Source organism: Tauraco erythrolophus, chromosome 16, assembly GCF_009769465.1.
Source record: "Tauraco erythrolophus isolate bTauEry1 chromosome 16, bTauEry1.pri, whole genome shotgun sequence".
Classification (NCBI taxonomy): Eukaryota; Metazoa; Chordata; class Aves; order Musophagiformes; family Musophagidae; genus Tauraco; species Tauraco erythrolophus.
The window spans coordinates 20,398,347-20,542,525 of NC_141480.1; the positions used below are offsets into that span (position 1 = coordinate 20,398,347).

The following is a 144,179-nucleotide window of genomic DNA, read 5'->3' on the forward strand; positions in this document are numbered from 1 at the left end:
TAGTCCCCCATGAGGACCAGGGCTCGTGAACGTGAGGCTGCTCCTGTCTGGCTGTAAAGGACCTCATCCACTCGGTCTTCCTGGTCAGGTGGCCTGTAACAGATCCTCACTACTGTCAGCTGTCCCTGCCCTCCCTTTAATCCTGACCCATAAGCTCTTCCTTAGCTCCTCATCCGTCCCCATGTGCAGCTCCATGCACTCCAGCTGGTCTTTGACATAGAAAGCAACACCTCCTCGTCTCCCCTCCCTATCTTTCCTAAAGAGTCTGTATCTTTCCATTCTGACACTCCAGTCGTAGGATTCATCATACCACGTCTCTGTGATTCCAATAAGATCATATAAACTGATCTCCTCTCCCAGTCTGCCTTCAGTCCAGTTAACACTTTCCCCATCACTCTGCTAAACGGAAACATTTCCTTCTCGCGGTATTAAGTGGGCGCTTACCGATCAACGGGCTCTGCCTGAGTCACCCCAGACCTGCGGCGAAATCCTCCCACATCTCCCAGGGATGGACCGAGGAGACCGTCTCCCTCTTTCACATCCCCGGCTTCTGCCTTGTGCTCTCGGCGTTTCCAGACAGTTCTCGATGAGGCTCATCCCTCGGAAAGGCTTTGAACTTGGGCGTATTCCAGTGCAAGCGGCATATTTGGGCTGAGCTCTCAGCTGATGTCAGCCGTGCAGCATCTGACCGGTGCTCCCCGCAGCACCCCCCGCCCGGCACCAGCGATACCCGCCCAGCGCTGTCCAACAGCGGCACCGGGCGGCCAATGAGGGAAATGCACATGGGCGACCACCCCCCCACCCACCGTAGCCTCAGCACGCGTCTCCACTCTTGGATTCTGGTTGTTGATAGTGCAAATGGTTAAACGCATTTCCCTGTCTTTGGCAAATAAATGCAAATTCCCCGGTATTGGGCACTTTTAAGGTTCGACTGGGCAGAGTGCTGGGTCATCTTGTCTAGAAAGTGCTTTTGCCAAGAAAAGTTGGACCAGATGATCCTTGAGGACCCTTCCAATCTGGTGTTTTGTGATCCTGTGATTCACTTTTTAAAGTCCTTCTTCAGACATTTGGTTTGGCACTAATTATCCAGGCCAGTATGGAACGTCTAGAAGACATCCTGTACAAACCTTCTGTTAAATGGGCTTAACAAAGAAGCGTGCTATGGGCAGACATAGCAAACATTGCTCACGTGTTGTGTATGACATCTTCCAGTAGACAGAGAGACAATCGAGGCGTTTTCAAGCACAGCTGATTGCGGGAGGCTCAGAGTTTTGTCTGTTTTCAATTTCACAAGGAGATCTCCAGCTCTTGTATGTCCTCTCCTAAAGTGATGGGAAGTTAACAACCAATTCAGTATTAATTACAGGGTGAACCTCCACCACACCTTGGCTCAGCTGCAACTGGTTTCCAAAGAGTATCTTAAAGAAGAGAGTGCAGGTATCGCTCTGCAGACAGATCTCAGATCCTCTGTTGGTCCAGCAACTCCTTTCACTTTCAGTATTCTGGTGTTTTGAATGAGGCAGAAATGCTCTCCTTCTCCACATTTCTTCCTAGGTAGCAGTGTGTTCTTTCTACTACCACCAGTTCGTGAGGCTCTCTGCTTTAAAATCTCCCCTGTATAGCTTCCAATTTTGAAGAATAAAAGGAAATTCCCTCCTTCAAAAGTCTGTGCTCATATATCTTCTCAGAGTCATTCTGCACTCTCCAGTCTCCAAAGGTAGTGCTGGACAGAAGATACCTACTCAGACCTTTTCCATCCCACAGCTTTTGCAGGCAATGAATTCTTGCTCTTTTCTCTCCAGCCATGAGTGCTTCTCATTTGAAAATAAAACCTCTCAGCTTCAATGCTTTGCTGCTACGAATGCCTTCTGAAGCCAAGTAATTATTCTCATCTTTGTAAACTTTGTGCTTAGTGAGCTGCAATTTTTCCATCCTCACCCTCACTCCTATGTCAAATACGCAGCAATTTTCTTCATAAATCCCTGGAACCATGTGTTTTCTTTCATCCTGAGGTCTCAAATGGCCCACCAATAACATTTTGATTTCTAGCTCCAAGTCAATGTCTTTTGTGGCGGAAAATGTAATCTACTGAGATTTTTTTTCATGTTCTTGTGTCCAGTTTCCATATGACTCCTTCCATGGCTTCCTGAAGTGGCTGTTTTGGTTGACTGGGAGATGATTGATTCAAATGGGAAGCCACATGATGAGCAGTGAAGCAGCACAAATTTATCAGGCAATTCAAGTCCACTGGGTGAATAATCTCGGCTTTCTGTGTGATTTCATGAAGCAACAGAGATTAAGATGATTTTCTCAGTGACAGTTGGATAACCTTGAAAAAGAGACTTCAGGGACAAAAGTGTCACACGGGCATTTCATGAACAGGGGCAAGAAACTTCCAGCTTGTGAAGAAATGTTTCTCTGATTGGTTACTTGAAGATAGTGACTAGAAATGACTGAAGGAAAACAATAAGAAAGTGAGAAATAGCCAGACTGTATGCTGTTCTGGGCACAGAAATGGCACATTTTATCATTAATGGACAGATCAGGAAGGAAAGGGTATGGAGAAAGGCTGGCCTTAGGCTGATTTTGAAAACCTAGCTGGTCATCTGAGGAGAGACACAGGGATTCAGCTGAGAAGCAGATTTGGAAGTGAAGGAGAGAAAGGCAGAGCAGAAGGAGGGATAGCAATGGTTAGAGAAGGGAAAGGTGCTACACAAGAGAGGCCAAGAGAGGAATAGAATCATAGAATGGTTTGGGTTGGAAGGGACCTCAAAGATCATCTAGTTCCAACCCCCTTGCCATGGGCAGGGAAACCCTCCACTACACCAGGTTGCCCAAAGCCTCATCCAACCTGGCCTTGAACACTTCCAGGGATGGGGCATCTACAGCTTCTCTGGGCAACCTGTGCCAGTGCCTCACCACTCTCAGAGTGAAAAATTTCTTCCTTACATCTAATCTAAATCTGCCCTCTTTCAGTTTAAAGCCATTGCCCCTTGTCCTGTCACTACACACCCTTGTAAAGAGTCCATCTCCAGCTTTCCTGTAGGCCCCCTTTAGGTACTGAAAGGCTGCAATACGATCACCTCAAAGCCTTCTTATCTCCAGGCTGAACAGCCCCAACTCTCTCAGCCTGTCTTCATAGGATAAATGCTGCAGCTCTCAGATCATCTTTGTGGCCCTCCTCTGGGCTCACTCCAACAGCTCTATGACCTTCTTGTGTTGGGGACTCCAGAACTGAACACAGTACTGCAGGTGGGGTCTCACAAGAGCAGAGTAGAGGGGCAGAATCCCCTCCCTCGACCTGCTGCCCACGCTACTTTGGATGTAGCACAGGATACAGTTGGTTTTCTGGGCTGCCAGCGCACATTGCCGGCTCATATTGAGCTTCTCATCAACCAACACTCCCAAGTCCTTTTCCTCCAGGCTGCTCTCAATCCATTCTCCTCCCTGCCTGTCCTTGTGCTTGGGATTGCCCCGACCCATGTGCAGGACCTTGCACTTGGCCTTGTTGAACTTCATGAAGTTCTCACAGGCCCACCTGTCAAGCCTGTCCAGGTCCCTCTGGATGGCATCCCTTCTCTCCAGCGTGTCCACAACACCACACAACTTGGTGTCATCTGCAAACTTGCTGAGGGTGCACTCAATCCCACTGTCCAGGTCGCTGATGAAGATGTTAAATAGCACTGGCCCCAGTACTGACCCCTGGGGAACACCACTCGTCACTGGCCTCCACTTCGATATTGAACTGTTGACCACAACTCTTTGAGTGTGACCATCCAGCCAATTTCTTATCCACTGAGTGGTCCATCCATCAAGACCATGTTTTTCCAGTTTAGAGACAAGGATGTCATGTGGGACAGTATCAAAGGCTTTAGATAAGTCCAGGCAGACGATGTCAGTTGCTCTTCCCCTATCCATCAATGCTGTAACCTCATCATAGAAGGCTACCAAATTTTTCAGGCAGGATTTGCCCTTACTGAAGCCATGTTGGCTGTCACCAATCACCTCCTTATTTTCTGTGTGTCTTAGCATAGTTGCCAGGAGGTTCTGCTGGCATAAAGCGAAGGCTGCCCTCAGCCCGGTGCCAGCCATGACCGACGCAGCCTCCCAGACGGTCCCCCGCTTGGTGCCCGCGGCCACCAAGGTAAGCTGTAGGACTTGTCCCCCAAGTGTATCGGCTCAGGTCACCACCGGGGAAGTCACTTGTGGGAGCTGTGCCAAGGTGGAGGAACTCCTCTGCCTGATGACAGAGCTCAGAGAGGAGGTGAACAGGTTGAGGGCCATCAGGGAGTGCGAGAGGGAGATTGACCAATGGACCAGCACCCTGTGCTCCCTCCCGCAGACCCAACAGGCTACCACAGCTGCTCTGACTGAGGAGCCTCGACCCTCTCCCCGCCTGGCTGGGAAGAGGAATCCAGGTGGGAATGAGCAATGGCAGCAGGTCCCTGCCCGGCGCAGCAAGCCTGCCCCCTCTGCTCCCACATCTACCTCCCAGGTTCCGTTGCACAACAGATATGAAGCTCTGCAAGTGGAACCAACCCCCAGGGAGGATGACGATGCACACATGCTAGTATCCTTCCCAAGGTCCACACATACCATTAAGACATCCTCAGTTAAGAAGTAAAGGCGGGTGATTGTTTTAGGTGACTCACTTTTGAGGGGTGTGGAGGGCCAGATTTGTAGACCTGACCCTTTACATAGGGAGGTCTGTTCCCTTCCTGGGGCAACAATTAGGGATGTGATAAAAAAACTCCCGTCTATAGTCAGGCCCACAGATTACTATCCTCTTCTTATTTTCCAAGTTGGTATTGATGGCTTTAGGAAAAGAAACATCCAGGCAATTAAGAGGGATCTCAGGGTTTTTGGAAGAATGGTGAAGGGTCGGGGGCCCAAGTGATATTCTCCTCTATCATACCAACTTCGGGACATGACATGGCATGGAAAATAAAGAGCGAGGATTTAAATAATTGGCTACATAAGTGGTGTGAGGAACACTACCTAGGGTTCTTTAACCACAGGCTGACCTTCTCAAGGCCAGACCTTCTACCCAGGGATGGGGCGGATTTGTCTCCATGGGGAAAAGGCTTCTTGCTACAGAACTAGCTGGGATTGTCAATAGGGCTTTAAACTAGATGTGAAGGGGGTGGGGGGCATTGCCAGACTTGGAGGAATAACAGCCGAGGACGGCCCTCCAGTGTCTGATGAGAGGAGTGTAAGCAGGTACCTTCAGCCTGCTGCCTCAGTGATAGTAGGGGGTGATATGTGTAGTAAGGGACAACACACAAATTGCCTTGAGGTAAAAGAAAATCCCAAAAATAATGGCTCAGGAATTAAAGCTACCCCCCCAAGGGGTGCGATGGGGTCGAGAGCCCAACTTACGTGCTTCTATACGAACGCACGCACTATGGGCAATAAACAAGAGGAACTGGAAGCCCTTGTTATCCGGGGAAACTATGACATAGTTGCCATCACTGAAACATGGCGGGATGACTCGTATAATTGGAGTGCAACCATGGATGGCTACAAGCTCTTCAGGAGGGATAGGAGAGGTAGGAGAGGTAGCGGGGTTGCCATTTATGTAAGGGAAGGTCTAAACTGCTTAGAGATAAATGCTGGGGATGACTTGGTGGAGTGTCTGTGGGTAAAAATCAAAGGGGAGCCTATGAAGGCGGGTATTGTAGTGGGAATCTGCTACAGGCCAACCTATCAGGACGGTGAGGCTGATGAACTATCTATGAAATCTGCTCCATGATCTTGCCAGGCACAGAGGTGAGACTGACTGGCCTGTAGTTCCCTGGGTCTTCTTTTTTTCGCTTTTTAAAGATGGGGGCTATGTTTCCCCTTTTCCAGTCATTGGGAACTTCACCAGATTGCCATGAATTCTCAAATATGATGGATAGTGGCTTAGCAACTTCATCTGCCAGTTCCCTCAGGACTTCCGGATGCACCTCATCAGGTCCCATGGACTTGTCCACCTTCAGGTTCTTTAGATGGTTTTGAACCTGATCTTCTCCTACAGTGGGCGGTTCTTCATTCTCCCAGTCCCTGCCTTTGCCTTCTGTGACTTGGGCTGTGCAGCTGGAGCTCTTGCCAGTGAAGACTGAGGCAAAGAAGTCATTGAGAACCTCAGCCTTCTCCATATCCTGGATAACCAGGTCTTCCATTTCCTTCCGGAAAGGGCCTACATTTTCCCTAGATCTCCTTTTATCACTGACATATCTATAGAAGCCTTTCTTGTTGCCCTTGATGTCCCTGGCCAGATTTAACTGTATCAGGGCTTTAGCTTTCCTAACCTGATCTCTGGTTGCTCGGACAATTTCTCTGTATTCTTCCCAGGCTACTTGTCCTTGTTTCCACCCTCTGTAGGCCTTCTTTTTGTGTTCGAGTTGGTCCAGGAGCTCCTTGTTCATCCATGCAGGCCTCCTGGTGTTCCTACCTGACTTTCTCTTTGTTGGAATGCACCGCTCCTGAGCTTGGAGGAGGTGATCCTTCAATATTAACCAGCTTTCTTGGGCCCCTCTTCCCTCCAGGGCTTCGTTCCATTGTACTCTACAGAGGAGATCCCTAAAGAGGCCGAAGTCTGCTCTCCTGAAATCCAGGGTGGTGAGCTTGCTGTGCACCCTCCTTGCTTCCCTAAGAATCTTGAATTCCACCATTTCATGATCACTGCAGCTAAGGCTGTCCTTGAGCGTCACCTTCCCCACCAGCCCTTCATTGTTAGTGAGAACAAGGTCCAGCAAAGCACCTCTCCTCATTGGTTCCTCTATCACTTGGAGAAGGAAGTCATCATCCATGCACTCCAGGAACCTCCTGGATTGCCTATGTCCTGCTGTGTTGTCCCTCCAACAGATATCAGGGTGCTTAAAGTCCCCCATGAAGACCAGGCCTCGTGAACGTGAGGCAGCTCCTATATGTCTGTAAAGGGCCTCATCCACTCGGTCTTCCTGGTCAGGTGGTCTGTAGCAGAACCCCACTACTACGTCCCCTGTCCCTGCTCTGCCTTTAATCCTGACCTGTAAGCTCTCAGTTGGCACCTCATTCGTCCCCAGGTGCAGCTCCATGCACTCCAGCTGGTCTTTGACATAGAGGGCCACCCCTCCTCCTCTTCTCCCCTGAAGGAAAAGCATGAACTGTTTGGCTGACCAGGCTGATCAAGGAGGGTGACGACAGAGAATTACGTGGAGGATCCATCCTGAAGGCAACTTAGGAAGAGCTTGTTGGTGTAACACCTGTAAGAAAAGAATTAGAATAGGCGTTAGTAATGGGAAAGTGAGGTCCAATCGGCCAGAGTGAAAAGGGTATGGGGAATTCTGGAGAAAAACAGAAAGGGCAGTAGATGCAGTTTGAAGTCAGAGCAGGTGCAGGAATCAGAAAGGAGCCAAAATGGACGTAACGAAGGAAGAAACAAAACAGCCAGATAGGAGAGAAGAAAGGTGGAGATACGGTCCTTTAGGCTTGTGCCTCTCCTTCCTCCATTCTCAGTGTCTTAGGACCCAGATTTTCTCTTTTCCATCTTTCTCCCTCACAATGCTTCTCTTTCCACTTGGAGAGCAAGAAAATTTTCAGAAGGTGGCAGCAAACCAAAGGGAAGTCTAGTGTCTCAGCCAGTTTAACACGATGAAGCACCCAGAGAAAGCAAACATCAGTGATCAACTTTGTCTCCAGATGTCAGGCTTGGCCCATCTTCAAGCCAAGTTTCCAATCCGGTAACCCTTGGATGGCATGAACATATTGAGAAGGTGGAAACATCTGACCCAACGCTACCTAAAAGGGAGGTTAATGGAGAAGTGGTTCAAGCATAACTTCATGGACAGTGTGGTCACTGCCTGGAAGAGAAACAGAGCTTCTGAACTGAGGCTTTCAAAGGAGACAGAGAGACCATAGACACAGAGATCAAGGGAGTTTTCATCCTTGTTCATGTCACAGGTGAACAGAGAGATGGGTCAACATGAGGGGATCACGCTCCATTTCATGTCTAGTGCTTCTGAAGACACAGTGACCAGTCCAGCGGTTAGCTAAGTGGTCAGCACTGTTTGTAAACCAAATCCAGCCAAATGGTAAGGGCTGTATAACCCCAGCATAAGAAAAATCTGGCCTGTGCTTTACAGGAGCAGCAGAGATGTCCTGTTTTGGGAGGACACCTCTGCCCCTCAGCTGCAAATCCCTTCTTCTCACATGATGGTTCCAGTAGCAGCTGCAAACCAGGCCCCCTCTGGGCTCACTGGTTGACCCTTGTGTCTCTGACACAACTAAACCATTCCCAGAAATACAGGGTGATCAGTGAACTCCCTGGGACATCTTTCACACAAAGTAGTGATGTTTAGGTTCTCGGTATCCGAACATACCCTTGTGTCTTGACTATTTGGTTTTCTACCCGTTGCGTCTTGTCAAAGCTGAGCTGTGAAAAGCCATCTTTCTGTCGGACGATGTTTTGGCACATTTGGCGTTGCTGACCAACAGCACACAGATACTCTGAAAGAAAGGAGACTTCCAGAGCAGAAAACATCCATCCTGTGAGAAGAAATTCAGAAACAGTTTATGGACTGTTCAGGAAACAGACAACAGACACATATTCACACCGATATCACATTTACTAATGGAGTGGATGCACTGGCAACGAAAAACTGAACGGCGACTTACAGATGCACACAGAGTTCCTAGCGAGTAATTATAAAGCATACAGGTATGAAGACAAGGCATTTAGCAGGTACTGCTGAAGGTGTATCACAGCTAGTTTACTTTCCAAAAAGTTTATACCTGGACGGGTGCAGCACATCTCTGGTGTCACGATTCTTTTGCTGCTGGGTTCATAAATCTGGGGGAAAAAAACAAAAAAGAAGAAAAAAAAGGAAAAAATAGATCTATTTTTATACTAAAGATACTGGATTCTATCAATAATGGGAAGGGCTAATAAGAAACCACCTGTAGTCCACGAGCACTGCCACACATAAAAGCATGATCTGTTCAAGCCCAACCAAAAATGTGATAGGACTTGGTCACACCTTGGCATCTCTTAAATGCATTTTTTTTTTGTCCACCAGCAAGTCTCCCCCTGCCCAGAGCTCTGCCCGGGGAGAAGCAGGGGCAGCAGGCTCGGATCTGGCTGCCCGCTCCCGGTTCCCTGCATTCCCCAGTCTGCGCCAGCGGAGGGCAGCCGCCGCCCGGGAAAAAGCGAGAGGAGAACTGGGGAATCACGGAAAGGAGCGGCGGAAAAAGGCTTGGAAACAACCGGGCTCGGCAGCAACCGGGGTTCGGCTAGGGCAAGGGACAGAGTGCCCCGGAGAGAGGCAGGTCTCTATTATCTATCTATCTATCTATCTATCTATCTATCTATCTATCTATCTATCTATCTATCCATCCATCTATCCATCCATCCCTCCCTCCCTCCATCCATCCACTCATCCATCTATCCATCTATGTCCATTCATTTATCCATCTATCCATTTAGTTACTTACTCATCCATCTGTTATCCATCTGTCTGTCTGTCTGTCTATCGATTTACTGATCTATCCATCTATCTATGGATCTCTCAGCACACAGGAGCCGGCTCCTGTTGTGCTGCTCAATGCACCAGGGAAAGGAGCGTACGCTCGAATCCAGGGAAACAAGCTCCGATCAGGAAAGCTTCAGACTCAAAGCAGGAGGCTGGAGAAGGGGAGTTATGAGATCATTAGTGAGGTGGTGGGGTCGTGAGGGGGGGAACTGGTCCTCTGGGGTGAGCTGGGTTTGGATATAGGTCACAGAACAACCACGGGGATCGGTTTATCCCTTGGGGTCCCTAACGCTGGCTTTCTGCCCTTGCCACAGATCTGAAATGAGATTGCAGCGGTATCGAGCAGCATGTGCTGGTTCCCCCAGCACTGGGACCACAGGGCAAGTGAGGACAGCAGCCGGCTTAAACTCTGAGAATCAGGGATTGCTGTAGGAAACACCAGGGCTGAATAATCTCTTTACTTCCTTCTCCATCAGGGCCGAGTGTCTCTAATGCAGAAAATATACCATTTTAAATATGTTTAAAGAATTGTGTCCTTGTTCATTGCTACATGCTTGTTTTCTGTTTAATCTTTACAGAAGACAGAGGATACAGACATCTATTTAGAGACAGCTGACAGGAATACATATATGTAATATTCCTGATCATGCACTTCAATTTAAGTGAAATTCCCAGGTTTGTCAATGACTGTTTTATTCATTTAAAATACCCTAAAGAAAATACACCTTAAAAAGTTCAAGCCAAGATTTTAAAATAAGATTAATGATGTGGAGGCATTCAATATGAAGAAGTTTCAGCCAAGGCACAGTAAGCAAATCCAATTTTCAAGAAGTAAGTGTATCATGCACTACTGTAAATCTGCCATTTAGATCCTTAAGGTACAAGCAAAAGGGTTTGTCTCCTTTTTTTCTTCTTTTAAAAATATTTTGTGCAAAACATTTTTGTGTCTGCACTTCACAGTACTATTTAATTTCTGCTGAATATCACTTTATTGTTTCATTTTACTTGGGCTGTACGGTTTTAGTCCTCTGGGCAAAGATATTTGAAATGTAAATAAATGTTCTGTATTGTGTTAGAGGAAAATTAATTTGTATACATTGAATTAGGCAGGTATATAATATTTCCACTTTTGAAGACAGTTACATGTGTAGAAAATGTGTGTCTTAACTTCACCAGTCCTCATGTGCGTAGTTAGGACTAGCCCCAGATGATAAGAGATTACTTAAAACATGTCTTAATTGGAAATTAAGGACAGATTTCTTAAAGTGTAATCCTGAAAGCTCTGCTCCGTGTCTCCTGAAATTGGAGATACACTGCTGAAGAGCATTAGCTCTTTATCTGTAGAGTTCTGTAAGCCCATGAAAATCTGCTTCTGCATATGCAGATGTGTCCCGACACTACCGAGCAACTTGTTTTTTCCTTTAAGTGCCCTGAAGTTTGTGATCCCATGTCTGTCTTCCAGAAGGGATTGGGTTCACTTGGCTTTTAAGGGCAGACTTTGTGTAAAGCTTATGCAAAGTGCAGTGCTGCTATGCAGAGTAGAGTGCTTTCTTTTTAAACTCTAAACCGGAGAAGAATATCATATGATCTCCTTTTTCTCTAATAAAGTCTTATGTTTAAGGTTTCAAAATTAAACTCTGCCTAAAAGTGTTCAAATTCACCTCTGGATATCAGATGATAGGAATTTCAGCGTGGAACTGGAGCGATTCTTAGTCTTCCTCTCAAAACATAAGTTATATTCATTAGCAGGTGGTAGTTAACAGCTAAATCAATATCTCTTTGCTTATTTGTTTTCTCTCTTTCACCTACCTTACTCTATTTCTTGATATATTAATCAAGGCAGTTAAAGAAAGAAATGCTCATAAATCCCCCTCCAAAGCTGGTACCAAGTCATGGGTGACTCTGAGAGAGGTTAAGAATTCATACGGGCCGCCTGTGTGAATAAGCAGCATGCCCCTTAAGTTGAACTTTTCAATCCCAAACCCACATTGAAAGGTATTTCCTTCTGAACATATGGAAAAAACAGCTCTGGGCCCAATTCACGATCATCTGCCATTCTGAGGGCAAACCTGGTGTGTTGGGTACAGTCACAGGAATAGACAAAAGTTCTTTACGTCTTTAGTCACTAGGTGGAGTATGATTACTTTTACATAAAAATGCTAAAGCAAGAGACTCCTGGCTACCCAGTCTCTTTGTAACACTTTCCACTAAATGCACATAACAAAAAGACATCAGAAAAACTATTTGGCAAAATCTCTGAACAGAATAAAAGCTGAACAGAGTAAACCTGTGCAGTGATTCTTGCTTTCTACGTAACCTTCACATACCTCACGAACAAACCATCAGAAAAAAATAAGATAGATGTTAAACTGCAAAAATAATTGAGGTCCAGCATCATTAGGATACAGCAAAAATTTTCTTCAAGGCAGTGTTGCCTAAAGATGAACTACAGGGAAAAAAAAAAAAAGAAAAAAAGCAAATATGATAATAGCTTTTTAATTTACATAGCATTCAGGCAAGCTGATTGATGTTGCCTCTGAGAATCTGAGATTTTTAACTTGCTCACTTTCCTTCTTACCTCAGTGATGGCTTAAATGCTCTCCAACTTTGGAACAGTGAGATATAGCTGGCTGAAAATACAGCTTCCACGTGGAAATAGCCAATGTGTTCCAGGGTGCTGCAAAGGAGAAAACCCATGAGGCCTAGTACCAATAATAAAAGCTGGATTAGAGCAGCAGCTATGTGATAAGACTGGGAAACTAATGTATCATCTTTGAAAACAACAACAAAAAACAGGCTTATTTGTAGTTGAGGGGAAAAGTAAGAAATTCTGAGGAACACGAAATAATCGTACAGATCTGGCAGCCTCTGTTAGGCAACTTCTGACTTAACATTGTCTTTAAGAAGAGATAATTATTTTAGGAAAAAGATATCAGATTGTGAAACATGTCACTGCTTTCTGCTGTTACATATAAGCCAGCCATATGTTGTCAAGTTTGCCAATAGTTTGAAATCTAGCTGCAACACTGTTGCAATGCACATACTGGATGTAGCCTACAGAAGCAGTTAGCATGACACTGAACATAAATTTTACTCAGAGACATTTGAGCTATCGTGACCCCATCACAAAGGTCAATAACAGTAAGTAGAGTCTAGTTAAAGAATCCCTGAATGGAAGATGCATCACGTAATTCCTCCTTCTGCAATGTGTTGTAGGAGATTTCAAAAGCTTCTAGAGCTTTGTTCTGTACTAAGATGGTGATTAAGAGTTATAATGAAATGTTGTCCAGAAAAGACATTTATAAGTGCCAGGCAGATAACAAGCAATGGGTCCTCAAGAGAAATAAGAAGGAAATGTAAGAGATTGTCAGAACTGTGTTGTTATAGTTGAATCAATCAAAACCTTAAAGCTTCCCCTGGGAATAAACTGTTGTGACATGACAGCAAATGATGAAATCAGAAAACATTTTCCCCTCAAAAAAGCCCCAAATAAACAAAAAAACACCCACACTCAAGCTGGTATAACTACCAATCCACTTGAATATTCAAATAAAAAAGACTTGATATGAATGGTCAAATTAATTTCTTTAAAAAGCCAAAGTTCTGTCCTAAAAAAGCTCTTCATACTACATTTGAAGTTTCACATCAAATTGGGTGAGGGAGGAAGAAAGCCCTTCCTATTGGACAGACATTTGAATTTGCCTCTGAAATAAAAATGTGCAGGACTATACATGGTTAAGAATGAGATCAGGTTTGGAAAGTTATTCTTGTTTCAGTTAATGAAACAGTGAAAGACACTGAGGACATTTCAGAGGACTGCAGGTACCAGTTTCTTGGCCCATGGGAACAAAATCCTGAGACTATTCTGAAGTTTTCTGAATTAACATTGTAAACTTCCTTAAATCTATCGCTCTACATATGCTAAAACCAGAGCAGAAAATGTGCTCATTTTACAGGGAAACTGGAGAGGATGTTTTTTAATGAGCCAGTAATTCCTTAAATTCTTAAGATCATTTTGCTTCTTAGGATGCTGTTTATCTTGTTTGTTTCTTTCTTGCTGCTTTTGTTTTCTAAATTAATGGAGAAGTTAAGACAGAACAAAGAAAAACCTTTGAAAGAAAATTAAGGGAAACCACTACATATTTCCAGGTCACTCCCTACCTTACCTATAGATAACTCTTTGCCAGTAAAAAGTAAGATAGAAGTTCACAGATTTTGTTTGAGTGAGTGATATTCTGAACAAGGTCTCTAAAAGTATTCTTTTGCAAGGACAGATGATCCCACTGTGAGTCGTCTTCACAACGGCTGCGATGGCTGTTGAGGAGCAAGACAATTAACCAAACATTTAACCAAATTTGATAACAGAATACAGTTTGGCTCCTAAATTTGTAATTAAGTAGCTGAACATCACTCAAGGCCAAATTTTGCAGACATTCAACTACCATAACTGTGTAATTCATGGTTTAAAATATTGTTAGAGAAGCATATGACAGTTTAAACTTGATGTTTCGGTGGTTAGGCCAAAAATGATCATCATTTTTTTGAAAAATATGCATGAAAGTAGTAAGATATTCACAGAGTCATAGAATGGTTTGGGTTGGAAGTGACCTTCAAGATTATCTAGTTCCAACTCCCCCTGCTCATTTTTCCCTACATCAGGTTGCCCAAAGCCTCATCCAACCTGGCCTTGGACACTTCCAGGGATGGGGCAGCCACAGCTTCTCTGGGCAACCCGTTCTAGTGTTTCATCACTTCCAGAGGGAAGAATTTCTTCCTTATATCCAATATAAATCGCCCCTCCTTCAGTTTAAAGCCATTGCCCCTTGTCCTATCACTAATCACCCTTGCAAAAAGCCCTCGGATCATCTTGGTGGCCCTCCTCTGGACTCGCTCCAGCATATCCATGTCCTCTTGTGTTGGGGACTCCAGAGCTGAACGCAGCACTGCATGTGGTGTCTCACGAGAGCAGAGTAGAGGGGCAAAATCCCCTCCCTCAACCTGCTGGCCACGCTGCTTTGGATGCACCCGAGGATATGGTTGGCTTTCTGGGCTGCAAGCATATGTCACCTGGTCATGTTGAGCTTCTTATCAACCAGCCCCATCTAAGTGCTTTTCCTCAGGGTCGTTGTCAATCCATTCTCCGCCCAGCCTGTACTTGTGCCTGGGATTGCCCTGACCCGTGTGCAGGACCTTGTGCTTGGCCTTGCTGACAAAGATTATATATTTCACAGAAAAAGCACCCCATATTGTGGGTTCCTTCACTTGCTGCTCCATGAATTACTTATCAGTCATTTTAAAATATTTAAGTGGTGGATGGGTTGATGGTGAGGACCAGCCTGACCTTGTCTCTTCTCCTCTTGTTACACCAGTGCCTTAGAGATTTCCTGGCCCTTGCCAAGGGTCCCCTCTGTCCCTACTCAGAGATGCAGAAACAAATTTACCATTGCTCTTCTCCTGCCTCTTTCAGTGCTGGACGATTCTCCACTACAAGTATTATGAGATTGCATCGTCAGAATCAGATTTCTAAAGAGGATCCTGCATCAAGGGCATGTCAGGAGGCTCAGTTGGCATGGCCCTTACCACCTTTCCTACAGGGTTACCTGTCAGTGTCCATTCCATGTGGATGCTGCTGGTCACTGGAAGGACAGGAGGGGACTGTTTGGTGGAAGGTGTGAGGTTCAGTCATCTCTGAAATGCACCTCCAACATGGTGAGACAAGACAGTGATCTGGGTCTTGAAGGTACTGCTGGGACACGTTTATAGGACAGAGTGAGCACGCTGAGTGGCATTCAGTGCTTAAATAGAGGTGCCTACTGCTATTTGAGATGAAATACAGCATGGTATACCTAGCATATGGGATGCTTGGCCTTGTCTTCAGTGCCAGAAGGACATGGGTCTCCAGTAGAGCTTGTATTACATCTTCCAGTCTTCTGTGGATAACCCAGTTACTGTTGCATATGGTAGTGGCTGCCAACCAGCAGGTAAAGGAGTCTGACCTGTTGTTTTTAAAACACAATTATTTGACTTAAACACAAGGGTAAACATGCAGTAAAAGTCACAAGCAAGGGGGAAGAAGTGCTTTCAGTCACTGGAAAGCAGAAGAAGTGAACAAGTCTATCCCACAATTCCTACCGTATCGTATCTTATTTACTACTTTCTTCTAGATATTCCTCTTATTGTGTGGCAACAGCTTAAATTCTCTAATCACAAGTCTAATGAGGAGAGTGCAGCTTAATGGAAAGCAGATTATGTCAAAGAGATTTGATATCTTTCTCTGACAAGATCACAAATACAAAAGATAATGGAGACTGTGTGGCTGATATAATATAATCAGACTTCTGTAAGACTTCTGGCTTTATGCCTTTAACATTCAGATAAAAAAGTAAAACACAAGAGCACCATGGAAAATCCAAATGGCACGTACTGAATCAAATTAAATTTGTCAAGTTGATAGTCTCACTGCAATTAATGTGGATGCATCAAATAATTGCAATTAGACCAATAATGTCCTAGAAAGACTTTCTCTTGTGCTCTTATATACCACCCTCTTCCCTCTGAGGGTGGTGAGGCACTGGAACAGGTTGCTCAGAGAAGTTGTGGCTGCCCCATCCCTGGATGTGTTCCAGGTCAGGTGGGATGAGGCTTTGAGCAATCTGATGTAGGGGAAGGTGTCCTTGCTTGTGGCAGAGGGGTTGGAACTAGATGATCTTTAAGGACTCTTCCAACCCAAACCATTCTATGATTCTATGTAGTTAAAATCTTCTTTTGCAAAGATATAGTGACATAATGACAGTGTAAACATTAATTTGTTCTTGGAAAGTTTTCAGATTATATAAATATTGGGATGGTGACAAACAAGAAAGCCAATGAGCAGTGGAATGCTTGGTATGGCATGTTGAGGCATTTTTTAATACAATAAATCACAATCTTATTCCTGCAGGAACAAAAAATCATATGCAGAGACCTGTCTCTGGGTAGTGCTCCAGAAATCACTGGCTCTGGACAGACTGAAAATTTCTGTAGGTAATCTCTTGGACACCACTGGGAAGGCTAAAACAATACATGGATTATGACAGAACACTGAAGAGAAATACAGCATTTCTTTGATAGAAACCATTGCAACACAACCTCCATGTGTGCACTTCAAAACTGTTGGTAGTTCACAAAGGAACAGAGACAGCAATAACTGGTCTAGAGAACAGGACACAGAGACTGAAAGAAGTCTGGTCTCCAACTTACCATAGTGAAGTTATAGGTGGTTTGATCAGACTCTGATGAACAGATGTCTGTTAGATGGCTCTTTAACCTAGCAAGAACATCTGACATGTCCCTCTTACCATCCAGAAGAAATAAAAACAGAGAATAAATCACAATTTCTAACACTAAAAGGACATGGCCAAGGTATTTGGTGTGTAATCTCTCGTTTGACACCTTTGAATCAGTAGGTGGGGTCTTTCTAAAGACAGTTTGCAATTCCCAAATACCGTGTAACTATTAGCTTTCAGAATCATCTCATATTTCAATTAACACTCAGATTTTTAAACAACATAAAGAACCAAATTCAACTTTTACTCTGCTTTGTGTCTGTAGAGACAAAGAGAACTAGAGATTTTCACAGAAGTTACTGAAACAACAAAGATAAAACAATATTCAAACTTCCTACTTTTGGAAACACACACAAGTCTCTTTCCTTCTGGTCAAGACATATGTGAGCATCAGATGGTGCTTCCTGTGAGTTCGTTTCCCACAGGATTCTTTCGAATGACCGACTCACCCCTGCACTGTCCCTCAGGGACTGCATACGTGTGTATAAGTAGGATAAGTTGGTAGGGTTTGAGTGTTTTTTGGGTTTTTTTTTTTTAGATTTTATAATTTTGGAAATACCACATTTCAATTCCAATTGTCTTCTGCAGAGTAGATGTCTTGCTGATTCCCTAGCTATACTGGGTTCTGCTTTTTTTTTTTTTTTTTTTTTTTTTTCCCCCTTTGCGATACATAGAGGCAGGTCTGCGCTGCCTGTTTGGTACCACAAATATCAGCTGAAGTGTTAATGAAGATGCATCTGCAGGGCCAGATGCTGGCCTTAGTAACGGCTGTTCCCTGTCTGCCGTTGGATGGTCTGGAATGACGATTTTCTGAAGATAAATATCAATATGATGTGTTATATATTAACTTTCCTATTGCACCTATCCACCAGACAGAGCAAACAGTCTGACTTGAATCAGAAATGGTGTTCCTGGCAATAGAAAACATACTTCTTGCTTTTATTAGGAACATGTTTGATCTGTGTTCAGTCAGACAATCAACATGAGATTCTTAAATCCTGTGTTTCTATCATTGCTTTTTAAAGTGAAATATGCATTTAATCTGCCTGAACTGGAATAGGAAAGCCTCTGACATGTCCTTTGTCACTACTCATTGAGTAGCAGGCCCCTATTTTTCCTAGCCTTCTTTTTGTTGTCAATGTACTTCTAGGAGCCTTCTTGTTGCCATGATCTCACTGATCTGGTTCCTACTCCAGTTCACCTTCAGCTACAGCAACTTGACCTCAGAATGCTCAAGTCAGGTCTCTATCTTCCTTTTGAGCAGTTTGTCCTCACTTTCACTGTAGAATTCCTTTTTGCAGTTGAGCTCAGTCTGGAGTTTGCTGCTTATTCATGGTGGTTTCTGCCATGCCTGCTTGGCTTCCCGTGCATTGGAATGGCACTTTGTGTTTCAAGGAAGCTATTCTTGAAAACTGATGGTCTGTCCTGGGTCCTTTGCCCTTCACTGCAGTAGTAAATTAGGTAGAATTTTCTAGGGAATGTGATCATGACGTGGATAAAACAGGCTGGGATGTAGAGTGGTAATGAAACAAGTTAACGTTTGCTGCTTTGAAGGGCTATACAGTCACAGATACATAAATACTACCAAAAGGAAACAGAATGGAAGATTTACTATGTTACCCATGCAAGCAGAAATATTTCATTACTTGGGTTTCCTCAGTAACTGGCCTTAGTAATGGCTGTTACTCAAGGGCAGTGTTTACAACTCTTAACTCCTACAAAGTAGCCAGAAATTATTCTTCTACTTATCACCATCTATATTCCTGTTTTATACCTGTTAAAGCACAAAGGTCCATTTACAAGCAAATAGGACATCTTCAGTCACCAGATACTACTCATTGTGGCCTTTGCTAATGACTGTATCAACTTATTTCCCCAAAAGATCGTGGCATTGTTTGTTTTTGACACTGTTATTTCCCATGTCCTGATATTTGATTCCCGTATGTTTTGTATTTTGTTTTAACGATAGCCAAGTTGAGGAAAGTTCTGGAAGATATTCTGTATTATAGAATGGTTTGTGTTGGAAGGGACCTTTAAGGTCATCTAGTTCTAACACCCCTGCCATGGGCAGGGACACGTCCCACTAGATCAGGTTGCTCAAAGCCTCATCCAACCTGGCCTTGAACACTTCCAGGGATGGGGCAGCCACAACTTCTCTGGGCAACCTGTGCCAGTATTTTGCCACCTTCAGAGTGACGAATTTCTTCCTTATATCCAATCTAAATCTACCCTCTTTCGATTTAAATCCATTGCCTCTTGTCGTATCACTACATGGCCTTGTAAAGTACTAGGATGCAAATGAAACTGATGGAAAAGGATAAGCAATCTCTACTAAAAAGAAAAAAAATCTTCTCCACATGCAACTCTTCAAGCTAAAACTGTTTATATTGACGTTAATAAGTTAGTAATCAAAAACTATTTTGATGTTTGATATCTCCTGGTTACTTACCAGCAGGACACTTTGTTCCCTTAAGCTACCAGAAGATCCATGATATACCAGCTTTTGGCCTTCTCTTTCCTTCCCTTATCAAAAGTCCAGGTACCCTAGTTCTGGCATTTATTTCAGTGTGGCTCTGTAGGAGTCATTAACCTGAGCAACATACATCTTTATTTTACATACAGAAAGGATCTGAAGAAGCAGATGAAGGAGAGCAGGGTAAAGTCAGAAAAGCTCTGCACGCCACCAGAGCACAAAAACCCTTGCTCAGAAAAGTAGCTAGAGTCCCATGAGCAAACAGAAAAAAGGAGCTGATGCTGGTTGATGCTGTTACATCTCCAGGAGGATCAGCTATGACAGAAGCAGAGGGAAACCTGCCTATAGTCTGGATTAAATAAAGCAAGGATGCTTCAAATGCTCCCATTTGTTTATGGCATCCTACTACTTGCTTTGGAGCATGAAACTTTTCCTTGCAATTTCATTGCGTGTCTTTTCACATCTCCTACATAAAAACCATGTGTTTTAACCAGCAGACTCAAGCAAACTGCATGCTGCATTAAAGGAAGAGAGGCCAACAGGGAGCTCAGCTTACATAAATGGGGAATTTCATATATAAAATAAACGCCATATGAGTTTTTTTTTTATACTAATTTCTGTTCCCTTGCCTTGTGCATTATTTTTTAGCCCTTCATTCTGTCAAGGTTCTCCATATTTTCTTTGTTTTCTTTGCTTACTTCTATTTTTTTCCCTCTCTGTTTTCCTTTTCTAACATTCCTTCACAAGTAGGGCCCCAGCTCACTATGACATACTCAGATCACACCATCACATTTAGAATAATGAAGTGCATTTGAAGTTAAGCAACATGAGCTTGCCCATTCCTTACAAGCACAAGACAAATCTACAGCTGGTATGTGAAAGCACTGAGTGTTTTCTTGTGATGCTTCATGTCTCTGCATAAAACTGAACCCTTGGCACATCTTTTGCAATAACAAATCCAATGGCAAAGAACTTGATAGCAACTTTAAAAAAATACCTGTTGTAGTTCTGGTTTTCCTTCTGCTCCTTAGAGCTCAAGAGTCACTCACTGAGCTACTCTTTAGAGAAGACAATTACATTTGTAAGTAGAAGTAATAGCCCATCCCGCTCTAATGGAAGAATGTGATGAAGAACAATTGTAGATAAGGTGCAAAAACCAACTTGTATGAGACTAATTTTCTGCAAAATATAGAATAAATTCCCAGAAATGGTCCAGTGCATTTTGAGAAATTCAGATGGAAAGTTCTGAAGAATGAAGAAATCTCAAAGCAATGAGAAAAAACATGCCACCAAGAAAATTTTGAGGGACAAGCCTGAGGATCAGGCTGTATATATTCTCTGCCATAATTGCAATGTAGTGATAAAGCACAGGGGTATGACTCATCTCCTTTCTCAGCACTGAGAAGACCAAGTTCACTTTCTAGGAAAATTCAGAAATTTTGCACAGATCTTCTGTTTTCTACTGGCTGGTAGACATTTCTAAGGGACCTGGGTATAAGTTTGAGATTGGCAGAGTGCAGCAGTGTCCTACTTTCAGTATTCCCCACTAGCAGTAACTGAAAGCTAAAATCAGCCTTATACTTTGTGGAGTTTTTGCCATGGCAGTGGTTCCTCTTTGCTCACCACAGATGAGTAAAACAGCCACTTTGCCAGGTTCTCCTTCAAACTCTGGGCCAGGTTTGCTTATAGGTCATCTCATAGCAGAATCTTTCACTTGTCAAATCATCTTCACTTGTTGATGATCTGAGCACTGACAAAGAAAGAGTGTTCTTAGGGTGTTTTTACATGTATAATCTGTCACTGATACCACTGACCACAAGATAATATTGAACTGTTTGGACACTTGGGCAGTAGAAGCAGAGGTCCATTTTTCTCTTTAGGAGAAACTGAGCAACAACAATTCATGCATGCTTCTTAGTTTTGATGACTCTATCAAAGGGAGGTTTTCTGCCTCTATTTTTTGTCATTTTTTCCCCTCCAAAGTCTGTTCCCTCAGGAGGAACCTACTGTTTCCAGATACTAGCCACTCATCAAGCATGTTCATATCAAACCAAATCACCTCTCTGCACTCCAAAGGCTCTTCAGGGTCCCTTACTCATTACATTCTCCTCCAAGTCTGACCAGGATGTAGCTGATGTGTACTGTGCTGGATGGCAGTGGGGAGTAGAGCGAGCTGTGAACTTCATTTGCTTACTCTATACTTAATCTACTTCTATGTTCTCTCTTCTCATGCAAGAATATGCAAAGTTCCCAAGGAAGGTTTCTAGACAGACCATGAAAGTCACCAGGAACTAATAAAAGGAGTAGACAGGATCTGTAAGAGGACAGCTCTTTTGCCCAACTCTGATTTCTTAGTAAGCTTCGTTCTTATATTCAGGGATCTTTCATGCTCCAAGATATCACGCATAGTTTTTTTACACCATACCGATCCCAGGTGTTGTGAGTGAAACTTGACAGTCTAGAATACCTCTCCAAAGCAGCCATCTTCCAAAGCCTAGACTGTGCAAGTTCCTCTGTTTCTAAAAATCCAAGAGTTTGACACACCGACTCTATCACTGTTCCAGTATGGCCTGACAGAATCTAATGAGCTAAATTCATTGTATTTGAAGAGGAAAAGTTCCAGAAGTAAAAGAGCAGACAATGAAGGTAGCAGACTTTTGGACATGTGCCTAGAAAAGAGAATGCCTCAGGCAGAAACACTGTTTGAGAAATCCACATAGTGGTTCACAAGTAGGATGTGAGGCAAAACCAGCATCCCTCAGGAGACGCTTCCTTGTCAAAAGTTTTTGAAGTCACATTTATTGTGCTAAAAGGAGCTTCGAGGTGTGATAACACACAAATGGGAGGAAACATATCACTAGAGATAGACAAACTTCAAATGTTGTTGTTTACTGCTTGGAATTTCAGCTGTTTGGCCAAACGGTCATATTTTGTTCCTATTCGTACTTACCTAGGTCTATCCAATGTTAGCCCCAGAATAGGATTTCTGGGTAAATTCTTCCAACATAATGTAGCTGTTTCTGCTAATAATTACTGGTTTGTCCAATCCAAATGAAATGGAAATTCAGAAACCATTTTTCACTGTAATATAAAATTCATACAATTGTTATTTCCAGTTTAGGCAATACCCTTATTTACCTTGCCAGCTCCGTAAATATTGGTTGAGTGAAGAAATTCTGAAATGTTCTGAAATATAGTGTCTCATCTGGGCTGTTACCTTGGTTTTAGCAGATGTAACCTAAGGTAAAAGCTCTTGTACTCTGCAAGTCAACTGTGTATTTTGGCAATTTCCTACATCATCACTTGCTGCTTTGTTCAAATGTTTCTTTGTACCATCCACTGTAAATTAAAAAGACAAGAAGTTCAAATACAGCCCTGTATCTCTGTACTCTGTTTAGTACAATGAACTTCCAGTAAGCTTCCTATTTTCTAAACAGCAGACATGAAGCTTTTGCAATATTTTTAATTAACTATAGTTCCTAGGGCCATGTGCAACTCTGACTGGTTTATATTCTCTCTCTGTCTATAATAACCGTTTTTTAATAAACGGGTGGCCACATCACACAGGATAGCTCAAATGCAACATGCTCATAAACTTTGCCTGCCCAAAGAAATATTATGAACTGATAAAAAGCTTGGAGGAAATTAAATGTGAAGGAAAGAGAGTTCAAAATGTATAGCTTAGGGAGAAATAGATGAGGAGGTGAGATATAAGTCTACAAAAATCAAACCCGTGTCAACAACTAAGCAGAAACAGCAGAGGCACAGGGGAACAAAACTAAGCCTGTGCACAGAACGACTTAGGGGAAGATGTACACTGCATGCTAAGGAACTGTGGGGTTTATTTACATATAGATCCCTGCAAGTCCAAACATAATCTCCATATAAAAGCACATTCTGAAATTGATTATAGCAGACTTTTTGGTGAAGATTCTGGAGTAAAACCAGGAAAGAGAGATCATGAAAGAGAACAATCAGACTTTTTGACCTACTTGATCATGCGCCTTCTAATATCTTTTATCCAACTGCAAATTGTATTAGAAAAATACTAATTTTACAGGAAAGTACCTAAAATTTAAGAGGAAGTGCTGTAGTTACTGAAAGAAATTAGCATTCCTTAATATCAAAATGACAGGTTTAACCTCAGCTTTAAATTCATCCAGCTCTACAAAGACAGGGAAAAGTATGAGTAAAAATTATCAAGTTTTATCTCTGCCTTATAGTTGCACCTTGTATTATATGTATCACCTGTTAAATGATCATCATAATGCAAATGAAGCAAATGAAGCTTGTGCTACCACCTAATTTTTATCACCAGTTAGTATATAATATTTTTGAACAAGTTTGGTTTTGACTAGACTCCATATATTTAAGATGATAAGAGGGCTGGAGCACCTTTCCTATGAGGACAGGCTGAAAGAGTTGGGGCTGTTCAGCCTGGAGAAGAGGAGGCTCCGGGGTGACCTTATAGCGGTCTTCCAGTACCTCAAGGGGGCCTACAGGAAAGATGGGGAGAGGCTATTCAGGAGGGCCAGTTGTGATAGGACAAGGGGTAATGGTTTTAAAATAGAGGGAGGTAGATTCAGATTGGATATTAGGAAAAAATTTTTTACCATGAGAGTTGTAGAACACTGGAACAGGTTGCCCAGAGAGGTGGTGGATGCTCCATCCCTGGAGATGTTCAAGGCCAGGTTGGACGAGGCCCTGAGCAACCTGATCTAGTTGGAGATATCCCTGTTCCTTGCAGGGGGGTTGGAACAGATGACCTTTGAAGGTCCCTTCCAGCCCTAACCATTCTATGATTCTATGATTCTATGATTCTATTTTTGATAAAGAGCCCACAGCCTGACTGTTCAGCAGCAACCATGATATCAGCATAACTGACAACAGTATTTCAGCCACAGGAGAAACAACACCACCCGTGGGAACTACTAAAATACACATAATCATTAAAGCAAGCCACTTCTCCCAGGAACAGATGTTATTATTTTAGAAAACAAAGCCCACTAAAGGAAACTGGAATTTTGCCAGATCTGGAACTTAAAAAGAAAGAAAGAAAAAAGAGAATAAAAGAAAAAATTAGAGCATTTGAAGATTAAGCAACTGTGCAAAATGAGAAAGCCTCCATCAGAGAATCCTGAGGCAAGTACCGAAAGAACTGGGCCAATATTAGCATAAATATTCAGTACGCTTCTGGAAACAAGGAGGTGTTTGGAAAGATTCAAGTGTAACACCTGTCTTTTAAACTAAGGAAAATACAAGAATAAAAAAAAAATGCAGGGAGGGTAACAGAGGACACTGTTAAGTCGAGCTGGAACAGGCCAGCTGGACTGTTATGATTTAATTAAGGAGAGTTTGACTCAGTGGGATTTACACATGGGAGATTATCCCAATCAAATCTGACAGAATTTTTCACAGGGGTAACAAATATCACAGGGGGAAACTGCGGATATAAAAACGATTTGACACTGTACTGCATATTGTTAAATTAGAAAATTAATGATTAACGTATATACAGCATGAAAAGCTTGCAAAAGGAGAAAGTTGGCTTTAAAATGAAATATATGACATCAAAAGATAAAGTGCAGACCAAGTTTTAATTTACTCACCTTCATCAAATCAAATGTATCTACCTACTCCTAATATCTTGGTGAACTAACTGTAGAGGCATAATACATCACTTTTAGAAAAACATGAATTCCTGTGCTTTATTGCCTCATCTTCTACCTAAAAATGAATAAATTATACATTATCTAAATGTGACTAGTTCTTTCTTTGATTCTGGTCTTGTCTTTTCTTCCTGGGAGCTCACTGTCAAACTGCTTTATCAGGAACCAATTTTCCTATCATTCACAGAGCCACAGAACAGTTTGAGTTAGAAGGTACCCTCTGGAGATCATCTAGTTCAATGACTTCCCAAAGCTGGGTAAGCTAAAGCAGGTTGCTTGGGCTATTGGCCAGTTGGGTTTTGAATATCTCCAGGAATGGAGACTCCACAGCTTCTCTGGATGACCTATTCCAGTGGTCAACTACTGCTAGAGTACGAAAGTTTTTTCTTTATGTTTAGAACTGAATATTCTGTATTTGAGTTCCTGCCTATTGTCCTGTCAGGCAGTCTCTGTCTGCTTTACTCCCTCTGATCAGGTATTTGATTGATAAAACCCACCTTGGTCCTTCTCTTCTCTAGGGTGAGCTCTACCAGCATTCTGAGCATCTCCTCATAACGCTAACTGGTCTCCAGCTAAACTTCCTGCCTCTTCTTGCAATTCTTTGAGCCCGGCAGTGCAGCCAGTTTTCAGTTCACTTCAGCGTCCAGTTATCTAGACCATACTTTATCAGTTTGTGTGCAGCAATGTTACAGGAGACAGCATTGAAAGCCTGATGTCGTGGTTTTAGGCTGATCCAGCAACTAAAACTCACACAGTCTCTCCTCTCCAGTAAAGTGGAGAGGAGAAAAGTATAATAAAGGGACTGAGGGTCGAGACAAGAACAGAGGGAGCACCCACCAACCATGGTCCCGGGCAAAACAGACTGGGCTTTCTTAAAAGCAAAACAATTTCTTGACCGTTACTTAAAAGGACAAAAGGGAAACAAAACCGGTTACGTGGGAGGATAAAAAGAAACAAAACCAGATCTTAAAACCGACACCTTCGTTCCCCCTCTCCTCCCCCTTTCGTTTTCCTCCCGGCTCTACCTCCTCCCCCCAGCAGCACAGGGGGCAGGGACTGGGGGAGTGCAGGTCAGTTCATTCCGTGCTGTTACTGCTGCTTCTTTCTTAAAGGAGGAGGAGTCCTTACACCCTTTTCCCCTGCTCCAGTGGATCCCCTACTCATGAGGAAAAAACCACAAACTTCTCCAGTGTGAGTCCAGCCCACTGGAAACAATCCTTCCCCACAGATTGCTCCGGTGTGGGTTTTACCACAGTCTCGGGTACTTAGGGAGTTGTAGCCACTCGCTCCAGCGTGGGTCATCACGCAGATTCCAGATGCCTCTCTGCCTTGTCATGCACCCCAACACGACCATCCTCAGGCTCAGGCATCTTCTCTCCACGGGCTGCGAGTGAGTCTCTACTCCATCGAGGCTGTCCTGGTTGCAGGGGGGCAGCCTGCTATCTCACCACCAGCCGCAGGGGAAACTCGGCTCCGGCACACCTCCTCCCGCTCCATCCTCACTGACCTGCTGTCGATGCGGCTGTTTCTCTCAGATCTCAGTCCTCTCCAGGTGAACTCAGCCCAGTGGGCACCCCGGGAGTGGGGTGCCCCTGAGTTCCCCAGCCGGCTCTGCTGCCACCATTCTCCGTGGGCGGCGCCGGCCCGACGCAGGCAGCTGCCTGGCCGGGAGCCAGAGAGCGGGGGCAGTGCCCTCCTCCCTTCTCTCCTCGCTCCTGGGCAAAGCACCTTTCATGGTTCCTTTGTCCCGACTTAAATAGGGCAATTCGCAGAGGTGCTGATTGGCTCAATCCCGAGGGGGATGGCAGTCTGATCTGGTGGCCAGAACCAGGTCTGACCCGGTTCCAAAACCAGGGAGGTCACAGGGAGCAAAGCCCCTCTCCTGCCACCAGAACCCCGACCCCCCCCACATCGAACCATGACACCTGATTAAAGTCAAGGTAAACAACATCCACTGCTCCTCCCTCATCCAGCGATCTAGTCATTTCACTGCAGAAAGATATTAGGTTGATCAAACATGATTTCCCCTTTATAAATCCATGCTTACTACTAGTCACCTTCTTGTCCTTCACACATTTCAAAGTGGTTTCCAGGATTCTTTGCTCCTCATCTTCCCAGGGATTGAGGTGAATCTGGTGAGTTTTAGTTCTGTAGATCCTCCTTCTTGCCAGTCTTGAAGATACCAGTGACATTTGCCTTCTTCCAGTTCTCAGGATCCTCCCACAAACATCGTGACTTTTCAAAGACTCATGGCCTGACAGTGACATCATCCAGCTCACTTGCAGCTGCATCCCATCAGGTAACACAGAATTACGTGTATGCAGTTTGCTTAAATGTTCGCTAGTCTGATCCTCCTCCACTAACGGTAAGTCTTTGTTGCTCCAGACTTTCCAACTCTTGTCAGAGAGCAGGGATTCCTGAAGGTAAATCTGATTCATAAAGACTAAGGCAAAGAAGGCACCAAGTGCCTCCTTGTTCTTTGTCACCATCCCTCTTGTGTCATTCAGCAGCAAGATCACAGTTTACTAGTCTTCCTTTCGCTGCTGATATACCTGATATATTGCCTTTCCCATCTCTTACCACATTCAACCCCAGGTGGTCGTTGGCTTTCCTATTCCATCCTTGCATGTGTCTTGGACACCAAGATGATCTGAGGGCTGGAGCACCTCTCCTATGAAGCCAGGCTGAGAGAGTTGGGGTTGTTCAGCCTGGAGAAGAGAAGGCTCTGGGGAGACCTTCTAGCAGCCTTCCGGTACCTAAAGGGGCTACAAGAAAGCTGGAGAGGGGCTTTTTGTAAGGGTGTGTAGTGATAGGACAAGGGGCAATAGCTTTAAACTGAAAGAGGGGAGATTTAGATTAGATCTAGGCAAGACATTTTTTACAATGAGGGTGGGGAAACACTGGACCAGGTAGGTTGCCCAGAGGAGTTGTGGCTGCCCCATTCCCGGAAGTGTTTGAGGCCAGGCTGGATGAGGCTTTGAGCAACCTGATGTAGGGCAAGGTGTCCCTGCTCATGGCATGAGGGTTGCAACTAGACAATCTTGAAGGTTCCTTCCAATCCAAACCGTTCTATGATTCTGTGATAACCAAGCAGGCACTATTTAATCAATAAATTCCCAGCCAACAAAAAGCCTTTCTAGTGCTTTACCTTTGCAGCACTGCTGCGTGTCACAGAGAGAAAATTAGTGATCAGCTTCCATTTATTTTTAAGATAGTTAATATGCCAGGGCTTAAGAGGAAGGAGCACACCCTATGTTCAGCTGAATGCAAGGACTTAATTATAACCTAAAAGACTGGTAATTTTCTCATACAATCCTCTGGTGGATTCTATCAGAATCCACAGCTGAGGCTGCTGTGCTACCCGGAAAGTAGTGCTAGAGGAACTCCTGGTCATCGCTTGTTGAAAAACTTTAGTAAATGCTCCTCAGCCCTAAATCTCATCTCCCTACTTGACTTAAGAGAAAAAAAGTTTGGTGACTTTGGCCCCAAACCTGTACTTTAGTTAACACTGAATTTATTTAAGTTCAAAACCTTTCTAGACAAAATTTTGTTGAAGGCAGACACTCTGGATAATATCAGCCAAATAACAACGAATGCTAAAGTTAAAGAATTACTCATTTATTTTACCAACAGTAATGTTTACAGCAACATAATCTTCTACAAAGATCATTTTAAAATAGCCTAATATTTAGAAGGAAATTAAATGCAGGCTTTGACAGTTATCTATTCTGAAGATCAGAGCCAGGGCCTCACATATTGATTGTCTGTAATAACATTCTGAGCTCAGCGTGCAGACGCTCAGAGCTCTCAGTTTGACAGCGAGAAAGCAACACATTCATCTTTGTCAAACTGATATTGTGGTCATTTCGTAGACAAAAGGAAGATAGTGGATTCCTGACTAAGAAAATGTAATAACGGTGTACAGATGCTAAACTATGCTTGGAAAGTTGAGTTCTGTAGACTTTGTAATTTTAATACCCGCATGCTAGTGTGGCATTTAATTATATGCTTTGTGAAAGCTGCATTGCATCACATAGCTGCATCATATAACCTTCCTCAGGGAAGAAGATGCATAAATCCCCCTTCTGGAGTGATTTGTGAATGGAGGGAGGAAGCCAGAGGAGGAATGTTTCCATACCACAGTGCTGTGGTGTGTACTTCTGTACTACAAATGCCTCCAGGTGATTATTAGTCCTTGAATAATGCGTATGAAAGTGTAGCTATTGCTCAACAGACCTGAAGAGGGGATTGTGCAGCACTGGGTTAAGGTCACAAAGTGAATCTCACAACTGATTGGTGTTGAAGATACCAAATTAGACATGTTTTCCTTAATGGTTACCATGGACGATATTACTCAACTCATCTGGGGAGCCAGTCAGTCACAGCTTTTTAGTTGCGCTGACTCACCAAACCTGAGTCCTGAGCTCTGAAAGGAACTGGGGACTGGGAAGGGGATATATCAGACATAGGCTGTGAGTATATGGCAACTAGATTTTTAATTTATTTTTCCAGGCCTAATCCCTAAATAAAACTTCATCTTGTATCTGGATATTGTAATATCTCTCAGTTGTGCTGGTAAATCAGCATCTTTGAGCACTGTAAAAGCTGTGTAAATCTGCCCCACTCAGTGTCTCATTGTAGCATATGTTGTCCTCAGAACTTCCTGGAGCATGGACTCAGCCTAGTTAGCACTGGAATAGTTTTGCCAAGCCAGGCTAGGGTTTCTCTGGGGTCCTACCTCAAGCTTATCTTCAGGAGTGACAAATAAGTCAGCACTGCCCCATCCCAAAGTTGTACCGTTTGTTCTTTAGTGAGAAGTATGCAGCTCCTCAGAACCTCACCATTTCTGGGTTCTCCCCACTACTGGTCTTCATGACATCTGCATTGTGACATACGCTGTGGAGTCAAAATGCAGGTGTGAAAAACCACATTTTGGTCCCTGACCACATCATCTCTCCCTGAATAGCCTTTCTTTTTCCTCAGATCTCATCTACTTGTTACCCCTCACTGATCTCTACTGCAACCCGTGCCCAGAATAACAGCAGGAAAAACTTTCCACTCATCCAAAATGTCTTGATGTCTCAGTTGGACACTTAGAACATTCATAAAACCACCTCCTTATTTTGCTTTACTTCAAGAAGCCTGTGTGCCTTAGCATATGTGACCAAAGAGCATTGACCTTTCTTACAGCTAAGTCACTTATCCTACATGGAGACTGAGTTTGTGCTGACTGGTGCCCCAGAAGGAAGATGAGGACAACCTAAAGATAGGCTTCAGTGAGTTGAAATTAAGATTCGACTCTTTCAGCTCTTAAACGTAAATAACTACATTGAAGCATCGAAAGGAAGAGGTAGGCATCTTTAAGAAAGAACAAAATGCCCTTGAGCAACAAAGCGATGCAGAGTGAAGGAAGCATGAGCAGAACAGAATGATTCACACATGAGCGACACTGGGAACTGCGCAGTAAAAGGTGCTTCTTGTGCACAGGAGCATCCAATTACACGGGCACCACCGCGCTTGGCTTACCCCACTGTGCTGTCACCCGTGATTACAGGGAACTTAAGTGACAGCAAATGTATAGGGAAATCCCAGACTGCCCTGAGACTGAAAGGCAACACATAAAGGAGGGACTTGCATCATGAAAAGTGGTCACCCAATAAGTTATTGGTCCTTTGCACAGAAGTACAACTCCTAATACATCTTCTGTTGGCAATGATCCTGATTGGGCTCTTGACATTGACAGTTAGTAGACAAAAATGGGAAATCAAATACAGTTTCTTCAAGGGTTAAACTCCCTAAAATCTCTCTGGTTTAGCAAGCCAGCTTTGAAAATGTCTATAGGAGTTTAAGCTTGCACTGTGCATAATCCGTCTCAATTCCTATGTATGCTGTGGAGAGTGACATCACTTTTGGAGAAGATAAACAAGGATCTATTATCTCTTACGACTCTTTCCCTTCATCTGGTTGTTCATCTGTCATCCACACTTTCAATCTCCTGCTACAAATTCCTCTGTCATAGCACTGAGGCACTGGCCTGTTTTCTCCGTTTCCCTTAGATGTTTCGTCCTTTTGTCCAAAAGCAACTTGTTTCCATAAGCAAGAGTTGAGGTCTATTTCCCAAACATACTTCTGTTGGTTTTGCTCATGATGTTTAGCAATTCTACAAGAAGCCTCTTGGTAACATGATCTTTGTACTTTACAAATTAATTTTGTCCTTCAAACCTGGTCCATTCCTGACTCAAGAAAACTGCATCTTTTCCACGTTTACTTCCCAGCCTACAGTATGTCTCCGCTAACTGTCTGCTAATATTCCTCTGTTCCTCTTCCTCCAGGGCACCTTTGTGAATCTTTGTGCCTGGCCTGATCGTCTTTTTCTCCCATATGCTTTCTTTTCCTGATGCCATGTAGACCAACAGCCACATTTTAATGACCCATTACTCCAAAACTGACCTCTTCCTTCTCCCCCCCCACCCTCAACTTTCAACTTGACACCTCTTTTATCTGCAAACTCAAGCACATAAACTTCAAAAAGCAACCTGGTTACATCCTAGAAGTGGTTTGGATTAAATTATCATGAGGTTCATAAGGAACTTTGAAGAAATTCAGTGTTTAAACCATGGTTTATTGTCAACCTGTGATGATATTTCATGTATACTCCTATGGGAGTCCATCATGCATCCAACCCTACAAAACTGTTTTCCTAGCACCTTGTATGCTACTGTAATGCACACAGTCTTAGCTGATGATTGACTGGGACAGGGAAAAAGAGAATTCAAAAGAACCTTGAAAATTTGGGAGGGAGAGTCTGAAATAAGACAAAATTTCATAATGACACGTTCGAAAAGATACAGTCAGGGAGGTCAGAGCAAATGTAACAGAGCGAAATGGGGAAATAAATAAGCGAGCAATACTGCAGAAAATATCTGGGGTTATAGTGGTTCACAGACTATGAAATGCCACTTTAAAAACATGGAAAATCTCATTCTGGGGTATATTATCAGAAGTGTTGTATGCAAGACAAAGGAGGTAATTATTCTGCTCTACTTGTTACTAGTGAGAGCTTGGTCCTGCTTTGGGCACAGCATTTAAAGCAGCATGGACATAGAGAATAACCAAAAGAGAGTGAGAAAAGAAGGTTTTTCAAAAAACATCATCTTTAAATAATTGTTTAGATGGTAAAAAATGAGGCTGAGGGAAGGGGAGAAGAGTCTTCCAGTTTACCAAAGGTTATCACAACCAAGACAGTGATTAGTTGTTCTTCGTGTCCTCTGGAGGAGGGTAAGAAGCAATCTGCTTAATTTGCAGCAAAGAGGATTTAGGTTGCACAGTTGAAAAATCTTGCTACTGTGAGGATAGTCAAAACTCTGGAACAGGCTACCCAGTGAGGTAGGAGGATCCCTTCAGCAAGAAGTTTTCAGAACAATTTTGGCTGATGTGTCAGGGATAGGAGCTGCATATATTTAATGTTTCTAGTGAGGCAGAAGATCATTTGGTCATCTCTTGCATCTTTAAGGTAATTTTACCGCTGCATCTACACATATTCTGTATTTAATGATACTGGATCGAGCTGTGCATCTGACCTCACACTGAGGAGCATCTTGACCGCAGAATTAGCAGGAATTCTTGAGAGGCTTTCTGTGTTTGGTAGATGGTATCATTGAGTGTGTTCCAGCCATCTTTGATATAACTGGCTATTTACACACATGTTGACAAGGATCGTTAGCAGCACTATTTGATGACAGTTTCCTTATGAAATGGAAACGAACATGAAAGCAAATTATTTCAGGGTAGGTCCTGCTATGGCAGTCTATGACTTGGCCAACAGGCTGCTACAGTATTTTTGACACCAGACTTCTCTAATTTCCAAAATTCCTGTATACAGAGAGTTCATCATATTTATATTTTGAAGTGCAATGTTTACACATTTATTAAGTTCAACCTATAGATTTTTATCTATAAACTTTGCTTGTGTCTTGTTTACCTTAGAAATCCTCTTTCTCTTCACGTGACATTAAGTGAATTCTTAGGTACTGAACTGCTTTGACACATAACAAACTTTTCAAATGGGGGGAAACTGTTAGCCTGGTATTTTCTTTTGGTGACCTGCATGTTGAATTCACCTCCCACCTAGATACAACAAGATGTAAAAGTAGTCTCTTGACGTGTGATGTGGTTAGTGGGTTTTCTTACACTAAGCTTAAGAGCTTTCAACTTTGCAAAGGAATAAGGAATTGTGTAGATTTTTAAGGACACTAGGTTTGCTAGATTTTTATGTTTCAAAAAACTTTATAAAGTGTCTAGTGGTCCATGGCAAGGGCTTTCAGCAAATTAAATTTAAATAAACAGATAAATAATCTGCTTATGCTGAGCTGTGATAATGACTTAGTCATCTTTAATTTTAATTATCTTTCACTTGCCCGTTTGTAGGACTTTTATTGCATGACACCAGTAGCAAGCAGAGGTGTTAGAATTTAAAAAAAAAATATGTTACATGCTTTCTATCCCAAGGATTAATAAGTGATTAAACAACTCCTTTTGAAACCCCAGTTCTCATTTTTGTGCACTGCAGGTCCCTTGTTTTAATGAGCAACCAGTGATGCACACAGCAAGGCGAGAACTGCGCTTCCAACTAATATATAGTCTTGCAACCTCAAGACAAAAGTTAGGAGATAACGGGCGAGAAATAATGTCCATCAAATATTATTACAACAGGACAGAGATGTAGGAAAAGATTGTCCATGTAGACTTACTTAGATAGCTACTTATTATAAGACAGATCAAAAAAACCCTCAAAATCTTAAGAATTGCGAAGCAGTTTGAAGAGAAGGTCCATAAGATGTCCCAGAACAACAGGCTGGCCCAAACATAAGGCAGCTCAATTGCTGCAGAAATTAATAACTGAGAAGCTCAGAAGTTTATATCTTGAAGTCCATGAATTTAAGCTTGTGAAAAGAAGTCTATCCCATCAAGTGCTCTCAAAGACCTCAGGTAGCTAGTAGGAACAAAGTAAATCAAAGTGCTTTTTCCCCTACCACTGTAACAAAAAACCTGTTAGCACGAAGGCCACCAGTAAGTAAAAGGTGTTTTTAAAGAGTCTGAGGAGTGTCTGTGTTTTCTCTGGGTCTAAATAGGAAAGGATTCCTTTCAAATGCTGGACTAGCCAGTTAACTGACTGCCAGTCCCTTTTTTACATCAAGGAACAATTACTTTGTTAAAATCCAAAAGTTTTCAGCCTTCACCTAGTGTTCGAAGTTACCAATTAGAGAAAAGACAGCAGTGGTTGAGGAATAACAATGGGACAGGTTGCTCTCTTCCATAATACTAGAGCTGGGTTCCATTGTGTTTGTATGATAGGACCAGAAGTATACACTAAGGTCTGCACAGGCCACGATGGATCCACCTTTTGCATCTTGGGAATGGCAGACTGGGATGCTGGACTTCAGGAGCTGGAATTGATCAGAGAATGCAATGGCAGACTACTAGCCTGGTGACAGGGAAAGAGAAGGGGGCAGAAAATGTTCTGACAGTATTTGTCGTCTTTCATTAGCTGTATCTTCATGTGTTGTTTACCATAATTTAGATTTTAAGCCAAGGAAGGGATATTGCATCATGATCCCAAGTTGTACAACAGGTCAGGGAATGTGACGGGGCTGGAATCTATGCAAAAGGAGCATAACTTTTTTTTTTGTTGAGTCAGCAATGCACAGCTGGTGTAAACCACTTGCATTTACTCCATGCCTTTGATCTGTCTGTAGTCTGTAGAAGAATACATCCCTAGAGTCTTTCCTAGTCCTTGAATTTGAGCAGCTGTCACTTTAAATTTATTCTTTCCATTATCTGGAAGCTATTTTAGTGCAAATGCTCTGAGCAAGGCTCCTAAGAGCAGCCAGCATGACAGGTAGACTTCTACATATATGTATTATCTTCTTTCAAAATAGAAACTGGTGGCAAATATTTTTCCCTTTAATGTATTTTTTGTTAATCCATGGCCTGTTGGAGCATCTGTTTCCCCCACTGCTTCCCAAATCATTCCCTATGGCATAAGGAGTTGGCCATGGCAGCTTAATGGAGTTTAAGGTGGTACTAGGCTCATAGCAGCCAGAAGATCCTGAGGAAGGAGTAGCACAAGGACCTGTGCTAGGGCTCAGACTATTACGGATCTCATCCACTGCGGTCTTTCATGGCTGCATTTCTTGAGCTTCAGCTTGTTTGATCACTAATAACTTTTCAATCATGAGAAAAGGAAATCTCTCAGACTCAGGAGTCACACTGCCTCATTTCTGTCTTTCTTGTTTCTCCCTGACATGTTGTAGTTTCCTGCCTCCCCTTATAGTGCAGATAAGTGTCCAGAGGAGGACCATGAAGATGATCTGAGGACTGGAGCACCTCTCCTATGAAGACAGGCTGAGAGAGTTGAGGTTGTTCAGCCTGGAGAAGAGAAGGCTCCAAGGAGACATTCTAGCAGCCTTCCAGTACTTCAAGGGATCTACAAGAAAGCTGGGACTTTTGGCAAGTGCTTGTAGTGATAGGACAAGGGGCAATGGCTTTAAACTGAAAGAGGGGAGATTTGGATTAGAGATAAGGAAGAAAAGCTTCCCTCTGAGGGTAGAGAGGCACTGGAACAGGTTGCCCAGAGAATGTGTGGATGGTCCATCCCTGGAAGTGTTCAAAGCCAGGTTGGATGAGGCTTTGAGCAACCTGGTGTAGTGGAAGGTGTCCTTGCCCATGGCAGGGGCCTTAGAACTAGATGATCTTGAACCTGATCTTGAAGGTCCCTTTCTAACCCAAACCATTCTATGATTCTATGATAATTACCCCTACAACCACTTCTCCAGCACTGTCTCTTTCTGTGCCTATTTGTCCTATATTATGAGCCAGTGACCTCTAGAAGAACCTGAATTTAATTCCATCAGTCATCCTCTCCCTTTACCCAGTATAAATTGCATTGCCACCACAGCTCGCTCCCCAGAATAATAACCTATCAACCTTTTTATCAACATAGAAACCTGCATTCCTCCTACACTCAAACAATATTCTGATGGAATACAAACTGGTGGTGGTGGAGGGTGGGGAGAAGGCTTAAGGAGGAGGGAGACTGGGAACACCAATTTAAGCAGGAAAAAAAAAAAAAAAGAAAAAATATGTATAACATGCTTACTCTGGACTTTTTAACAAGTAATCAATATGTACTTGACCCTGGAAACTGGATTGCTTGGGGAAGATTAAGGCTAGCAAACAAGAATAAACTTGTTGGGCTTTCTTACTAAAATCTTGGTTTAGACAGAGTAGCATCTCCTGTGAAGAGACAGAAAAGGAACTTCTGGCTAGACGGGCTTCCAGGAGCAGGCGTCTCTAACAGGCAAAGGGCGAGAGTCCTCTGTCAAAATGGAGATGTACGTGGTGCAGACTGTCACCTTGGAGCTCATTGTCTGGGTTCTTTTTACAAAGAGACAGAAATAGGCCTTTCAAGGGTCACCTCACCTTGCTGGAAGATAGGACAAATGACTCGAATTTCACAAGAGTTTATTTCCCTCCACTGACTATGAAAGGAGACTTGAAGATTAGATCAGATGCAGATATTTATGCTGCAGACTTCTCAGGTTAGGTGAGATGAGCCCCGCTCTGTTTTCTAAATCATGCCCACACATTCCCATTTGTCCTACGTAACATGAAATATATAAATACTAGATATAGTACGAAATATTAGATATTAGATTCCTTCACCACTGAGATTAAAACTCCTTAGTAGACCCCTTACCATGTTGCAACTAAATACAACTGTACTAATCAGGGAAGTTGAAACTGCTGTGATGGGGGGACTTAGAAGACAGAAAAACAAGGGCAGCTTTAAATTCTAAAATCAACCTCACTTTACTTGCCTCATATTAACAGTAAACATAGCTAATAGTTGTTGGTACTTATTTGAATATATGAGGGTGATTATTAATAATAAGTTATTTTAACAATCTTATTCCAAAGTAGCTCTAAATGCACAATGCCGTGGAGAGGGTGACAGATAGCCAGGGCCAAGCTCTCCTGTCCTTAATGATCTCAGTCTGTGAGGTGATGGGTTATGAGAAAGGGGAAGCTGAAATCAAAGGAGAACACCCTTTATAAGCCCTAAATTTAATGTTTTCTCCTTTTAGACGATGTTTCAGTTTTTATGCAGTTCTTAGCCATTCCCTTGTGCACCGCAGCGTGCTGGGGGGTGTTCCTTTCCCAGGCTGCTATATATATATCTCGGTCTGTTGCTTGGTTTTTGTTTTGTGCTGTGATTTTCTTTATGTGTGGGGTTTTTTTTTTTATTCTTTTTAAATCTCTTGATAAGCTGCTGCTGTTGCTACTCCCCCCACACCACCACCTTTCAGCAAAAGCAGACTTTCCCCAGCTTTCCAGGGTGTGTGCCTGATCACCAATGACCAACTCATTGCTGACTTATAGTTCTGGGGGCTCTGTTTTGACACATGCCCATATTTTCAAGGTCTTCACTGCTATCCTGTGTTTAAATCATATGTATAGCTAAAAACATTAGTTCCAGCTCAAGTTTGCACATGAAGTTCTTGTAACAAGCTGCTAACAGACCTAACAAGCAGGGATTGAAGTCTGGCAGAGTTAATACAAAGCCCGAGACCTGTTCCCAGCAATGCCAATACTACTTTTAGTAGGACATGAGGTACAAAAATGCTTATATGCTGTTTGCTAGTTATGCAATATGAGTGTGCTCATGTTTGAATTCAAAACAAGCTGATATTAGTTATATCTTGCTTGTTGAGCTCCTACTTCCAGGGGTGCAACTGGCCTCTGATTTGGTTATAGCCACCTTCAAGCCTTGGAATTTTTGGAAATTTCATCTTCTATAGAAAGAGTGATCGGTCCAAGACCTTGTCCAAAAACACGGGTACTCATTACACTAATGAAGAAACAGTAGCCTTATTCACAATTTACATGACTTCACCCTTCAGACTGCTTTGTTTGAATGAGTGGTTTACTCTATTTGTTTTTCTATGTTGACTTTTTTCTTTTAGACATAAAACCTAAGGGGTGATTAAAAACAACTATTACAGAAAAGAAGAAAGAGACTGATCTGGAAAGTCTGAGAACAACTAATTGTGACTATAGCAGTCTTCAAGAGCATAGTTTCATACCTATGATTTAGAATAAAATTATTTAGAACGATTTGCAACATTGGGGACTAAGCAACCAAGCATATAATTTCATGTATTTTAAAACAAATAATTTTCCTTTTGAATGAGTATTCGGAAATAGCCAAGATATCTTACCTGGTGCTGGTCAGGAAAAACAGCTCAAAAGGCAACATTCAGACTCTCGACCAACGTCCAGCTCTGTAAGGTCCCATCTTAGAAAGGGCCTCCTAAAATTTTTCACAGTGAGGGAAAATGACTGATCTTGAATGAAATAACTCCTGAATAATAAGGACCATAAACAACACCAATAATAGCTGAATTTTTTTTCTTTTATGCAGCATGAAGCTGGTGCTCTGTTGGTAACCTTGTCCTGATTCTAATGCAACCCTTAATTACGTACTTCACATAATTCCTCAGCGCTTCTCTGATGTGGTTTTTTAAAATGTATTTTCTTAAACTCAGAACTTATTATCACTGTCTTAGAACCATTTCTTAAAACACTATCTGAAAAAGCTTTGTCTTGTGCCTCTTTTCCCTTTTTGATATTTTCAGTAAATTGATCAGGGCAGCCTTATCTATAACCAAAGAATCTCAGTCAGAATTTTGGCAGTTTCTTGAGATATTTATTGCATGATTTGAGCCAGTTAAATAGGTGGTTACTTGATCCGAAGTCATCCTCCACACACACCCTCTCTTCTGAAAAGGGAAAAGAAAAAGGATTTTGATCCTCTAAAGAGACTGATGAGCATCTCCAAGTGATAATTCACTTCTAAAAGCCTTCAAAAGAGTTGCCCTCCATGAAAGCTGTTCTATTTTTGTTGGCTGTAGGGGCAAGACCTGTCAAGTGGCTTTGAATAAACTTGTGGCACTGAATAAACAAAAAGGCAGCTTTGAACAGCTATTCCACTTTAAGAAGTCTGCAATTGGAAAGAAGAAAGCCAGGCTTTCACAAAGTCATAGAATCACAGAATGGTTTGGGTTGGAAGGGACTTTCAAGATCATCTAGTTCCAACCCCCCTGCCATAAGTCACATCTCTATAATTATTTGTAACTATAGAAACTAACAGATTGTTTTTAACTAGTGACCATACCTACTAATATCTAGGCTCTTTTTGAGGCAGAAGCACTACCAGATTTTGAAGCAACAATGAGTTTGAAATTACACAGAACCAAAATTCTCCCCTTTTTTTCTGAAAGGGCCGTTATCTCTGAAAACCACAGACAGTTTGGTGGCCTTTCTGTTCTTAAAACTGAAGTTTCTCTCTTCGCCTCTCTCACCTCAGCCATTATGCCCATTAGGGAAGGGAAGGAGCAATTCTGTATCTTTTACAGGCTGAATCAAACCAGGTGTTTCTTAGCCTGACTGAAACATTTTAGCTGATCGGTATCAATTCAAAGCACATGTTGCTCAGCTGTTTATCCCACCATCGTCTTAGCAGTCACCCTCCCAGCCCATGTTCTTTTTGATGTGATGTGTTTTCTCTGCAATATTGCTACCAGACTTAAGGAGAATAAGCAAAACTAGATGATTCATTTTATTTAAATCTAAGATTCTTTAAGTTCAGGTGAAAGTACTTCTTCTTTTAAATTCTGTCTTTTTTCCCCCTAAACAAAATACACACTTGAAATGCAAAAATACGTCTTCCTTGTTGTGATCTCGAGCTGCTACTTGCCAAAAAGCCAAAGCAAAGGTGGAGATACCCCAGAGCTGCATTCAGCTCTGGGGCCTCCAACATAAGAAGGACATAGAACTGTTGAAGTGGGTCCAGAGGAGGCCACAAAAATGATCCGAGTGCTGGAGCACCTCTCCTATGAAGACAGGCTGAGAGAGTTGGGGTTGTTCAGCCTGGAGAAGAGAAGGCTCCAGGAAGACCTTCGAGCAGTCTTCCAGTACCTAAAGGGGCTACAGGCAAGCTGGGGAGAGTTTTTTCACAAGGGCGTGTAGTGATAGGACAAGGGGCAACAGCTTTAAACTGAAAGAGGAGAGATTTAGATTAGATCTAAGGAAGAAATTTTTTACTCTGAGGGTGGTGAGGCACTGGAACAGATTACCCAGCAAAATTCATAATGTCCCATCCCTGGAAGCGTTCAAGGATAGGTCGGACGAGGCTTTGAGCAACCTGATCTATTGGAAGTTGTCCCTTCCCAAGGAAGGGGGATTGGAACTAGATGATCTTGAAGGTCCCTTCCAACCCGAACCATTCTGTGATTCTATATACCTCCAGCTCGTTCTTCTTCTCACATCATGAAAGGCACAGCCTGTTTAGGAATGAGATTGTGAGGTAGGGTCTGAGAGTGGCTGATGTCCCAGAAACCTGATACAGTTTGAACCTTTCCTGAAATCATGCTCTTCTCTGACACTATCAGTCCAGAATGATAACTAGGGAGGTGAATATTATGGGATAAATTTTATTTTCCTCCTTCTCTCTCTTCCAAGCAGTGATTTCAGGACCTGAATGATCACAAGCACTTGTGTCTTATAAAAGGAGCAAACAAACTGGTGTGACTCATTTCTTTACTGGAAAAGGGGAAAGAGGAAGGAAGAGATTTAAACATTTTCCTGACATTTAATACTACAGCAATCCCACCCCAACACTTAACAATAAATTACTTTAGCCTTGTAGCACTTCAAATAAGCAGGCAGGCTTATGTGCCAACAGATTTACTCAAAGGATCCACAGGTGATGGCACACATCAACTCTAACAGAAGAAGTAATCGCTAGGCAAAAGTGAATTAAAAAAAAACCCACAACAAACCATAATGAACAGAAAATGAAAGCTCTCCTAGCAACTGAAAGAACATCTCTTCCACTGCAACAAGGAAAACCCAAATACTCTTCCAACTGTAACAATGTGGTTTCATCAGGCCCTGCTCAGTCTCCCCATCATCATTGTTGAGGCTAATAATGTGGACTGGAGCAGGCTTCGAGGATATGCAGATACTGCAGCACTAATTGCCCATTAGGCTTTGTGCTGCCCATCATTGGGTAATGTTCATTAGGTGTTTAAATGACTACTTCCTGTTATTATCTACTGAGCAATGTGGTCCCTAGTAGTCTGAGGTTAAAGCTACAAAGCAAGAGGTGGAAAAGGAAAACCTATTAACCCAACAGTGTCCCACCACAAACCCAACCTATCAGACCCACCAAGTCTTTACCATGAGCTAGTGCAAGGCATTGAGTGTTAGAGGACTTTGGGTGCAGAGGTGAAAGCATGGTCCCAGAGCTTGGTGGAGGTTGTAGGGCTGAGAGTGAAAGGGCAGGCTGCAGGGATGTAAAGGAACAGCTCCAGAATTGCAAACATCAGGAAGTTCACGTTACAGAGGTGAGAGCACTGTGGGCAAATATTATTTTGGAGGTTATCAATGTTTGAAGCTCAACCTCCCACTAGAAGAACTACAAGTAGATACTTTGTGGCCTAAGGCAGTCTTTGTCATTAGAATATGTCTTAACTGTTCACTCATCTTTCAATTTTCAAGTATTAGAAGTAGAAGAAGTAGAATTTTCTTCACAAGCTTGAAAAATTAGTCTCCTAGGATTCAAATATCTTACAAAGGAATTTCAAGTTCATAGACAAAAATATTCCTATCCTACACAGAAATAATAAAATTTGAGCTATTCATAGAATCATAGAATGGTTTTGGGCTGGAAGAGACCTTCAGGATCATCTAGTTCCAACCCCTCTGCCATGGGCAGGGACACCCTCCACTAGACCAGGTTGCTCAGAGCCTCATCCACCCTGGTCTTGAACACTTAGGTACTTAAGACGTGGAATCTCAGAACACATTCAGTAGATGTTTTCTTCTCTCTTTTTCGTGACCAGATTATTCTTTTACATTTTTGTTAAAAGCATTTTTTCCACTTCCTCTATCCTCAGGGTTTTGATGTGGAATAATCTTTTTTCCTAGTCCAAAATGTATTAAGCTCTGCATTAAAAGAAGCTCAGCTGCCTACCAAATGCCAAAATCTTTTGTAAAATAATATATTATCTTTTTAAAAATTACATGAAAGAGAAGTGAATTAGATAAAGCATTAAAGAAGAGAGTTTTGAAGTCAAAAAATGAAGAAACTAGGTTAGTGAAATACATCAGATTTTGAAGCTGAATCAAAACAATAAGCCCAGCTGAGCAATTCTTTTGCTCCCAATGGTGTTCGATCTCCAGATCAGATGTTTTGGACCAAAATAAAGACAAAAAAAAGCCATTAAACGTGAATAAGATTGTGTTTCATTGTTCAGGATGGGATCTCCCACACAATATGCACTCAGTAGGACTTCCAGATATTTTCTGACAGAGCCGAAATTCTTAGGGAGGCAGCTATCTAGAATTGCCAGTCCTGAACCATTTCTCTGACAGCAGTATGCTGGTGCAGCCACTCACACACTCATTTTTTTGTAGGATCTGGTGTGGTCATCACCAGCAGCAGAAAGGTATGAAGAATAGATGTTTTGTTATAAAGTCACTCGAGTGGAAAAGAAATAGTTCCTGTTAATGCCTCGAGCCTACGCGTGCCTTTTCTTAGCCATATTCATAGTGAGTCACTATGATCTTATATCCACGCCAAAAAAAAAAAAAAAAGCAGTGATATGATCGCAGTGACCTTGCTGGTCATATTTGTGGAAGCAGCCCATCTATGTGACTGTAGCAGAAAAGGTCTTGTACCCACTGAGCAAAGCGGTGTTTGTAATAATGCCATGTTTTCAAAACATGCCAGCGAGGGCAAACTTGCCCCCAGCTTTTATCGTGACATGTTCTGTTGCATTACTGTTAAAAGCTAAAGGCTGATGAAAGACCTTGTGCCATTTGCCCACTGCATCATCAAATTCCTGTTTTATCTCTGGTATTTCATGCCTGTCCTTTTCATACAGAAGACGATCGTGACAGCATGTCTATATTTTGAAGGAGTTGTCCTAAGCACCAGTCAGCCAGAGAAATGTGACCTGCCACATCACAAGGAGCTGAAAATGGTGATATGAAACATTCATAGTTCAAAAATCAATATCTTTAACTCTCTCATTTCTCTTCATGTTTACAGAATGTGTAAATGAATGTGTACAGAATGTGTTTCCCTTATCTACAACTCCCTCATGCGTCAAAAGCTCCAATTCTTCTCTAATAATTTTGGGCACTTTCTATGAGACTACTTTCTGAGAACAGGACAATTAGGGCTCTTGAGAAAAAAAAAAAGTGTGTCGTATGTAATTTCATATTAAAGCACACAGTTCAGAAGAACTGTACTGATTATGCAAGCAATTGAACATGACACCACTGCGAAATTTCTAGACTTTTGCACCAGGGACCGGAGAATGAGATACTTGACAGCAGGATTTAGGACTCAGTTTGCAGCAGCACATATATGGCCTTGACGATTAGATTTGTGACATTTCCCTACCTCCACTGAACTGCATTTGGCAGAGACATTATATTGAGTATCACACTTCACTCTGGCCCGAGTAAAACATTTCATTAGAGTCGTAGCTTCAGTACACCCCACTGTCAATGTAAGGGTAACTATTTGTGAGATATTTCCCTGCCCATGGCAGGGGGGTTGGAACTAGATGATCTTTGAGGTCCCTTCCAACCCAAATCATTCTATGATTCTATGAGTCTATATGAATCAAGCCCAGAGAAGCTGCGAGAGCTTCAGGATATTGAGCCCTGAAGGGGCAGAGAAACTGCCAGATAAGTATCTGCCAAAAATGACTGTAAGAAATGAGAGCATTTCTAGATAGAGTGCATCCTCAGCAAGTTTGCTGATGACACCAAGCTGTGTGGTGTGGTCGACACGCTGGAGGGAAGGGATGCCATCCAGAGGGACCTGGACAGGCTGGAGAGTTGGGCCTGTGAGAACCTAATGAAGTTCAACAAGGACAAGAGCAAGGTCTTGCACATGGGTCAGGGCAATCCCAAGCACAAGTACAGGCTGGGCGGAGAATGGATCAGAGCAGCCCTGAGGAAAAGGACTTGGGGGTGCTGGTTGATGAGAAGCTCACCATGAGCCGACAATGTGCGCTGGCAGCCCAGAGAGCCAACCGTGTCCTGGGCTGCATCCAAAGCAGTGTGGGCAGCAGGTCGAGGGAGGGGATTCTGCCCCTCTACTCTGCTCCTGTGAGTCCTCCCCTGCAGTGCTGTGTCCAACTCTGGAGTCCTTAGCACAGGAAAGATTTGGACCTGTTGGAATGAAAACAGAGAAGGGTCATGAAGACGATCAGAGGGCTGGAGCACCTCTCCTATGAAGACAGGCTGAGAGAGATGGAGTTGTTCAGCCCAGAGAAGAGAAGGCTTCAGGGACACCTTCTAGCAGCCTTTCAGTACTTAAAGGAGGCCTACAAGAAAGCTGGAGAGGGGCTTTTTACAAGGGCGTGTAGTGATAGGACAAGGGGTGATGGCTTCAAAATGAAAGAGGAAATTTAGATTAGATGTAAGGAAGAAGATCTTCACTCTGAGGGTGATGAGACACTGGAACACATTGCCCAGAGAAGTTGTGAACACCCATCCCTGGCAGTGTGCAAGGCCAGGTTGGATGAGGCTTTGAGCAACCTGGTCTAGTGGAAGGTGTCCCTGCCCATAACATGGGGGTTGGAACTAGATGATCTTGAAGGTCCCTTCCAATCCAAATCATTCTGTTATTCTACAATTTTCACTAGCAACTGTTATTTAATTAAAGTATTGGCCCAGAAGCTTCACCTGAAATGGTTGGTCTACTATGTTAAGTATAAAATAAACCTCTACTGTGACAAGATGATAGTCAAACCAGACAAAACACTACGAAGTGCAACAAGTGAGCATCTGTTTACATGGGTTTACGTTTTTGAATGTATAAGTAAACCTGGAGCTGATGGCAGATGAGATAGATATCTTCATTCACAACCAATATAAGAATTGGCTCAGGTCCCTTCAGCGACTGATTATTTTAAAACCTCTTGGAACTCTGGAGAGAGACCAGTGAAAGAGGCCAAATGGCAAGAGCTAGAAAGTTATAGGGTAAAGGGCCTGAAATTTGTGCCAGGAAAAATCAAGGAAAAACTAATATGGTATACAAACAGTAAAGAATAAAACTATGGTTTTATGAAAAATAGGTCTTGTAAAATGAATGCCATACAATTTTTTAATGGATCATTGGCCTGATTTATAGAGAAAACTATTCTAACAAAAACCAAATCAATTCGTGTGCCTTAGTTTTACACAACAGTGATCACATATGATAAAGCTGTAAACTGACTACTAAATGTCTTACAGCAGATAGAATGCAGGAAGTGAGTGTAAATCTTTCTCTGGGATCTTCTGTACATCTCCAGGGGATTTCTTCTTCACCAAATGCTGCTAAACTAATAATGGAAAACATGCAGATGGCACATACTATTAGAAGAAAGAATGCAACATGGAATCATAAAATCATAGAATCATATGTTTGGTTTGGAAGGGACCTTAGAGATCATCTGGTTCCAACCCCCCCTGCCATGGGCAGGGACACCTTCCACTACACCAGTTCACTCAAAGCCTCATCCAACCTGGCCTTAAACACCTCCAGGGATGCAAACTGCGGGTGCCTCACGCCTTCTCTGGGCAACCTGTTTGAGTGTTTCACCACCCTCATTGTAAAAAATTTCTTCCTTAGATCTAATCCAAATCTCCCCTCTTTCAGTTTAAAGCCATTGCCCCTTGTCCTATCACTACATGCCCTTGCAAAAAGCCCCTCTTCAGCTTTCTTGTAGCCCCTTTAGGTACTGGAAGGCTGCTAGAAGGTGTGTGTCTGACTAGAGGAATCATATCTGTGTATTGAAAAGGGCTTTGGACTAGTCAGCGAGCCAGTTCCATTGGGAGCTTCTGCTCAGTATGTCAGCTAGGATTGTCCCTGGAGGTATGTGTGTTTTCCATGCATGCCAGGGCAGGATTGGGACACTGGTTGATGGAGGTTGGAGGTGTTTGCCTTCTTGGTCTCTGTCAGCCCTTGGCCGCTCAACTTTACAAATGGCTAAAAACCTGTGAGCCATCAGTTGCCGGGAAGGAAGGTACATGGCTTTTCAAAACATTTTAAACTGTTTTCTGATACAGCTTGGGGTAGATGGATGGGTAGGAGAGCAGAAGAAAAGCTGACATGATAGGCTTAGACAGGAAGCATTTGAAGAATCTCTTCAATTTGAAGGTGTGTCTGGACATGGGCACAACTCCAGTCTTGCCAAACTTGCCCAGTTCTGCCTTTTAAAATAAGTTTCTGGAGGAGGCTAGGGGAGCTGGACTAGGGCAGGAGGAGGTAGTGCATGGTTTTCACCACCAAATTGTTTTATTTGTTTTGACAGTGTATGGAAAATACAGAAAGATGTGATCTCCCCATGCATTTAAAAATAGACATAGGACTTGTTGTTGTGCTAACTTATCAGAGGAGAGCAGCAACAGCCCTGACCTCACCCAGCTGCACAGACATGAAGAGACCTTGGGAGCTTTCAGGATGGGCTCAGGCAAATCACTGTTTGCGATGTGAATGGGTGAGCACCAGGGCATCTGTCCCATCTGCCACCATAACCCCATCATTGACTGACAGCACATATGGATTTTTTAGCCAGCCCTTTGCCTTTACACAGAGCAGATACCAGCAGCCCAAAGACCACTGACACCTACAGTCAACAATATAGATATGTATGGTGGTGCATACACATGACATCGCAGAGTGAGGTCAGGGAGCATGGCCAAGAGACTCTGGGGTGAAGAGTTTTTGGCACATACCTCTGGGTTGGGGAGGGACAAGACTTAGCGTTACATCAACATTTTCCAGAGTCTACCCTGTGGGTGTGCAGTTTTAACTTACTCCTAGATCATGCTCCTCTCTCTCTGTTTGCCTTCCCTACAGTGGTAGAAAAGTGTTCCTTGACGGGCTGATGATGCGAACACAAATTTCAGAAGTTCATAGAACTTAAGTAACTGTCGTTACTTGAAACTGTTCTTCAAGTCACAGGTTGGTGACACTCTTTTGTGGCAAGTTTAATGTTTGTTGTAGCAAACAGTAGCAGTGGACTATAGGCTAAATAATACCAAAATAACGCAATATCTAACACATCACAACCATAACATTGATAGGATTTGTATACTAGTACATACTGAAAATTATTTTTAAATGTTAAGAACGAGCTACTAAAATAGATGAATTTTGATATAAATTGGTAAGCTTCTTTTCAACTGCCTGGAAAAAGGAATGTGCTGCACAAAGCCTATAAAATTTGTGAAGTGTTCATTGCACAGCGTACCGTTGGGGCTGCCCATGCTTGCACCCGCAGTTTGCATGTGACCTACTTAGTATTTTCTACAGCCACACGATTCTGGTAGACACCGGGGCAGCGGGTGCTTCACCATGAAACCCATTTGCTGTAGGGGTTTTGCTTTGTAAGTTAATCAATGCAGAACTCACTGCACCATCACCATTGATCAGGTTGTGAAGGCTTTGGCGTTACAGCACTGCAATATCCTGCTACTCCCACGTTGCTTTGCGTCAGCCGGTGTGCAGACCGATGAATGCCAGCACCTACGTAACTCGGCTGGGCAGCTTCATGGGGGAGCCCAGCAATGCACAAGGAGGGCCTAAGCAAAGAGACTTGATGGGAATTTTGATTTTTTTTTTCTTAGGTACGAAGAACTGGAGCAATATAACTCACAGGTCAGCAGTTCTTGCCGTCAGCCAAACAGCAGATCTGACAGCTTTGCAAACAATACGGGGCTGTCCATTTGTGAAAGCTTGCTCGACCCAGGGGCCCATTAGCAAGATCTATAGGTGGAATATCCCCTCTCTCTGACTGAAAGTGAGTGCATTTAGTGCCCTGGGTTGACCTGTCACACTTTGAATCTCTGGTATCTTCTAATGTTGTGGAAAAACTCACCCACATTACACTCCCATTACTTTCTGGCTACTAAATGTCTCCTCGCTTGTGCTGCTGGAGAGAATCTGACCCTATGTGGCCAGCTGAGACCTTCCCTTGCTTGTGTGAAGGGAGTCTGAGGATAAAATAAAACTAGTTTCACCTTTTTGTGCCATTTAGTCCCTGAGAACAGAGGGAGGTACTTGCTCCTACCAGTTCTCAGTGCAGTCACTCTTCAGGGTAAGATGCAGCTTATCTTCAGGGTTGCATTTATATTGCGACTGCACTGAAGTAGATCAACGAGAGATTGTTAGATCTGGCTTTGGAAAGATCAAGGCAGCTTTTGTGATGCTTGGTGGCAGCTTAAATTCAGTCCTACAAAGAACTTTCTGAGTCTACAGGTAGCTGGTCCAACACAATTTACACACCCTTGGGGTTAGGTAGCTCCTCTTTATTGTTGAACACCCATAGGGAGCTTTGTGGATTACTTTCTTAAATGTCTGTACCTAAAAGTTGCATAATCCCCTTTTAGGCATCTAAGAAGAAAAGTATAATGTCATGGTTTCAGGTTTGTCCCTTATCTAACATGCACCCTGGGTAATTTCCACTGCAAGGTAAGGAATTGAAGGTAACTTCAGCAAAGCCCCTTCATCCTGTCGCTGTGCTGCCCCAGTGCCAGCTGAAGCTACCCGCAGCTGGGGTTCACAGTGCCTGGAAAAGGCCAGGTTGGTATATCTGCTCTAGGCAAGGCCTGAGTCTCCTGTGCCAGCCCACGGGAATGAGGTCTTGGGTACTCACTGAGCCCAAAGCTGTTTGCCACATTAGTGATGAAGAGGAAGGTAGGCACCAGTCAGTAATGGCTTCGACAGTGTAGATAATCCAGGAGTGGGAGTGGTGATGACTGAAAAGCCATAAGCTCTAGTATACAGAATAGATTTCATTCATAAGTGCTTAGCACATCATTTCATAGGTAGAGAGACTTCAGGTAGGATGATCTGAGGACTGGAGCACCTCTCCTATGAAGACAGGCTGAGAGCGTCGGGAATGTTCAACCTGGAGGAAGAGAAGGCTCTGGGGAGATCTAGCAGCATCTAAAGGGGCTACAAGAAAGCTGGAGAGGGGTTTTTGACAAGGGTGTGTAGTGGTAAGACAAGGGGCAATGGCTTTAAACTGTGTCCTGGTTTCAATTGGGACAGAGTTAGTTCTTTTTAGCAGCTAGAAGAGCTCTGTGTTTTGGTTTTAGTCTGGGACTTGTCATGAGAAGAACACTGACAGCGGCGCTGATGTTTATAGTTGGCACTGAGGCCTCAAGGACCTTTCAGCTTGCTGTGTTCTTGCTGGTGTGCAGGAGCACAACTGGATAAGGGGGAGCATGGCCGGGACAAAGGGTCCACAACTCCCGTTGTGATTTGAACTTAGATTTAGGATTGAGGGCCAAACTGGCCAGTGAAGTATTCCATATCATGCAGCATCATATCCAGCATAAAAATGAGGGTCAGCCGGAAAGAAGGGCCGTTGCTCTTCTGAGGCTCTCGCATTCGGACTCTCAGAGTGCTCTCTCTCTCACACTCTCTTTTCGAGCCTCTCGCTCGTCTGGGATTGTGTGTCAAGACTTCTCTGCTTCGGGATCGTTAGTCCGGGACGGGACAGATCTCGGTCAAGGGGTGGTGAGCAATTACACTGTGCATTTCTTGTTCGTATATATTATTACCATTGTACATGTATATATTCATATCTTAGTAGTAGTATTAAATTGCTCTTATCTCAACCCATGGGTCTCTCTCCGTTTTATTCTCTTTCCCACCCCCTCGGGGTGGGGGAGGGTGAGCGAGCAACTGTGTAGTTTAGTTGCCAGCTGACCTAAACCACAACAAGCTGGAAGAGGGGAGATTGCGATGAGATCTAAGGAAGAAATTCTTCCCTCTGAGGGTGGTGAGGCACTGGAACAGGTTGCCCAGAGAAGCTGTGGCTGCCTCATCCCTGGAAGTGTTCAAGGCCAGGTTGGACGAGGCTTTGAGCAAACTGATCTAGTGGAAGGTGTCCCTGCCCATGGCAGGGGTTTTGGAACTAGATGATCTTGAAAGTCTCTTCCAACCCAAACCATTCTATGATTCTGTGATTATTAAACACTGATAGAAGGAAGTTCCTTCCAGGTAGGGAGTGATTGGTGTCTCTCTAAAGGAGGGCTATGATACACTGAGGGTTTAGTTAAGACATAGGATTACATGTACACACATTTTCAGTCTAGTTTTCTCAGAATTACACACATTTTTCCCACTGAGGCTGCACTGAGTGGAATTTGAGTCCTAGAAAAGCTGAAGGATTTATCTAACAGGAATACTCTTGCAGGATTAAAAGTGTAGAGTGGCTGTGATTGATGTGTTGTAATAACTATTATGTCTTGTCAGGCTTCTTGTGTGGCACCATTCCTATAATTAATGCGCAAGGATTTTCTAATTCTCCTCAGCACTGCTCAAGGGGTGCCAAGATGCTTGAACCTTCCATAAAATATGACCGAAAGAGCTGGAACAGGACTGCCAGGGCCAGCTCTAATGTTATCCATTCTCAGTGCTGAGGCCTGAAATAAGATGTGATGCCCCAGCAACAGCAATACCTGTTGTTGAGTCCATAGGGAAGCCCTTCAGGGTCTCACATTTGTTAGGAGATTCAGAGATTCAAACATTTTTCCTGCTGGAACGGCGCACAGGGAACCTGGATGAAAGCCCACGATCCCAGTGCGCTGTTCCAGCAGGAATAATATCTGAATCTCCTACAAAACCGCCATCTATGTGCTTTATTGCAATGATATATATGCTTGTAGCTTAACATTTCCCACCTAACAGCATACATGGTGTTCTCTCTTCATGATATGCTGACTCCCACCCACCCACCCTAGTGGAGCTCATTGTGTTGAGGGACAAGTGAGTTGAGTGGTTGGAGAGACAACAGACTTATGGCTGCTCTACTTGATATGAAGGCCAGCTTAAGAACTCCAAGACTTCATCAGGGTTCTGGTTTTGAAACCTGGTTTTCAAGCCTAGTGTGTCTGTTTTGTAATATTCTCCAGACATCAGTTCTTAAATGTGGATGAGTTACTTGCTGTCTTTATTCAAACAACAGTTATGCAGCTCTGGATGCCACTGGCAAGCAATGGCTTATTGACCAAGATGTGTGGCTTCTGAGAGATTCTTACTTCACTACACCTCTGCCATCTTTTGATGTTAAAATCTGTGTCAGAGGGATCACACGGAGGCAGTCGTGGGACACGAAAAGGAATCTGCAGCACAGTGCGAGGTACGCTCTTCTCACCACGTGGCAGAAGCAATTTTGTGGGACTTCATGCTGCAGGATTCCTTCTGTCAGTTCCCTAAGGCAGCCAAAGGCACCTGAACAACACATACTCTAGGTGTAGGTGCATAATGTTACCATAACAGCATCACCTTCAAAAATCAAGATAGTTTTGCAAATAGGCTTTACCTAAGCGGTATTACCATTGACAGTAGGTGTTGCAGTTTTCTGTATCACAATATAATCAGGTCCTAGATTTTTATATATATCTATATAAATGCTTGCACATATATACACACACACACACACACACACACACCCCCCATCTGCAAATGCAGAGCAGTTTCCCCGGATCATCTAGTGAGGGATGGAGGCCATACAGAGGAGGAAGAACTCAGGAGAGTTGAGAGCACGGCATCCCCATACCAAAAGCTAATGGAAAATTAATTTATATGCTAGCAATATTGATTATTTTAGTATGCTGGTTTAAGCTGCACAAGGTCATTAAAATGTGATAAAGCTTTTATTTTATTATAGCTGGTCTATGCTCGCTTGGTATGTCCAGTTGTATGAGTCCTGTGCACAGCCAGGCCCTCAGGCATGCGTGAGCATCATACAGGGCCTAATACATACCAGTCACCATATCATGCCCTTCATATACACAATTTATTATTGCATTGCTTGGAGTCCTCAGCCTGTCTGATACTTTCCAGGGCATACAGTTGCTTCATGCGCATTAAACGATGTGTGTTGATATCAAAATGCTATTCACTCCTTTCTCCTTCTTGCATATAAAGGAAGGAACTAAAGGACTTCAGTGCACATGTACTCACCAAAGCCAAACTTTTGATCAAAGTGATCCTTTTGCATATTTACAGGAGCCTTAACAGAACATGGGATGCTTGGCACTGTCTTAAAAATGCATCTGTGTCAAGGAACAGCCAGTAGTTTCCAAACAAACCACAGCAAAACTGAGGAATCTACTCATTTTTTAAGATTCAAATGAGGACAACAGCTCAGCTCCTTCCTTAATACTTGTCTTATAAGAAATCCTCAAAACTGCTGCTAAGGGAGAATAGGACAAGGCAGGGAGATTGTACACGGGTTATTTTACTCAGCTGTTGGCACAAACTTGGCTATAACCTAAATTAAAATAAGTGAGGCCAACTGTGTGAAAGAAAGGTAGTAATTGACTTTACATTTTAAGAATGAAATTACAGGTGAACAACGGGTAATTTGAGAAACACAGAAAGCTCTAACTCAAGTGTTTGATGGCATGAAGCAGGAAGAATCACAGACTCATTTTGTACCTAAATATGTTGCATATAGATTAGGAAGCTAATAAAATGAAGTTTTCTGCAGGAAATGCTATTTATTGGAACCTTGAAACTGTGAAGCCCCAGAGTGGGCAGGTCTAAGCTTTTGACCAGCCAACATGAGTTATGGATCCTATAGAAACTGTAGCCACTGTATCATGAACTAATAAGCACGGTGCCATAAAGGTAACTTGCTCACATTTCTCCTGCAGAGAAAGTCAATTAACAGTGTAATGGCTTTTTCCAAAAAATGGAAGAGGTTTGAAACACATCAAATGAATGAAGAAAGGGAAACGAAGGATGATCCTAAACAGTATCAAAGCTGGCTGCAATCAATTTCATAATGTATTTTCATATATGAAATTTGGGAAATGCTTTCTGGATTCTACGTTCTTCCCTTATGTAAGATCATTGGAAAACTGTAATTGGATTCCCCCTCCTGTGATGTGCAATGACCCAAATACTGAGCAGCAAGAAACTGCATAAGACTGTCTTAGAAGCCTAATATAAACCGAGGTATCTTTTTAATGTCAGGATGTAATTAATATACAACATAACTCAGCCTTAATTTTTATAAAAGCCCAATAGTTTTGGTGACTGATCTTGTATGCATAGAAAACAGATTTCCAAAAACAATATACTCATATGGATTCTGAGAGAAACAAATTGTTCAAATGGTAAAAAAGCCCTTGAATTGTGATCTCCTTGTTAACAAATTCTGCAGTGTATTTTGTCCTGCTCTTTTCATTGTCAGCAACAGGATAAAATAAACTTTTGTTTCTTGATTCTCCTTGGTCTTGGTCACCTCTGATTCTCAATTCCCATTGCCGTGTGGTATCTCAACAATAACCCCCCAAACTGTGCCAGAATGTGCAAATTCTGCCACCCACCCCCCCAACGCCCCGCTCCTCCAAAAATACTCCGTGTCAAGGGTTTCTTCTCCTCCTAGACATCCAAAATCAAAGATGTCAATGGTATAATTTGCATACTAGTTTTGAAGTAGCCAAATTTCACTTAAGATGTCTCAGTATTCTAGTTGTGCTAGAGGGTTTGAATATGGAAAAATCTTTTATAATAAGGTGCCTGATTTGGAAAACACAGTGAATATGTGCAATGTATACTCTACTAGTGCAATACAGCACCTGCAACAAAGGCAGCATGGGTAAACGGAATTTGGTGTTAAAACAGGCAGATCAGAGACATACTGCAGCTCTTGCTTCATTCTGATAGAAGTAAGCCTTGGAAAACCAGATGTGTATGACCACTGATGAAAAACGAATGAATCAGATCGGCCTGTACTGAGGAAAATGCAAGCATTCAAAAGAAAAAAAAAAAAACAAAACAGTTAGAATCTAAAAATAATCAAACATTAACGATTCCTGTAAGAATCTGGGCTGGATTTTTGCCAGAGGCATTGAGGAGAACTGCTTTATAACGAGAACCAAACAACAGTATCCTTCTATGTGTTTAAGTTACCACTGTAACTCCAGTTTATAACCATTTTGGGAACTGTTGGATTAGTCACCAACTAATAAAAAAAGTACATCTAAATGTCCTTGCATAGCACACGTGCATAAAAGACCAGCTCCCTCCCCGCATTTTCAGTTTTTTCCTCTTGGCTAGCCTTAGAAACTGAATCAAGGATTCTCTTTCTCAAGTAGCATCTTTTTTATTGCCAGTAAAACGAGGCTGGTAGCAAAAGAAAACTTAAAGAGAGCACATGAGGCCGCTGGTGGTTCGTGCTTTGAGATAAGAGTTCTTTTATTAGAGTTTTATCTTCTGTGATGTTTTAAGACTTGCTGCAGGTTCTTAAAAATGAAGAGGAATTGAGGAATTGCCCTATTCCGATCTGTCAGCAGTTTGGAAACTTAAAACATCCAGGACATGTCTCAAGAAATCCAGCTGTTCTCTTTGATCCTAGATTAAAGGGCCTGTTAGATATTTTAGAGCTATGTAGTTTCTTACACAGTTCCAATTAATACGACACTTGAGCTTTATTCTGTGAATGTACAATATTGTAGAAAAGCCCTTGGAATGCCCTCATCAGCTATATTCTATTTAAAAATACATGTATTGGTTTTATAGCAACGTTCTCAACCACATTCCGTACTCCATTTATACCCTCAGGTTTAGTAACTCACAGAGCTTCAGCTTCACAGATTCTTACCAATAAATCCCAAAATGCATGCACGGCTTGATTTAAGAAAGATATTTTACTTGTGTTTCATACACAAAAAAACTGATAATCGACAGTGGCTTAAAAAATTAACACTACTCCACTTTTTCACAAGTGTACAAAAAAGAAATAATGAATTTACATTCAACGGTAAAGCTTAAAGTCCACTCTAATAATAGTTGCATTGACATTCACATACACGAGCACAGAATAAATATTTCAGGATTCTTATAAGAGCATACAGCATACATACAGTACTTGAATTTTACATAATGAGTGTTAGCAGGGTCAGAAATTCATAATCTCATAGAAAAGTTGAACTAAAATCAGAAGAGGTTGTGTGGGAGGTTCACACCAAGGTACGGCACAGAGCTAGCAGGTTAGTAAATCCATTTGTGTGAGGAGTTTGCTTCTGCTTCTTCATATTAGGACAGTTTGTTTGCAAAGGTGTATTCAAAGTGCAGATAAATGCAAAAAAAAAAAAAAAGAGAAGATATTCTTGTATTTCGTAGAACATGCAAGAGGCAGCCCCCAAGTCACCCGACAGAATAAAGCTGTTATTGGCAAGTGGCCGATATAATACAGATGTTTCAGGCAATTTTTCTAAAGCACTTTAATAGCAGCAATTGTAATTTATAATGGCTCTAGATTGACTTCTGTTTGGGTTAAAGGGCATCATATTTCTTTAACATTTACAGCTATATTTCTTTATAAATAAATATCTCAAATAACAAACAGCATAGTTAACGTTTCTTTTTTTTTTTTTTCTCTCTTTTGCATAAGTGTCGTGGAAAAAAACTCTGACCTTTTCAGAGACATAATGTGCAAAATCACGTTCGAGTGGAAACAGGGACACAGAGCATCACAGTCAGTTACATTCCTGGGATGTCAGCCCAGCCCTTCTTACGAGGGCCAGCCTTGCCAGGGGAATGCAGGGCTTTAAGGGACCATTTTCCCAATGGCTTGCTGGGTAAGAGATAAAATTTATGGTATCTTAAAAGAGCTGTAAATGTGAGGTGGTTATTTGCAGGAGTGTGTACAATACGTCATATATAGGACTCAGTATTTCCACACAGTGACTTCTCAAGGTTTGAAAAGTCTGGTCATCTCCTTTCAGACATTTCCTCCCCAGCCTGAACATCTTTGAACGGTTGCGTTCATTAGGTGTTTCCTCTGCTGCGTATTTACCAGCTCGTCTTGCGTTTTTTATCATCTGATCTCGTTATCACCTAGCTGACATCTGCACACAAAGATTTCCAATCAGATAGAGGGAGTGCACAACATTAAAACTTTTAAACCTGTCCTGTAAGTGTCATCAAGACAGGAGCACAGGAACCACAGTGCAGAGTCCAACCTCTCACTGGCTGTACTGTGAAGAGTCTCCTTTTCGGCGTAGGAGAAAGGAAACTTGTGTCTGCTTTTTAGATTCTGAAAACAAGCCAGAGCGGAGAAAAAGAGTTAACACCAGACTTAATAAAGCTTTTAAGACAAAACCTGTTAAGCAATTTTAGACAGACAAGGTGAAATTCCCACTGATTTTCTCAAGTCTGTACATACAGGAAATTTGTTAACAGTAGGAAGAAGTTGGGAGTTGCTACATAGGAGAAATCTGCCATTAGTACAAAAACTGGCTAAGTGGCTTCCTTCAGTATAAACCCCTCACTGGTCACTGTTCTCAGTGGTGCTGTTGCCCTTCTCTTTTTTCTCCTGAGTCTTGTTTCCCTTCTTCTTTTTCTTCTTTTTCTTGGTCTCTTCCTTCTTGCCAAAGGTTATGAAGTCACTTTTGTCAATTTGGCTGTTTGGTGGCTCCTGCCGGATGGAGATGATTGCGGGAGATCCTGGGATAATGAATTTGTCTGGCAACTCACCAGGACCACCTTGTTTGGGATTGCCCGGTCCAAATTTAAAGGTCCAGCTGTTGCTGTTCACACCAGCTCCCACTGGTGGGGACACCTCTCCCGCCTCAGGTTCTGAAAAAGTCAAAACAGCAAGAGAAGCTTAAAGCATCATTAAATATGAGCACTCAGTGAGTATCAGCTTCCTATTTGATAGCTATGGCTTTAGCCTGGCTCTACATTGACTCTTGGTTGACCCTGACTGCTCGTCTGGGTGTTACCGACTGGTTCTTCTCTGGGCTGCTCGATGCTAGTATGCTCTGGCTCACTCCACATACCGTTGGGCCCAACATACTCTGGATCTCACATTGTGCCTTGAAATACAGTCGTTCTCTATGTTTCTGTTGAATTTTAAGTGTGTGGAGTAAGAGATGGCTGTCATGCAGCTCACTGTAGTGTTTTCTAGCATGAAACACTAGCATGTCTAGGACACGGCACAAGGGTATGTTTGAGGGTGTCAAGTTTTTTGGGATAGGGTTAAAGGAGCATCCAGGTCAGGAGGAGTCAGCCTTGGCAGTACGCACATCCACCCTGGGTATCTCAGCAAACCATCCTGTTGGCTGTGTCCAGGATTCCTCACAGCAGGAATCATAGAATGGTTTGGATTGGAAGGGACCTTCAAGATCATCTAGTTCCAACCCCCCTGCCAGGGGCAGGGACACCCTCCACTACACCAGGTTGCTCAAAGCCTCATCCAACCTGGCCTTGAACACTTCCAGGGATGGGGCAGCCACAACTTCTCTGGGCAACCTGTTCCAGTGCCTCACCACCCTCAGAGAGAAGAATTTCTTCCTTCATGAGTTGGTGCATCCCAGAAAGGAACCTGAAAGCCAACAAGCATGTACGTATGTACGTATGCATACAATGTGGCTTATCAGCAGACATGGCCCTAAAGCAAAACCAGGAGTGAACTGAATTGCCTGGGTAGAGATACCGCAGGACTCCGTCAATCAGGATGCAGAATCCGGTCTCAGAAATATTCATGGTCTTCTTCGAGGCAAGGCTCTAACCTCCTCTCCCCTTTTGCCAGGAAATGAGGTGACTCTAATAAGAGACTTGTAAAGTTTTTCTAAACTATGAACTTATTAGCAAAATAGGAAATCGGGAAGGGCTGGTGCCAAATCTGTGGTAAGCTGTCAAGAACATAATTTATATCTTTTATTATTTACATCTAATATAATTATTTATATATTTTTATTATTTGTATCTAATAATAAAAAGATATTACTTAGTTCAGCACTAAATAATACAGCAGCGAGCTGTCAAACTGGGAAAAGTCCTCATTATTATGTTTATTTCTTCTTATTGTAATATCACAACATAAAGGCTGAAAACACCAGACTGGTGACGAACTCTTGGTTCTTTGAATTGATACGTTAGAATAGTTGATCACGACATTTTATCCAGGCAAACATAAAGTGGAGTTTTGGCCTCAGCTTTAGGCTTGCAGTATGAAGCAAGTTTTAATTTTATTTCCACGATCTTGTCAAGATTGAGCTAATCAGTTTGAAATGTTTATGTATGTTCTCCTGACAAGGACAATTCTCTGGCATAATGAGATGCAACACAAACTAGGTTCTTCTATGAGAGAAAGTCTTAGTACCTGGCTGTCTCCTTTTTTCTTAAACTTTGAAAATTCTTTGTAATTTACACAACTCTCAATTTTGAATAGGAACAGCGTATCCATTTTAGTGTCTCGTTTTAAGAGTTTAAGGGATTGTGATCAGGAGAAAGCTCAATGCTTATGCACTGAGGCTAAAGCCCTCGAATCTGATGAAAACATTCTTATCTGCACTCTAAAAGTGCAGTATCACAAACATAGGACCTGTCACACTTGTAACACTCGTAGTCACGCACAAATTCTTGCAATAGCACACAAACAATGCCAACACCGCTGATCTGATAAGTCTTGGCATCACTGTATTCTGCATCAGAGGTGCCCAGTTGAATAGGTAAAGATGCTGGGGGGAAAGAAGGAGGTGGGATCTGCATTGCAATGAAGAAGGGCTGGAAAACCAGCCAAGAAGGACTCTGTATCCCTTGGAAGAGAGGGCAAGGGCACACAATGGAGGAGAAGAAACAGAAGTCCCAGGTCTCCTGCTGGTGAAAGAGGGCAGGAAGAGGAGACAAAGTAGACAATCTAGAGGGAGGTCTCCACTGTCTTCCCAGACCAGAAGATGCTATTCAGAAAACCTCAGCTACTGACTGTTCTGTAGCCCTGTAGCAGTACTGGAGAATATTGCATTTGCTTTAGCAGCCATTTCATGCCATGACCAGCTTCTCCGGTACTTCTTACTCTTCATCTTCCGTTCTCTTTTTTTCTATCTAACAAAATAAAATGTATGTTGTGCGTGCAGACATAAGGCTCTCCTGGTTCAAAAGCTGAAGAACACACTCTGATCCTTGACAATCTTTCTCCTGTCTGGCAGCAACATAACCCCCACCGGAAAGCACAATTCCTTTTAAGCTTTTCCATACTTACACAGTACGTCCATGTTACAGAGCCAAAGAAATGCGGATACAGGACACAGCAGAACCGTCTCTGAGAGCATCTGTGTCACAGGTTCTGCACACGGAATCTTTGTAAAGGAGGTGATATGACTGCTTTTACAATGGGATGTTTAACCAAGAATTAGAAGAGCCTGTACACTTCTTCCTCCCCTAAGACTGTATTTAATGAGGAAGAAATGACTTAAAAGTTCTTTCCAGGAACTACTGAAGTTGGTTTAGTGACCTTAACCTCCCTAGTCTCAAATATATTTTCTGAAGTTATTGTTAATGTGGAAGTCCCTCTATTTTATCAGTTGTAGCTTTTCTGTACATTTCCTATGGTCTTAACAACCAACTTCAGATTTTTGACATGTTTGTCCTTCGTAACAGCAATGTCCTAGCAAGCCCTTTCATACTAAGTGCATTAATATGAACCAGGTTTCATTTGTGCTTAATAAAGTATTTTGGTCGGGTACCTTTTATATCGCTTTTGTTTCTTTGAGATGACAGATTACAAAGGTGAATGTTGTGTGTCTTGGCCTTTTTCCAAATTATTCATCAATTGTCTTCCTCCAGCAATACGAAACCGTGAGCTTTCATATTGTACAACATAAATGAAGCCCTATTTGACAAATAAATCCTTTCTCCTTCCCAACAAGCCCATGCAACGTTCATTCCAAACAACACTGGCCCAGACCCAAGGCTCTTTTCCTGTTCCTGGCAGGAAAAAAAAAAAAAACAGCTGGAGGTGACCTCACATCAGTTTTGAACCATCCTTGCTCTGGCTGGGAAGAGCCCTGGAGCAGCGAATAGTCCAAAAACTGCTCCTGAAGATAGGACACAAAATGACAGTGACTTTATATTATCCATTTTACCAAACACAGTAACACCCAAGAACAGAGGGCATCCTTAAGGTATGGTAACTCCTTTTCCTTGCATGAAAACTCTCACCATTCTCACAGGGTGCACAGACACATCTGCATTATTGAAATCTAATTCAGAACAGGCCACTGACCCTTTAATCTGGTTCTGCCTAGACAAATCCACTCACCAGATGAAGTCAGTAACGTTTATCACAAAGCCATTTGACATAATGCATCCAAACACAACGAACCCTGGCATCAGGATTCTGCCAAGCTAAAGACTAAGGGGGTTTGCTTGCATTTCTGTGTGGGTTTTTTCCCAGCCACTGGAACATGTTTGTCGCCCGTACAAACTAAGCATTTTAATACTCATTAATACTCACTAAGCCAAAGGCAACTAATTACCCTTAGAGCCGTGTGGAGAGCGAGCTCACATACAAAAAGACAGAGACAGGCAGGACTTCATGAGTTAATAGTGGGGCTTCAACAGCCTCCTCAGGAAACTTCCCTTCTACCTGATTTACGTGATAAGATGTGTGTTTATCTGTATTGGCAGGCTGGAAGGTCACAGTTCAGCTGTACTAACAATGTTGTATGTTTGGGCATTTCAGAGCAAGGATAAATGTCACCTACCACCTCATTTCCAAAGCTCCCTTCAATCTCTCTTCTGTTTCTTATCAGCAGGAATTGAACAACAAAAACTTTCCACTTTCCACTTCTTTTACATCTAACAGGATTAGTTGTACTTTTCTTGCATATTTTCTGCTTCTTATCAGATGCTTTAAAGTTGTTTATTAAACTTAGAGGAAAATCTAAATAAAGCAAATCCACCAGCTATATTTATAACACTTAGTTTAAAACACTACACTTCTTTTCTTCCTACAGCTACACAGGGGGTTTTTGCCAGAGCTCCTACATACAAGCGCAGAGTCTGGCCATTTCCTGGTGTAACTCAAAGGATTACTTTGGAGACTGCCCCTTCTCTTTATTCTCAAGGAACATGACAGTCTGCATGTTCAATGACCAAATGATTTATTTTTAAAACATAGGCATGCGGCAGAATGCGAAATCTAGGCTGCACCTGCAGCTCCTGATGCTTCTTCGCCCGTGTGCCTGCACGCTAAAACGGGAGAGGAACTTTTCACCCCTTCCATTTCCTCCTCCTGTCACCAAACTACAAGTGTCTCAGTAGACTTTAAATGGAACACAGAGCAACAGAGACTCTGCAGGCAACTAGATCACATATTCAGTCAGGAGGAAAGGACTTCTAGGTTACCTTTCAAAATATTTCTTCTTCTTCTAGACAGTGACTGTTGTCTGAAACGCATAGGCAAATTTACGTACAAAAAAACCCAACCCATATCCTAAAAAAAAACCCCAAATCCTAAAATCACCTATCTGAAAGCTTGAAGCAGTAGGGTAAAGTGCTGAGCTCCTTTTTTCTCTTCCAGAGGCATTTACGGGTCATATGCTCCACCTCTCACAGGACTTGAAAACCATACAAATCTCAGTTCAACAGCTCCTACTTGCTCTGAAAGCACCTGATTTCCCATATGTTGTCAGATAGAAAGTGTCATGTAGAAGGTCCCAGCAAGGGAGCAGGTTGCAGGTGAGCTGTGTCAACCCCCCGAGCCCAGAGCTTCTTGCTCGCATGGTCCAGGCACTCCTGATCTCAGCACACAGATTTTTTCAGTGGTACCTAACTCTCCCCATTCTCCATGCAGGGATCCCAGGCACCTACTAGAAGGAAGCGGGTCCCCAAAAGTTAGCTTGCAGTAGCTTGTAGTAGCTATAGGCAACTATTTTTTTATATTTTTTACTTCTTAGATGTCATCCACAGAGTAAGGTATCCCTTTTCTAAATTCAGCCACTGAAAAAGTAGGTATCCAATCTAACGTGTCTAATTTAGTTCTTGCTACATGAAGAGAGACAAGCAGTCTCAGAAAGCAGTTCAACCCACCCAGCACAAACATCTACTTTCAGATGCACTGAACTGTCTTTGTTCCTCTCCTCTCTCTCCTGGAGCTGTATTACCTTTGCTTCTTTAACTACAGATAAAGTCTGGACAGCTAATTTAAACCAGTTAACTTTTGGGTGTTTTGTGCAAAAGGAGCTGAATTCCACCCTCAGGAGCAAGTTAAGCAGCACCATGGCTTGGAGGATGTTGTACTAATGACCATGCCAGAGTATTTAAAAAAAAATAAAATAAAACTTGAAACGAATATCTTGAGCTGTGACAGCCACAAAAATCCTGTGCAACTATTTGCAAGATGAGGCCACTTTCTCATCCCTAATCGCTTCATGGGATTCTCATTTAGGCAGGCACTGGCATCTTCTGTTCAGAAACACCTGAGAAAGCTCAGCCATGTTGTTGAGGTTGTACCATTTCCACCCCTTAAAAGGCCACATTTGAGTTCTGACAGTGACAACCCCAGACCAGTTTAGGTCTCGAGTGATCCTCTGCTGCGAAACTCCGAAGTACGGGGTCTGTCGCTGAGATTTACAGCGCTGCCTTTTCAGATGCCGCATTTGCGCGGTCGCTCCCTTGAAGGGTTGGCTTGTAAAACCACCCGAGCCGCTGCGTGAACCGAACGGAGTCGAAACGCTGAATGACGGGTACAAATAGCCTGAAATTGAGATGTCTGCTAAATCTGGGGCAAAACACCCACTCACAGAACATGCCATCACTCAGCCCACAAATCAATATCCCACCAGGGCCGGGCAAAGATGGCAGTTTCTCTCTCACTGACATTTTTCTCTCTTTTTTAAGGGGGGCCAGGTGTTTTGTTCCTTGTCCCCGTATAGCCCCACAGCTCCAATGTGGTGTTTACCAGGACCAGGCGGTGCTCACTTCCCATAAGGCGAGCTGGCTGTAGATTCTGCATGTCATGTACATGGTCTCTACCTCCCGTGCCGCTGCTGCTTCCTTCAAGAACCTTTGTCAGAAGAAGGCTAACCCGTGTTAGAACAGATGTGCCCCTGCTCAAGGGGGAGAAGAGGAGAGCGTTTCTGTGCAGCTCCATCTCCCTGCAGAGACATCTCCGACCGCCTGACATGCTCAGCCCAGACAGCAGCTTGCTTCCATTCTGTTCCATCCCTCCCCACTCACCACTTTGTCCCCGTCTTTAAAAATTTGGTGGCTCACCGACTCAGGAGATCATTTAGATAAGAGCTTTCCATCAAACTGTCTACTATCCTTAAGTTTAAAGCAAATATTTTTCTTTTTTTTTTTTTTTTTTCTAGACACCAGAACACGCCGACTAAAGCCACCATGAAGCTAGGAACACCCTGGCATTAATCACAGACCCCTCTGTCCGCAGGTCCGAGTAGGAAAACACATTAATTAAATGAATTTATTTAAAACTGAGATCAGGCAATAAGCAGGAAGCAAATCGTGGAGAAAGCTAGTCATTAACCTGATTTCTCTCTTCCCAGCCTCCTCCACCAACGCTGTACTGACTGCAGCTTCTGCCTCTGGCAGGCTTAATGAATATTCACTGGATAAAGAGTCTGACGTTCTGCCCCGATTCTGAAACAGCACATCAAACGCAGACAGCGTGCACCGAAAAACCCTCTCCGTGTCATTTGGAGGAGCTCTGCGGACATTCTGGCTTCCCTGATCATCCCTAAGCCTTTTTGGGATTAAAATACCCATTTAATCTTTTTTTTTTTTTTTTTTTTTTTCTCCAAAAAAAAAAAAAGAACCAACAAAAAAACCCGCAAAACCAAACAAAATCACAACCAACAAAACAAGCAAATAAAAATCCATCATCAGCATGATAAAATGACAGATACTGAACTGAAAGACAGAGAAATGATTCAGTCAGAGCAAAGCTGAACCATTTTAACTATCAGTTTGCCAAGCAAGCCTAGCCTAAGGACTATGTCAATTTGCTGTGTTAAAGAAAAAAAAAAATTAAAATAAAGAATTTTCACTCTCTGCCCTTCCATCTGTTTGACCTGTTCTGCACTAACAGTTCAGAGACAGGAGGAATGGCCAAAATGACAACTTTTCCCCATCAAGGAGCCTGTAGCTTTAATCCACGCCTTGGATTTAAAGTCAGTAACATTAAAGAGGGTAATTATAGAACATATGTTGTGGGCAATCCATAACCCCCCACTGCTCCGATATCCAGATACAAAGCAGGGGGTGGGCACGGAGGTCATTTCCAGCTCAGTCTCAAGTTACTGCTCATGCTGCCATTTAAATTTAATTTAAACGGAGATTATCTATCTCATTATAAGAAAACACTCCTACATGGCTGTGTATTGAAAGAAATCGTCTCTCAGCTACCAAATAGCCCTGCCAGCATGTTCCTGAGATACGTGAAAGCAAAAACTGATTTGATTCCTACCACAGCCTGCATGGCCAGAGCAGCACACGGGCTAAATGGCCTCTTGCAGCTGCTGAAGAAGCAAACAGAGCCCAGGGTCTGCAGCCCCCAGCTCCTCTCACTCTTTGTTCACTAAAAGAGGCTTTTCTTCCCACAAAAACATCAACCTTCTCAGGTTAACATCCTTCTGATGCTCTGCTTGTGCCCAGTCCCGCTCCCATGGTACAATTTGTGGTGGAAAGCACCCGTTAGGGCTTGCTCAGCACAAGCTTTAACCTTTTCCTCACCAAACCAAGGATTAATCTGCTGTGTCACTGAGACAGCAGGCACACACATCCGCAGTGCTCCGTATCATCTTTCCAGCTCTAATTGGACGCTGGCCTCTGGGGGACGCAGCGCATGAATGGTTGTGTCACATGCAGACAATATATATTTTTTTATATATATATATTATGTATCATTAATATATGTTACACATTAATCACATATCTAAAAAGATACATTATACATAGTATAATTTATATATTTGTTACATATATTAATCCGTATAAGGTAGATGGATTTTCATTTGGGCATTTCACCATGTCTGCAGGCCCTCAGTGATCGTTAGAGTTCATAGTTGAAAACAGCCTTCTCTCCCCTAAAAAAACCCCGATGATTTTTATTGGAGCAGGTGCAGCGGAGGGCCACAAAAATGACCCAAGGGCTGGAGCACCTCTCCTGTGAAGACAGGCTGAAAGAGTTGGGGTTGTTCAGCCTGGAGAAGAGAAGGCTCCAGGGAGACCTTCTAGCAGCCTTCCAGTACCTGAAGGGGCTACAGGAAAGCTGGAGAGGGGCTTTGGACAAGGACGTGTAGAAACAGGACAAGGGGCAATGGCTTTAAACTGAAAGAGGGGAGATTTAGATTAGAGACAAGGAAGAAATTGTTCCCTCTGAGGGTGGTGAGGCACTGGAACAGGTTGCCCCAAGAAGTTGTGGCTGCCCCATCCCTGCAAGTGTTCAAGGCCAGGTTGGATGAGGTTTTGAGCAACCTGATCTAGTGGAAGGTGTCCCTGCCCATGGCAAGAGGTTTGGGACTAGCTGATCTTGAAGGTCCCTTCCAACCCAAACCAATCTATGATTCTATGATCTTATAAATCGTTGTAAATACAGTGTGGGCAGCTCAGAGCACCAGCTGTTCTGCCCTTGGTTTAATGCAAACAGTAAGGTAAAGGGCAGCGAATAGCACAGGAAAACTGGACTCGGTGGTGAGGGAACGGCTGTGCCCTGCAGTACCTGGGCAGGGAGAGGGCAGCAGTGGCATGGCAAGTGGCTGGGGACAACGTTTCGCCTGAGGACCCACAGTGGGTTGGTCTCTCCCCCATCTCCACCAAAGAACAGGCTTTTCTTTTCTTTCATGTCATCCCGGGTGCTGTGCAGCCTCCTTAAACACCCTAAACTGAACCAACTGGAGAAGCAATCCAGCTATCCGGGCCCCTGCTGAGGGCTGATTTTAGGATTGCCAGGTGTCACATCCCCCAAACAGGGACTTGGAGACAAATCTTTAAAAACGGAGATGTCTGATTTGTGGCTCAAATTTCTCCCTGGATGTGACCAGGATGGTGGTGGCATTCTAACTGCCTTCAGTCGACTGGTGCTGCGTAGGGGTGGTGCCTCTATTATATAAAGCCATGAAATATTGTGAAGGAAACAAAAGTCCTTCCAGAAGCCAAAGCTCCAAATGGCAGGAGGACAGGAACAGACCTGTGCGACGCTTAGTCTGTATCGTGGAAAGCCAAGACTGGTGACCGTGTCCTGTCAAATTTAAATAAAAAATAAATTCATTCTCACATGCAAGCACTTTTATGTGAAAGACACCAGGCTCACAGACCATCATAAATCCTGCTGTGAAGGTGAAAAGGAGGAAGCAATTCCTGGCTGCTGCTGCAGCCTCTAACAGTATTCAGCAGACATCCCCCCCCTGCTTTCTGCCGGCGGAGCTATTGAACCGAGGCCAAGAGCACAGACATGCTCTCTATCCGCTGGAGGCCACTCTGCTTCTACAGGGTGATCGCAGGATCAGCAGCTCAGACTCAGAGGGCTGGAGCACCTCTCCTATGAAGACAAGCTGAGAGACTTGGGGGTGTTCAGCCTAGAGAAGAGAAGGCCCCAGGGACACCATCTAGCAGCCTTCCAGTACCCGAAGGGGATACAAGAGAGTTGGAGAGGGGCTTCTGACAGGGGTGTGTAGTGATAGGACAAGGGGCAATGGCTTTAAAATGAAAGAGGGGAGATTTAGATTAGAGATATGGAAGAAATTCTTCCCTCTGAGGGTGGTGAGGCACTACAACGGGTTGTAGCCCAGAGAAGTTGTGGATGCCCCATCCCTGGCAGTGTTCAAGGCCAGGTTGGATGAGGTTTTGAGCAACCTGGTCTAGTGGAAGGTGTCCCTGCCCATGGCAGGGGGGTTGGAACTAGATGATCTTGAAGGTCCCTTGCAACTCAAACCATTCTATGATTCTATGACTCCTGTCTAAGGTCGCTACAGCCACCTTCTGCCTCAGCCTCCATCTCGATGGCTGGCTGTGATTGATATCTCAAAGGAAGGAAAATTTCAGGCCAGGGATTTTGGGTTACCTCAAGGGAAGACAGAAGACCGGATTAGATGTTCTCCTAGCATCGGATCTCCTGGACAGCACCAGCTTGCTTTTACTTGCAGCCACCTTGGAGAATGAACACTGCCCTACGAGAATTCAATTGAATTCAGTCCCTTCTGCTTACCCTCAACAAAACTGTTCACCAAGTACCAGTCTCTGCAGCTGTGAAAACCTTCTGCCCATCAATTTACCCTGGCACAGCACATCCTACTGCTGGTGCATGAAGAGGAAAGAGCCCAGCACGGCTGCCAAAGCCCAGTGCTGGTAGGCAAAAGAGAATCCCCACTTTTTTAACTGAGCACAATTAATAGAAAGACAGTAACTATGGAAACTCGAAGCATCAATTTTAGTCTTTCGAAGCAGAGCCTAATTTTAACCAGCTAATTGGGTGCTTGGAGTGGTAGTGAAAAAAAGAAGGACACATCTATTTCAGTGCTTTTAGAGGCGTCTATTTTAAACATGAATGAACGTGTCGGCTTTACCACTTGGGATTGCATAGTCATGGATAACGGACACCTAAGAAATGGTCTTAAAGGAAAATTTTTTTTTTCTTTCTTCATCACCTACATTTAGCTTACGGGCTTCAACCTGTATATGGTTCCCGCCCCAGCAGTCCAACACATTGTTATCTCCAGGCCAGATGACTACAGTGGGAAGCTTTCTGCTTGGCTCTCCCTTTCAAAAACCATGGAGAGCTTCGGAGAGCAGAAGATGCAGTGCCTTGTCTCTCAGAGGTTGGAGGTGGCTCTGTGCTCTGAACATCTGAGCTGGAACCTGTTTCCCTGATTCTCTCTGGTTCTGATCACAAACGAAAGGATAATTTTACTGGAATTTTATGGATGAAGGCTGAAACTGGCCTTTTCTCTATCCGGACCATAAAAGGGAAGAAAGGGTGCTATTACTGTTTAGTTTAGTTTGGTTTTGTTATCTTCCAGGGTTTTCTTAATTTAAAAAGTAAATTCTACTATAAAGGTACATAAAATCAATTTACACCTACAGAATCCTTTCGCTGACCTACTCTGACCAGTTTATCCCTGAACCTCTGCAAACTCCTCCTCCTCCAAAAGCCAATTAACTAAATACTAATGACATCTATTTTGATTCACCCCGATCTAGCTGTTCGCCAGCAACCTGCCCTAAAAGAGGTGTGTTACTTCGATACCTTCCACAGGAAAGGGGCTGTAAAGCTGAAGACATCTCAGGCCTTCCACAGTACGTATGTCACATTAGCTGCTTCCTATCATCTCCCGTTAGGATCACATCCCGTTATTATTCTTTTTTTACTGATACGGGGTGAATGGAGCTAATAATATTTCACATTAGCTAAAAAGGAATCTTAATTATACGTGATGAGTAACTGCTAATACAATATGATAAGCCCCCTGGATAAGCACGCTACACAATTTCTCTGTTTTTCAGAATCCTTTAAACATTCTCCGAGGAGAAAAGGGAGGTGACCTTGCGAAGGCTCCCCACCTCCATTCTCCTGCTGCAGAAATAGCTTTGCTCTTTAGAGCGGTTGCTAGTTCCACACTTGGGGGACTTAATTTCTTAAGCTGTAGGTAAATCCAGATACTATGACCATTTAGAGTCACCTGGGACTTTAACCCTTTAAAGCAGATTATTTCGGTACTGATGAGATGAACCTGGAAGTCTGGACCTACCACATCACGGCTCCAAGCCTTCTACCTGTTTGTCCTTCCCTGCAGCTAAAGGTGTCCTCTCTTAATTGAGAGGACAGTACCTGCTCGAATCATACGATGAAAAGTTTGCATTAAGTTTTCAACAGATGTGCATCTGTGTAGTTCTCCTGAATTTGACAGATCCGCATACAGTTCTGCTCTGGCTGGCTGTTGAAAGTCAATTTAAAAGTGTTTTTGCACCTCTTAACTTGCTCAGTGCTTTATTCTACTTGGTCACGCAAGTTGAAATCACAAAATGCTGGGTGATGTGCTGTAAAACCCATAGAATCATGGAACGGTTGGAGTTGGAAGGGATCTCCAAGATCATCTAGTTCCAATCCCCCTGCCACAGGCGGGGACACCTTCCCCTACATCAGGTTGCACAAAGCCTCATCCAGCCTGGCCTTGAACACTTCCAGGGATGGGGCAGCCACAACTTCTCTGGGCAACCTGTTCTAGTGTTTCACCACCCTCAGAGGGAAGAATTTCTTCCTTATCTCTAATCTAAATCTCCCCTCTTTCCGTTTAAAGTCATTGCCCCTTGTCCTATCACTACACACCCTTGTCAAAAGTCCCTCTCCAGCTTTCTTGTAGCCCCTTTAAGTTCTGGAAGGCTGCTAGAAGGTCTCTGCAGAGCCTTCTCTTCTCCAGGTTGAACAACCCCAATTCTCAGCCTGTCTTCGTAGGAGAGGTGCTCCAGCCCTCCGATAATGCTGAAACAAAACAAATTTAACAAAGAGATCACCTGAGGGGTGATAATACACAATTATGGAATATTAAGGTATGGTTATCTAAGTAAAGATGAGATCAAAGCTGGCAGTTGCTTCAAATGGATGGCACCACATTGCAACTGCCTTTTTAACAAATTTGTAGATGCCTTTTGTGTCTGTCTCTAGCACTACACCTTCTCAAACATTCATCAGATAGTAAGTACTAAATCTTGGAGGCTTAACACTTACACAAAAAGTAGGTAGAGCCTTCTCCGTTAATTTTTGATCACTGTAACCTTTCCAGAATAGAGCCCTCATAATCCCAGTTTAAGAGGGAATAAATGACCTACTTTGTATCTCAATTATTTTGATTTTCATTTTATAGCCCCAGTCATGCTTTAAGTCAAGAATTGTTCCCTCAATCGAACAACTGGAGAACTGGCTCAGGCTTGTCCCTCCACATAAAATTATGTTTTATATTATACTCAGGAACTGCTCATTTGCTAATGAACTCTCTTCCAAGAAAGGCACTGCTCAAATAGTTGTAGTAAGTTGTAGACAGTAATATGCCTGCCATTTCACTTCTCTGAAGGAAAAATTAAAAATGAAAGAACTGGCTTGAATTGAACAGGAAGCTCAAATCTGGGAAATGAATTATTACACATGAAAGTGAAATGGATGTAAAGTGGATGTCTGAGAGCAAAGTAAGGAAAATTAACTTCATTTCTACATTATTGCTTAATGGAGGCTGACTTAGAAAAATAATTCTATCCTGATTAAATTTTAGAAAATCCACATTTCTTATAGCTGTGACTCCTTTAAATGAAAAGGCAGGGAGAAAATCAAGGACAGATTGTATCTGGATTGGTAGCACAGTTATTTTCCTTCCAGGAAACGTGTCATATGCCCAGGTAACTAGGGCGAGCTGTCAAAGAATAGAGACATTTAAAGGATCTCAGTGGTTATAAAGGCTAAAAGATGATGTTATTGCTTCTTGAATCCTTCACTTCAAAAGGAATTTTAAATTACCACCTGGTGGGATCTACACGTAGAATATTTTAAAAATATTTTAATGCTGAATTAAACTTTAAACTTTTGTTTAATTGTAATAATTGTAATTGTAATTGTGTGTCTATACATAGATGTTTAAATAGACAATTGGTTCATTTGTGTTGGATTTTGGTGATTGCTGAGGTGGTGAGTGATGGGCTTCTGAATTATTACATATATGCTCTACCTGTACGTGCCCTCAGAACGAGGCGGAGAGCAACTCCCAACAGCAGCAGGGACCTCCGTGAAGGGTCAGCCTCACTTTGCCAGTTTGTAATGGGGGCACTTCTCTGAACTGCAGCCCACGAGGGGCTGTGCAGAGCACTTCTTTAGCAGAAAGGAAACCAGTGACAGAGGTGTTGATACATTCTTTGTGTAAATTGTGGCCTGCTAATACCACAGTAGTCCTTGCACGCATGCGGACATACATAATGTAAAGACAATGTTTCTTTCATGAACTGTAGGCCAAATCAGATGCTTACACCTCAGGAACACTTTAAAGCTTGATTTCAGCTGGAAAAGCAAGGTGAGACCACATTATTTGCAATTCCATCAAAGCCATACGCAACCAGTGCCTCCTGTACCAGTCCTTGTGCTTCCCAGCACAGGCTAAGCCCTCTCCCACCTCCAGGAACATCCCATTTCAGATTCTACTTTCCCAGTCACACCACTAACAGGTCAGGTCATGGAGGAAAAGGCTTGTTACGTTATCAACTCTGTATCTAGAAGAGTAGCTTAATGGGTATTGTGTCCAGGTCCATTTTAATCCAGGCACACTACTCAAGCTCACAGGGTCCTGATGTGTGGTGCAGCTCATGTATGTCAGATCATATGATGCTAAATGCATATTCCTGCTATATCTGGGAACACTGTTCTCCTACTTGAGGATGCCTGGTGTCAGGCAAACCAACTCACCCACCAGCTCTGTGCATCTCTCAGCTGACTACATTTGGTGTACGAGCTGGCAACAGCAGCAGTTCTTCATCACAAAGGTGTGAGACCACCATGTGTTGGCAGGGGAGTACAAAGCCAAAAGAGCTTCACGCTTGGACTGTGAAACCTGGCACTTCCATAAAGGGGGATTTTTGTCAGCTATTTCAATATGTTTCCTCACCAGAAAAGGAAAAAAATAAAAAGGAAATTCTTGCAGCAAAAGGCCAGTTGCCTGGACAGGAGCACGAGCAGCAACTCTTTAATCTTAGAAGCATAGAATCATGGAATGGTTTGGGTTGGAAAGGACCTCAAAGATCATCTAGTTCCAACACCCCCTGCCATGGGCAGGGACACCCTCCACTACAGCAGGTTGCTCAAAGCCTCATCCAACCTGGCCTTGAACACTTCCAGGGATGGGGCAGCTACAACTTCTCTGGGCAATCTGTTCCAGTGCCTCACCACCCTCAGAGGGAAGCTTTTATTCCTTATGTCTAATTCAAAACTCCCCTCTTTCAGTTTAAAGCCATTGCCCCTTGTCCTATCACTACACACCCTTGTAAAACGTCCCTCTCCAGCTTTCTTATAGGCACCCTTGAAGTACGGGAAGGCTGCTAGAAGGTGTCCCTGGAGCCTTCTCTTCTCCAGGCTGAACAACCCTGACTCTCTCAGCCTGTCTCCATAGCAGAGGTGCTCCAGCCCTTGAATCATCTTTGTAGCCCTCCTCTGGACCCATTTCAGCAGCTCCATGTCCTTCTGATGTTGAGGACCCTAGAGCCGAATGCAGTACTGCAGGGGAGGGTCTCCCGAGAGCAGAGCAGAGGGGCAGAATCCGCTCCCTTGACCTGCTGATCATGCTTCTTTTGATGCAGCCCAGGACACTGTTGGCTTTCTGGGCTACCAGCGCACATTGCTGGCTCATGTTGAGCTTCTCATCAACCAGCACCCTGCCAAGTCCTTCTCAGGGCTGCTCTCAATCCATTCTCCACCAAGCCTGTACTTGTGCAGGATTCATGTGCAGGACCTTGCTGACCTTGCACTTGGCCTTGCTGACCTTGCACTTGGCCTTGCTGAACTTCAAGAGGTTCTCACACACCCACCTCTCAAGCCTGTCCAGGTCCCTCTGGATGGCATCCCATTCCTCCAGTGTGTCCACCACATCGCACAGCTTGGTGAAGTCGGCAAACTTGCTGAGGGCGCATTCAACTTGCACTCAACTCGTAATCTTGACATGCCTTGGCCCCCTAAGCACGAGGTGTAAATGGCTGCAATCCTTCCCTTGCTTCATATTCTCCCTCTGATCCACGACTGCAGCACTGGAGCCTGTTCCCTTTACACCAGGCTCGAAGAAGAAACGGCTTGGGGTAGCCGGCAGAAACACGGCTCATGACAACAAGGAGAAAGCAGCTCTATTTATATCTCCTCCTGCTGACACATGGAATAGGACACGCTCCATTCAAGCGTACACGCAGCTGCTCAGCGGCTGGAATTTTTGCAGCGGCTCAGAGAGCGCAGGAAGCACAGTCAAAGCAAACACACTGCGTGCCGAGGAGAAAAAGACAGCAAAGGGATGCCTTAAAACGCTGTGCTTCATCTAGTCCATTCTACTCGCCAGAGAGGCACACGGTGCTGAATTCGATATCTAAAAACGTGTGTGCATACTTACTGAAACCAGCACTAATATTGAATTCCTCTTCCTGTAAAACCAGCATAATCCAGGAAGGGAGATCTTCGACAAGCAGCCATTGACAATTTTTCTGTCAGCAATTATCCAATTCGCATCTTTAGTGAAACAACCCAGAAGGGGTTTGTACCTCTGTGGATGAGCAAATCTGCCCGTCGCTCAGAGCTGATGTGTCAGTCTCCAGGAGGGGACAATACCCAGGGAGAGGACAAATATTCAGGCTCAACAGCAAATGCTGACATGAGCTGTACAGCCTTGTCTATAGTATGTGAGAGAAATGAAGAGCAGGAATGAATTATGATGGCTTTACTCTTTTTTGCAAGGGCTTTAGCTTTGGCACGTCAATATTTTTTAGTGATACAGACATGATTTTTTTTTTTTAAAATAAAGGTGAGAGGGGAAGTCAATAAAATGCCAACAAAACAACTGCTTATAGATACTGAAAATAATCTATGTGTGACCCAGCTGCTCTCTTCAGGGCCCCATCATTCACCAAAGCATACCAAATAGTGCCAGGTGGGATGATTTTCCCCTCATTGAATAAGCTGAGACAAACTCATTGATCCAAGGCCAAACTAGGACTCAAAGTCACCTGTTGGACAACTATATCCACAACTGCACCCAAACCTGCAGAGCTTTCTTAAGGCAAAACCCCATTATTTCCCCCCTCTATAAATAACTTTGGAATCAGTTAATACTCCTCCCAAATATCCTTCCCGCTCCTGCCTGCAGCTTTGTTTTAGTTCTTTTCAGAAGCCAAAGCCCATCAGTTATTTGCTGCCTTCTAACCCTCAACTATCACAAGCCTCTCTGCAAGTTTTCTGCTGCTCCTCCAGGTAATTCTGCTTTAAGCTCAGTACCAAAAGCTGCATTAAGACAGAAAAACGCTGAGCAGGCAGCTCTGCCATAGTCTAACACACAGAGAAGGGAATCGAGTTTGTTCCCTTGTGTTCCCTTGCGGCTGTTGTATTTTCATCATAATTAAATAATGAAAGAGCATAAACTGCAGCCTGAATTTTCTCGCGTAGCTTTTTCTGCCCATGCGGGATTTTTGTGTCTCTAGTCTTTGCGCTGTGGGGTCATGTCGTGCCCACTCATCCTGCCAATTCTCAGAATATTTGTTACTTTACTTAAACATCAGTAGTTTTCGGACTGTGAAAGAATCTCAGGTTTCACAGGGGAAAAAAAAAAAGTTACTTTTGCCTGCTGATGCACCAGAAAGCAAAGAAAAGGAACTAATATTTTGTTATAGAAAAAAAATCACAATTTTTAAAACCATCTGTACTTGAGGATGAAGTTTTGAGTATTCAGGATTGGCAGCACAGGAGTGACCCGACACAATTTCATGGTCTGTTTATCCATCCTGTTCTCCACACCATCATGCATTTAATAACAGGTGCTTTCCCTTACCCAGGCATCTGTGCCAAACAGAACCCGCCATGCTGCAGAGAAAGCAACTGCCTTGAGAGATCTAATTAGAGCCAATAAAGAGCTCATGTCTGAGAATCATAGAACTGAGGGATCAAGAATCGTGGTCTGCGAGACAGAAAGATATTTTCTGATGGCTTCCTTCAAAGCACCGTGCTGTTTTCTGGGTTCTTTTTCAGCGTTGCAGTATTATGCTGCTTCCCTAAAGGCTGCAGGACCAACTCTGTCATCCTGCCTAACTCTGTCTGGCACTTGACCTGAATATGTTTCTCCTGATTAGGCAGTGACATTCTCATCTGGAAACGCTGTTTGTTTGTATATTCAAACCATTGTCTCAGCATAAAAGGTGTACCCGAGTTATTCTGAAAGCCCAGCTGAACATTTGCTAGGAGGTCCTGCCTGTATCTCAAAAACTTCAGTCATCAGTATGATTTGGAAGCTTTCGGAATGATTTCTGGTACGATTTGGAAGCTTCACCTCCAGATTCTATGGGTGTCTCTCAAGTGGTGGGAGGGACAAACCTCCACATCACAAATAACACAACATCTTTTTCCCTAGCTGACAACCCCAGCAGAGAAATAAAAGAGAGATTAACACAGAAATAAGAAATAGCCAGTGGCTACTAGCCTTGATAGAAGCCTTGATAGAAGTTTCCACCCAGCACCTCTCCTCTGCAGTAAACAGGAGACTGCCAGGGGCAACCATTTGCCCCCTTTCACAAATACTAAATTAATCTCAACAACCATGGATCTACCTTAATCCATGTTAGATATTTTTCCTGTTTACCATCAGAATTGCACAGTCTCAGACCACACGTTCTGTAAGAAAAAAACCTTGCAACAGTTGCCTCTTTTCAGAGTGAACGAAGGCCATTCAAAACACAAACAATCCTCTCTTGTCTCCTCAGTTCTTTGGAGAAAGTAGAAGGAACTTGTACCTAGGCCACAAACTCAGTATCTGGCAGAGCAGAAAGCAAGCTCTGCTCTACAGCAATATCTATTCACCACTATCAAAAGTAATATTCTCAGCATCTGAGCTGAACTTAGCTACAAACCCAACATCTGAAGCGAGCAGATGTGCATCCAAAAGTCAGGACCAAGGATATCCAAAAATTCACAGTTCAGCAGCAGCACTGCATGTTGAATGCTGGCCTGACTAGCACACCAAAACTGTGTAGAAAACTCTGCACGTTCATAAAAATTGACACCAGGGAATTAATATAGCTCCTCTTTTTACCAGTAATTACTCTGAAGTGCACAATGGCCAGTTCACTTATGTTACACAATACGTGACGGCTGCAGGACTCTTTGAAGGCTCAAATGCTGCTCCAGCACTGTATAATCTCAGAATTTAGCAAAATCATATTTATAATCTCTATGATTTTAGAAAAAGCCTGGGAGGGAAAAGGAAGAAAAAAAAGAATCATAACTCTGATGATGTAATAAAAAACCAAACAAGGAGTTAATTTTTTTTAAATCAGATGCTTTTTGGATGTTTGACTGCTAAGCTCTGTACATGGGACTGGTAATAATTAGCTTTCAAGTAACTTCTCAAATATAATGCTCTGCACAGCTCAAAGGAAAGGCTATTGCTGTGAAGCCCAAATGGTAGAACAAATATTTAATTACTGTTTTCTCGAATTCCCAGCCTGTACCTCAAAAGCAGATCTACGACCAGTCCAATGCAATCTTGTCCCTTTTGCCAGAATCCATCAGCATACTACCCAAATCCCAGGCAGCAGTATCAAAGACTAATGAAATGTTTGAAAAAAAAACAGTTTGGCCTTCTGTCTATCATGAAGGGAAGACATCAACTATACTGGGCAATCTACACTCCATAAATGAGCTAAAAATAAAATTTAAAAAGATTCAGGTAATCAGGAGTCTCCAAACAACCCTCACCACAATCTCAGCATGTTAGTTCTTCAACAGGAGCAAGTACAGGTGAGAAGATGACTGGTCAGCCCATGTAAGGAGACAATAGCCACCAGGTTGAGTAGTAGAGAGCCTCCCAAGGCAACTCTGGCTTGAAGAGGACAAGGGGCACAATCTGTGGTTCAAAATATAAATATGTTTTCTGCTCCCCTCTTAGATCTTCCATCTCTTCTTTCAAGTAAATGGTAAGGATGCGAAAAGTGATAGCTCAGCGCATGAAAATAACACTGACTACCTAAAAGTAAGATACAAGTGGATGAAAATAGCACTGTCAGTTCAACAGCATGGAGGAAAGAGAGAGAAAACTAGAGCAATGTATCAAACATATGTGGATTATAAAAAAAATTTTGTGGCCATGTAGATGGAGAATTACCAGAAGTGAAGGATCAATACACAAGGATCTCCTCTATACTGAGAAATCATCAGAAAACCTGTAGCTAAAAGGGTTAATAGTGTAGGAAGGAGAGTGGATACAGGCAGGACTTCTGAATGATGGGGTTTTTTACTCTTTCAAGAATCTAGTCTTGTTGTATTAGTGCAAGTCAACAGTCTGGAGGGCTCCCTGGATACTGATAGGGAAGCACAGAATTTGGAAAGGCAGTTGGTGACACCATCGACTGCTTACTCCCTTCCTGTCCTTTGTCTGGGCTTGTCCATTCAGGCTCTCAGACTCCTGTTGGCTACTGGAGTTTTCAGAAGTTACCATTATTCAGATCTTTTCTGCCTTATTCACCTTCAGCTTGTCTGCCTGGCCAAATTCTCCTGTCTTGGGGCAGGTTTCATCTCCCCTAGATACGTTGTAAAGCTGAGTGTGCAATGAAAGGGAGATAGTTGGCTACACCCTTCCTACATTCAGTAGAAAGAAGCATTTCAAGGCTGTGAATTGGGGATTTTTTTTCCACTAAAACAATAATTCTGTGCCATTTCTCTACATGGATGTCATTAAGATGCCTTAGAGTTCCTCTATTGTCTGCATATATCAATAGTAAAAAAATCTTTCAAGCCCTAATGCCCTTAAGCCTTTCCTCCCAGAAATACCTACCAAAAGCTGTGACAAAGGCAGCCAGCTCGTCTGATGAGTCCTCTCCATTCTGTCTGGCAGAACACAGACCTTGCACCACAGTCAGGAACGGCTGCCTCGGGCAGGACAGTTTGTCCTCAGATGGTGGAAATAGCCGATTTCTTTTTTTCAATGAGTTGTCACTGCTGATTCTCAGTTTACTTATAAGTTTTTAAATAATTATTTGGCTGTGGATCCATTTTCCTAATTTTAGTGGATATTACAATTTCTTTTCTTCATGGATTCTGTTCTTTCTACAGTGGTACCACTACATAGAATGGTTTGGGTTGGAAGGGACCTTAAAGATCATCTAGTTACATCTGATGGCCATCTACATTCCAGTAGGCTCATGAGCTTCTTGGTGAATTTTGTTTTGACTTCAACTTCCTCTTAGAAACACATCCTTAGAAGGCACGAGAAGGGCAGGAAGAACCCACAACGAGGTCTCCTTCCTCTCTCCTTGTGAATATGCTCATGTGACACTGCAACCACGTGCAAGGCTTACTCTGCCCACTACAATGAATTCCAAGCAAGCGCGTCTCATGGTTAGTGGGTTTCTTCTCAACAGCCTGCAATTGCCCACTAGCCATTAAATAGTTCTGTTAATACAACACAAGCATTTGGTCACGTTCTCCAATCCAATATCGCTGCTTATCAGTATCGCAGATTACATTGCAGCTGGCAGCACAATCCATCTGAAATGGAATTGGTCATTGATCAAATAGACTGGCTGCACATATGCCTGGCAGCTCTTTCTGACTAGTGTATCTACTGAAATGTCTGGGTCTGCTAAAATCATACCACAGGTTTCATCTTCATTGGAAGTTTCCACATCACCGGGTGGATCTTGCACTTAGTTTTTCTTAGGCTGGATAGCTACAGTGCCCAGACTCAGAGTAAATCTGTTTTATATTGGAAACAGATGGAACAGTTGGAACTAGATGATCTTTAAGGTCCCTTCCAACCCTAACCATTCTATGATTCTATGATTCTATATACAGTGTCACTGTTTGTCTTTCCCAGCACAGGGCAAAGGTTCTAGACTCTAAGAACACAAAAGTCATGGTTCTGTGTATTTAGGCCTCTGTCTACAACCCAGCTGTCAGCACTTCTGGTGGTCATGATAGGCAACTCGAATAATAGTGAAAAAAGAGTCGGTGAACCCAATTCAGCTGATCTGGTTTAGCTTCCTGCCCTAGGAACTGAGGAACTAAACGTAACAATGTCATTTCTCTCCACCAGAATTTACTTGAGCTCATAAATTTATGTGACCAACTGGGATGCTATTGTTTATACCACAGGTGGCTAAAGTTAAACCAAAAACCCATCCTCTGCTTTTTTAATGATTCTTAGTTTCTTACATGTTGACCTAATACACTTGTGTTCATAGCAGTTCAATGTTGCTCCATCTCCTAAAGACCTGAGCATTTCTCTGATGTTGTATCTGTTTTTTTTTCTGTGTTTTTTTTTTTTTTTGAGTGGCCCCAAAGTCAGGTTCACTGACTGTTGCAACGCTTATCCACACCTGAGGCTCTGCATAAGCAAACCAGAGAGTATAAATGGGAGAAACGTTCAGTATTTTTGCATGTTCACTGCAACACGGAGGAGCTGTGCGTACTGAGCATTGTGTAAGTCGTTACAGCGTGGCTGTAACCCACCATATCTCATCTCTAATTTCAGAAATCAGTGTCTCCAGTGCTGGAGTTCTATGTTCTTCATGCAAATAACTATTCAATATTCTACTTCATAAATATGCTACAAAAATAACGTATTTTAGAAGAATTAATTCTGTTATTATCATTAATTCTGGATTACTGTATTTCTCAAACCTCTTATCAAATGCTTCATTATTCTTGGACATAGTATCTCTTTCATTGTTTCTGTTCTTCTCGTCCAGATAATGAAAGTCTTTATCTTCCTCTTCATTATCTGCTACAATCAACTCTACAACAAGATCAGTTCTTGTTTCCTCTTTCTGCCACCATGTTTTCATAAGGTTGATTCTCCACAAGTACAACAGCCCTTTGTTCTGAAGTTGCAGCTCCACAGTTTTAGTTTGTGGTAGCCCTACGCCTTTTTGTGCCAGCATTAGTTCCCATCAGTAGCTAATTGAGCTGAAAATTAAGCCTAGACAAGCCTTTTCAGGCAGACCAGCTCCCTGAACCAGCTAACTCTATAGTCAGAGAAGAAACAATGCTGATTTGAGAGAGGACTGGGATGTAGAGCAAGAACTAAAAGAAAAATTACGACCAAAAATCCTAGACTTAGACTGGTATAAGTTGATACAGAACTACTCAAAGCCCATCCATTTAGTCCACATAGTCTCCCTGACACACAAGCAAGCTCTTCCCTGCTACAAGCCTCACTGTCTTCTCTGCCAGATGCCTCCATGTTTCTTGGAATACCAGCTGAGTAAAAGCAGGGAAGTATCCCATTGTCCTGAAGTTGAAAACTGACTCTGTTATTTAATTCATAGAATCATAGAATGCTTTGGGTTGGAAGGGACCTTCAAGATCATCTAGTTCCAACCCCCCTGCCATGAACAGGGACACCCTCCCCTGCATCAGTTGCTCAAAGCCTCATCCAACCTGGCCTTGAACACTTCCAGGGATGGGGCAGCCACAACTTGTTTTGGCAATCTGTTCAAATTAAAATTACCTGCAGTAAGCCTGCGACACAGGTAGGACAGCAGACATCAGGACAGAGATCAGTTTCCTAGCGCTTCCTCCAGACCCTGTTTTGTGCAGCCTCTCTCATCCCCCCATCCTCCACAACCTGGCTAAAGCATCCCCCCCCAAAAAAAAGAAAAAAAAAAAAGAGGAATAGCAGGAAAAATCCATCGTGCTTATGGTATCGCTGTGCTTTACAAAGTAGGGATTTTAATTTTGGTTTCCTAGCAACTGCGCAGGCAAACTTGGCAATGATTTCGTACTGAGCACTAGTTAACAAAGGGTTGTCACAGCTCTTCTCAAAGAGATACTTCAGACTCTTTAACTGCCTCTTCCTCTCCTTGAAAGCACAACTGGAGCGCACTCTAAGGCTGCCCGGAAGATTAGTATGAAGTGGGAAGAAACGCCAACATTTTACTTTAACCTACATTCCATTCTCTGATGATTTTTTTACTCCACATGAAGGAACTGTGAAGAGCTCTTCAACTAGTATTGAATTCAAATTAATCAGGGGAAATGAACAAATGGAAAGGAGAATCTGCAGATTAGAGTGAAGTTATCACCAAAGATCTCCAGCCAGGGCTGACCTCACATCGCAGCTACAAAGGACCCAGATGTAGTTTCTACAATGTCTCTAACAAACTGGGAATAGCAAAAAGAGAAATACCAGGCAAGAATAAGGAAGTTAATTGTTAACCTTGATGAGGATTAATCTTTTAAAATTATATTTGACATGTAATTTGAAGATTCGTTAAAATGCATCAAGAAATAATCATAACGTATTCACGGCTGTGAATTTGTTTTCCACTGAGAACAGCTACAAAGCCAGCAGAAATGCTCTGAGCTTCCCATCATGCTGTCTAGCCAACGTGCCTCAGAAAAGATCAGGAGTTGACCCGCAAGGATTTAGTCTGCTTGACCCACTGGCTTCCCTGCCAGGCCTGCCAATTAGTTTCAGTTGTGATAATGTTTTCTCCGACGTGGCAGATTGCCAGCGGGGAACCGGAGTAGGATCACCAAATTATTTTGCCTGAAGTTAAGTAGTTCTCCTTCTCATCAACGGGTCTTCTAGAGAGGTTTAGCTGCAGTTTGAAAGCCTGTATGCTGAGATGGATCTGCTGAATTCCAGCGTGGAACAACAGGGATCTGCTTTGTTCTGTCTCCACACTTCGATGCTGAAAATAGTTTTACTATATAACCGCACCTACATCCTTCTGAGGGGTAAAGTCAGGGATCCAGAGTGGACCACAGCACCCATGGTCCTTGGGAAGCTCTGTCATCTTTCTTGCCCCGCAGGAAACAAGCTCAGTCAAAAGCAAAAGGTGATGTTGGTCATGATGCTTTATTTCTCCCAGCTGCACTGCAGCCTGGGATAACCAAGGCAGATAATCAGACACTAATGTTATTAATTTACTTTAATTCTGTTTCCAGCTACACAGGTGGGAGACTCTGCTACCTACTTGCATTTGCAGCAAGATAATAATCTACCAAGAACAGGTAATTTTTGCCATGAAGAGGTGACATTGTACATGATAATTAGAGTGAACAAAGCTCTGGGAAACCTAACGAGTCCTGTGGTGCTGGCACACTCTTCCTGCCGATAATTTACTAATTATTTGACTAAATACATTCGATGCCAGTCCATTTGGAAAGGACACTGCTCACCATTACAGACTGTCTGCTTCCACTGTCTGAGCTGACAATGGGAGTAGTTTGAAATGGTACGGTGCACACCGAAGACAAAGTACTCAGTTACTGTACTTACAATTATTATCATAATTACTACCACTTAAACACCACTATTGGCCTTCAAGTTGATTTACCACTAAAATGACAGCCCCTTGCACCTGGGAGTATACAGGATCATGGAAAGGTAACACAGCACGAGAGAGTGAAAAATGGAGAGCAGGAGGGAGGAGAAAGTAATTTGTAACTGCAGATCCTGAGCTGTTTAATGCGTAACGTTCCCTGGTGATGAAAAATCCAGTTTGGAGTTTGTGTGTTAAAAGCAGTGTCATAAGGTCTCTAGGCAGTGTTTGGGGGAAACCTGGGGGAGGAATTGTTTCCTCACGCATTGTTCAGTATTATGATAATATTTTTAATACTGTTTTTGCCATTTTTCACCCACTGCCTTTCTTAAAACCCCTCTGATTTTATTCTAAGCCTTACGACATTCTGTTCTTCCTTTCAGCTCAGCTACTGTATTTGAGTGATTATATGCAACAAAAATATCAGAAAATTGAATCAAGAGAACTAACGAAGGTTCAGGACTTTCCTGATTGTTTTTGAGCTTCGCCTGTGGTTTCTTCATTTCCAAGTGCCTCCCAGTGTATTAAAAATCTGAATGGGAAATTACTTGAAGACCAGAGTTTGCTACTTGGCAATAAGTAGGTATTTCTTTTTCGAGGTTCGAATAACCTAGCTAGAATAAGCAATCCAGAGCAACGGGCACTGGGCCAAGGAGGTGTGATTACAGGGTAAGAAGGTCTAACCTAAGGCAAAATCCCTTGGCCAGCTCTGGTAACTGCAGGGCCGAATGCAGAGAGGGACGGGCAGAGGACCTCTCTTGCCATTAATTGTCTAAGTGAGCCTAAGGAGATTAGCTGCACAATTAAGTATTTAATCAGTGCCACTCCCAGCCCAGGGAAGCAGCCTGTCCTGTGTCTGCGTACCATAACGCCCGACATCTGACCTATACATGGGGCCTGAATTCACCTTTGCAGCCCCTCAAATCCCCCCTGCTCTGTGCACCAGGAGAGCCTGTGAACCCGCCGGCACAGCATTTGCTTGCCGGGCAGTAAATCTCACGCGCTTTTCCAACAGCTCCTTTTCTTAACATTGAAAAAAAAATACAAGTCTAAGTGAATTCTGCTCCTGCTCCAGCCTCCTTAACAGCGTTTGTTGTAGGATAAACTGCTGCTGTTAACCGTTTCGCTCCGGACACCTCTTGGCATCAGATGCTGACACTGGGCGCTGCGCTGGGGCGCTCAGCGTCTGCACGAGGTCCTGCAGCCTGCACCGAGGCCCCCCGCCTCCTCGGAACCTGTCCCATCCACCTGCACAAGCTATTTTTCTCAGCATAAACGCATAGAAACAATTTCCACAAGACCACAAAGGGTTTGTGGTTTGGGTTTTTTTTTTTTCTTCCTAATCAACTCATTTATTTTGGTAGCGGTGTACGCGTGCTAAGAGGGGATGCTTTTAGGGATGGGTGACTGTAATTATACAAGACAAGAGCAGAGAAGCTGAAGTCAGATTCATTCCCTCCACAGCCAGAGCCTTGATATTCTGAGAATTAAATCCCCATAATGAAGGGGAGGCTTTTGCATGCTGCTATTACTGTTTTACAGCTCTCATTACAGCCTCTGAGTGCACACAAGTAAGGACCGAATGAGCCCAGAGTTCAGCTCTCAAAGTGAATTCAGCATCTCTCGGTCAATGTTACATAAACAGTCGGAATGTGAGCTGGAAAAACATGCACGGTGTCACACTATTGCTTCTTCTGCTTTCTGCAGCCCAGTTCTATTCTGGCAGTCCCAGCAAAGCAAGGATAAAGCAAAGAAATCAGGGAAGTGCCAAGGAGAGAGAAGAACAACCAAGAGGAAGGGGAAGCAGCCTCTGCCTGCCTCTAAAAGCAGGGCTTGTCGGCTGCTGAAAGCCTGATGTTGCAGGCAAAGGGCTGCAGTGACAGTGGTCGGGGCCAAGGTGGACGTCAATCCAGTCCTTGGATCCTATTGCCACAGAGCATGCCAGGACAAGGATAATTTTAATTTTTCTGCATTTTTTTTTTCTCCCTTTTCAAAACAGGGTAATGATCATGTCCTTTCCCTTGTGTTCCCAGCCTTTGTCTGCCTTGCTCGAGTAAGTGGTAAGTTCCTTACGGCGACGCTTGTCTCTTGCTATTTGTAGGGGCTTCATGTAGTGCCATCTGACCCCAGAGGCACTGCCACGCTGCGACATTAATAACAGACGCCGAAGCAACGCCTGGCATACAAAAATAAATGCATGAAAAATACATCTGCGACCCTTGTGTGCAGCAAAGTGCTGCACCCAGGCAGACATCCATTAGGGTACGATGTAATATCACAAAGGGGTCTGTACTCCCTCAGCCTCCCTTCTCCTTCCATGGCTTGCACTATAAATACTTTCCAGATCAAAATTCCTTAGAATTGCTTAGAAGCTTCCTTATTTTATCCACCTATTTTCTATCAGACAGTGATATATTGCAAGAGATAAGAGGGCTGAAATTCCTCTGGGATCATGAATTTCATAGGTTGTTTTAACATTTAGTTGAGTATATTTAAAAAAAAAAAAAACTAAAGAGAATAAAATTAAGACCACAGCAGTAGAGAAAAAAAAAACCAAAACAAACAACAAATAAAACCAAACCCAAAACACCCCCACAAAAGGGAGGCACAACAGGGAGAAAACAAAGCAGCTGTAAGCTCATGTGGAAACAATTTGATTATCATCAATTCCCCGAAGTACTGACCAGATAAACACTTGTTTAGCTTATAAGTTTTGACAAGAGCACAACCCAAGGTTGTACAGCTGCAAGGGAGTGATTTTTCCATTTATTTATTGAAACTTCTCAGAAAATAATAGAGATGGGATTCCAAATCCATGTCTTCTGTGTAGCTACAGAATATTTACTGGTAGGCATGCAAGAGAAACTCCCTAGAACTGTTACCAAGATCACAAAGAAGCACACACCTAGACCAATGGATAAGTGAAAAAAGCTGGAAAATCAGACTTTTATTTTATTTACAAAATAATTTCCTACCAGACGTCTAGGAATTGACCACATCATGTGGCAAATCTACTTTTTTTGGTAAGATTGTTGTGTCCTCCCTGCCTTTTGCTCAGTTACAGCAGTGTTTGGGGTATGGCTAATTTCTAGAAGGTAGGTTAATCAGGGTGGGAAACGTGATAAACTAGCTGAAGTTTTTGGTGTTTGATTCAAAAGAGTTAACAAACTGTTGGCCATTATAGACATGTCAAAGTCAAGCATCACGAAAATCAGGTACTTTCCAAGAGATGCTACTTTGTTCTTAACACAAAGAGTAGACTTAGTAACAGCTGTCAAACGAGAAACGTTTTTTAGGTGCAACTGTAACTTCCATTTTGAGGAAGCTAAGAGATTATTACAGGAAAGGAAGAACTAAGTAGACAGGGAATTATTGTCATCAAACTTTCTCCTAGCACCTAAATTTAGAAATGAGAGCCAGCTAAACTGCTTGTGTAAATTCTTTTAATTTATCACTCCTTAAAATGACCAAGTCTTAAGCTGGAGCACATTTTGTCCACAGTTTGGGAACATCTTCATATTACTCAGCCACAGAAACCCACTGGCCTTTTGCTCCAGTTACTCTGATTTTACTCCAGGTTTTCCAAATTTTGCAGGTTTTCTGTGTTATTAGTATCTCAGCTAGACGTATCAGTCTTAAATGAACCTTCAAGAAACCTGCGTTGGCACATGTGGGGATCAGATGTTGGATCTGGTCATCTCCACTTTGGCAAACTCATCAACTGGCTCCAGTTAGGGACAAAGGTGGCCCTAATCTAAGCAGAGCAGAAGGGCTGAAAACGCACAGGGACTTGACTAAATGAAAAGATGCACAAATACATTCCACATTGCCTGGGGGGCTAACGAGAAAGGATAATTCCTCTCATTAAGGTGGAATTCGCAGCAGGTGGAATTAAGAATTCTCCACAGTATCTGAAGACATAAACTGTTCAAAGACCGTTCTCTTTCATAGTCAAAATGAAAACAAAGTCTTAGTCAAATATATAAAACCTATAAGGGTCATGAAGATGATCCGAGGGCTGGAGCACCTCTGCTATGGAGACAGGCTGAGAGAGTTGGGGCTGTTCAGCCTGGAGAAGAGAAGACTCCGGGGGGATCTTATAGCAGCCTTCCAGTACCTAAAGGGGCTACAGGAAAGCTGGAGAGGGACTTTTTACAAGGGCGTGTAGTGATAGGACAAGGGGCAATGGATTTAAACTGAAAGAGGGCAGATTTAGGTTGGATATAAGAAAGAAATTTTTCACTCTGAGAGTGGTGAGGCAGTGGAACAGGTTGCCCAGAGAAGTTGTGGCTGCCCCATCCCTGGAAGTGTTCAAGGCCAGGTTGGATGAGGCTTTGGGCAACCTGGTGGAGTGGAGGGTGTCCCTGCCCATGGCAGGGGGGTTGGAACTAGATGATCTTTAAGGTCTCTTCCAACCCTAACCATTCTATGATTCTATATAGAGAGGTGTATATATATAATATATTTAGTCAAGAAGATAGACCACACAACTTTGAAGTTTCTGGCATTAGCCTTCTTCAAATTCTGATGAGCTTTTTTTTTTTTTTTTTTTCCTTACACTGAGTCTTCAAGGACTAAGGTATCACACACTATTAAATCTCTCATCCATGTCATCTAATTTACTCGGTACACTCCACTGAAAAAAAATGGACCCCATGATAAAGATCACAAACGCTCTTTCAGGTCAGTCATGGGGGTTCTGGAGCTACGAGGAAAATAACAAAATAACAGACAGTAAATTTAATATTAGCCAAGTCACGACTGCAGCTTCTGTATAACACAATCTATGTTCCCCTCCTTTCTTTGCCCTCTCAGCTGAACACAAATCTCACCTAACCTATTCATTTACTTAGTCCTGGCTGCAAATACCAAAAGCCCAAACTGCTGGTTCAACCACAGTTTGCACGGTGAAGCAGACAAGTTCCTGGTCAGACCAGTTATCAGCTTTTAAAAAATAATAAACGGTGTGTCAAGCTGCATCGGTCATTAAAATTTTTTTTTTTTTTGACATGTTCTTTTGAAAAACCTTTCTGCTTTCAAAATGCTTTTTTTCTTCAGCCCAAGCAGCATCTGGAATTCTCAGCCTCCTCCAGCTTCCATCAGGCTGTCAGAAATAAGATGCCTTTATCACAGAAAAGTCTTAGTTCAGCATTAAATATTGAAAAGGTGATCTGCGGCCAAGCCAGTGATCTACATTTCAGCATTCCCGGGATAACAAAACGGAGGGGAGACACAGTGGACAGACGAGCAGGAACAGACCAGAGTCCTTAGATGAAAGGAATAAACAAGTTTTGAAGAGAAACAGAGGAGAGAGAAGTCCATGCTTGGTAAGGTAACAGGGAAGAGGAAGAGTTGAAAATGGAGGAAACAGAAGTGGAAAGCAGAAGAGCAGGGAGTACACAGGGAGTATCCTGGGAATAAAGTGTCCTGGGAGTAGGGGCGAAACTGAGGACTGTGCACCACATTGAAGGTCTCTGCATTTAAGTGGAATTAACTTGAGAATTCGATGACCAAGGTCAAAACGTGAGACAAAAGAAAGGGATTCAGCTTTATATGGATCTTGTGGATTATTTTTCTTTCAGTAGAATCACAGAACGGTTCGGGTTGGAAGGGACCTCAAAGATCATCCAGTTCCAACTCCCCTGCCATGGGCAGGGACACCCTCCACTACACCAGGTTGCCCAAAGTCTCATCCAACCTGGTCTTGAACACTTCCAGGGATGGGGCAGCCACAGCTTCTCTGGGCAACCTGTGCCAGTGCCTCACCACCCTCTGAGTGAAAAATTTCTTCGTTATATCCAATCTAAATCTCCCCTCTTTCAGTTTAAAGCCATTGCCCCGTGTCCTGTCACTACATGCCCTTGTAAAAAGTCCCTCTCCAGCTTTCCTGTAGGCCCCCTTTAAGTACTGGCAGGCTGTTAGAAGGTCTCCCTGGAGCCTTCTCTTCTCCAGGGTGAACAGCCCCAACTCTCTCAGCCTGTCTTCATAGGAGAGGTGTACCGTGCCATTGCTCTGCATCTGCACGAGAAGGCTGCCACGGTTTCCTTCTACTGAGGGAAGGAAACCTTTCCTTCTCAGGAGGGCCAGTTGTGATAGGACAAGGGGTAATGGTTTTAAAATAGAGGGAGGTAGATTCAGGTTGGATATTAGGAAAAAATTTTTTACCATGAGAGTTGTAGAACACTGGAACAGGTTGCCCAGAGAGGTGGTGGATGCTCCATCCCTGGAGACGTTCAAGGCCAGGTTGGATGAGGCCCTGAGCAACCTGATCTAGTTGGAGATATCCCTGTTCCTTGCAGGGGGGTTGGACTAGATGGCCTTTGAAGGTCCCTTCCAGCCCTAACGATTCTATGATTCTATGATTCTATGATTCTATGAGCTGGTGGAGATACTGCAGCTTTAAATAATGATTTCAGTATGTTTCATGGGAATGATTTTTCACCATGATTACAAGAGGCTGTGAACCAAATCTCTAGGATACTTTACTGTGCAGGCTTGGGAACTAATTAACCTGCTTATGACCTTCATTTTGGCATTTACTGTATCACTGATTTGAAGACTCATTTTCAGGACAAACATGAATAACTTGGCTGTTCTATATTTTCCTTGTTTTTTCCTTTAAAAAATTTACACATATTATCACAGTGGTTCTTACACCACTTAGGTAAGGCTGTTAGAGCTCGTGTTTTGACATGTAGGTATTTCTGGTTTTGAAAGTTGGAATTATGAAATTTCATAGACAACTGGTTATTAATTAAAATAAATATAGAGGACACAGACATGCACAGCTGCATTTTCTAGCTCCTTCCACTTTAAACAGCTGCAACATTCTGCAACAAACCAAGATCCCAGTTTTGTATCCTGGGTTGCTAATTAGTTATTACCTTCCCCAGCTTTAATCAATGAACTGCTAAGGCGAAGCCAGAGCAGTGTTCTGTGCCGTTATTTGTAAATTAACCTTTCACAGGCTCAAAGCAGCAGCACTTTTGGCCCCTGCACATTCTTTGCAGTAACTGCCTGACAAAGCTTAATTAGCCCTTGTTTCTGTAGTTAAGGAAGGTCATTTGAAGAAGGTGAATAGAAACTCACTGACATTTAAGAAGAAATTGCTCTCCATTTACAACCCCAATGTAAAGCTATACCATACGAAATATGTTATACCTGAGGTCTTACAGCACTCAATGATTTCCTTAAGCTCTTTCTCTTCAAACTGAATTTTTAGAAGAATACTTGAGAAGCCAGGAGCCTTGTGAGACCATCACGGTGCTCTGTGAACTTTTACTGGAGTGTTTTGCCTGCTGAATTGCAAGAACAGTGTCTGTTCCAACAGTGAAGGAGTCAAACTGAAAAAAACCCACATTCGTTTCCTCTGTGCTGATGCTAAATGGACTCAAAGATGCCAAGAGATCAAATGATTATTCCATGAAAAGAACAACTAACTTCAGTGTGGCTTTCTGCCCTCCTTATCAAAATCTATTACCCAATCTTGCTGTGCCAATCTTCTTTCCAGTGACCTGTGCTCAGTAGTTACTTAGGAGTTTATACTGGGCTATTCCCAATGCTATCTGTCTTCCGTAGACCTTCAAGGGTCCTTTTCCAATTGTTTCCCTCTACCAGATCCTCTGTGCTCACCTTTCTATTCCAAGATTTTTACTGGTGTCCCACCTCTTGTCCTTGCATTTCTCTGCTCAGATCTCTCCTGCTCACACAAACACCCTCTTGCTTTGTCAGTGACATGGACAGTGGGATTGAGTGCACCCTCAGCAAGTCTGCAGACAACACCAAGCTGTGTGATGTGGTCAACACGCTGGAGAGAAGGGATGGCATCCAGAGGGACCTGGACAGGCTGGAGAGGTGGGCCCATGCCAACCTCATGAAGTTCAACGAAGTCAACTGCAAGGTTCTGTACATGGGTCAGGGCAATCCCAAGCACAAGTACAGGCTGGGCGGAGAATGGATTCAGAGTAGCCCTGAGGAGAAGGACTTGGAGGGGTTGTTGATGACAAGCTCAACAGGAGCCAGCAATGTGCGCTGGCAGCCCAGAAAACCAACCGTATCCTGGGCTGCATCCAAAGCAGTGTGGGCAGCAGGTCAAGGGAGAAGATTCTGCCCCTCTACTCTACTCTGCTCTCATGAGACCCCCCCCTGCAGTACTGCATTGAGCTCTAGGGTCCTCAACACAGGGAGGACATGGAGCTGTTGGAGAGGGTCCAGAAGAGGGCCACGAAGATGATCTGAGAGCTGAAGACCTCTCCTCACCTCTCCACCTAGGCTAAGGGAGTTGGGGTTGTTCAGCCTGGAGAAGTTCAGGGAGAACTTCTAGCAGCCTTCCAGTACCTAAAGGGGCTACAAGAAAGCTGGAGAGGGATTTTTTACAAGGACGTGTAGTGATAGGACAAGGAGCAAGGGCTTTAAACTGAAAGAGGGCAGATTGAGATTAGGTATAAGGAAGAAATTCTTCACTGTGAGGGTGGTGTGGCACTGGAACAGGTTGCCCAGAGAAGCTGTGGCTGCTTCATCCCTGGGAGTGTTTAAGGCCAGGCTGGATGAGGCTTTGAGCAACCTGATGTAGGGAAAGGTGTCCCTGCCCATGGCAGGGGGAGTTGTGGAACGAGATGCTCTTGAAGGTCCTTTCCAACCCAAACCATTCTATGATTCCATTATCACTCATCTGGGCCCTTCTCATACTGTTCCGTTGGAAGAAAGCGTCTCTTTCTGACAAAATGTTCTCACTTAAGTAGGATTTACCTCCTTGACATACAAATTAAGTCTTTGAAACACAGAATTGTGTATGCCACAATAACACTCAATATTTATAAGAATTTCTTCTCCTCTCAAGGCATTCTTGGATATTTTTACTAAAATCCACGCACGCATCCCCCTTCCTTTCCTCACAACTTTCCTACAGTCATTCCATTCACAATTCTCTACCCCAAACCAGCAGAACAAAACTTATTAGGAAGTCTTTTACCTTTCAGTTAATTTTGCCTATTTGCCATATTTACAGTTGCTTCTCATTTAATTTTCAGTATTCATCACTTATTCTACAGCCCATGCCCCATCGATGGACCTTTTCTGCATTCCAGCTGATTGCAGCAGGAACCATCCTCTGAGAGCAACATAAATCTATTCCAGAGCAACTGCAGTTCCCAGCATAAAACCAAGATAGTCTGGGAATATACGGGCATGGAATATCCCTAGCTGTAAAATGATCACGGCAGGAAAAACTGAATAAAGACAGGAAAGCTGTGAGAGATACAAACTTCAGAGGACAAACACTGGAAGAGTCAGACTTGGGGTGATGCGACACAAGGCGCCACGCATCTTTGTATAAAGATTTTGTGTATATATATATATATATACACACAAACATATTTATATTTTTTTAAAAAATACATACATAGCACATACAGTCCTCTTCAAATCTAGAGCTGATCTCTGAGTTTCTTGGTTATAACATTCCCCTGCTTTTTCAAGTAGCTATAAAACCCACAGCCAAGCTGCCTCTCCTGCTTTTTTTCCCTTAAGGAACAGCAGCCAATATTACTACTGCTGTTTACTTGGCTGGTTCAAGGGATAAACATATGCACCGTGAATGTCAAGCAGGGAAGACTGCCCATGCTGAGGTCAGTAGATTCTCACACAATAGAATTGCTTTGTTCGTAAGAATGCTTCAAAAAACAAGGCTACCACTTTGCTCTCAGCTAATGACATGGGAAAAGGAAAGAAAAATGACAGATATATTAAGAACGTTACCACCACAAAGTCAGAAGCGTGCAATCAGCATATTTTAGGGTGGCATTTGCCTGTGCAACCTTAAGTCAGTCCCTTGTGCATATTTGTGAGGTTAAACACCGAAATCCCAGCTTCCTTGAAGTCAGTGGGCTATTTGCCATGGACTTCAGAGATGCCAGTATTTCACCCACGGTCTTCACCTACTTGCTTACAAGGTTCAGATGCAGATTTTTTCATGAGGTCCTTGCCTTTTGTGTTTACAGAGCTGCCTGAGTGGAAGTATTTTGTTCCCCTCTTTCGAAGCGGTGTGTGGCCCAGTGCCCTGTTTACTGCACCCATATAAAGCCTACATTGAATACAGGATTTAAAATTCCCCATGGCCGTTTTTCATCACAAAACCTTATCGTTCTCCTGAGTCTTACATGTGCTGTGAAAGCATCTTTAGACTGTTTTTGTGAAGCGCTTGCGTTACCAGTTCTGTTTGGTAGGTTGGAACCAGGAGCACAGAGAAACACACACAGGTTTGTCTAATGCCCACTAATTCTAAGCTCTGAATTATGCATAGCTCTGATTTATTCAGAAATCTTCAGTGGTGTATGTTTAGAGCAAAGTTTCTGTTCATCTTAGTTTCTATTATGACCTCCCACCGTTTCTGCAAATCCAGCTCCAGTTATTCCGAGTTTGGCATCCAGAAAATAAAGTTCACTCAGATGAGCAGTCACCTACGGAAAGTCTGATATAATTGTGAAGTCTGTCAAAGGACATAGAGCAGAAACCAGAAATCTGTCTGCATCTCTTGGACTCACCATCTAGGATGTGGGGGACAAATGAGACACCCCAGAGAGCTAAACCCAGCACTATCCTCTACCCTGATGGAGTTTGAGGCTTCTTGTCCCACCTCACTTGGAAGTATCCTGACTACAAACCTTCAAGCTATTGGGCTGGTGCCTAACAAAATACAAAGACAATTAAAAAACGCCAGATCAAGATGCACTGTCCCCTGCATGAGTGAAATAGGTAATAAAGTCAATAGAAGCGTTGTCAGCCAAACGAGGACCAGGTTTTGCTTGGGCAACACGTATTTGCTGAACCATCACGTGATGTTCGAGCACAGCTATGCATTAGGAATTAAGGATTTCCTGATTTAACACTTGACTTCTTCATCCTTCTTAAAGTAGTTCCTATGACATCATCTTTGAACGCTCTCATCGATTAACTCTCGGAATCTGGCTCCGTGAGGCATCTTATCCGTGGCTTTTGGGGATTGTTAAATTAAATGAATGGTTTAGTGGCAAACTGTTCGGGATTAATCAATTGACTAAAACAACTGCATGGAGGATGTATGCACGGAACAGGCTTGGGAGTGGCTTCTAGTAATGAGAAGTCGAGATCAGCAGCTGTCACAGTGTGCTGATGATAACAGAGATAACAAATAGCTTAGCTAGGAGCTTCTCTGGACGGAGGTTCACTCCATTCATATGTCAGAAGCAAACACATTTGTTGACTCAATCGACTGCAATTGAGCATAATGAGTTGAATCTCTTTTAAAAAAGGGTCAGTTGTGTATCTCAACCTGATGAAAAATATTAAGAGACTTGAAACTAAGCCAGGAAAAGAAAGAAGATCTTTGGGGAAAACTGCAGATAGGAGTCTAAACCAGCGGTAATAAATTGCTGAACACGTGATGCATGATGATATACTCAAGCTACGAGAATTAACACAATTGTTAATCTTGAGATTTCTCTGTGAATCACCTATTTGACACTAAAGATCAGAGATATCTGTAGCTTTTGCTTCCAAAGAGCGGAGAAGAAACTCACTAAAAAAAGGGCTAATTAAAGTTATGTCAGGGTCACTAACCCCTCAGGAGTGGAGGAAGACAAAGCAAATGAGCCTTCATCGTACAGGGAAAAATACTCATTTACGAGAACCCTGATTCACAAAAATGGGATTTAAAGTCAGCTGTAACTAGCGTGGACATTCTGTAACACAATATTAATCAGTCACATTTTCCTGTATGGCAGAAAAATTTCCTGTTGCTGAAGGTATTTCTTGAAACCTGTTTGAATACATTACCTAGAAATAAAAACTGCAGAGAAACAATGATCTACAATGCTAAGTCCAAGGGCCAGAGTAAACAGCCTTGGCACATGGACTATCACCTCTCCAGCTCTCCAGCTCTCCAGGGCCTTCTGCCAGCTTCTCCTCTCACTGTGCTTTACAGTTTGCTCCACCTTACATAGTCACCAACATACACTGGAGGGAAGGGATGCCATCCAGAGGGACCTGGACAGGCTTGAGGGGTGGTGGCCCGTGCCAACCTCATGAAGTTCAGCAAGGCCAAGTGCAAGGTCCTGCACATGGGCTGGGGCAATCCCAAGCACAACTACAGGTTGGGCAGAGAATGGTTTCAGAGCATCCCTGAGGAGAAGGACTTGGTGCTGGTTGTTGAGAAGCTCAACAGGAGCCGGCAATGTGCACTGGCAGCCCAGAAAGCCAACCGTGTCCTGGGCTGCATCCAAAGCAGCGTGGGCAGCAGGTCGAGGGAGAGGATTCTGCCCCTCTACTCTGCTCTCATGAGACCCCCCCTACAGTGCTGCGTTAAGCTCTGGGGTCCTCAACACAGGAAGGACATGGAGCTGCTGGAGCAGGTCCAGAGGAGGCCACAAATATGATTCGAGGGCTGGAGCACCTCTGCTATGGAGACAGGGTGAGAGTTGGGGCTGTTCAGCCTGGAGAAGAGAAGGCTCCAGGGAGACCTTCTAGCAGCCTTCCAGTACCTAAAGGGCCTACAGGAAAGCTGGGGCAAGACTTTTTACAAGGGTATGTAGTGATAGGACAAGGGGCAATGGCTTTAAACTGAAAGAGGGGAGATTTAGATTAGATATAAGGAAGAAATTCTTCTCTCTGAGGGCAGTGAGGCACTGGACCAGGTAGGTTGCCCAGAGTAGTTGTGGCTGCCCCATCCCTGGAAGTGTTCGAGGCCAGACTGGATGAGGCTTTAAGCAACTGATGCAGGGAAAGGTGTCCCTGTTCATGGCAGGAGGGTTGGAACTAGATGATCTTTAATGTCCCTCCCAACCCAAACCATTCTATGATTCTATGATACAGAGCAGCGTGTATGAGAGAGATGCATTCATTGCACAAGTGCCTCCTTGTACGGTCACGGAGGGAAAGGGCAGTAAGAGCCAAGGGTTATTGCTGCTCCTCAAACAGAGATGTTCAGATTCCCAAAGTCAGTCTAAAATGATAAGACTCAGAAAGAACAGCAGGGAGGAATTCAGATAGTGGAACAGGGCTCTGAGATCCAAATGCTAATGGACCTTCTCAGAAGACAAGACCATCCTATCTTAGCATTTACATTCAGGTACTTGGAAATCTGCGTTACCAGTAAGGAAACATCTGGGTGAATATTTGCATCCATCCTGAACTCGTAGAAGGTAATACACCAAGTGCTCAGTCAAGGATGTTTAGTGCAGCTGAAAGCCTGAGGGAACCCCTTGTAAAGGTCAGAGTGTATTCGTGGTGACATTTTCAAATGCAAGCTCACCAGTTACACGCCCTTCATAACATGCATGAGCTGTGTCTTCCTGCAAAGCCCGCAACGGAAGGGAGAGCGCACGAAAACCAGGTAATTATAGCCTAGGGTCCCATTATATATTAGATTACTTTCCAAATCTGTTTCTGCAGAGAGACCTTCTGCAACACCAGTGCAGGTTTTGCTGGGCACCATTAACTCCTGGATATGTTGTAACTGTGATTGCAAACCCTGCAGCTGCTCCTCAGCCCTTTATCCAGGTAAAATTTCCATTTAAGCCATGGGAATGTTTTGCATTGAGAAGCATTAAGCAGAGCAGCTCTCACATCTTTTCTGCTGGAGAGCCCATTTCTTGGCCTTTGACTTGTCTCTGTGATATGAGCAGCAGTCCTCGTTCCAATTTCTGGAGGACCCACAATGCTTGCAGAGCTGTTGTACAGGGCTCACAACCCTACACAGGCCATCCACTGAGTTGACCCCTTAGTTTGGACACGACTGAAACCACTGATCACACCAGTGACTGGCTGCTCCACTGCTTCTCTGTATTATTCCCATTCCAACATAAATTTGAGAATATTTTATTGCCTGCACTGCAAAAATACCGGTAATTTTCTTTTCTTAACTCAATGAGGGCCTTTTGCCAATTCTTACTGACTGCTGTGAAGTGACTGAGTAAATGGAGCTCCATTCTAAAACGTATTTTTGGTTATTTATTTTGACAAGCAAATAATAGTTTAGTTTCCGTCATTGTGTACCGGTGAATGAAAATAGCTAGCAAAAAAAAATAGGTCTGATTCCCCCACAGAAAAGGAGAAGAAATGTTTGAAAACACTTACTGGGTTTGTTAAAAAAAAAAAAAAAGAGAACTGCTAAGTTCCTACCCCAGTTTTGCTCTTCTTTTGACATGGAGGGCAAATCAGCTCCAGACCCAAGCGTTTTGAATGTGAACACACACCCCCCCCCTCCGAACAGCCCTTTCATTACACAAACCAACACCCTCTAAAGGCAGGGTGAACGCTGGGATCGAGGACTCTTATCTCCAGCACTCATCTGAGACTGAGCAAAGAAAAATACGTATTTTATGCTTTATTATTCCATTCTATCTAGATTCCATGGACTAATTTACAAGCACTTTACTCAGAGATATGAAACAGAACTAAAACCGAGACGGAAGCATTAAGAAGGATACTGCAGTTAACATTAGTTGTTCACATATATTCTGGATTATCACAGCCTTACCTGGAGTAGCACTGGAGACCGTTGGCCACTGCTGATCCGGCCCTCCTGGTCCTCCACGTATGACTCCTGCCTCCTCCACATGCACAGCACTGAATAAGCAGATATCCCAGTTAGATTATACAGTTCCCCTCTTCCCCAGGCTTTATAACACTCCCCTTTCTTGCTGCTCTTCAAAGGTCATAATTTTTGTCACTGTGCAACTACTCCTATAGCATTACATGACACTAAGAAATTCTGCTAGAGCATTGGAGAACCAGCTATTTCGACTTGCAAAAGTTATCTTTGATCATTCACTAAAACACAGTTGTGACATAATCTGTAAACCAAACATACCTGCAGGACACATGGAAGCCACTAACAAGGAAGTTACACACCTTCCTTGCTGTTATGATGTAGTAGCGTTAAAGCCAGTGATAACAACTTGGCGGAGTTAGTTCTGAGTTTCTGGCATTATGCTACTTTACCAGGTCCCACTTTCCTGCGTTACTGCATGCTTCTCATGAGCAATGCATAAAAAATACATTTTCTCAAATGCAGAGACTAACAGAGCAAATTTTACAGTGTCCCATGAGGAGCACTTGGCCTTGAAAGCCCCAATTTTGCTATGAGCCAGTGCCTCACACGGAAGGAAATGAAAAAAATCTGCTATTTTTAATGCAAAACTAGGCACGTATTTGTACACGATTCCTTAGAGAAACTGGATTCTGTGACTGTGTCCCTGCTCTCTGCTCATCTGCTTCTCAGCTCTCATCCACACTCCCAGTTGAACTTAATGGGCAGTTTCAACCAAACATGCCAGACTCCAAGGGCCCTATGGATAGCAAATTTCTACAAGTTTTATTAAAAATCAGCATTTAACAAAAATCAGCAGCTGGGCAGGTCACACAGGTTCAGAATCTGAGATTTCAGGTAAGGACAGGGACTGCCGATACGAGAGAACACAATTCCCCAGAAAGGCTTTGTTAGCTCCCCTGCTTGTGGGATGAATCGCTTTAAAGGTGCTCTGACTTTTCATTAATTGTTCCAGGAATTTCAGGCAAGATCTTGAACTCTGTCTAGAAAGGAAAGTGGATTCACAGGATCAGGTTGGGAATACACAAGAGCACGCCTGACTCTGAGGACCAGTTGATAAAATGTTCAGCTAGGCAGAATTCCTGCTTCAGTATCCTGCTCCCCAGACTGTTCCTTCATTTTTGCAGTAAGCAGTCAGGGATTAAAAAATAGAAAAAGAAAAAAAGAAAAAGAAAAAGAAAAAGAAAAAGAAAAAGAAAAAGAAAAAGAAAAAGAAAAAGAAAAAGAAAAAGAAAAAGAAAAAGAAAAAGAAAAAGAAAAAGAAAAAGAAAAAGAAAAAGAAAAAGAAAAAGAAAAAGAAAAAGAAAAAAATAACAGCAGGAACATAAAAGAAAGAAACCAGTTTGCCCAACAGGCCACAGAATCAAGCTTGCTCTTTCTTCCTTTCCTCCGGTCCCTGAGGTTTAGGTTCCTTTTTACACGGCAGCCCAAGGTCAGCTGGAGGGGTAACACTGTGCCCTCACCCACATAAGCCCACTCTCAGGGATGGACAGTCTAAATCTCAGTTTTCAACCTTATGAAGACTCTTCAGCCCTGTGGATAATGGATAAAAGGTGATGGCTACAGTCCCACTGCACCAACAATTTGGGGAAAAGGGTATCATCCTGCACTTTGTGGTGCCACTAGGAACTACTGCAGCCTTATAACTGCATCTAAACCTGTAAGGTTGTCTTATTAATCATGTCAGATTACACCTGAAAATATATCCAGTCTTCTAATCTGCTCAGGAAGGGAGAGCAAAGGTGTTATTTTATTTAGGCTCTACAAAAGCAACTTTATTCTAATTCTTTTTTTCCCAGGTGTACTGAGCAGCAGATTATAGCAGAGACTGCCTGCGACGTCAGGCAGAGGACTTTCACAGATGTCTAAAGAGATTTGGACACAGCCTCACTTTTCTTTCTTTGAAAATCCATCTCGTGTCTTCAAAACGTCCTTTAAACTCTTAATCATCTTGATTGCACCATGAGGTTAACAAACCAACTGCAGGAGTGGCATATTTTTATGGTAACGAGAGACAACAAGATGGAAAAGGCATCGATGCTGCAGACAGTCTAATGAAACACATCAGCGTCGATGATTACAGGGAGCTTTAAAGTAAACAAAAAGTGTATCATCACAGTTAAATAATTCAATAATTGCAGCAATTATGCCTTGACAGTCAATGTATAAAAAGGCAGGAGGTAAACACACCAAAAAAGCACACAGATCTACGGTAATATAAGAATAGTGTCAGATGCAGTCAGACCGAATCTGTAACGCTTGGGGATCGGAAGGGACCGCAGCAGAACTCAGGTGCTCTCCCTCTCAGCGTACGGATACCCAGGTATCATCAGTCCAGGGCATCAGAGGAGCCAGAGACATTTGTGCTTTTGACAGAGGACAAAGACAGAATTCCCCTTCGCGTGGGGAAAGCCCATACGTACCTTTGCATTCCTGCCCTCAGGGATGCCGAGTAGCGCCAGTCAGGATTGGGGTGTTTTGGCTGTAGAAACAAAAACCCAGGATAACGTCGTTAAAGTACGTTAAACGTGCTTGAACAGCATCTGCATCTGGTTAATTTTTGTCAGAAGAGTCTCTCTTGGAGCTACTCCATTTTTGTGAACGTTCAGAACTGCAACATCCTGCTACAAATCGAAAGAAACTTTGCAAGGGACACACAGAGAGTCTCTTGGTAACAAAGACACTTGTCTGCACGCCAAGGCCTTTGGCCAGAGCTGATCCCTCTGGGACAACATTTAATGCCAGAAACTGGCTTGAATTTCGTACATTCCTCAACATTGTGGGCATAGGGAAAAAAAAAAACCCACACATCAGAAATCCACAAAGCACATGGTTCGTTTACCTGGTAAGCCGAGGAAATTCCTGCACTGAATAGCATCTGCCTGGGGACGTATAGAATATAGCCCCACATGGTCTGTTTGCTGCGAGGTGTCTGCTGGCGTTCAGCGTACTGCAGAGGACTGCGCTAGGTTCTACCAGATTTGCAGACTGCAGCAAGTCCTTTAGCGAAGGCAGACGTGTTCCTTCATCACATCAAGAGATGGAAGGGGAAAACAGCCCGCAATACCCTCTGACCAACAAACCTCAGCATGTGCTGACCTGCTGCTGAGTGGCTTGCTAAATAAAGAGATAATTAAGAAACCTTCTGCTAATGAAAAATGGCTCCAGAAAATCTCTTGCAATGTCAGGGGACCATCACAGTAATTTTCAGCTACAGCAAAGAATGCAAGTGCAGGTCACTTAAAATGAAGCCCTAAGCATATAACGAGGTTATTTCTCAGGATTCTCAAGACATTATTCTGTAGCTGACATCGCAGCCAGTGCTTAACTTCAGGCACTTGAATTCAAAGACAGAGCTTATGTCCAGAAACATAATGAACTGCACTCGTTCCTGGTGTGTCTTACACAGTGCCAAACACACAAATAATATATGACAGTAATGGTTTAATTCTCTTCAAGCTATTGGAGGCAGATCAGAAAGGAATTTGGTCCCATTATTTGAAAGACAAAAAGAAAGCGTTGAATGCTCTGAATTATTTAAAGCCAATTCCTTCCTCTTGAGGTTCAGGGTATGCTTTCCCCTGGATCAATAGGTTTTATTCAAATAAAAATGGAGCAATTACAACTCACACTATCGCTCTATCACCATATTTCCCAGGTCCAGCATCACTCAAGAGCGAGATGCTCTTGGATGATGCGCATTCTGGTATTCTTTACGGTCCGAGTTACACAAAAGGGAGGAGGCTGCTGTTTGCAACCACACATTAAACATCTGTGCTAGCAATTTCCTTCCCATTTAGCCATGCCGTTCTCTGGCATGCTCAGGTTCTGCTGAGTTTAGCAAAAAGTGGCTTGACAAGAAGCCCATTATACATGGTTCTAGTATTTTCTGATTCATCTCGTTTTGGCCCCACTCCCAGGGATGTCAAAGCAACTCTAAAGTCAACCATGTAGTAATAGTCAGTGAAAGAGGACAGAAAATAACACACACTGATCGGACCCTCTCCTGGGTTTGCCATTCTGGATGTACGAAGGGTGTTGACACCAGATTTGGCTTTTTCCTCTGCTGAGGATCTTCTTATAGCTGGAGAACTGCCGGGCTGGGGGGGCGGTGGTGAGAAGCTCCTTTGCTCTTTTTTTGCAATGGGAGAGATGCAGGTTACTAATGCGTGCAGGTTTATAGGCAGTGTGAGGAGGAGGAATCTTACCACAGTCCCAGGCAAAACACAGATGTAACGAGATTACATCAAAAAGCTGGAAAAGTCTGACATGAGTTGGGTAGGAGTGAGAAAAGAGGAAAACAGCCGCTCACTCACAGAATATAGATTTTTGGTTTTCAGCTGGAGCTTTCCAGCTCTTGGCTAGAAGACAAAAATCTACGTTCTGTTGCAGTGAGAACAACTTTTCAGCCACCGGATCATAAATGGGTGATGATGATGGCTGGAGAAACTCATCGGTTAGAAATTCATCATTCATTCAGTCCACGTGCACAGACCAACATTCACCACATCAACATAACAGAAACAAAAGCCAAGTAGGAGATTGTGGTATTTTCAAGGGTTACTATCCAGAAGCTGCAGCATCTTGTAGCTACTCCCAAACTGTTCTCTGTTTGCTAATACTCTTTAGGCAGGGCTGTAGTGCTGCTCCTAGAGGGGCAGAAGAAGGAAGGAGAGGACAGGATTGGAAAAATATACTCTAGAGGTGGAAGGATCTATTGTCACATATGACTTTCAGACACTTTTCAGTGGCTATTTTTTTGGTTTTAACTGTGAAAAATTCAACATCTGAATTTTGAATTTTGTTGAAGTCTTCACAGGAAGAACAGCAGGAGCAGGCACCTGGGCAGCAGTCTGCCTTTGTCCAGAGCTATTCTCACCCAGTTTTACCACGTGCTCACTGCTTGACTGGGAACTTGCAGACCTCAGCAAGAGACACATATTTGTCCCACATTCATGTTATCACCGGTCAACGTCCTGCAAGTGGCAAAATTGTTGAAATTCCTTTTGTTCTGCTACAGACTGTAATACTTTAAGATTCTCTGGTCGTAAGAGAAAAGTTGTTTCAATGCATCTTTAAATGAGATTGGTCAACAAGGAGTGAGAAAAGTAAAAAAGCATGACCTATAATAGAAGTGGCAGCAGAGCAGAAGCAGCAAACCTGTTCAGTAATAGCTCTCCTCAGTTCAGATGCAGTGGTGGTGTTTCTTATAGACCCATCTGGCCTTCACAGTCTGCATGCTTGGGTTGGCTCCTACCTCTGGCTACGAACAGTCCACCTTTACCAGACCATACAGTGAAACCCTGTCATGGTTTAGCCAGGATGGCAAATAAACTCCACACAGCCGCTCACTCACAGTCCCTCATCCCCAGGGGATAGGGAAGAGAATTAAAGGGGAAAAGGGAAGGAGCCCCGTGGGTTGAGATAAGAACAATTCAATAACAATAATAACAATAACAACAATAATAATATATAAAAATAACAATAAAAATAAAATCATGAAAATATGTATGTGTATAATGATAATAATATATACAAACAAGAGATGCACAGTGTAATTGCTCACCACACGGTGACCAACGCCTGTCCTGTTCCAGTAAATGATCCCGAAACAGGTAAGTCCTGACATCGCAATCCCAGATAAGCAAGAGGCAAAAAAAAAGAATGAGAGAGAAAGAGCACTGCGAGAGTCCGAGAGGAGAGACCCCAGAAGAACAAAGGCCCTTCTTTCCAGTCAACTCTCCTCTTTATACTGGGCATGACGCTGCATGAGATGGAATACTTTATTGGCCAGTTTGGCCTCAATCCTAAGTCTAAGTTCAAATCCTAAGAGGAGTTGTGGGCCCTTTGTCCCGGCCATGCTCCCCTCCAGCCTGTTGTGCTCCTCCACACTGGAAAAAACACAGGAAGCTGGAAAGTCCTTGATGTCGCAGCACCAACTATAACCACCAGTGTGCTATCAACACTCTTCTCATAGTGAATCCCAGACTAAAACCAAACCACAGAGCTCTTCTAGCTCCCAAAAAGAAGAGCTAACTCTGTCCCAGCCGAAACCAGAACAAACCCATCACATTGACATGTGCTGTCACCCAGCACCAAGTCACTGTGTCATGACATACGGCCCATCTCAAAGTGAAGCAGTGTCTTCAGCACGGTCCCACAGGACAGAAGCCCGTGCAGGGAGCTGTCAGTTGGCTCCTCTGTGAAGGCCGGTCACGGACTTTGCTGTGAGCAAATTAACACCAGCAGGACACAGTACAGCTGGCCAGGAAGCACTGGTACAGAGAGGAAAACCAAAAAGGAACACAGCCCCTGAAGTGGTCCAGGTGCTTCCTAGTTGTACGCCCTCATGCTCTCACTATGTCACACAATGCTGATGAAGATATTATTGTTCCTTTCACCTCCCTGGCTCCCAACTCATTACAAGACCCTGTTTATCACGTGCCAGACCATTCTACTAACTTTAAGGTAATCTCAGCTTGTCATTTCCCTCTGGGATTTTCGGAGGCCAGGTATCAAGTCCAGCAGTCCTGTCCTTACCACTCATCAGCAGAGGTGAGGGAAATCACACAATCCAGCACAGGAGCAACCAATTGTTACCTGTTTCTCCCATCACCTGCTTTTTCTGATTTAGTAACAGCACACGACATTGCACTGATGAGGAGTCAAAATCTCTCCAGGTGCCTACAGAAGGGGTTGTCACCACACCAGGTGAGCACCAACAGTTCTTCCAGGTACCAGGGTTATGTCTGCCAACCAAGTAACCACAATCATTAATGTGACTAGTCATAACCAGCCAACCCTACTGGAAAGGCTGACAAACAAAGTGAACGTAGAATACAAACCGGAGCCACCTTAGTAGCAGAAAAACTCATACAAAATTTCACACAGTTGCTTTCAAACCGCACAGCATGGGTTAATTTAAGAATCACTTCAGTGGCTGATGGAGAAAAATTTTTTTGAAAATACATTGTTACAAGCATTTTGCTCAGTCCTCTTTTTTAGCTAATACTTCAACACAGTACGGATTTGTCCCTGAGATAGAAGCTGTTTCTAAAATTTTTTCCTGTTGTCCTGATCCTGTAATTCCTGAAAATCAACACAAAGCCTCCCATTGACTTCAGTGAGTGTTAGAACAGGGCCTGCTGGAGGTAGAGAAGTGTGAATCAAACGTTTACAAACAGTTACCAGGTGATGAGACTGCTAAAAGCATCCCACTCCACTCCTGGTTCCACACAAATGCACGACAGAATGACATAAGGAATATTTATCAAATGCATCCGCTTTGAAGCAATAAAAGGCCTTTTAGAAGCCCTGACCACACACAGCTCTGCTTATTTTCCAGTGAGACGACGCTGACAGATGTGAGGAAACAGAGGCTTCCAGTCTTGATTCCCTTCTGTAAATGTTTAGAATTAATTTGATGTTGACAACAAACTATTTATGGGCCAAACATATGTTTATCCTACAAGAAATCAGAATGGAAACTGGAAAAAGGTTTAATTCAGTAGCCCAATAATTTTCTTCCTGGCAGCATTCATTTGCATTCCTAACTTGGAGAAAAGTGAGGTGAAGGGAACAGGTAAGTGCATCTGTGAAGTATATCTAAGGAGTACCGAAAAAACAAAAACTCCTAATATTGGATGCAAATTTCTGCTGACACAGCAGTTAAGCATCAAACCAAGAGTCTGACTGCCCTGAAGCACAGAGCCCTGTCCCTGCTTCAGATACTGCCACTAAACAAAAGAACAAACATTTATAGTTAACCTTTACAATGTCAGCAGGGCTGGAGAATTTCTTAAAGGCTTAAGTTCTTGAACCGCGATTGTACGATATTCCACCATTAATACCTTCAAAGCCTCTGTGAGAAATCTCTTGGAAAGACGGCTCCAGACAACGCTGCGGGTTTACTAGATTTAGACACTTGGAAACACGCTTGTGCTTTAAGGCAGCATCAAGATGTGTTCAACTCAAGTGTTGTTTTGGGTTTTTTTTTTCCCTGTGTTTAGCAAGCTGGTTTTGAAGTGCGGAATCCAGAGGAAGAGCCAAAACCTGCAGCAAACAGCCATAAAACTCCAGTGAACCCCTGGGTCTCACCATTGCCAATGTGCAGCTTTTGTTCTTTCTGAAAAGCCTGCACAGAGCACCACGCAAATTTATTTACCAACATCGGATGAAACATCATGTTTTGGCAGCCATGTGTACAGCCACATGAAAAAGGTTACAAGGAAACACATAGAATCATGGAATGGTTTGGGTTGGAAGGGACCTCAAAGGTCATCTAGTTCCAACCCCCCTGCCATGGGCAGGGACACCCTCCACCACACCAGGTTGCTCAAAGCCTCATCCAACCTGGCCTTGGACACTTCCAGGGATGGGGCAGCCACAACTTCTCAGGGCAACCTGTGCCAGTGCCTCACCACCCTCAGAGGGAAAAATTTCTTCCTTGTCTCTAATCTAAATCTGCCCTCTTTCAGTTTGAAGCCCCTTGTCCTATCACTACACGCCCTTGCAAAAAGTCCCTCTCCAGCTTTCTTGTAGGCCTCCTTAGGTACTGGAAGGCTGCTAGAAGGTCTACATAACCAGAAGAGCTGATAATCTACTTCTGTCCAGTATCCAGACTGCCTGCTCATCATTAGGAACGTGCAAGGGTGCTTTCTGGGAGAAGAAAACTCCTCTTAAAACATATGTTGCTTTGATTGTTACTCCCTGCATTGAAGGGAAAAGGTTGTGACGAGATGCAAAATCTAACCTTAACTGCACAGAAAGTCAGAACAAGACAGGAGAGATGAAAAGACAAACCAAGAACCAGATACTGGCTACACATCATCCAGCATCTTCACAGCGTACAAGGAAAGAGACTCCAGACTAAAGCATTGAAACCTTCCCTGAAAATGATCATCACCTCAGCAGTGCCAGTAACAAAATCACACCTTCACGCACCCCATCCTAGCTGTGTGCTCCCCCTTTCAGCAGGCAGGCACCCAGGCTGCCCAGAACCTCACGCAGTGCCAGCAATGAAGCCGCAGTATTTTGCCATCCCTATATCTTGCCCGCGCTGCCTGCCTGGTCACCCTGCAGTAGTTCTCTAGTTGAGGAGAGCGTGATACCCATTAACCCCGCGTTCTCATCCTCAGCACCAGACTCCTGCCAGCAATAACTGTTCCTAAGCTTTTCAGCACAGCTCTCAGTGTTGCTACATTTCTTCTTTTACAAAACGCGTTTGCTTCGAGATATTCTTCTAGACCAATAAAGGACCACACAGGCAAACAAGGCAAATGCAGAAGCACAGGCTGTCTTGCAGAAACAAGCTCCTGTTCAATCATCACAGTACCACCAGTACAAGTTAGAATAGTCACACAGGAATCAGCACTTCAACAGATACAAAGAATTCCCTATGTAACCTTCATACACTGGGTTTTCCCTTCCTCTGCCTCCTCCTAATGACCCAAAAAATCACAGAATGGTTTGGGTTGATAGGGACCTTCAAGATCATCTAGTTCCAACCCCCCTGCCATGGGCAGGGACACCTTCCACTACACCAGGTTGCTCAAAGTCTCATCCAACCTGGCCTTGGACACTTCCAGGGATGGGGCAGCCACAACTTCCCCAGGAAGCCTGTTCCAGTGCCTGACCACCCTCAGTGTAAAAAATTTCCTCCTTATAATCTAAATCTCCCCTCTTTCAGTTTAAAGCCATTGCCCCTTGTCCTATCACTACACGCCCTTGTAAAAAATCCCTCTCCAGATTTCTTGTAGGCCCCCTTTAGGTACTGGAAGGCTTCTAGAAGGTCTCCATGGAGCCTTCTCTTCTCCAGGCTCAATGACCCCAACTGTCACAGCCTGTCTGCATAGGAGAGGTGCTCCGGCCCTAATGAAGTCAGTCACAACTTAGTGTAAAGTAATTATTAACATCTTTGACCTCATTAGTAAATACGAAAAGGACTAAAGCTTTATTGCATTGAGTGTTACTGAGATTAATCCCAAACAACTTCAAAATGTTTTTGCTCTCACTGTATAAACATTTGCAAAATACTAGTCTCTGCGAAAGCCTACATATGATTTACATGCACAGAAAGCCCATTCACCAGGTTCTATCTTCATCACTGAACAACTAATAGAAGATCCATTTCCAAAAACTGAAAAAAAAAAAAGGAAAAAGATCTGTTCAGATTATCCAAAAGTAACACATCAGAGATTTAACTTTCTAAATCAACACAAGGACAATGATGCCTGTTGCTATGCTTCCCAGGCGAAGGCAAGGGCTTTTAACAACTGATTAAAAGTTCACTTTAACAAAAAAAGACAAAAACAGTTCTCTGAAGTTCCAGTAATACAAAGATTATTATCCTTAAAAAGTAGAATTCGGTGTTGCTAGGCAGTGGGTGGCATTTTCAGTGCATATGCTGAGCTTGAAACAAGGGAAAGACAAGATTTTATAGTATGTAATTAGCTAGGAACTACTAATTAGTGAATGCCATAACATTCACCCATTTTCTCATGTGCACCTGGCACTGATACCTCTTCATAGCATGTACCACCCCAGGACAGTTTGAGAAGCAGAGACCTAAGAACTCGTGACAAGTGGAACTTGTCAGAATTGCACCTCTGTTTAAATCATCCAGAACTATTTGCATAATCAATCCCTCATTTGGATCGTAACGCCGCACAGCCAGGCACTCCTTTGCTTGTTCTGCACATCTCTCTACTTTCGGACTCCAGGTTTGGGCTGGCTTTGCAACCACTGCCTGATCTGCACCCACATTCAAAACCTGCTCATTCATTGCATTCCATGGAGCAATTCCCTAAAATGTGATAGGAATCTGTCTGTTAAACTAATTTCCTACTGGTCTTGCATCCAAAGCAAAGCTATTTTCAATTATTGCTTTTTTTTTTCCCCAAAAAATCAGATTTATTTCACTCTCTGACTCTGCAGCATACATGCTTTCAGAGTATGCCTCATGTTCCCTTCTATATCAAACAGATTCCAAGCATTTTATCATACTCAGAAAGATTTTAAGGTACAAAAACTGTGTAGAAAAAAAAAAAGAAAAAAAAAAAAACTTCTCCCATACCCTGCCACTGTGATTCATAGAAAAACACTGCATTAATTTTAAATGGATTCATTTTGAATGGATGATCATCACTCTCTAAAAGCATTTTTATGGAAGACTTGCTGGTGCTTAAGATTCGTGCATCTTTGTGTTAACAAAACAACAGTTGCAAAAGATGCAAACATCTTCACATGTGAATAAGGATAAAGAAATAAATTACATTTCTGTGGCAAGAATACCCAAGTCAGGCCTCTTTCTATCTCACCACGATTACTCCCCCAGCCCTCTCACGTCTGCAGGCATCGCACACAGTAACGCATGAACTGATCTTATACCTGCCACAATTGTAGGGTACAAACAACGCACAGCTAATTGCAAAATTTTCCTTTTGTGAACCAGAATTAGTCTCTCCTGTGAGTGCTTCTGGGTTTAGTTCCAGTAGGGGTAGGAAGGAAACTGCACAGAGGATGCAAACCACACGCTAACTGCAGGCTGCACGACCGTTAGCATAAAGCAACCGTTAATTCTTCGCTGTGGGGAGAATATTGCAAAGGTTAACAGGCTGCTGGTCAAACCATAGGTATTAAACAATTTTCAAAAGCAAGCCAGCAGGTTCGAAGTTGTCACCCTGTAGCACAGCGATGGTAACTTGCTGTAAATCTCTTACAAAGACGTCACTGGATTGTCACCGTCCAGAAAGCACGACATGCAGCATTGGGTAGAAGAAACACAATCGAAGGAGAGATTGCGGCTTTCCGACAATTAAAATATACCCACATTAGGAAGCAAAGCATATTATTGCGACGATCTAAACTCAACAGCTTCGCCTAGGTATGAAATCAATGAAGCAGCAAACATCTGTAACTGCCATAAAGTAATCTATTGATTTCCAGGCTAAACACTTTTTAAATTATTTTTTTCCCCTGCAGTATTAGTTTTAGCATTAAAAATTTAAGACCACACGTGTCGCTCCGTAGCACTCCGTGGCAGCAGGCAATTTCAGACCTGTGAGAGAAAAGGGAGGGAGGCAATGCTCTGCACAGCAGATGCTGCAGAAACAAAGTGAAATCTCGAAACAAGAGGCATATACTGAACTTACCAAACGGACCCTGAAAGTCCCAGTATTTACCTAGAAAAAAAACGCATCGCACAGATTAGATTGATTAGACCCATGTTTCATAGCTGGGTGCCAGTGAGCCCAAAAGGGAACATGTTTAATATGAGTTTTCCAGTTTGAACCTCTCCTTACGTACAGATTTATCTCCGAGCACTGTGCTGACCGTTTCTCAACGCAGCCTCACCTCGTTAGGAGTAACGGAGTCACTTTTAAGTACGATCAGGTTTTGTGCACTCTGCCCACTCTGGCCTGTCAGATGCCTCTCAGTCATCACTGCAGAGGGACCCGTTCCTGCTGGGCCACAAGTATTGTAAAACATAAAAGTGTCACTTCCCGATCCCGCAGTTAGGCAGGCCTTATAGCAGTAGGTCTTAGTGAGAGACCCGTTGCCCCTCACTTCGATGAAATGGGGTTGTACTTTTAAACCAGGGGGCAACCTCGCGTCGATGTTGTTGTTGGCCTGCTTGTACAGGTCAGCGGGGCACCGTTCTCGCACCCCGCAGAACCCCGCGCAGCACGAGTCCCCGTACAGACTGTATCTGTAGCACTTGATAACAGTGAGCCCAATGATTGTGAAAAGGAAAACGAAGGAGACGGCGCTCAACGCGATGATGAGATAAAGAGTGATCTCTGAGTAATTGCTCGGACTTTTAAGGTGCCTTCTCGTATCAGGGATGATTTTGGAAACTCTGTCCACCACGGCAACAGTGATGGCTACTGACGAGGACATCGGTGGCTCGCCGTTGTCTCTCACCTCCACCGTCAGGTTGAAAGTAGGTGTGCTGTCCTCCCCCAGTTTGCGAGTAGTCCTAATCTCCCCAGTATGGAGCTCTATCCTGAACAAACCTGGCTCTGAGGTTTGCACCAGCTGGAAGAACAACCAGGCATTTTGTCCAGAGTCCCCGTCGATGGCTATAATTTTGGTTACCAAATATCCAGCATACGCCGAGCGCGGGATCATCTCCAGGGCTGCTGAAGTGTTGGTTGAGGTAGGATACAGAATCTGTGGAGCATGGTCGTTCTCGTCCACCACGTAGATGTAAACGGTGACAGTGCTGCTCAGCGGTGGGATCCCAGCATCCTGAGCCTGGACCACCACCTGGAACTCCCTTAGTGTCTCGTAGTCGAAGGACCTGACAGCATACATGTTGCCACTATCAGATTTAATGGAGACATAGGAGGCGACAGGTAGCCCTTCAATCTCCCCATCTAGTAGAGAATAGGAGACATAGGCATTTTCGGCGACATCTGGGTCGGTGGCTTTGATAGTGCACAGCAAGACTCCAAGGGGGTTGTTCTCAGGGACGTAAACTGAGTACACAGGTTCCTCAAAGCGTGGAGGATTGTCATTGATGTCGGAGATCTCCACGTGGATCACCTTCTGGGAAGAGAGAGGGGGGCTCCCAGAGTCAGTAGCCGTAACTGTGATGTTGTAGGCTGCTGCTTTCTCATGGTCCAGTTTGCCCTGGGTGACCAAGGTGTAGGAGTTCTTGAAAGAGTTGAGTGTGAAGGGGAGGCCGGGGGGAATACGCAGACTCACCTGCTTGTTCAGCCCTGAGTCCTGGTCAGTGACACTCATCAGGGCCACCACAGTTCCTGCCTTTGCATCCTCCGGCACGGGGCTGTACAGCGAGGTCAGGACCACCTCAGGAACATTATCGTTGGCATCCACAATGTTGACCAGCACTTTGCAGTGCCCAGCCATAGAGACAGGGCCCTGATCAGTGGCTTGCACGTAGATCTCATAGGAGGATGCCTCTTCATAGTCCAAGGTACCATTAACCCGCACCTCGCCTGAATGTGGGTCCACGCTAAAGAGCTGCCTCACCTTCTGAGGGGTGTAGCTGCCAAAAGAGTAGATCACATCCCCGTTGGAGCCCTCATCAGGGTCTGAGGCATTGAGTTTGACCACCAGCGTGCCAGGTGGGGCATTCTCTAGAAGGCTCACGGTGTAGGTGGAGCGGTCAAAGGCAGGTGGGTTGTCATTGGTATCCATAACTCGCACAGAGATCTGGGCCGTACCGGACTTGGGGGGGTCCCCACCATCCACAGCAGTGAGCACCAGCTGCTCCAAGGCGCTCTGCTCCCGGTCCAACGGCTGCTGCAGCACCAGCTCCAGGAGCTTGCTGCCACTCTGGAAACCTTTAAGGTCCAGGGCAAAGTGGCGACTGGGGCTGAGCTGGTAGCTCTGCACAGAGTTGGTGCCCACGTCAGGGTCCTGGGCGCTCTCGATGTGGAAGCGGGCCCCAGGCAGGGCGGACTCACTGATCTCCAAGCGGTAATCCTGCCGGGGGAAGCGCGGCGCGTTGTCGTTGATGTCCAGCACCTCCACCTCCACGTTGTGCACCTCGATGGGCTGCTCGATGACCAACTCCAGGCTGAGGAAGCAGGTGGGGCTCAGCTCGCACAGCGCCTCGCGGTCCATGCGCTCCCGCACCAGCAGAGCCCCCCGGCCCAGCTCCAGCTCCAGGTACTGCCGGCCGCTGCCCGAGGTCAGCCGCGCTCCCCTGGCCGCCAGTCGCCGCGGATCCACGCCCAGGTCGCTCGCCACGCTGCCCACGAAGGCGCCGTGCGGCAGCTCCTCCCGCACCGAGTAGCGGAGCGGCCCGCCCGCCGCCCGCCCGCCGCACAGCCCCAGCAGCAGCACCAGCAGCAGGCCCGGCACCACCGCCCCGCCGCGGCTCCGCCGAGCAGCCGCCGCCATGGCCGGCGGGGGTGGCGGAGCTGCCGGAGCCCGGAGCCGCCTCGCCCGGCCCTGGCCCGGCCTCACTCCCCGCCGCCGCCGCCCGGCCGCCTCATGCAAGCGGCGAGCAGCCGCCGCCGGCCGCCTCCGCTCCCGCCGCCGCCCGGTCCATACTCGCCGGCTCGCCCGCAGACGGCGGCTCCGGCCTCTCTCCCCTCCGGCGGCTCCGGGGAGGAGGAAGAGGAGGAGGAGGAGGAAGGAGGAGGGACCGGGACTCGCCGGATCCGCTTTCTCCTGCTCCAGCTGCTGCGCGGGAGGAGGCGGGGGAGGACGCTAAGCCGCGGCTGGCTCCGCTTCAGCACCTGGGCAGGGAACAGCGGCGCGGCCGCCGCCCCCGCGGCCCCGCCGCCCGCCGGAGCCCGCGCTCCCGGCCCCGCCGCACCGGCCTCACCCACGTGTTGCGGCCCCTCGGCGAGCCGGGCCCCCCGCTCCCGGAGGCGGCAGGCTCTCGCTGCCGAGCCCGGCCCGGGAGGGGGGCGGCTCCCCGCGCCGCCACCGCCTCTCGTCTCCGCCCCGGCTTCGCCGCTGAAGCTTTCGGGGGCGCGAAGAGGTGGGGTGGGGGGGGTGGGGGGGTGGGGAGGGGGTGGGGGGGGAGGGCCGCAAACCGCCTGCACTTCTGGCCCTGCTGCTGCAGTGCTCAAGTACATCCGCTTGGGAGGGTTAAATCAGCGCAGGGCTCCGAAAAAAAACGGGCCCCCAGCCAGGCCGGGTGCCGTCTGTGCGTTGCTGCAGTGTGTTTGACGACCTCTTTCTTGGAGACCTGCCCCTCCGCTCCCTCGGAGATTCATCCTTGCTGCAGCACCGTCCCTCTGCCCAACCCCCGCGGGCCCCCCTGCCCCGCTCCCACCCTCCTCCCTCTCGCCTTTGCTGCAGCCGCCGCCAGCCCCGACAGCAGCTCGGCTGGTGGAATTCTGCAAGTCACACCCACGAGTTAGGAGCGTTTAAGGTGGGCTTCAGTTTCTCATCCAATGCAATACATGGGCTCAAGGTGATCAAGTGCGGCTGGAGAGGAGATGGAGAAACGCAACACCATCTGTTTTCCAGTTACAGTTTTTTCCTCCTCTACCTTTGTGAGGACAAAAACCAGGGCCATGGAATTGAACAAACTCAGCAGCGGGGGTGAGGGTGCTGCAGCTGCAATAAGTTTTACCCCAATGTCAGAAAACCCAGCAAATACAATAAACTTAGATGTTGTACGAAAGAATGTTTAAGTCACTAAGCCGACATATCGAATGAGACAAACCACAGGACATACTCTTTCAGGGGTGCAACCATGTTGTACCTACTACCCAGTGCAGAAACTGCTTCTCTGCCAGGATGTCTCTTCCCGTTGGCTCTTTCCCTGCTTACCCCACAAAATCTTTTGGAATGACCAGTGAATCCTCTCTGGATTGGGCTGGTCTATTAAGGGGAGGGGGTTCCCCAACATTCAGCTAAAACCTCTCTCATTGCCCTTTGTGGGCCTGGACACCCCTCACCATGTGGGAAGACTTTTGAGAGCACAACCTTATGCTATAAATCCCAAAAGTATATAAGGTACCCGATGCACAAACCCCAGAGAACAATTGTCCTAATTCTGACTCAGCACTGCTAAGAACAATTACCAGTCTATCAGCTTTCATCAGGGGCCACCGTTACCAGAAGAGACAACATTAAGAGCAGGATTACCCCATTTATCTTTTGGCTGATGGGTTCATTAACTTCTCAGCCCATTTTTGTGGCCCAAATAATCGCCCTTATATTTATTCTAATGTGCCCAGTAGCCCACAGTCTGCAAATACTGTTGCAGGACCACCCAACCCTGCTTATCTTTCTAAGTAGGATAAATGCAGGTCTATGCAGACCAAGAAGGGCAGATAGAAATTTCAAGTGCCTAGAACGTATGGAAATGTGCCCATTTCATCCTGCTGTCTAAACAGGAGCCAAACACTTTAAAAAAAAAAAAAAAAATCATCAGCTTCCAATTTTTGGCTAGCTACCCACCTTCAAGATCACAATATTAACAGAATCAGAACAAAATGCCCTGACAGCCTCACAAAAAAAAACAACCAAACAAACAAAACCCACAACACCCTGCTAAAAGCTATTAAAAAAGCTATAGCAGCACTAATACACATGCACTATGCAGCCATGTGTCAAACCAACTTGCAGTCATCACGTAAAACAGAAGTCTGAAGGGACTCCGTTTTCCAGACAATCAAATAGTTCTTTCATCCAGACAGTCCACAGATCATCTCCGCCCCACACCTCCCACGCGTACAGCCACAGAGTCCTCTAACAAACACACAGCTCACCGATAAAAGGCCAAAAGCCACAGCAACATGGGCAACATCTAAGGCCCTGCCTTAAGGAACATGTTGGTACAGACTCTCCTGCAAACGGAAAACACCCGTGCTAAGAGGTGGTGGGAAAACAAAACTCATCTCTGTAGGCAATGCCTTTCTAGCCACAAGTTGATTTTAGTTACAGTATTGGAATGAAACACACCAGTCACACATCCAGGGGGTTTTATGAAACGCACCATTCACACATCCAGGGAGTTTTACTACCAGTGAGGAATTTTTCACGTTGTTCCTAGACCCCAACGAGTTAAACTCAGACTCTGCTCTAGTGCATTCCAGCTGTGTCCCCCAGCACGGAAGGGCTGAGGGACGCTCAAATCTCAGCCCACCCCACCATTCACATGCTACCCAGGTTCATCTTTCCTCGTGTCCTGTCTCTCTGTGGACAGCTACGACGGTGCACAGAAAAAGTTTTGCAAAACATCCCAGAAGGTAAAACTGAACAGAGGTAACACACACACACACACGCTTAATGGAGCCATTCTGGCACATATGTTTTCATATGAAAATATATGTTTCATATGTTTTCAAACATAATGTTTTCATTCCCATCAAACACGTTTCTAAACCTCAGGTTCTTAGAAATTTTTTTTCTCCTAATTTCAGAATCGTAAGCCCTAGGACTGTCTGGCTTCTTGCCTTTCTCTAAGTTTTATAGCACCAATAAAACAGATACTCTGATTTTCATTTTATAAATTAATGCTGTAGCTTGGGTTATTTACAGTAGCATTGTAGAAATGTAACAGCCTTCCTTGAAATTTTAGCTTTATACAGTTTATGCTGACTACACAGTTTATAAGTGATACACTGAAACTTGTTCTGTTCTGATTAAATGTTCCCGGAGCCCCTTTAAATCTATATAAAAGTCACCAATGGCCACAATAATTTTAGTTATTTCCATCAGCTTCAGGGGTGATGCCAAGTCAGTCCTGCAAGCCTCAGTTTTTAATTCAGGAAAAATTTCCATTGAGAAAACACTTCAGGATCTGGTCTGTAGTCGTACTGATTTTTCTAGTGAAAGGCAAAAACTGAAACACAGAAAAACATAATTTCAATTTCAACTGAATTGAGGCTTAGGGGCTTTCTAGTTTTCTTTTTCCCCAGAGTTTTGTTTTCCAGTAATTTCTTGAAATTTCATCTAAGCACCAAATTTTGAAACATCTGCAAACCTCACTCAATAAAAACGTACCCAGTGGGCTCAGATCAACCCACAGGAGCAAGAGCATCAGACTCCATCTCTGCAGCAAAAACAGCTGATAAACCACACCAGATCCAAATATCCATTTGCTGATAAACCTGATAACCCCCGAAGCGATCAGATCCTGCCTGTGCACAGTATCTATATACACAGGCCTATTGGGCTTTGCTGACGTACAAAAATTGCACCACTTTAATTAGCTGAGTTAAATGAAACGGTACGAGTCCTTCAACATGAGTACAAACATAGAATGAATCATAGAATGTTTTGGGTTGGAAGGGATCTTAAAGATCATTTAGTTCCAACCTCCCTGCTATGGGCAGGGAACATATGGGTGTAGCAAAGAATACACTGATTTTACCAAGTCCTGCAGAAAAAAATTAAGTATATGTCAGGACAGGAATACATTGACATGTATCTATGCTAGAGGTTGTAGCAATATAACTGTTTCTGTTTTAGTAGGAGAAGTCCTCACATTCCTGTGTAAACCTTCCTTGGAACAGCTCTACAAACAGATATGCCTGAATTAGGAGCAGCACAACGCAGTGCCACAGAAATGTTTCTGGGCAGATATTTCTCTCGGGAGTAATACAATTCTACACAGAGACAGTTCTGTAGCTATTTAGGCCCTTGAAAAGTCCATCCATTTCAAACCACACCTGTTCAAGCCACGTTTTTGTACAACATTGTAACTAGAACCGAAATTTGCTGGAGCACCAATTAATCTGTGTTCAGTTTGCCTCATTGCAGAACACCACGCAGAGTCCTTCCTCCAGCTATTTCTGAGTCTCACACAGCAAAAGAAGAGAAAAAGACATTATCAGAAAACAGGAACGATGCAAAAATATAACACGTTAGCTGAAGAACTCAAAGGTATTTTGACATCTGAAAAGACATTTTGCTTCTTTGTAAATAATTTCACCGTCAGTAAATCACAACCCTTAAAAATTACATCTGATGACTCAATATCGTGATGTAGCTCCTTTCTGAACTGGTGGGAAGTCACCAGCTCCAAGGTCCAGGCTCTGGGTTTTTGCATGTAGTCTTGTCAGCATGTAGGTTTTGTACCAACAATGAGATTACTTGCATGCCATATAAATGCACACATAATTTCTGCCTACTGACAAAACAGCATGAAAAAAAAAAATATGGAGACAAGTCTAGAGAATCCATATAATTTAGCCATTAACAAGCAGGTAAGCTGTGTTGTTCTCTAGAAAAAAAAATAAAACTAGATTTTCTCTATGTGCCTGCTTGCACGTGGTGCCTACAATTTGTCTTACTCGGAATTAAATCAAGTGCAGAGGAAAGAAACATCCATCAGTCACAGGCCAGATTACATCAACCGTAGTGGAAAACAATACCCGTAATCTGTAAGGGAATAACTCAAATTTGTGAAGTTCCTTATACACAGTTTTTTCCAGTAAGGTGGTGGACTATAGCACCATCTTCTCTAGCCCATGGGTACTCAATGAGATCTATGGAAAAAACATTTTAATGTCAGGGGATGCTCACACTACTTCTTCAGTCCAACCCTATCTTCCACTTCACGACTCTTGCAATCTTCTGCACCCTACTTACTGCAGTCACGTGTGTGTGTCCGCCACTCTTCTCTGAAGGAGAATAGTACAGGACTGTTTCTGGTGACTTCTCATGTCTCAAGTACTACCTGATCAGGAAGACCCTACCTAGAGATGATAAGGCAACGTAAAGGCAGGAGTGAAGGGATTCATACTCTTCAGTGGCTCCCTGTCTGATAAGCCTCCATCAGTCTCAATTGAGCAATCTGAGCTCAGAAATCCCAAAATATGTGAGAGTAGGTTCTGCAGGCACAACAGAGCCTCTGAGCAACCCCTTACACAGAGCCCTGCAGTTGAACCAGATTTCCTTCACTACTTGGTCTGCATTCTATATGGGATTTTCTGGGGACATGGGATTCTCCCGCTTCCTAAAAATACTGCAAAATGCCTCCCTGAGGTAATGTCAACTTCCTGTTTCTACGCCCAACTTCTTTGCTCCTATGCTGAAGTCATCTTCCACACTTGAATTACTAGTTGACAAGTCACCTTTTCACGTGCAACGTGCCTCTCCCTTGTTTGAAATAGATAAGTATGGTGCCAAATTGCTCAGTTGGATTAGCTCCATTCTTTTGGATCTTTCCCTAAATCCATTTTTCACATCGGTATGAAATCTAACTTGTGAGGATTATTTTTTTTTGGTGTCACAAACAGCTGAAGCCTGACTAGTTAAAACGTTGCTGTTATGGGAACCAAAGCTGCTAAACAGCCGAAAAAAATATCCTCTTGTATTTAGGTCACAATTTCTTTGCAGTAGTGTACTTGCTGTTATTCCACAAAATAGCATGTAAAGAAAAAGAGGTGGTGGGTCAGGGTATGGAGAGGAATCTGTGTTGGAAACCTGAATTCAGACAAAGCACATATACCAAAGATATATAGAAAATACATTTCTTTGCTTCTAGTAGCCAGTGTACATTCAATTGTTTCTCACTTCTAGTCTAAAATTTAAGGATGGATATTCCTCTGGCTCATTCTGTTTGTCTTCTGCTGTATTTTTCTGATGACTTCAAAATCCTTTCAATAATTATTGACCATAATGTCACATACTGTGCCATTCTAAACGGAAGGACATTAACAACTTGGACATCGACAAAATAACTTTCACCTTTCTGAAGTCACCACAAAGCCTGTAAGTGCTACTTCTACTGCCAAACGTTTTCTTGAAGGTTTTGATGGGTGTGTTTTCTTTTATCCCCATGATCTCTCTTCAGAGCCACAGTCTTTGTCACTCTTCTATGCAGGCTGTGACTCTTTGGCTCAAGCCATCAGCACTAAATCTCAGCTGAGCGAACTGGTTGTGAGAACACACTCTAGTCAAACCCATCTCCTCCAGATGATTATAACTGCATTTGTTTCGTGAGCTGTGGCTGCAGCCTCACCCCATGCTTACTCTAGAATCATCATGGAATGGTTTGGTTTGGAAGGGACCTTAAAGATGATCTATTTCCAACCCTCCTGCCATGGGACACAGTCACACAATGTTGCACACCCCTCTTTAGAGTTTGAGAACTGCAATGAAGTTCCAAGGTAGCTGCCCTGCTCTTGAAACTGTGTATGAATGTGTCAGAGCAGCTGCCCAGAAACCCAATTCAGTTTCATTTTCAGCTTTAAGGAGTTCAAACAGATACATTCTGCCGCAAAGTGACTTCCAACATTGCTTTATCCTATTAAACAAGATACTCTACTAGACTTGGATGTTCCTATCAGTTCAAATCTCTGCTCCATGACTCCTGGGCTCTCCTAACTGGACATCCAAGTTGGACTGACAGCTCTAAATCTGCCAGTGTTGTCCTCCTGTTCACAGTCTGACTCTTAAACCCATTCTTTTTTCCCTTCCTTGTCTATTTTCCCTCTTAAATATTTGTTCTACGTGGTGGGTTTTTTTTTTCTTTTCCTACTACTAGCCACAGCTTAACTACAACTTTTTATCTTTTATTTATACTATCCTCCCCTTTTTTATTTTGGTTTCTATTCCTTTCTTCATTTTGTCTCTTTCCACTGAATATGATAGAATCATAGAACGGTTTGGGTTGGAAGGGACCTTAAAGATCATCTAGTTCCAACCCCCCTGCCATGGGCAGGGACACCCTCCACTACACCAGGTCGCTCAAAGCCTCATCCAACCTGGCCTTGAACACTTCCAGGGATGGGGCAGCCACAATTTCTACCCTCTTTCAGCTTAAAGCCATTGCCCCGTTTCCTATCACTACACAGCCTTGCAAAAAGTCCCTCTCCAGCTTTCTTGTAGGCCCCCTTTAGGACCTGGAAGACTGCTCTTTCCTTTCCATCTTCTACCTCTGGTTCATTCATTTATTTTCTACTCCATTTTCCATCAGTCCTTCTACCTCTTTCCTTTTTTGTGGGTTACTCGCTTCCTCTCTTTATGCTGATTTCCCACATTTATTTCCTCTCAAATCCCAGGGCTTTCGTGCTTGTCCTTCTGGATATATAAGAAACTTACTGTGTTCCAAAAAGATGCTGATAAGGGATGCTGATGTCTCCTTTTCCCTTCATTTTTGTCTACACGACTCAGGTAAAGGAGGAAACTAAGCATTTACAATGGCACGAAACCAATGGAAACAGAGATCTAGGTATAAAAATAGATGGCAACAATCAAAAGTACAGGCAAGGAGTAATATGAGGAACAGTCACCTTCTTCAGTGCTGAGAAAGATTGATGACATTTTCTTCACAGCCCCTTAGTGCCTCTCTTTTAATGGGCAAAAGAGGTCAGGTTTGCATTATAAAAGACTATGCAAGTACTCAAGTGATGCGTATTCACTCTCTTGAAAACATGTACTGAGTTATATCTATAACTCTATTTCTGCTCCCTGCTTACTCCTAAGTGTCTCTTAGAAGTTAACCACCTAAACCTGGCACTGCCTAGTGTGCATTTGAAAAGGAGCTGGCAATCCCACAGGCTTCTTAGCACACGATTTTCATGATGACCTAAGTTTGCCTTTGAGCATTTTAGAAGTATTGACTGTCAATGCCCTAACTATAACCTGTACATCTCGTGCTAGATCAGATTTTGCTTTTTGGAAGGTCAGTGCTTTCTCCTCCTTCATTTGCACTTTTCTTTCTTGCTCAGCTGCTCACCTAATGATTTTTCCAGGTTTGCTGCATTGTCTAATAGCATCTCCATGAATTCTCTTAATCCATGACTTAGAAAATCACACATTCAAGACATGAAATCTCATCTTTAGCCTTAATTTCAATGCTTAATTTATTTAGCCCTGTATCTGGGCAATCATATTTAATTCAAAGCCACAAAACTACAGCAAAAGACACTGTGAAGATCCTTCCTCAGCAGAGTTGCCCTGCTAACATACGAAACAGGATTATCACTTGCACTGAAGGTTTAACCCATGCTTTTATTATTCAAAGATTATTTCACTGCAACTTGCTTTTACAAGCCCGTCTAATCCATCCTTAACGCATCTTCAAGTTACCTAAAATGTTGCAGACCTTTGGCTGACTAAATAAAAAATAAAAATGACATGGAAAAAAAAAAAAAAAAAGCAGCCTCATCTCTCTCACACCCGCTGCCATTCCGCTTCTTGCTATTTTCAAAAATTATACACCACCAGCTGAAGCATGCATTAACCTATCGCACTGGGCTGTAAATACCAAGTGCATTTTCTCAGCAAAGCAGACCTACGCATGACTTCAGTCCCATGTGACATCTTAAATGTGACCCAAGTGTTTTGTGGTTATTCCCTACACAGGAATGCATTCCAACGTACATTCAACACACTGCCTGCAGCCAGGCCAGACAGCCCAAGACATGAGTAGAAGTAGAAGATGCACAAGGTGAAGATGGATGGACCATCCAATGGTTACAACTAAGCAGTCTGCAGGTTGCTCTGAATTTCTTCCAGCAGCTGAGTCACAGTTCTGTCCGTCCGTCCTTCCTCCCTGGCACATCTCCACTCCAAAGCTATAGGGGAGGTTAGCGCTGAGCTACAAGCGTCTGTTCCAAACCACGATATTCTTACGCAGCAACAACTTGCTCCTGAAGCTACATATGTAAAGCAGCACAGAAATGAAGGTCAGATTTTCTCAATCCAAAACCAGACCCCAAATGCTACCGTACTGAGTTGTACAGAGCTGCCCTAAATTTCAGCAATTTCTCAAATTAATAGAACAAATTATACTTGATCAGAGTTAAAAGTGTTAGGATTAACTACTTAATTGCTGTTTTCTTGATATTGGAACAAGTCAACGCCAAATTTGTCATAAAATTAAATCATTAGAGCTATGCTTTTTCGAACGTTGAAGTGAGGCAAATCTTCATCTCTACCTCTGGCTGTTGCGCTCAGACACAATTCCCATATTTTTGCAGCCAGAGGCTCAGCCACCACTATGGTTCTGTCTCCAAGCCAGAGTAGGCAGAACTGTTTAGGTACCATGGAAGTTCCTTGCTGCATAACGGATGAGCAACCAAAGGAACAAGGAAGGTGTTGCTCTGGGCTTCCAGAGTCCACCACGACAAACAAAGGTTGGGAACAGGTTGCATTCAGCATTCCCACCATGACAGAAGTGCCAGATACAGTGTGGGGTGAACCTCTGCATGGCTGGTTCCGGCCTTTCACAGCATTCTCAGGACTAGTCATTGTTTAGACTTGCAATTCTCTGTACAGTGGGAAGGAAGAAACTTCACCCCAAGAACAAATGATTGAGGAAAATCACCATCACAGAATCTGGCCAGTTTTTAGCACAGATGGGAAAGATTTTGCTCAGCAACATGGCCAAACACCTTCCAGCTCTCTACTCCTACCAGCCTTGTGATTGTGCTTTCGGCTGCATGTCTTTGCCTACAATTCTGATATATGTACCATGAGAGCAGCCCTGAGGAGAAGGACTTGGGAGTGGCAGTTGATGAAAAGCTCAACATCAGCCAGCAAGGTGTGCTGGCAGCCCAGAAAGCCAACCGTGTCCTGGGCTGCATCCAAAGCAGCGTGGCCAGCAGGTCAAGGGAGGGGATTCTGCCCTTCTGCTCTGCTCTTGTGAGACCCACCCTGCAGTACTGTGTTCAGCCCTGGGGTCCCCAACATCAGAAGGACATGGACCTGCTGGAGCAGGTCCAGAGGAGCCCACAAAGATGACCTGAGGGCTGGACCACCTCTCCTACAAAGACAGGCTGAGACAGCTGGGAGTGTTCAGCCTGGAGAAGAGAAGGCTCCAGGGTGATCTTATTGTGGCCTTTCAGTATCTGAAGCTGGTCTACAGGAAAGCTGGAGAGGGGCTTTTTACAAGGGTGTGTAGTGACAGGACACGGGGCAATGGCTTTAAACTGAAAGAGGGCAGATTTAGATTAGATCTGAGGAAGAAATTCCTCCCTCTGAGGGTGATGAGGCACTGAAACAGGTTGCCCAGAGAAGTTGTGGCTGCCCCATTCCTGGAAGTGTCCAAGGCAAGGTTGGATGAGGCTTTGAGCAACCTGATGTAGTGGAGGGTGTCCCTGCCCATGGCAGGGGGGTTGGAACTGGATGATCTTTGAGGTCCCTTCCAACCCAAACCATTCTATGATTCTGTGATCTCAAACACACAGACAGAAAAGAAAACCCTTCAACTATATTTACGAGCAGCTGAGAGCCATAAAGGAGGCAGGAGTAGATCAGAGCACAGGTCCCATAAAACATACTGAATCCGTAAGGCTTTTTTTATGAGACTGGTATGCTGCTCCACAGCTTTCTGTATTTCACGTGTCTGCACAGGAACGGCTGAGCAGGAAAAGTAGGGCAGAAAAATATTTTGGTTTGTCTGCTAATTCTCAGCAGGCATTTCTGAGCTTAGAAGATTTTTACTTCAAATCGTATTTTAAAAAAAAATCCATCTGCCCAAACTGTGCTGTGTTTGGACTGTTTCTAACCTATAACCACGTTAATGATGGGCAAAATCTCAACACTGCAGTTTCTGCTGATTATTATCTGACCTCAGGACAAGTCCCATTGATTTTCTTACTCAGCAGAACCAGGAACAGCATTTGACCCTGACTGACACTCTCTGCTGATGATTTTGTTTAGTATTTGCGTTTCTCTTCAGGGCCCTGGCACACAGTGGGATCTCACACCCTCCATGCCCCCAGTTCTCTCCTAAACAGACACGCAAAAGCTTGATCTTTTTTCTCTCTTCAGTTGCAATCTATGTTCCAGCCATTTTATGCCCTTTCCTGTACCTTCACAATCTCACTTGTGTTTTCCCTTCAATAAGGTTATCACAACATCACAGAGAATTGGATTCTAACTGTGCACTTACAAGTAGCACCTGAGAAGGTGCCAAAAGATTGTCTGCCAATAATTCTATGCAAAAAAACAGCAACAATTTTGCCTTCGCACTTCTTCTGAATACTGTATCAATAGCTTCAGTTCATTATTCATAACCGAGTTTTTTCTTTCAGTAATTCCCAGTATTTTACCTGCACCTATTTATTATCTTTCCTTTTACATGTAGAGATATGAAAAAACATATTTATTTTTAAGATTAGTATGGAGGAAGTAGGAATATAAGTCTGTGCACATGTGAAAGCACATAAAAAAATACACAGGAAGGATTAACAGGGAAAGTATGGGTTAATTGCTACAGAGCATCCTATATGGGGATTTAATCCAAATAAACGAAGAGGAACAAAATGACCTAACATAAGGTGTCAAGAAGATGGAGAAATACACAGAAGAGAAAAACAAGAGAACTGTGAAATTAAAAAATTTTACCTAAGACTTATAAGGGGGTGAGACAAACTAGTGACATAAAAGATCCCGAACAGCACCCGCTCCTGAAGGGAATCAATGGCAAGTCCCTGATCAATCTATTGCCCCCAGTGAATGAGAACCTGAGAGCTGTGACAGCCACTGTCCCTTGTCTTCTACACTGCACACAAGTGATCCTGGTCACCAGTGACCATCAGGCACACGAGCTGGTGCTTGTGAGTATGTGGGTGTGAGAGTGAGTAATATCTGTAAGGGAACGAGTGAGGGTGGGAACTTTAGAGATTTTGCAGAAGAAAATCAGTTTTCCCTTCCACAAGATCCTGTATTCAGTTCTGTTATACCATTTCCCTACACAACAATTCCAGATTCTTCTCTGTGAGATACTGTTTGTACACAAGGTCAGATCCTGAGAGGGTAAGGCTTCGGTCTGAAAAGACAAGACACAGCAACAACCAGAAGACGCTGTGAGGAACCAAGGAAAATCAAAACCAAATAACACTACGTGGAAGGGCCCAGAAAATAGGCAATGATGACTTTTGCCACCCAGAGAAACTTTAAGAACGTGTTGAGGGCACAGTCATATTAACTCTCTGCTCCATGTCCACTTCCCCACCTACACACAGACACCAGCACCAGCTCCTGCATCTTTCTTCATGGTTCCTCCCAGCCTCTAGCTCTCGCTGCTGCTATTGCTGCTGGAGAACAGGACCAGCTCCAGGTAGCTGGAGGAGCTGCAAAGAGCAGAGCAGGACGGAAATGAGATGAGAGCAGCCAGTAGCACCGCTCAACTCACTACCTGGATAGGAACAGCAACCGAGAACAAGGGAGAGGGGAAGGGACCTTAGAAAATACAAGAATGGTAACGCTGCACACAGTATTAAAAAAGGATTTGGCAGCACAGCATGACAAAAAAGTCCTGTGTTGTCCAGGCTGACCGGAACACTTCTGGGTGAAAGCGTGGTCAAGTTATTAAGAATATGACAGAAACATATGACCACAGCTCCCCAGTTTAGGGCCTGTATGCCCAGCTTCAGCACCGGTGAGATAGCTCTGTTCAGTTTACCAGTGCCACAGGTTCATTTCTGATTTACAGCACGTAAAAGCATCTGAGACAGAGCACTGAGAAGGGGAAGAAAAGGGCAGATGCAATGTATGCGGTGGGACACATTATGACCAGAAGCCCAAAGGAAGGACTGAGAAGCAACAGCTTTCATGTAGTAACAAGAAGGGGGAAAAAAGCTCCCTGGAGCTAAGTTGGGGCTTTTGAAAAGCGAGATGGTGACAGAAGCAGTTGATGATGTTACAAAAGCAGGAAGCCAGGAGAAGCAGGTTCTGTTCACTGTTACATCAAGGGCTTCACTTTTTTTGGCAAGTATATTAACTGGTTCCTAAGACGTCAGCCATGTCTGGGCTCAAAAGGACCACTGCAAGGTTTAAAGCACTACTGTAAAGGATGCTTGGATCTTCTCAAGCAAGAAGGTACGTGTACATATGTATAATTTATTATTTGTAATGGGCGCTGAAGCGAGAGAAATGTTTGGCACTTCTTTTTTTTGTAGTATACATTAAGCAAATCTGTTTCCAAACTTCTCTTCAGAATCCTTAAAACCTCAGCGACACAAAATATGCATGTTTTGAATTTAGTAAGAGCTCAGTATTTCTCTCCTTGATCTCAAGGGTCCTTATTGAATAGGTCAGAGTGGTTGACCTAATACAATATTCTTTTAAAAGCAAGACTATATCTGGTGTTTAGTTAGTACTTTAGTATTAATGCAGGTCTACCTTATGCATTTTGCATGGATCATACACGTGGCAAACTCATTCTTTGGTATTGAGGGAAACCCACATTGCAGGTACCTGTTCCTGCAACAGCAGGCAACGGTTCTGTGATGCTGAGGGCAGCATATCCTGCCTGGTCCTCAGCTGCTCTTCCAGAAGGGCACAGATCTCTCACAGGTCATACTGCAGACCTTACTGGGATACATCTGTTAGCCCTCGTACACTTCAAATGACACCAGACTTCTAACTTTTAACAACTCAGCTGAGCTCAGTGTATTTTTTCCATCCTTGAATACAGAAACCACAGCAGGACATGAAAGACTCAGAGCAATAAGCAATGATGATGATATCAAATGTACCCACTGAAATCAATCCCCCCTCCTTGTACGAAACAAAACATTGTCCTCCACAACCAGATAGACCTGTGATGTCTCAGCGTGGTTCTTCTCATAGAGTCATAGAATGGTTTGGGCTGGAAGAGACCTTAAAGATCATCTAGTTCCAACCCCCCTGCCATGGGTGGGGAGTTGAACATTCTTTTTGAACTGTCCTGTTTGGAGACAGATTTCAGGCTTGAGCATTTGGAATACAAACTATTACTGGCCACATAGTTAAGAAAAACTAAAATCATACCCAGCAGCAGCACCAGTGCTACTGCTGGGTTTGTTTATCACACTGAACACTAGTTGAAGGCACCAAGTTTAGAGGCCTTCAAGTCCAGTGAAGGAGAAGGCCATATCCCCCCAAACCATTACCACAGTGGTCAGGGGAGGCATTTCTGTGGAAAGAGAGCCAGTCTCCAGCCAACAAAGTCAAGGTTCATGAGATCACAAAAAGGCAGTCTGGTTCTGTGTCCTGGAAAGGACACAGTAGGAACAGGAGACTGGGTCTAGTCCCTTTCTCAGGGATTTATATATTTTAAATCAGAGTGCAATCTGAAAACATTTCTGGGAGTAGGAACTAGATCTCAGAAAAAGGTGAGGAAAGAGAGAGAAGGGCTGGGGAGGACAAAATGAAAGCAGAAAGAGCCAAAAAGAAGTTTGGAAAGACAAGGAAGCACAACTCAACCGGTATTCCTATCCTTCGGGTACTTAGTCCTGCAACCATAAACACCACAGTTATCCTCTTGCTTTACACACACTGGGAGCAATCTTGACATTGTATTTTCACCAAAGACTTTCAGTTCTTTTTCAGTCCTTCATTCAAGAATTCTGGCAGGTAAAACCATCCACAATGGGAACTCTGCCAAATGTTCATACTGCTGAATTATACTCTGGCTTTTATGCTGCTGCAATATGAAAGCCTTTACGCTTTTCAGTCTTGCTAGAATCTCTCTGAAGCAAAGTATCTCCACTCCAGGTAAAAGTATTATAATAAAGAAAAATGCTGTTAGATTCCTTAGCTATCAATCATTTTATCTGTTATCTTCCATTGTGATACTTGTGTTCAATTACTTTGCTGTTGCATCATCTAATGACTTAGTTAAGCTCTGTTCATTTATTTTCATCTTTGGTCCTTCTGATCTGTTCACTTCTCTTTTAGGTTCTTACACTCCTTCAACGTGTTTTCAGTGATACTGTGAAATCGGTCCCCCACATGAAGCTTCGTACGGCTGATTTCTTCAAGAAGTAATGTCACATTTTCTCCTGATGAATCTCCACTACCAGGTAACTGACCCTCAAGACTTACGAAGTTTTGAGCCAAATTTCCTCCTAAAGTAGATTAAAATTGTCCTTGTCCAGCTAAAATGCATATCACTGGAAGACACAAATAGAGGACAATGGTGTAGTAAATATTCAGTTAACATAATGAGTATTCACTACACTACTGTCCTCCATTTGCACATTCCTAAGGATTGGATTCTTTGTTAGCAACTGATCTAAAATTCAAGCACTGCATGACCCAAACATGTGTTTCTAATGTACTTGCATAAGGTACACATATAACCATCAGAAAAACATACAGCAAAGAAATCTTTGAAAGTAACAACGCCAAGCTCTGCAAAGGTGGAGAACAGATCAATGCTGGGATCAAGGACTCTTCTTCCATATGAGCTCAACTCTCTTCTACATGCAATAGGAACATAAGACTGGAAGGAAAAGTTGGGCCTTTCAACGCTGTCTCCTGAGAGACCAGGTTCAGCTGCAAAGTCCCAGTTTACCTGTGATAACCCATCAGTTAATGGGACTGATTAGGTTTGTGTCTGTTATTGCCTTTGTTATGCTTACTGGTCAGGTTTTCTGTCTCCACGAGTTTGCCTCCCACTCTTTCCTTATCATCCCAATCAGGCAAGGTCCTTAGTCACATGATCTTACTGGAAAAAACATTCTTACACTTCACATATCATTACCAATTAAAGTGACCGACCAGATTTGTTCGTATCACTGCCTCCCTTATCATTTGTCCATCAGATTTGTCTCTGTGTGTTCTTGTTTATGGTTCCTTTGGCCAGATACCCTCCCTCCACATACCCTTCCACGTTCCACTTGAATCCTCCAGACCGGGTACTCCTTCCTATATGACACACCAGCCTTCCTCTATGGCAACTGCATCTTTTGTATTTCTGTAGTCAACAAATCATACTTTAACTTTTTCTGTTGTGAACTTTCGTAAGGACCTAGTTTAGAAAAATCCCTCTGGATACATTCCCCTCTACTACAAGTCTCTGGAATTTAAAGTCAGTTCTGTATTTCTCTGTTCATCGTCATCATCTCTAGCTTCTCTAATAGCATCCCATGTGGCACTTCATAATGTTCCTCATTAATGTTCAAATAAACGGCCCTTCTTCTCAAGTTCTACACACCACTCACACCACTGCAGTCAGACAATGAAATCTTCATAAAGTCTCCTTCCTTACACTCCACAAGAAGACAATATACATAACAGCTCTCCAAACATACTACTCTTGATTTGATGAAACTCTTAATAAAACTTGCTACTCTACTGGATTTGGATTCTCATGTGCCAATTTTTTTTTTTTTTTTTGCCACCTGTTTCACTTCTTTCTTTCCTCTCTTCAGCAGTTTCTTTATTAGCGTCTCCAAGTCGCCTCCCAGCTTTCTCTCTTCCTCCTGTCAGTTCTCATCTAACTTGCCTGAAACACGTAATATTCACCAACATTTAGCTTCTATTTGGTACTTCACTTGGGAACATTTCAAAGTACTTCACAAAGGAGCAGTTGGCACAACTGACATAAATTTACAATGGGAAAATGACTCACAATGGCAGAAAGACACGTCAAGACCATGTGGGAGAACCAAGAACAGATCCTGTCTGTCTCCTACAACCCAGATCAGTGCACTGCTCATGGCATCACTTGGTATCCTCCTGCACAACGCATTTCTGCACCTTCTGCACTGAAATTTGGGACCCTCCCCTTCCTTGCTCACTCGTCCTGGACTGGGCATTCTTTTGCTCCCAGTCTTCCTGTTCTCAGCTCCAGCCCCAGCCCCAACTCTGGTCTGGGCCACAATCACCCAACTGCAATTACAGGAAGGTCCTGCCAGCTCTTGGCTGGAGCAGGGCTCCATGCTGGCAGGACTCAGAGGGAACAAAGCTTTCCAGCTTCCAAATATCTACCAAGTACAGCAAACAAGAATTCCTCAAAAGCTTGTAACTCAGCCAACCTTAGGAGATCTTCTTAATGGCTATCAAACATGACACAAAGACCACTTATAACAAATATAAAGTTCATTTTCCAAAATATACTTCAGAAATCCTTTTAAAAGAATGAACAGACACTTTTTTATTACAGGCAAAAAATATTTTTCACTACCCTCAGTCTGAGGAATGAGCAAACTGTCCAGTCAAACTTGTCTAATGGAATCCCCAGTTCCCACGTATCACCACCTTGAGAGACAAAGGTTGTATAATGAACAGCATCAGCCCAGTTTTGGAGTAAGCAGTGGTATGAACACAGTCTGAACCACTGAAAGGTTTTAACTCATTCAATAACGGACAGAGCTGGAAATACAGAAGTCCATAACTCCAAGGTAACCAACTGCAATTGCTTTCAGTGAACAAAACAACAACAAAAAAAGAGTAATCTGAAAGTTGCTCACGCTGCTGGATTCCCCTCCATTTGTTACTGAGGTGACAAGAATTCCCTTCAGATGGCACATTAACCTACTCTTTGAACAAACTACTCCCATATAAACAACACAGTTTTGCTACTAGGAGCAAATTCAGTTTGAACACAAGGTGCTACTGTATACAGCAACGACTACTGTCCGGTTTCAGTGTATTTTGAAAAACACTCCTTTTGGAAGAATTAATACTACATTAAAAATGCATGATATTAAGGGACTCAACACTACTTATAATAGTAACTAAAAAGTGTCTGTTCAGACAGAACGCTGTTATATATAAAATTCTCCCAGCTTTACTGGAAGCAAACCAGGCTTGAGCACTAGCAGCAGCCAAACATACACTTAGAACAGTTTAATTTACAACATCATGGCTGATAAAATGATAATTCTGCTACCTCTGTGAAGGTGGCTGGAAGTCCTTGGTATAGAGAGATGAAGAATATTATGAGATAATGTAATATACACTTGTTTGGGATTTTTAATGTCTTTTAAATGGCCACAAGTCATGGAGATTTTCCAGAGTGTCCACGAAAAATGCTTATGCCAAGACAATGATTTATTTAGAGCCAATGCATTATTTTATTTTATTTTTTTACAAATGAGAAGAAAATATTGCAATGTTTTTAGGGGAAAAAAATAGCACAACAAACCCATAGCTATTGTAACTCTATTCTTCTGCTACTTCTACAGAATCAGTTAGGAGGCAATAGGGACATTTATAGGTATCTGTGGCTTTTTCAATGTTTTGGACTGCCATGAGATGGAATCCAAGACTTTCCAAAGTCCTCCAAGTCCAGAAGCAAGTGCTGTCTCATTAAACAAATTATCACCTCCCTTCTTTAACAGGAGAACAGCATCAATGGCAATCCTGAACAGCTGCAAGCTGTCTAATCTTGAATACTAGATCCGGTGTAAAAGTTAAATTTCTCCACGAGACTCGCATAGCGTACTCTCAGACACGAATCCCCTGGGAGCAGAGGATAATAAGGCTGGGAAGTTAGGTGAAATATGCTTGCAGGTGCTCAAATGTTTCTTTCTTTCCCCCACGTATACTTTGTGCTACTGACCACAAGATTGCTAAAAACACAACAAATGAATAAAGTCTGATAAAATTAATCAGAACCTTGATTGTCAGTAGATAAAAAAAGCATTCAAAAGGGCATGGCAAAGGAAATTTATGGATGGCATTATGATTTCACATTTTAAAGGAGAGATTAATTAATTATTCAAAAAACCCTCCTTGCTATCTGTCAGAAGGGAAAAGGAATTAAAAACTCATTACAGGACTTCAGTTTGGAAGGATCAGTGCTGCCATCATCACAGATAGTCAGGTCTCAGCTGGTATGAACGATATGGTGCAGGCACAGGTCTAGGTAGGTACAGGTTCATTTTGAAGTATTAACAATGATTTCCAGTAAACTGAATGTTACATTAAATCAGAATGATACTTATCTAAGTGCACTAGGAAAAAAAAAACAAAAACACACTTCTCTCTTGTTCATACTGGTATTTCTAATCTGGCAAGTATTGCTTCCCCATTAATTTCTCCGCCTCTCTAGCACTGCTTTCAACAGTTCACAAAATGAGAAGCAGAACACATCAAGACAACGTATCCTTTCAAATCAGATTATATGTAGAAGATTAAATTATTCAGTACGTATCATGTATGAAAACTGACATTTCCGTTAATCAACTTCCTGATGACATTCATCACTGCTTTCATCAAACAGTGAACCAGACTACGACAGCAGTGTACGATCAACATTACTTGGGTGCTAGAGTTACCAATAGGTTCAAGACAGAGTAACAGAACTCGTGAATTTCACAGCAGAAAGAGTACTTGAAAAGTAGAGTAGGATTTGAGCTCCGGTTTCTTATCCAGTACTCCACAAACTAGTAGCTGCAGTAAAGCCATCTCCATAGCTTCCCGTTGAGTCAGGATACTACACCATGGAGCATCTCTCCTCTTCCCTGTTTACAGTTATCCCAGAACCCTCGGCATGCACCACTGACAGCTGTTTCAACTCTGTCACCAGGATCAACATTTATATCTATATCTATCTCTTTTTATCTAAGAAACTCTTTATTTTATAAGGGGAGAGAGAAGAAAATCGATGTCTTCTCTATTATACCTCAGTTCTATGTAGCTGAGGACCAAGGTAAGACCTAGGCTTCCTGTGGGAGCTGAATTATTAACACAAATGCTTTCTAGAAAATTAAAATAACTATTCTATTGCAGAAAAAAAAAGAAGATTCTTTCAGAAGAGACCTCAAGATTACAGTTAAAAGTACAAAGCTGGTTTCAGATACCAAAACTTTCCCCAAAAGCGTGGTTTTGATCTCACATTTGTGTGGCAAAGCAGAGCTTCCTCAAGTGGTGTTACTTCAGTACCATCATCACTGTGGTTGCAGCTGGGGACAGCTGGGTACAACCCAGCACTAGGATCCACAACGGGAGCTGCCACCAGCAGTGTGCATCTGACTGGAAAGGAAGTCGGATGCTTTGCCTTCATTTTCATATCTTTCCCAGTGGGATTTGAGCATCTATTTAGAACTATACAGTAGTTTCAGAAGCCCGGTAAACACCTCAGGACAGCTTTTGAAAATGGAATAAAGCGTCATTTTTGGAAAGGCTGTACCAACTTTTAAATGTTTACATTTTGTCACATTTGAAAGAATGATAGAAAAAAAAAATTGGGTGGAAAGGACCTCAGGAGGTCTCTACTTCTACCTCTTACTCAAAGGCAGGAGGGCCAATCTGACAGGTAGATTAGGTTCCTCAGGACCCTTGTCCAGTCAAGCTTTGAGTATTTCCAAGCATGGAGATACCAACACTTCTCTGGGTCCTGTCCCTGGCTTGCAACACTCTCACGAGGAAGAATTTCTTCCTCGTGTCCAGCAAGAATTTCCCTTGCTGCAACTTGTAACCGTTTTCTTTTTCCATCACTGTAATCACACAGAATCACACAGAATCACAGAATGTTAGGGATTGGAAGGGACCTCACAGGATCATCTAGCCCAATCCCCCAGGATTGGACTAGATGATGCCGTTAGGTAGTGGAGAACTGCTGTTAATTCATGCCTCATGTTTTTGGTAGGGTTTTTTTGTTAGGGATTTGTTGTTTGGGTTTTGTTTTTGTGGAATTTTTGTGTGTGGGGGTGAGTAGGTGTTGCTTTTTGTTTGTTGGTTTGGTTTTGTTTTTTTTTTTCCCCCAATAAAGTTTAACTCCGATATTGGCCATTTTCCAAGTTTTCCAAGAACCTGAATTACCTACATTACAGAACACTGGCCCCACATCCTAGATGATAACACAAAAGAGAACCACTCGGTGATGAACTATTAATTCATAAAATGGGGACTTACAGCTCCAGGGCTCAACGGTTCAATTCGGATTTTATCTAAAAATATCCAGCTCCTCCTTCAGCAGCTTGAGTGAAGAAAAGCTTTTTCACGAGATGTAACACTGCAGTAGTAAAGGGCCTCACCAGATAAAGAGCTCCAAAATGATATTATTCTTCTGTGCAAATTTGTATTCTACAGCTATGTTTTGACCACGATCAAACTGGCATCTTTCCATGGTCTGCATTAGTTCAGGTTAATTTTTCTTGTAGTTTTTTCAAATAAGGTGAGATACATTAAAGAGATTGAATGCCTTGTAGAGAAGCGTGATGTTGTAAAAGAGAAGACAGGAACTCACTAATTTTAATCCCTAGACAAATATATAATAAAATTAAAAGAAAGATGAAAGTGCAAACAGCAGCCCTAAACCAACAACCCCAAATCCTTTGAAGGTATTCCAGCTGGCAACTCAGATTAGACAAGTCATTTACCAGGGTGATTTTACTTCATCAGCCCAAAAAAAGTGAGACAAGGCAGCAGTTATAGTTCGTCTGACTGGAAGGAAGAAATCACTTTCTTTTTCCTCCAGATCTCCTTCCTGCCAATACTATATTGAAAACAAATAGCTTTAGAGTTCAATTATCTTTACCATATTCATAATAGCCCAACCAAAAAAAAAAAACCAACCTAAAAACCCACAACAACTAACAACAACAACAACAAAAAGCCAAATAAGTGGATTCACTTGAAGGAATATACATAGACAACAGAATTTATATATAGGCCATGCTCCATGAGACCAGGATCCTACAAAGAAGAAAACTGAGTCAACAGAAGGAAATACCGTTACAACATCACATTTTAATGACTCCTGAAGCATTACAAATTTTCTCATGATGAAAGATAAAATGTATCAAATAGATGATAATCAGATAGATAAATTATAGATAATTTATCAGATAGATAAATGTATAAAACAGATATGATTGGAGATAAATAGCAGGCTGACATAAAGAGCAAAATTAAGATTATTTGAATAAATTTGCCTAGACTTGCTTTTTCCTTTTTTAAGGAGCTGGGGGTGTGAGGGGTATGACAAGAGTGGGTAACACAAGCAAATGAGATTCTGGCTACAAATCTGAAAACCTTAAAAGCTAAAAAAAAAAACCAGCCCAAAACACCTCGACCTGCATTGTTGCAGAGGTCTTCGGGTTTACGATATAAAATGTCATTCCTCTTTCAGCACCTTTAGCATCCTTGTGCTCTTTGCGAGATCCATGCCTTTTCACATAACTTGGTTGCTGAACATACAACTCCTCAGCTACCCTGAGTAGTGCTTTTACTGGCGTTTCTTGGTATTCATAAATTTCCCATTTTCTACTAAATAAAACTCCTCAAATTCTGCAGTTCTTTTAGACCTAATCAAATGCCAGAAGTTTTTGAGTTCTTGGTATCTTAAGACAAGCGAAAATGAAAACCACAGAAAAGGTCTCCCTGAGCAAACACATAATTTGAGCTGGGTTTTTTTGCCTTTTCTATCCAAAAAAGATTCCCCAAAGAACATATGAACAAAAATAGACTCTCATCGAAGCCTATGTGGTGTATTGTTTCAGACAGAAATTCCTCAGCACCACAGATCCTATGGATAGATTGTCCTCTCACAGAGTACCCAGCTGCTAACAAATCTTGTTACATTAACCCATTCCCCCGCAGACTCCACGGTGCTAGGTTTGACAGAGCACCAAATGTCCAGGAACATTGCTTTTTATAGACTGGCACACTCGGTCCATGTTGTAGGCACAAACATGAAACCCAACAGTTTTGTTCCATAACTTTAAAATGGCCTAATTTAGTTATTATCTCAATTATGACAAACCAAAGGCTTAAACTTGTTAAGTCTAAAAAAAAAAAAAGAAAAAGAAAAACATCTCTGCAGTCTCTCTTTGCAATCCTCAAGCGCACTTTACATCTATCTATCTACAACATTTATCTCATGCTTGTAGCCCAGGAACTCGCCCAAGAGTACTCACCACCAGGAACTGCCCAAGAGTATCTTATCCACCAGGTAACCTACTAGAGGATATACTCTGCATCCCAGAAGTCTCATCTTTTCATCATCATCACACAGCTCTCTGAGGTAGGGCACACCCAGCACACTCCTCCATTAAGGACAACACAGAATCACAGACTGGTTGAGGTTGGAAGGGACCTCTGGAGCTCATTTTGTCCAACCTCACTGCTCAAGCAGGGCCAACTACAGCAGGTTGTCCAAGACCATGTCCAGGTGGCTTCTGAATATCTCCAAGGATGGAGACTTCACAACCTACCTGGGCAACCTGCGCCAGTGCTCAGCATGCTCATGGTAAAAAAAAACCCAACATATATATATAAAAAAAAAAAAAGTTTCCTTGTGCTTAGACAGAACCTCCTCTTTCTTCTCACTGCATACCACTGAAAAGAGCCTGGCTCAGTCTTCTTCACACTCTCCCTTCAGATATTTATATACATTAGTGAGATCCCACCCCAGTCTTCTCTGAGCCAAACAGTCCCAGCTCTCTCAGCCTTTCCTTGTATGAAAGGCGCTCCAGTCCCTTATCTTAAAGGCTCTTCGCTGGACTCTCTCCAGTAGCTCCATTTCTCTTTTGTACTGGGATTCTTGGAGTCTCACAAAGCCTGAAATTTGGCTTATATTGAAATGTCTTCATGTCTTAATACTCTAGGTCTGATCACAACCCTGTGAATTTAATAACACACAATGAAAACTGCGTTAACCACAAGGATATTGCCCCAATCTCCATATAAGTAGTGGTTAGAAGGCAGAGCCTAATAGCTATCTAATATACATTCCCAAGACATACAGAAAACAGCTATGTAGTTCAAAAGATGAAGAGCCCATTCAGCTATAAAATTCCCCTGCTCAGCTTCTGCACACTACAAAGAAACTGGAAAAGTATGAGGAACAGCACAGAACTTTTTCAGCCTCAGGCTTCAGGAATGAACATAATCAACTTTGATTTTGCAAACCAATAGTGCAAAGGTGTTTGACTTTGAGAAGGCAGCTTTTGCAGAACAAGACAGAAATTAAAAGCCACTAAATGAGGTGTCAAGGAGGAAAGACCCATCAGGCTGGGACAAGCCCAGGGAGAGATGGAAGAAATAACAGATCAAAATATAAAAATAATTGCTTTGGAGAAGAAAGAATCCAAAGAACAAAACCATGTTCATTTTCCTTAGAGAGTCTGCTCAAAGAGTACAAATCTTTTCTTTATTTCCTAATGCACCTTCTTTCTCTGGTATTTAATTTCCACTTGCCATATTTGTCCAATTTGCTGTTATTCACCAAAAGCCTCTGACAGCACCAAATCTTTGAGCTGTTGCCCTACTCTTTTGTTTGCCTTACAAATCTCAAGTGAATATCTTAATTCCCAAGTGCCTGCTTGCCTTCCTTTTCAGTTCTGGTGTTGCATTTTGTTGCCATTCTTTTGATTAACTGTGGCTTCCAAGTCCTCAGCAAGTCACTTCGCAGAATTCCTTCCGTTACATTGAAACAAGTTAACCCTATTCCCCAAAAATAAGAGCATGAGCATTGTCATATTGGGCCACACTAAAAGCCCAGCAGCCTCTCTCCAACAGGATACAGAGGATGCACAGGCCAATAGTACAAAAACATGGCATACGTGGACCAATCGCCCCCTTGAGACACCAACCCATCTGATGACAATAAATCTGTATTTTCCTCTATTTTCAGTATCTTGAGGGTAATGTTGACTATGTGACAAATTACTCTCAGGGAACAGAAAATGCTATCACCAAGCTAGAATTAAAATGATGAGAGTTCAGCATCTTCAAATCCCCACTACCGTATTTCTGTCACAGATTTCTAAAAGAACTGACGAATAAAAGGTGAGGATTGAGGATCATTTGGGTTGGGGTTTTTTGGCGGTTTTGGGGGGTTTTGGTTTTGGGTTTTGGTTTTTGGTTCTTTTAAGATAAACCTGTCAAGTCTGGAGTAGAATGATCAGATTGGAGAAAAGTAACTGCAATGGTAAAATCCAGCCTATGTGACCCCAAGCCCACCAGTCTGCTTATCTGGATAAAAATTTGAGGAAGGAACAAATGAGAAATGAAGGAATGCTGAAAAGGAAGGCAAATTCTCATAGATTTACCAGAGACAACTATTTACTAGCTTGGTCTCCAATTCTCTTGAATGAAAACACAAACTGAAATTCATCTCAAGTATTCTGATTTCAGTAAAACATTCAACATTGGAAAGTTTAACGACGGCAAAAGAAGTTGGGTTATTCTAACACCAATTGCAGAAGACAACAATATGGCATCATCCACTCCAGGAACAACTTGACATCAGTCACACAAACGGATGACATTTAATGACACAAAGTGCAGTCTCCCATAAGGTACTACTTACATCAACTAGTTTCAGTTATTTTAAAGTTGTGCATCTAGTCTTGGTGTCATGTCTAGACTATGTCTAAACTCTTATGTTTAAGATGAACAGGATGAGTTGCTCTCAGCAGGTGGCTATGACTTTTTAACACCTACAGTTCAAACATCAAGAATTTAGATGGATGAACCTAGGCAGAAGAACCATCATCTTGGGAACCAACCTTCCGCCATCCACCTCTTCCCCAAAGAAGTTTGGCAACAATAATTACATGACTGACTAATCAACATATCACAACTACAGAGAAGGTAACTGTCATCCCAAGATCTATCAAGTGATGTATTCCCTAAACTCTGGGCTGGGAATTATTCCTATCACTGTGTAGAAGGCCCCTTCTCTGAAATATTATATATCATTCTGGTCACATATTTGCAAGAAATATATATCCACAAAGGAAGAACAGATGGAGAGAAGGGATATTAGCATGATCTGGCAAATGCAGAGGTGACCGTAGAAAAAAGACTTATTTAGCTTAGTCAAACAAAGCCTGAGAAAAGACATGGTTGCTCTCTAAATGATGAAGAAAGCAAGTCGCAAAGGAGGAAAAGAACTACTTATACTAAAAGGACATTGCTGGCACAAGAAAAAATGTCTACAAATTCATAGCAAATAACTGTTGACAGGATGTCAGAAGTGGGCTTCAAAGCCTTAGAGGAATAACTTTCCGATAGGAATAATAGGCACAACCTCGTGAATTTTGCAATTAAAATGAGCATTTTTACAAATAAAATTTAAATATTTGAATTCGAAGATTTAAGATTAAATGGTGGCTGGTCCAGGAAAGAACTGGACTCAATCCAAAATGTGTTTTCTTGTTCTATGCTTTCATACAAGAATTACTACTCACATCTACCCTCCCTCAGCCCAGGCACACCATCCAATCTCATCCTTCCCTGCCCATCACTGCCTTTGCTTTACGTGTCTCCAAATACAGTCACATTACTCTCCACATCCCCTCGAGCCCTTTGTCTCATGCTACTCCTTCTGTCACTCTCCATTCCACTACCTCTAAAAATAATACTCCAAGGCAGACATCAGACATGCAAAGTTTCACCCCAGGCACAATGGCAGCCTTTCCTGGCCACAGTCTTCTGGTGAACATTGGAACTGCATCCTTCTTTGCAAAAGGTAACTGGAGTAGTTGAAAAGAGGGAAATCTACAGCACTCTCCTTTGCTGAATTTTCTTGGATCATCGCTCTTTCTAGGACTTTCTTGGCCTGACCCCAAGAGTTAACTTCTGTAGCCAAGAAACCTGCTTACAGAACGTAACTCTTACAATGTGGGCACGAAGCTGCTGCTTCTGGGCAGGTTCTTATCAGCACAGATAGAAGAAATTGGGAAGGTGCTTCACGCTTACCTTTGGCTATGTTACGGGGCGTCCGCCCATCAGAATGAGATGCAGGGAGGGCTTACTCACATGGTGGGTCTTTACTCCTGTGAGTAAGCCAAGAATGCTTAGCCTGAAGCAGTTCAGCCTAGACTGCACGCTGCTATCTCAATGTAAGTGCATCCATTTTCCTCACTGGAAACACACGCCACGCTGCACAAAATGATCCCACTACTATTACGGTTTAGCAAGAAAGAGTCTCCATCACTAGGTTTGTGTCTATTTTTGGACAGAATCTAAATATTGAATGGCAAAACACAGAGAGGTCATTCCACTCGGAATGTAGAAATATCTTAAGAGGCCTTTTGTGTAGCACAACGGGCAACACAAGCAAACAAAAGAACCATAACGACCCCTGGCCACTTTATGACCCCAGAAATACTCAGTGAACTGCCACTTACTTTAGTAATCCCACTAGTGGCTTTGTCTCCAATACAGCACAGCAGCGTAGCAGCGTAGAGTGCTTTTCACTTAGGTGTCATTTACACTACATCACAGAAAGACACAGCAAAAATACTGCAAGAGATACACATCGTTTACTATACTGCTGTTATAGCCATAGACAGTTCTATTTTTAGCTCTAACCTAAATAGAAGATGTAAAAGCACAAAAGGGTCTGCATACGTAAAAAAAAAAAAACACATTCAAGCCTATCGTTTAGTTCAGTAGCAAAAGATGACCAAGAATAAAGAAGAAAACCTATATTATTGAAAATATATCTACCTTCTGAAATTTCAATTAGCTTTTGGTGTATAGAGATATTTTTTCTATCTTCCACATACTAAAAACTTTAAGCTCCTCCCCCAATTAAAAAAAATAAAATAATCAGGCATATTTAAGTTCTGCGGAAATTGTAATTTTGTAGTCATCTCCAGTACCATGAATTATAAGTATGGAGTTGCTCCCAGTGTCTTTTAAATATTTGATGCTTTTTTTTTGCTACATTTATATTCTTAGGGAGCAATACAATGATCCTTCCTCAGAAGTTCAAAAGGTCACTTATGCTTATATTTTTAATTCCGAATGAGTCAGTCTGAAGCACTTAAAGACAAAATTTAGCCAACACTCAAACTTACGTTTTATTTTTTACTGAAATTTCTATTGCTAAACAAATGAAAAATTATAATCATCTCATTTTAATATAAAATGAGTAAAAATATTCCTCACTAATAAATTGAGTGCCATCTTTCTGCATAGAAATCATATCTAAGTTCACAGGGATTTGGACTAAGGAATAGTTTTCAAGAATGAGTGACACTTCTCTTTCCCACCTCACATGACTGGAAACTACTTTCCAAGCATCTCTTTATCATAATTATACTTTACTTTAAATCTTGGTGAATCTAAAGCATGTACAGAAATGAAAGTACAGAAACTGCTGCTTCTGTCCACTCCTGATCATTTGAATGCTATTTTAATAACTTGCACATTTTGCAAGAAATATGTGTATACGCAAGTATATATGTATGTATATATACACACAGTTGATTCTCCAGTATACTAGCCACTGGAATCATCAGTATCAAATTAATAATAACTGGTATATTTTTGTTTCTATGGGTAGGGAAGTTTTCCCAGTCTCTGCCTCTGCTCCCCTACTCAGCTCAATTAACTCAGCCTTTGGACCTTCCACATAGGTCACATCTACGGTTACCCATTTCTGCGTACTAGAAGCTAAGAAAATAAAATTGCCAAAGGCGATATCTGGGATTTCTTTTGCCCGCTGTTGAAAGCTCCCAAAAAGATGTCTCATATTTCGAGTTGAAAAATGCACCTGAACGACTGCAATACAGCGAGATGTAACGAGATACATTGTGGTCGTTCTCCTTACAGAGATCAGGGATACTTTTACATTTTTGTTATTGTTCAGGCCATCAACATGTTGGTAACCTGAGTTTCAAGATCTTGCTCAATAAGAACACAGAAATTAGTTGTGCCAGGGTTTTTTTTTACAGCACCTTTGTTATACAAGTTTTGCATTTATGAACTACTCTGCAGCCAAGCATATGCCCCCAGGACACAACCAGGGTTCTTGCAGACACCTTCTGAGTTAAGAGATTGCCAAAAAGGGTTTTAGCTCCCCATTACAAAGGTTCTAACTTAGCCTTTTTATCAGATCCTCAAAATAATCAATGGTATTTCCAAAGTACACGAATGCATTAGGCACAAATTCTTCTTTACGTATTGCCAACTGCTATTTCCCTGGACTTTACAATTTCTTACTGAAAGACACACACCAATGCTTCTGCTTTTGCAAAATTCATTCCACATCCCCGGCTTTGCATAGTGAGAGACCCCCTGACACGTACAACTGTCTGCTGCTACAGAGAACAGGACTTAAAACTGATTATGACTTTGATTAAATACTGGATAAACCATCATGAGGAAATCGAATAACAAATATTTGAGAAAAGATCTTTCCTTGTCAGTAGGACTGATGTGGAAAAGGCGTTCAGAAAAGAGTGAGAGGGGGAAAAAAACACCCACAACCCACAAACCTATTTCACTTTGCTGACAGATAAATAAGAGAAGGCATGATAAACTAACTGCATAGTTAAGAGCAAAGCAGGACTCTTTTCTAGAACAAGGGAAAACTTAGTAAAAAATTACTATTTGAGAGTTACAAAAGGAAGTGCTTTTTCAGATACTGTATAGCTGAACATGTATTTGATTATCCAAAGAAGTTGCTGAAGCTACCCTGACATCAAGGTTCAAAAAGAGGTTGGCCAACTCCATGTATTTAAAGGTACAACAGTGATTTCAGAACTGAAAATAAACATCAAGGTTACAGACTTAGGACAACCTCTAATAATTGTTAATTAGTATAAAAATAACTGCAGGAAGCGGATGACACCATGTCTGTCTAATTTGGGTTCTTACTTTTGCCTTAGAAACATCTGGAATAGCTCTTTCCACAGAGTACTGGCGTGGACAGAGCCAACAGTGGTTAGTTACCGTTATGCACACTAAGGAAATTTGATGGCCTGCAGAGAAACTGTCTCAAAACTTCACAAAAATATAAAGATGACTCACAGCACCTATTAAAATACAACCAGTGTTCTTTTGCGTATAAGAAAACCGAATCTTGGACAAGTGACGCAGCAACACCCAGCAGATCACACCTGCAGAGATATCCCACCTTGTAGCCCTACACTTTGATGAAAGTTAAGATATTTTCTCCTGCAAAGTCACCCACCACACTACTGAGAAGAAACCAGCTTGGTCAGAGGCTCAGAAAATAATTATTTAGATTCACAAAACGTATGGATTGCTTGGAAAGAGAGATCAGCACTACAAATTACATTTCCTAGAGGTGCTGGATGTTGAATCCCTGCTACCCCATCACAGGTTTATCTCGGGCATTGTAAATCAGCATCATAGTAAACTACTCACCCTCAATGAAAAAATATGAGGAATTGGGAGGGGATAAAAAAATAATTAAAAATAGAAGTCACAAGCTCCATACAGTGTAGATTAGAACCATTCATGGACTTCTATCATGCCTTTACTTCGCTATCTGAAGACAACAGCCCAGCTTGCAACGTATTTAGTTTTCACTTACATCATCTTTACCTTCAGTTACATCTGAAGGTCCTAAATGTTGGTGGGGAGAAAAAAATAAAATCTCCTTTGTCATCCCACGACCATGTTTAATTCAAAGAGATCTTGGCTTTAGGAAAGTTATAAAAGGAGCTGAATGTTCCTCCAGATGCCACGAAACGATGCCTGCTCTCCTGCAAATACCCTCAGTACCTTCTTCTGCACTAAGTGACCCAGCGCAGACACAAGGCCACGCACCTGGGAGAAAAAAGTGAAAGGAAGAAGTACTTACCACGAGGACAGCACTCAACCGATCACTTTGGACCTTCTGCACTTGGATGCAGGGTCCTGGCACTTGTAACCTTGAGCCGCTGGGAGCGTTCCCAGCATCACCGTTTGGGATGCTGCTGTTACCAGGCCCAAGACCTACAGATGCCCTGTACAAGTAGGTATGGGTCAGTTTACCCACACCAGTGACCTCCAGCATGTCCGGTGGGAGGTGAGAGCTGGGAAGCATGTGCACGCTATAGCAATACTTTTCATACTTGGCAGCTGGGCAGCAGCAGCTGCTGCAGCAGCAAGTCCGGCAGTGGCACAGCCGCACAATGGCAAGAAAGAGGAGGAACGCCGCAAAGATGCAGGAGACACAGGCAAGGGAAACGATCAAGTAGATGTTTGTAGCATTGAGCAGCGGTGGGGGTTCTCCACTGTCATCGAAGTCTGGCAGTACCTGGGGCAGGGTGTCAGCCAGGAGGATGCCCACAGTCACAGTAGAGGAGAGAGGTGGATCCCCATGGTCCTGCACCACCACCACCACCTTGTGCTTGAGGAAGTCAGTGGAGCGCATGGAGCGCGTGGTGCGCAGCTCCCCAGAGTGCGGTGCCAAGCGGAACAGGGTGGAGTCGGAGGAATAGGCAAGGTGATAGGAGAGCCAGGCGTTCTCCGCGTTGTCCTCATCATCCGCCACTACTTTAGTCACCAGGTAGTCCTCATCAGCCAGGCGAGGCACAACTTCCACAGCTACTGAGCCATTCTGGCTGGTGGGGTACAGGATGGCTGGGGCGTTGTCATTCTGGTCTGAGATGTAAACATTCACAGTTATGGCAGCACTCAAGGCTGGTGACCCATTGTCCTTGGCTTCCACTTGGAAATAGAAGCTCCTAAGCTGCTCAAAGTCAAAGGCACGTGTTGCGTAGATGCTCCCATTGGCCAGGCTCACAGACAAAAAGCTGGCCAGGGCACTACCTGCAACTGTGGAATTCCTGAGCATGTAAGAGACCCGTCCATTGTCCCCCATGTCAGGGTCAGATGCCGAGACCTGGTAGAGAAAAGCACCAAGTGGATTGTTCTCCTCCACAAACACATCAAATGTGTCAGCACTGAAGACCGGGGGGTTATCATTCACATCCGAAATCTGCACCGAAAGGGTCTTCTGAGTGGTGATGGGTGGAGAGCCCAAGTCTGTGGCAGTGATGGTGATGTTGTACCCACTGATGAGCTCTCTGTCCAGAAGCCCACTGGTGACCAGGCTGTAGTAGTTTTCAAGGGAAGGTTTTAACTGGAAGGGAAGGTTAGCAGGGATCTGGCAGGTTACTTTCCCATTCTCTCCAGGGTCCTTATCCGTAATACTCAGCAGAGCTATGACTGTGCCAGGAAGAGCATCCTCAGGAATGGGACTGGAAAGGGATGTGATTGTTATCTCTGGGCCATGATTGTTCACATCAGTGATTTCCACCAGCAGCTTTGCTGTGCTGGACATGCCAAACGCCCCGTTATCTTTTGCCTCGATAAGCATCTCGAGGAGAGGTCTCTGAACAGCTAAAACGCCATTGACTGTCACCTCCCCAGTGCGCGAGTGAATTAAGAACATTCGCTGTAGATCAGCAGAAGTAGTATTGCTAAATGAATACGTGACCTCTCCGTTTGGACCTTCATCCAAGTCCGTGGCATGCACTTGCACTACCAAAGTGCCAGTGGGGGAGTTTTCCAAGATACTCGCCCTGTAGACTGAGTGCTCAAATTCTGGTGCATTGTCATTGGTATCCAGCACAGTCACAACGACCGGGACATCACCGGACTTTGGAGGATCCCCACCATCTTTGGCTGTAAGGACAAGTCTGTGGGTGGCTTGCTGCTCCCTGTCTAAGGCTTTCTTCAGCACCAATTCAGGATATTTACTGCCATCCCCGCGTGTCTGCATCTCCAAATGGAAATGTTCATTGGGGCTCAGAGTATAATTCTGGACGCCGTTGGTACCTTCATCCAGATCTTGGGCGTTGGGGAGTGTAAACCGTGCCCCGGGTGACAGAAACTCAGGCACACTTATATGATATTCCCTTAAGGGAAAGCTG

At 43.3% G+C, this 144,179-nt stretch overlaps 2 protein-coding genes across 2 annotated transcripts in view; both read right to left on the reverse strand.

Moving 5' to 3' along the window:
- Positions 1–56,391: 56,391 nt before the first annotated feature.
- On the reverse strand, positions 56,392–111,363 carry PCDHAC2 (protocadherin alpha subfamily C, 2). The gene is made up of 6 exons (XM_086621650.1): positions 108,844–111,363; positions 98,913–98,971; positions 96,622–96,623; positions 96,418–96,506; positions 78,954–78,959; positions 56,392–56,694 (listed from the first exon to the last, which is right to left on the reverse strand). Exons 1-6 carry the CDS (start codon positions 111,361–111,363, stop codon positions 56,392–56,394), a joined length of 2,979 nt encoding a protein of 992 aa, XP_086477776.1.
- Positions 111,364–140,713: 29,350 nt separating this feature from the next.
- LOC104383562 (protocadherin alpha-C1) overlaps positions 140,714–144,179 on the reverse strand; it is a 3,822-nt gene continuing 356 nt past the window's right edge. The window contains exons 1-2 of the mRNA XM_009991786.2: positions 142,121–144,179; positions 140,714–140,722 (exon numbers count right to left, since the gene is read on the reverse strand). The exon at positions 142,121–144,179 is cut by the window's right edge and continues 356 nt beyond it. Coding sequence (XP_009990088.2) covers positions 140,714–140,722; positions 142,121–144,179 — 2,068 coding nt within the window. The remainder of the gene's footprint in view (positions 140,723–142,120) is intronic.

Coding starts and splice junctions, on each gene's coding strand:
- PCDHAC2 (XM_086621650.1), bottom strand. CDS start 111,363: ATGGCGGCGGCTGCTCGGCGGAGCCGCGGCGGGGCGGTGGTGCCGGGC. Junction 98,972..108,843: donor ACTCCGTTACTCCTAACGAG/GTGAGGCTGCGT, acceptor TTGTTTCTACAG/CCAAAACACCCCAATCCTGA.